A 134,555-nucleotide genomic window follows, 5' to 3' on the forward strand; every position below is an offset into this window, starting at 1 on the left:
ATATGTTATCTCAGGGTCGTTCTGTGTGTCCGAGATTAAATACTGTAAATACGAAGAAATTAAGACGGAATCCATCAGGAAATCGAGTAATATTAATTTTGGTTGGACAAAAATCGTTTACTAGAATAATTTAAACCATATTGAGTTATTTCCAACTCTTTTTAAAAGCTAGAGATGTAGGTAATTATCCGGGGTAATATCCGTAATACCACCAACAACAATTCCTCATCAGCGCCTGAGAAAATGAATTTCAAAGTTCTCAAGATACCATGTAAACTAGAGGTAGAATCTCTCGGATAGTTATTTTGTAAAAACGTCTTTTAAACGATTCAGCGAAATTCAGTGGAAACTTCAAAATTTGTTTTACATGTTTGGTAGAAATGATTTTTCTTTTGATAAGATATTTGAAACAAAACAGTAAACACAGAAGTTTGCAATACGCTGTAAATAATTTTGGTACATAATTTTGTCCAATAAATACTCGAAGTCCTGGCGGATTCCGTCTAAAAAGACCTTATGTAGAATGGAAGGCTTGTTTGACTTTTCATAAAATTCATTACAAGAAATAATGTTTTAGAAAGTTCAGTAGTGTTTCTCGCTCTCTTTGATCAAAGAAACAAAACAAAAAGGCACACAACTGCTTGTTTAGCTCTTTTCAGTTTTCCTTAATTTAGTCTCAATTTGTTTTCATTCCAGAGAAAACTCTACCTTCAACTTCTACTGGGATCACAGATGAAAAGACTCCAAGCTTCAAAACAGACAATGGTGAGTCATCGACCCGCCTGTTATCACCAAAGAACGCCCGACTGTCAACTTCGGCTTTAAGCGAAGACGAATCGGGAAGTGATCGGTTTTCGATATCAGACGAAGAAGACGTATTCGCCGACGAAGAAGAGAACAAGGCTCTTGACAAAGAAAAGCTTTCACCACACAAACAAAACAACAACAATGTCCAAACCACGTCTAAACACGAAGAGGAAATGTTGAAATCCACAAAACTGACTTCGGATCAAATTCGTGAAATCAAGGAAGCATTTCACGTATTTGACAACAATGGCGACGGGTGTATCACGGCCACAGAACTGAAAAAGTTGGTCACCTCACTGGGGTATAATATAACAGAGGCAGAACTCATGGACATGATGAATCAAATAGGTGGGAATGAAATTACTGTGCAATCGATTCTCGTCCCCATATCCCTTTTCGCTTCTCTAAGCCGGCGGGGCCTTGGCACGAGAAACTGAAGACAAAAACACTGACTCTACCACACACTATATTGAAACATCATGACTGCATACATGAAGACAAAAAGTCTCAGAATCTAGGACTGGAAATCCTTTGTCTCAAGAGCCCTTTGTTTTCTCGTGCCAAGGCCCTGCCGGCTAAGAGAAGTGAAAAGGGCTTTGGGGACGAGAATGTGTGGAAACATGATCCAGTCCACAGGCTTTAAAAGGGATTGTAGAGCTGGAAACGAGATCGTAAAGCCTGAGTAAGAGTTGGGAACGAGAGAGAAGCGCGAAGGGGGGAGGGGGGTCAACAGAGTAGTTAATGATACAGTGGAACCCTGATATAACGATATGCCAACGGAGCAGTAAAATAATATCGTTATATCGAAGAATCGTTATATCGAAACTCCCGAAACAACGATATGGCCGTAAAATAACCGAAAATATCGTTATATCGGGGTAAACCTAACAACTATTTTTTACTACATATTAGAGGAGGATAAAGAGATTAATTTTGATAAGAAGGCTTAGAACACAGTATCGTTTTCGTATATCATCGTACAAAGTTGTTTTTAGAAAAGTTAGAGATGACTCGATTACCGTAGTGTTATGGTATTAAATTCGATGTTTTGCAAATAAAATGTGACGGTGTACTGATAATATCGTTATATCGGGAGGATTTTACGTTCGGTCCGCTAAATTCTCATCGTTATATCGGGAATATCATTAAATCGAAGATCGTTACATCGAGGTTCCGTCCCATACATTTTACTGTAACTTTTGCCGGGACATAGAATATTCATCGTTATATCGGGAATATCGTTATATCGAGGATCGTTATATCGGGGTTCCACTGTATTTTGGGACAAAATTAACATTTATTTGTTTGAATTTTTAGATTCGGACGGTAACGGCGCCATCGATTTCCCCGAGTTCCTCGCATTGATGACAAAAAACTTGGAGGACTGTGATCCTGAAGACATTTTACTAGAATCGTTCAAAGTTTTTGACAGAGATGGTAGCGGTTTTATTGGCGTCTCCGAACTCGACCGAGTCTTCAAACTACTCGGCCAAGAATTTAAAGATTACGAGATCGAGGCTATGATAAAAGCCGCTGACTCGGATGGCGACGGGCTCGTAGGATGGGATGACTTTATGAAGATGATGAACGTTTGAATGGATTGGTTTAGTTTAATCGTTTAATTCGAACAACAGAATTTCTCGTTACACTTTCGGTACAGTGTCCAGTAGAAGGTTAATGAAAAGAACCAAAATTATCAACTTGGGCATATTGTGTTGATGAAAGACCAGGTTCTTAAAATGAACTTTACAAGAAATGTTTAATAGTCGGTAACAGAAATCAGGAATCACATGGCAACAATGCAAAGAGTAGAACCACTTTTTGAACATTGGAGACACGACATTTTTGCACTTGCTTGAGGGATAGCTTGTTCAGCAAGAACAAGAATTGTATTCTCGAGGGAAATGTCTTACATTAAAGTTTCCGAACAGACACTGTCATATTTTTTGTGTTTAGCCACTATCACAAGATGGCGGGGAAATTCGTATGATGTAACAAAAGCATTTAGAAGTTGCAGGTTTGAATTTTCAGTGTACTTTCCATTATGTGGTCTTGACGCAACTGATGGCCGACTTTTGCAGATAATTTAATTACGTGGGACAACGCACAAACTGCGTTCAATGCAAATGAGATTAATCCAATCACAATGCTGGAAATCCGTTGAGTATTTGGCGGAACGTCACGTGGGGCATTCAACAGTGTTTCCCGCCAAAATGAACCGCGTCCCTTCAGCCCGCAAAGCCAAAGTTGTTTCCCGCCAAAACACACTTGCCTAGCTAAAGGCTACAAAAAAAACACTCAAAAGTTCGTTAAAGTTATTAAATTGACAAACAAAAACGTCCAACTTTTAACTAACAAATGATCAGAAATTTTAGCTGATCGATTGCGTCTAGTTTTCGTCTAGTCTTAACATGACAAATGACAAACTGTCCAATTTCGTGTCTTCAAATTTTAGCGAAGTCGTCGTTCCGCTTTTTATGTCAGAAATACTGTTAGTTTTAGGAAAGTCCGCAAATTAATTGTACTCACGGCCTGAATGTTTTTGACGTCATAGTCACTCAGTTACCAATGCAATGCTTTACAAACTGAGCTATAAAACTACACATTCGGGACAGGCCATAATAAAAAATATATAACTTACAATTCACATATTATTACAATGATCAAACAGCTCCAATTCGATGAGCTTGGCATCTGACATTGTACCTATTTTCAATCCAACTTAACTACTCCTGAAAACATTCCCAAGACGTTGCCTACGTGACGGCGTGTCACTTAATTATCCTTTATTTTGCCATCAGCTTTTCAGTTTCTAAGCGATGATTTAATTTTTATGAGTTCCTAAACAAAAGAGTCTTAATGATCAAAGGCAAAATCGTCATACTTGGCCCTCCTTTGAGGCTAGAGTAATTAACCTCTTTTATAGGCTGGCATGTAAATAAGTTGAACCAGGACGCCTTTTGTCAGTGTAACAATAGATTCTGCCTTCAAAACAATGTACGCATCGTTAAAAGCATAAAACTTCGTCTTCTGGCTAAACCAGCCTTGTGAATGAAAGTGTCAGGAAAGTTTGCGATGTGAGCGACAACTGTACGTTGTGCCAACGAAATTTCCCAGCTATTTAATTCAACTTGGGGGATTTTTCAACATGGCTCAGACTTCTAACCAAAGGCAAGTCAACTTCAGGGCAATTTTTCGCAAATATGACAAAGATACGGATGGGTTTATCAGTGTAAAAGACCTCATTAATGTCTTCAAGGAACTTGGCGAAGAAATCAACGATGAAGAATTGAAAGAATATCTTCGAAACACAGGTATTAAAAATTCATGTGAAAATTACGGCAACTTCGACATCCTTCGAGTTCCTTCAACTTTAAGCTTAAAATATCTATAGCAAATCTTGACTTATGTGGGAAAAACGTGCTGGCTAATTTTGCATAACTCCATAAAACTCCGAAAGACAATAACCTTGGAAAGTTTGTTGGAATAAAGTTGCAGAGAAGTTGTTTTGCAAATTATATGTAGATCAAGCCTTTTTTTCCAAGCTTATTTTCTAGTGGGTCGTGGAAATATGGGAACATAATTGATGACATGGGTTTAATCCTGAACAAAGAATACTTGAATTATAATTATGGATTACTGTTTTTGTTCAAAATCCTCTGGCGAACGAACGACGTTTCAACCGTCCAAAATGTGAACTGTAAAAGTTTGTTATTTATTTGCTGCTTTCATAGCCGGCTTTCTCTGATATTTTTTCAGGTCTGAATCAACGGCCCAACACAATGGTCTCTTTTGAAAACTTCCAACGGCTTTCAAAACAAATTCTCCGCGAGACAAATCGCGAACGTCGATTGAAAAGGGTCTTTCAAGAATTCGATGTGGAAAAGAAAGGTTACATCGAAGCTCAAGGCATCAAAAGAGTTCTACGAAGACTAAACATTGATCACACAGAGTCAGATATTGATCTAATGATCAAAATGGCGGACACGAAGGGGGATGAAAGAGTCGATTATGACGAATTCATTCAGATTTTTACCGAGTCGGATTTTATTTAGAATTCCGCCACGAACGTGGGAATATTTATCAAACGAATAACATGTAAGACAGGAAATCTTTTTCAATTGTAGGGATTAACACAGGAAAGTTTATTTATTCTTAAAAACATTCTGAAGTGCTTTATAGTTGTATTAAGCCGAAAAACAGCTCGAACGATCCCGTAAGATAATAGAGAGATTACAAACATAGATAAATCATTAATAGCCACAGACGTAGATCAATATTTGCAAAGAGACTTATGGATTAGGTCTATATAATAAAAATGCCTAGCTTATTGTAGCGTATGTAATGTAAATATATTCATTTCACTTCTGCTATTCGCATTAAAGTTTCCTAGTAAAAACTAAAACACACATTCACTAAATTATCTGATGAAAAAGAAGCGCCGCCTAGCTAAAAAAAATGAAGGACTTCTTTGTAAAGCTAAAGCGTATCTTTTTTTTATTACTCGAAGTCCGTCAGTCACTTGGATTGGCTAAAATCAAAAACAGCGGTCTACAATTGCTTTCAGTAATTTTTCGATCTGTAGTTGGTCTACATTTTTTGCTAGAAATTAGTTTTTGACCAGGGCATCTAGTTAATGAACTTAAAGCACCTGTTGTGAGGTTCCCAGAAAAGACCATACGAAACTGATTAATAAATTATGATAAACAATTTGCTCGCTTCGCTTGACACACAGCCGGGATCATGACACCACAGCCGGAAAATTCGATTCAAAATTTGTCACCATGGGTTTTTCATAAATAACATCAAAACAGTCAAAGATTACTTTTCAACCTTTTTTTAAACAAATATAAACTGTATTTTGGACGAATCCTCATTGGAAACATTTCGGATACGCTGTTATTCAGTAATTTTAGATTGTGAGAATAAAAATTGTTTTACGCCCACTAAGCACAGCGGGAACTTTCAGTTTTGCGAGTTTGTAACTATCACCAACACAGCGTGACTCCAGGCCACGCGGAGTGTCACGCCATCGTCAGGCAAATTATTTGTGCTTCCTTCACGATGAAAGTCGACGAGTCCGAATTGTATCGACTGTGTCCGAAGTGTAATCGAGTATTTATTTCAGTGAGGATATACGAGAAGTGACTGGTGGCCTGGAAACGAAGTAGGATTTTGTCTGAGCCCGCAATTTTCGGCCGAGAAGTTGCTGTGCAACATTATGACGTCATAACGTTCGCAGAACTAGCAGATGCTTGTAAAAGTAACACTGTTGTGACACGTGATTTTTACGTCACGCTGTCCAAACTGTCCCAGCTTACCTCTCGGCCTTTGCTTGTTACCAGAGCAGCAAGTGGCTTGGCGTAGAAACGTGAGTGAGAGAATCCCAAACAGCCGTACATACTGGAATTAAAAAAAAAAAACATATAAAAAATCACATATGTAATCAACAACGCCCAAGTCACGCGCGGAAATATTCGTCACGTCACGCGCTGTTCACGCATAGCTCCCACAATAACGCGATTCACGCGAAACCGCCTGATTTATATGCAAGCTATGAAATTGAAGCCATTTTCATTTCTTGGAAACAAAAACAGCGGAAGCCCGCCACTTCAAATCACTTAGTTTAACAACTAGAAAAGGTTTGAAATCTGCAAGACGCGAAGGAAAGGAAGAGAACAGACAAAAAGGGAACACGATTTTCCTTTTTATTCTGTTAAAACATCAAGCTAGTGATCAAGCAAAAAATTTACCTGTTTGCTGTGAGCTTCAAGGCCTTCTGCCTGATATCATACTGAAACAAAACAGGATTAGAAAATAATTTTTCACAGGATAAGAAATTTCATGACATCCCCTCTTAAGGTCTCTAAAAACATCAATGCCATAACTTTGCCCTTTCTATGACCTCAAAGAATGGAAATATCTACTCCGAGTTAATTAAGCCCTGGGCTTATACCACTTCGTAAGGGTTTTTGTGTGGGCTTATAAGCGGATGGGCTTATATCCGAGAGGGCTTATAAGCGGAATAAAAAAAAACGTTTCAAAGCGAGCCACGGAAGTGTTGATCGAAATACGTTTTTCAGTTAAAAACGCATAATAAAGCAACATTTAGCTTTGTTTAGTACTGTCATCTGGCAGAGGGGGGCTAATAATTGGATGTATTTTTTTTTGTTTCCAAGTAAATGTGCCTATAATCGAGAGGGCTTTGCCTTATAAGCGGGGGGCTTATAACCGGAATTTTACGGTATCCTCGTTAACTAAGCTTGTTTAGCCTTTCACTGTTATCGTCTACCATCTTCTGTTATTTCACCAAATGTAAACGCCATCAAAACCAGTTTAAATAAGTAATCCTCTTTTACCTGCAGATACTGGTCCGAGTCTCGACCATGATTCTTCATCAGAGCTTTCACCTAATAAAGCAAAGTTTGAAGAAGGCAAAATTAACGTTTATGAACTTACTTTCATGATAATTGCCAATAGCGACTGACTTAAACTTCCGCTCACAATAAACAGCTATTTATGCCCTTCCAGACTCTTTTTTGTATTGTCTCGCGGTCAACTTCTTTGAGCGTGGCCGAAGCGAGAACTTTAAAGCTCGATTTTGCGGCGAAAAAGTGGCGAAATCCAAAAATTTCATTCAGAATAGTTGTTTCCGCATTATAGAGATGCAAAACCACAAAAACCATGTAAGCCGTATGGACACTACTACCGTATGACTACTTTCAAACTAGAACATGAAATTTCAACAGACTAATAAAAGCTGGTTTGCTTCCAATCCCACATTCACTTTTATCAGCCTCGGAACAACCGCCTACGAAATTACATTTTTTTCTGATCAGTCAAGTTTGAAGAGAACACGTCAAACAGGAACAAACCTGTTTTCTTCGTTCCACCAGTTTTCTGATCTCAGTCGGTAATATGCCAGGCTCCAAGTCAGGATCGGGTAATTCGACCACTTCTTCCTCGTCAGCCGGCTGCTGAAGAAAGTAACAACGAACAATTTCAACGCCACATTTATTTAAGTTTCTAAATGACGCGGTATTTCTTACAACAAATTGTCTGACTTCGTTTTCATGGAGCCCCTGTTCAGGGTTGCCACTCATTTAAACCCCAAAAATTCCCTGACTTTTCACTGACCTCAAAACAATTTTCACTGACCTTGAATTAGGTGAATTAATAAATGAGGCCAACCCCTAATAAGCCCGTTTAAAAATTGTGTAATTGTAGTCAGGTGATGACATAGTTTGTTTGTAGTTTTGACGCTGACTGTTTTTTGATGTTACTTTCAAAGACGTTTCGGCTAGTTCTTAAGCCTTCATCAGTTAAATAATAAGCCCAACGGGTGATTTCGAATGCGTGGCATGTGACTTCACCAACAATTCCATTTTGTTTTCTTTTTCAGCCAAAATTCCCCGACTTTTCAGACTTTGACAATAACTAAGATTTTCCCAGACCGGCTTTGCAAAATTCCCTGACCAGGAAATTTTTTTCCCTGACTTTTCCCGGACCGTAGCAACCCTGCTGTTGGTGTTTCTAAGGAACCGGAATTTTTATACAAGAGCTTGCTCGCAGGCTTCGATTTCTCAAACGCGGGAAATTTCATTGTCTGAAAACACCAATATGGCCGCTGTGACGTCATCCGAAAAACTAATTCCTAACTAATTCTAATACATTTCTTTTAATGTCAGTAATGAGAATTTGCTCGTTCATTAAGACAACATCCCCTACTTAATGATTTTCAATATTCGCATCACGTATGAATTTTACAAGGAGAAATCAGTTTTGATCACAATTTCGGTCAACTTGTCTCGCAACATTGTTGCATTGCAAGTTGTAAAGTGTTTGCGCGTATTACCACCCGTGTCAGTAAACATGCGTCCAACTTTGTGCAACATGTTGCCGTAGTTTGCAACACTGGTGGTAATAAGCGCAAACACTTTACAACTTGTAACTCAACAATGTTGCAAGACGAGTTGAAAGAGAATGTTGGCCGTATTACTGGATCTTAAGGACACTCACTCCGGTAGTTGGGAAGCTTGTTCTGCTGATTGTTGTGAAACAAATGTTGTATTCCTGAATGATTGACGGGTACAAACTGTTGAAATCCAGCAACAGAATGTGTTTGTCGTAGAAACCTGGAAAAGAAAAGAAGCTTTAAAACCGCATCAAACTGTACGAAAGAGTGACTGGTGCGCTTTTTCGTTGTACTTAGTCAACGAAAAAATAAGGGCCGTAAGCCACAAACATCTCTTAATGCTGGTTTTCACTAGTGACAGCGTCGTATTCCGAGTCGTAATCGAAGGCTTAAAGGGACTGTGTCACGGCTGAGTTAAGTTTATTTAATTTTTTGCCAAAGTACTTGTTACGAAACTTAATGTTTGCAAAGAAATTACTTCTATGGTTCCAAATGACAAAACCATAACTTCATTGCAACCAAATGTGTCTCCCGAGCTTTATAATTTAAAGCTACACGCAAACGAGATTACCTTTGAAAACTGTTCAGCCCAACAATATTTCAAATACCCATATTGCAATCCGTTTCAATCTTCGTCACTTTTGGCCATCCGTACCTTCTTTTGTATTTACTGTGTTATTGAAATGTTCCTTCTCTGTTTTCAGAGTTTTTTTTTTAACTTTTTACCGCATTTGATGGTCATTTCCGATGCCTAAATTTGGCTAAAATACGTAACGCAATTCCTTTAAGAGCGCTTATACCTAGTGAAAATCGGAGTCGTAGGCTGAGTCGTAAGCTCGACGGAATTGGAGTCGGAAGAATCAGAACGTTTCAATTTTCTTCCGATTTCACTTATGACTCGTCGCTTATGATCCAGTGAAAACTTGATTGACAGAGTCGAAAGCAGAAGCGGAAGAACAAACCAATCACAATGCTAGTTGTCACAGCCTTCGAGTGCTTTCTTTCTGCTTGCGACTCCGACAATTTAGTTTTCACTGGATCATAAGCGAAGCGGAATCGGAAACTCTGCTTACGAAACGGTCGGTTTGATTTTCACTAGATCGTAGATCTGATTTATTGCGACTCCGACTCCGACTCAAGTCCAGCAGATACCTTTTTTCGGTTCCAGTACCAGTCCCCCAGCATAAGCTGGTTTTCTTCTTCCTTTCTTTGAACTTTTGGGTTGGTCTTCGTCATCATTCTCAACCTCTGCAGCCTAAAGAAAACGTAATTTGATAATAAGTACAAGTTTAGGTCGTAAAACCGTCTCTACGGACTGCGGGATTTTCGTTAGAGACGTTGCTAAGCCCCTTGAAAACATGTTTACAAGATAATTTAAAATTCCCCTTTTATTATTTCAGAGCAATACAGAAAGATGACACTGAAAAGTTAAACAAATAATGCATGCAGCTTCTCACTCTCAACGTTCTGTAACATTGTTTAAGTGTATGCCGACAATAACTGCTAGAAATAGAAGTACATGACTTGACAAAGTTGAAGACCAATAACAAATCATTCAAAAAAACGGGGAATACCTTATTAGAGGAAATAAACGCTCCCGTAAATTAAGGTCTTTGAAATTAACGCGACTTTAAAAAACTAACGCGAATTACTGGGAAAATTTCTTTTGAATAAAGGAAATTAACGCAAAGGACGGGGAAAACATTCAAAACGGAGAAAATTGACGCAATTTTTGATTTCTTTAAAGATATTTTGGCTGTTGTACCTCTATTCTGAAAGGAAGAATAAACTGAAAATATTGCAGATGACATAAAATGATATCTTTAAGGCTTTAACAGTGTAAAAGACTGAAAAGTAGTGTACAGAAAAGAGAAGGTTTTTTGTTTCCTAGTTTCTATGTGTTCGGATAGTATCCAGTAATTGGAATGAAATTAAGGTCTTGGAAATTAACGCTCAACTTAAATAAATTTCACGGAAATTAAACGCTCACAAAAAATTATGCGAAATTCGAGAATTTGCGTTAATTTCATGGAGCGTTTAATTCCTATAATAAGGTAATTAATTTCTAGTTCTGAGAGGGTGGTAGGTCGATTGACTTTTAACAGTGGCCGCTTTAAGCACGCGTAAAAATAAGAAAGGTGAAGGGCAAAACAAGGGCTTTCCTTACTTTTAAGGGACTCGCGCTATATAAAGAAAACAACTGTCTAAATGCTCGCGCAAAATACGTGACTACCTTCTTAATAAATTCGCCATTTGTTGACGCCATTTTGCGCGAGCATTAAGACAGTTGTTTTACCTATATAGCGCGAGTCCCTTAAAAGTAAGGAAAGCCAAAACAAGTAGAGTAAATAAAAACAAAATTCTTACCACTTGTTTCTTGCCATAACTTTTATCGGGGCAGATAAAATTCCTGTCAAACAAAATTAAAAAAAAGCCGTTCAAAATTTTCAAGCTTTTAACATTTGCTGTTCTGAATGCAGGCAACACAACGAAAGAACTCTAGAGCTGGAAAAAGACAAAGTTATCCGCGCCAATTTGCTCATTTTGAAAAGGCATACAATATTTTAACAAGAACAATCGAGAAAAATGTCTAAATATTTGTGCACAAGACGCGCATAAAAATCTTACTTTTCGTTGAAGGCGTGAAGCAAAAGAAATTCATTCCTTTCCGATCGGCCACCAAGGAGAGTTCGGGCCTGAAAACAAAATAAAGAAAAAACAAATTTAGAAAAATCAGGGCGCTGGCGTTTACATGAATGGGTTTAAACACAAAGGTGAGATAAGAAAAGTCGCAAGTGTTTGAATTCAATTAAATGTAACTTTCTACACGAGTCCGTTGAATACAGACGCGAGAAAAACTTGAATGAAAGTCCTGTGACATCATAATCACGTTTCTATGTATACAAACCTCGATTTTAAGCAGCGCGTGCGACCGAAGCATTATTTTTCAAAAATAGCGATTAAGAGTCCTGTGCAACGTTAATTGTAGTTACGTGAACTTTGGTAAAAGTTACTTTTACGCTAATACGAATGGTGTGTTGCGCGGAAAGAGTTACGCGCAAAAAATGCTTAGATATGATGAGCAGTACAATCGCTCTTGGTTCATTGATGTTTTTTTTTTTTCAAACGTGAAAAATTTAAGAGAGCAGGACGGGATATTAAAATCAACTTACCATAACATTCCCAGCAATAGTTGTTATCTGCAAAGCCAGCGGCAAAACCTAGAAACCAGAAGTTAAAAAGAAAATCAAACTACTGCGCAAATTTCGCTTGATGGCGGAAACTCTTCAAGCAAAATTGTACGTTGTTCAAAAGCGAGCATAGCGCAGCTAGTCACATGCGCCGTAACGTTGTAAGTTTAGAGCAGTTTTCAACTGAGTGCCGAAAACCAAAAGCAAAGTAAATAGCTGTAATTACTCTGGTCAATCACAAAGGACATTGACAATCCAGTGAACCAATCAAAACTCGAAGCAAATTCATGAAGCCGGCATGGATCGCGGGAAATCGTGCGCGAGCGAGACATGATTGTTCTGGTTTTAGTTCTGGTTGGCTGAGAAAGTGGCACGAGATTTTTAAACCAATCACTAAGCGCAGTAATGCAAAACCAAAGCAAACGCGAATTACTTTCTACACTCAAGTAAACACCGCTCTGTTCAATTTTGGTAACTTTTTTAGCCATGATTTCCTCACTGTTTAGTTATTACAAACCAAGTTAGTCTAGGAAGCCGCGAAGTCAAAGTATTACTATCACGGCTTTTAATTGTCTAACAAGTCTGGAAACTAATAGAAAGATCTTAAAAACTAAAGAAATGGCATTGACTTTCGTCATGTTTCATGAGGCGGGTTGCTATAAAAATTGTACAGCAACCTGACGATTTATACTGTAAGTAAGGGAAAAATACATACGTTTAGATCATACATGATCCGCAAGGCCAGTAAAGCGTCCATCTGAAAAAAGAAGACATTAGCAAGCAATTGATAATACACCTAGAGAAAAAATTATCCGTTTCAAAAGAATAATTCTTCTGTGGTAAAAACTGGACTAAAGGTCGTGATTAAAAATGAATTTGTTACAAATTAAAGAAGGCTCCACTCACGGAAGTCAACTCAAACATGTGAAGTAATTCACGCGAGGAACTAAAAAAACAAACAAGCAAAATGTTATTACCAACAAATATTAATAAATTTACCAATGAAAATCTACTATGTACAGGATAAATTGAATAAGATAAACTTCAGGCGTCCAAAATTGAAAAAATCATTGCCGATTCTCGACAAACAAATGGGACAACGTCGATATGACAATTTATAGCATTCACACAGTTTCAGAAAAAAGTTTAATGTTTGTCGAATACTTACTTAAACTTGTTGGGTATTTCATCTTGATCAATCTCTTCTCTTCTAGACTGAAGAACAGCCCATGATAACGCTAAAAAAAAAAAACTTGGAAACTCATCGTATGGCAATGAACGATCATGGGCGGATTTAGCTGAGGGCCGTGGAGGCCGCGGCCCCCTCTTTTCCTTTGATTTGTTTAAAAAGAATTGTAACCAACCGTCTTTCGAGAGGTATTGTGCAATCAAGGTTGTGTTGTGGGTATGGGGCGAGGTTGCTATCTCGCCGAAATGTTTTCGGGCTACCTTTCTGAATTTTTTGGATCCGCTCTGACATTGTTAAGGGTTTTTTAAGGCTCATGTATACAAACCTGTCAAATCGTAGCTCTTGCATCTGATAAGTTCTTTGGAAGAGATTTTAACATCACACACCATTCGTCCACAAGTGATGGAACGATCGAGAAGACTGCCGCCTTTACCAGGACCACCGCTCTGCGAGAAACATAAAAATATGCATAAAGTAACATGACCTAGGCTTAAAATAAAACAAATGGTACAACTTAAAACACAGTGTCTACAGCTGTATCAAATTGTAAGGCGTAATGTTCTCACAACAACTGCTTGCAAAGTTTTAATTAATAACTCACAGCCTTCCTTCACGCAAATGATTGTTCTGGAGTCTATCAGACACTGGTTGCTACATTTAAACAGACATTTAAATGTTCAAAGTACAGGATAGCGACACTTATAGGGTTAAATTCATGCAGTAAGATGTTTCGGTGTATAATTGGCAATAAAAAAACTCACAGACAACTTTGGCATGATAGTTCTTTTAAGCCTTCCAAGGCGAGACCAGTGAGGAATCTAAAGAAGAAAAAAACAACAACAAACAAACAGAAATCAGTGACGCAAGCTCATTATTCCATTCAGGGATAATTTCGGTTGAAATACAATTATTTTATTATTTAAACTACTGGCTGATGATTTTCTTTTATCTTGTCGCTTGTTTGCTTTATAATAAAAATTTACTTATCCAATATGTATCCTGTAAAAATGCCAGTCAAGTACTGCGTCAGAAGAATTACTAATAAGAATTGCTGTACTAACCTTACAAGCATTTATCCTGTGCAACAGAAGATCAAGATCAAATCCATAGATGTCATGTCCCTAAAACACATCGAATTGGAGCAGTGAAGAGGTTATTTCATGTAATATCACAACACAAGATGTTTCCACTCAAAACATTCCTAGTTACTAACAGGATTTGACCCTGTCTGGAAGGTTGTAGGTCAAATTTCGGTCAGAAACTGACTCATACTAGAATTATTAAACTATATCATACTACAATTTATCCCTGCCTTGTCAGGAATCTTTTTTTTTTTTCACAATACCACTACATGGTCACAAAAAGAGACTTGCAGTTATTGTAGAGATGAAATCGACTTGGAAATATCCAATTTAGTTTTGGCTTCACTGAATGGATAACTGACAGAACACTAACATTACACCACAATTAATTACTACAACTATAAGGGCCCTATGTGCCACGAGGCACAAGAATAGGTGAAGGTGAATTACTACAACACTGCATTGCAATGAAAGGCGTGAATGAACATACCACAAGGACATCTGGGTCAATCCTATGAATCTTGGCCATAAACAATCCCAGAAGAGCTCTCTCTGATGTAGTAATCTCCATTTTAATTTGCTAAAAATACATAAATAAGGAATTTTAGAGGTTACTGTTTGGAGTACAAAAATGTCCACACAATTCTGTTCTAATATGTTTGCATAATGTAGTATAATTTATCACCTTATTGCGCATGTATGCATAATGTATTATAATTCATTACCTTTTTCCTGACAGCATCTTTGAAGTCATAAGGGTACATTTGATCATTTGGTTTGCTTACAGCTGCAACAGAAACAGAAATTTGATTTGCATCTTTTCGCTTATTTTGGGGTCGTGATGATCGGGCGTCTCACTTACCTGAAGGTCTGGTTCTGCCACTGGACAGATGATAAGAATAAAGAAATTCACTAACTAAAAGGATATTGTTTTAATGTACCACCAATTTTTCAAAACAAGTATTAAAAGAAATTACAGCAATTGGGATGGATAATCTTTATTTAAAACACGGTCAAATTCGTCAGCTTACATTACAACAATCTAATTATGTAATGTTTAATTAATGAGCAGCAGTGTTTTATCAAGTTTAAAACACGAGGCGCAGCCGAGTGTTTTAGACTTGATAAAACACGAACTGCGAATTTATTGAACGGCTTAAAAATCTTCTGATGTAGATCAACTCATTTTTCCACTAATATTTAGATTTGGGGTTATATTGCCCTGGAAAATTGGACGTAAAGTTTAGCCGTGCCTTTATCAGATATAAAGACACTCATTAAACATTAATTTCTTTTGTATTCTCTTTATGAATTATTAATGAGTTTTTTAAAATATATATACAAGAAAGAGGGGAAATATAAAAATATATGTACAAATAGAAAGAGCTGCTTTCCACGAATGCCGTGCCCTAGAGTATTGGGGCACGTGAATTAAGTTTAAGTTTTGAACTGAAAGAGCTAAAGGAACAAGATATACTTTGCTTAACATTATTTGCCTAAACCGATAAAAACCTACACCATATATGGTTTAGTACTGGTTTAGGAATTAAACTTACCACAGAAATGATATTGAAACTTCTGTTTTGGTGCAGCTTTGTCTAATGACACCTCATGATGAACCAAAGCTGACACAGCCAAGATCTGAAACACCAAAAATGACAGAGTAAGAATTCCCTGAATAAGAAAGTAAACATAACATTTGATGTACCTTTCCACTCTTAAGTGGAAAATCTTCCCCCAAATGCAGGTTAAAGGATTATTGTGCACATGCAACACACAGGGATTGAATGACTGCACATGAAATGGTTGCCTCACAGGGTAACCAGACTTCCAAAGACTTGGCTGCCTGTGGTAGGAACATAGATATTTACCTCATGGGTGTGAGTTTTGGTGTTCAACATCGTCCTAAAACTGAGGCTCATAACAACCTAAAGAAAGATAAAACATAAACACTGACTAACAAGTGGAACGTAATAAAGTATAAATATTTCTACTCCTCCCTGGATGGGATGCTGGTCCATCGCAGGGTTAAATCAAGCATTAAATTTGCTGATACCCATTTATACACCTGGGTGGAGGGAGGCACTGTGAGAATACAGTGTTGAACCCAGACCACTCGATCCAGAGTCCAGCACACTTTTTGTACAATAGTCTTAATGGTAATGGCATACAGCTTGAATTCTGGCGGTCAGCAATGTTTTTGTGTTCTTAGGCAAAGCATTAACATTTGTAACTCTTACAGGGCTTGTCTACACCCATAGGTAATAAAATGTAAATTGATGGAGGAATTAAAATGATAACTGCACTTACCATGGGTGGTGGAGGGTCTTGTTCACTCGCTACTTCAAGGAGATCAGGCTTTGAGACTATAGCCTACAAGAAAAGTTTTGACACACATAAAAAAATTAGCACTGACAAACAGCAGTGTTGCTTGCTTTACAAATAGAATAAGAGAAAAGAAATGAATTCCTACCTCTACTTTACACCAACTGACTTGTTGTTGGGGAAGTTCTGAAAAAAAAAATCAAAATTGAAATACATCCTTAGAGCAGGGTCAACACAAAGCGCAAGGCAGCGAGGCGTGCGATCCATTCATATTTTTAAGATTTGCTTTGAATGACACTTACGAGGCAACTTGATGTTGAGCCAACAAGGACCTTTCATTTTCCGACTCAGGAGAAGAAGCTCAAGACTGCAACAAAAACAGACTTATTCAATATTCCTTTTATTTTAATAAGCAACTGTGTTCTTTCAAATCAAGAGATCATTACCTGGAGGTGTTGGTTCCAAACACATGTCTGAAGGTTTCTCCAGACAGGTCAGATGGTAACTGAGGACAATCAGCCTGTTAACGGATGACAATAATGGCATGAGACAGTTTCCTAAGGGCTGAGAGTTTTAGTCCCACAATATAAGTTGATTACTGAACACCTGATCGTGACTCAAGATGGCAACCGGCGAAACTTTACTGGTTATCCTGCAAAGCTTGGCAGCTACTTCAGTCGTCATCTAAGACTGGTGGACGAAAATGGCAGGAAATACATTTTCCAGCATTCCATTGTCAAAAATTTCCCCAGAGGAGAATGCCCTAGACACCCAGAAGTTACAAGCTATAAGCCCATCAAATGGGCCCTCTGATCCCAAAACTGTCTACTTTCAAAGGAGCTACCGGTACTTAAAAAATCAACAAAAACCCTGGTGACTAGCGGATTGATTGGATTTCCACTCACGGCAGAAATTTACAAACATAGTATCAATATGTCATTAAAGATGTGAATATTGTTCATCGTGGTGTAAGATAGGTAATGAACGCGACGTTTCAACTACAAAGCGGACCTATGAGGGAACACCATCTGTTAGTCGGAATAATAATGAGGATCGAAATGCACCAATGACAGCGAATCAACGTGCATAAATAGCGACGCGTAAACAATCGACCTCATCGCCTGATGAAGACTAGCAGTATTGCAGTCGAAACGTCGCGATCAACATCTCAAAGCGATTCTATCGTGAGACAAACGAATAAACGTTCATTACCTATAGTATCAATAATATTCACACAAAAATTTTGTGACTTACTGAATATCTGACCTCCAGGTACTCTGACGTGACAGGAACATCTTGGATCTCAAAAGCATAAGCCTTTTGAACTTTCTAAATTTAAACAATAAGATAATTATGTTGTTAGAAACACTTACAACTTGCTTTAAAATGTCCAGATAATCATTGCTTGAAAAAAATTTAATAATGTTGGCCTGTATCAGTCGAAATAATTTCCCAATGGAGTACTGCTATTTATACCATGCCATAGAAAATACAGCCAATCAGAATACAGGAAAGCCGTTGTATATTCGATGGTATTCAACCCAACCTTCCCATCGTGCGCTGCGATCTTATTCTCGATGAAATTTAGTGAGCGTATTTTCTATGGCATGGTATAAAATAGTTACACAACACTTTCTCGTGGTATACTATGGAATATCCCACTTGTCACTTGTATTTTCTTCGTATACACACTCGCCTAAAGGCTCGAGTGTATACCGAGAAAATACAAGTGACTCGTGGGATATTCCATAGTATACCACTCGAAAGCGTTGCATAACTAGTATGTAGTATGTAGTCATCAGTTGATGGCGAACCGTACGAGGAAATGAAACAGGAGACTAGCGAGCTGATTGCACAATCGATCGTACTAATAAATAACTACTTTGATCAAATCAAAATGTAACCAGTGAACCCTATTGTACAGTTGTTACTGAAGAACTCAAGTTGACTTATGTTATGTACAAAGTCAACAGTAATTTTAAAGTGTTACCCTGGAGATGAACTTCATTATTTTGTGTTTTGTTGCAATCTTTTCATTGAATTCCTATGAGAGGAAAAAAGTACAAGAGTTAAAAATTTTGTTTTCCCTTCAGCTTTGAAGACACTACAGATTGATTATATTGAAAGGAAATGATAGTAGAAGTAATACTGATATCACAAGGTATTTACAACTGATAAATAATTACATTATATAAAATATAAATAATTCACCTGATAAACGTCAATAAATCCAACAGGTTCATTAGTCTCAGAACCATCAACATCTCGTTTCTGATTTGTTAAGAAAATAAGTAAAAATAAATACCCGGTAGCCAAAAATACTGAGAAATCAGGTGAATGCTTGGAATGAATTTTTATGTATGACATTGATTAACCTCCTCTACCTCTCCCCCACCCCCCTGAGAAAAATGCATGCTTGGGGTAATGAGGCTCAAAATAACAATTTTGTTAGCAACAGGGTTTTGTTTCATCATATCAAGCTACAAAATAAAGACGAGTGTAAAGAATAACAGGAAGCATCTTCAGTTACCTTTTCCCTTGGAAGAATAAATATTTGTCTCTCTATGTTCTTGACTGCCACAGAACAACTGAAAAATAAACAATATTTAAAAAAATGCTTTTAGCAATAAAATAATGTTTAAATCTTATAACCTTGTTAATTCACCAAACTTGACGGCCTTTAAGAAATGCCTGCGTCTGACCAAGCGCTAAGCAGACGATGCTGACTTTGACTTTTCTTTTTTTTTTTTTGTATCTATTTTTATTCATAGCATTTAAGCCTTTCTTTTTTTTATTTTAATACTCACGAGAATCTTCACTATTGAAGTAGGTGGGTTACGTGGAAGAAGAAGAAGATTTTTGCAAACCAAAAGATATTAATATTACTTTTATCCCTTTCACTTCCAGCTTTTTTTAGAGATATGCAGTCTAAGAAAATATTTTTGCGGGCCCAAGAGAGGCCCGCAACCCTAATCTTGTCAGTGACTGGCGGATTGCGTATTACGCTTGCGCGCCACGTTTATAAAGGCTATCTGCAAACCGGAAGTTGAAAATTTTTTTCTCCCACTAAGAACGATCGGAATGCAAAAAATGTGTCAATCACGACAGTTTGTCGTAACACCGGAAGAGAAAAATCTTGTCTCCAAAAGCGATAAGAATGCGAAAAATCAACAGTTTGTCACATTAGATCGAGGCTTGTGTCTTGCAACCATTACGTTTTGCAGACGTTGTTTTAGAGGTGTTGCTTTTGAGAAAATCTGCTGTGATTGTATCACAGATAAACTACGGCAAAGCGAATGATTCCAACAACGGGTATTCTCGAGAAATTCCTTATAACACTGACAACAAAGCGAGTTTGCCGACGGAGGAAAATCACATCTCAATTCACACCGCGTTCTCGACTACACTTCGCAAAACTGTCAATCAAAAAAACAACTCTGATTGGTTCGCAGCAATAGGAAACGATAAAAAACATTCGTGACTTAAGCGTGACGCGTTACTCGACCTTACTCGGAATAATTTTCTTTTGTCCAGTGATTTAAAAACACTTCCCTCCCAGTACCTTCTCTTAACTGCATCAAGGCCCACACTTTCTAACCTGTGGTTACCACTAGTATATAACAACCCTCCAAGTTAAGACCATTTTAGTTGCCATGGCGACTAAAATTTTGGAGCTGGCGACTTAATTTGAACCAAGGTCGTCAGCCTGGCGACTAAAATTGAGAGGAATGATTGAAAGCATCAGCTTAATTTGGTGACTAAAATTTTTCACTGGCGACCTAAACTTGAGTAGTTGGTGGCCAAATGGCCACTAAGGAAAAAAGTAAACTTGGAGGGTTGTATAATGTTTTTACCTGACAAATGCTTTGGCAGATTCAATCCACACTTTTCCAAACAGGTAAACAGTACCTGAAAGAATGAATGAAAGCTTGATGAACTTACATTACATCTAGTGATGTTGCATCCTGTAAGCAAATGCCCCTGGGACTAAGTTCAAATCCCCAGTTACACAAAAAATGTATTTTTTGCCTTAATTGATAAAAATAGTTATTGAAGAGAGCCCAGAGGCGGGTACTTGCAGTATTCCTGACGGGGTGGGGGGGGGGGGGGGGGGTCCGACGGAGCTTCATATTGCGAACCCAAAAAAATACATGAGCCTGAAATTTTACACCCCAAAAAATACCTGGCAACAAAATTTTCTACCCCCAAAAATACAAAACCTAGTACCTCGATACTGATTTATTCAATCAAACAGACTTTAAGTCCTAAAAAAATACATGACAGATCTTTTGACCCAAAAAAATACCGAGGGTGTAAATTTTCAACCAAAAAAAATACGTTGGACCTCCCCATCATGTATACTGCAAGTACCCCCCTGAGGCAATATGAGAGTTAACATGTTGCCCACAAACTCAATGCAGTGACCCCGGCCAGGACTCAAACCTGGATTACTTGATCTGGAGGCCATGGCCTACCATATCATGCAACTCTTCAATTAAATTTCGCTTGCTAAGAGTAAATACATGCTTGTCTTAGTTTACACTGATGTAATGTATATGAAATGATTCACTCCTTTCACGGGTAAAATATGAACTCACAATTGACCTCGCTCCCAATGTGTGGCTTCAATAGCTCAGTTGGTAGAGCATCACACCGGTATCGCGGAGGTCACGGGTTCGAATCCCGTTGAAGCCCTGAATTTTTTTCAGGCTTCTTTATTCCAATTGCTTAAATTGGAAATTCACTGCGATGATCATTTATCACTTTCTTAGTTTACAATTTTTATGATTTATTTGGCAGATGACTTACCTCAGGGCCCTTGCCCTCTGGGAAGTATTAATAGAAAGTAACTTGTCCAGCTGGAAAAATTATTTACTTGACCTGGTGCACCAGATGGCACTTTTGAGCCCTGCCAATCAGATATCACCCTGGGGGGCGGGGGCACTCCCATACATGAGCTATATAGGTAGGTGCCGCTGTGAAGGGTATGGTTTTCAAGCAGTTTAGTCTGGGATAGGGTAAAGAAATCAGAGAGTTTTGGTCTAGAAAAGGGTAGCATTTGCCGGGAAACCGATCGACGGTATGACGAATATAGTCCAGAAACTCGGAAGAGAAAGAGGCTTTCCTAAACGTAAATAAAATCATCGCGGCATCGTTGTTCACAGATGGTTTTCCATTAAAACACTGATAATGATACAGTTCTTACAAAATGCAAGTCTGGGATAGGGTAGGGATTTTCAGTGTCTAGTTTGGGTTGAAAAAATCAACTGAACATGGTCTGGTATAGGGTAAGGGCTTCAAATTCCCAGCGGCACACCCCCACCCAAAAATATACCAGGTGCCCCCCCCCCCCGGAGGATATCACTAAACAGAAATATCTGTGTTAAAATAATAATTTGATATGTACCTGGTTGTTTGAATCTATCTTCATAAGCATCAAACCAGTAAAACTTGAGGACTTTTTCTCCTGAAATGGTCAAGACAAAACAACACCATTGTTAATCACATGATTTGTGTGACAGTTTGTGTTCTAAACCCCTTCTTTACAGGACTTGGTTGACATTGGGAGTTGTTACCAACAATTTACCCATACCCATTTGTACCCCTGGATTGATTAAGGTGATTCCACGGAATTGCATTGTGCATCCTCGCTGCGCATACGTTTTCGCGTCATTTAGCGTGCGCACGAGCGCGCACACACACAGAACACTACGAGATTCCCTTCAGCCTACGCTCGGTAGGGAAATAAATGATCGTTTTCTCTTAAACGAGCACGGTGACCCCCATTTTTTAATGCATTTATTTAAATGTCATACGGTTGTCTACAATTATAACACGATTTAAAGAAAAGTTTAAAATTCTACATTGAGATATTTTAATTTTAATGCCGTAAAAAACATGTTTTTAGGTAGTGCCGTTAACGTGCGCACAAAGCAAAATCTTTAATTTCTTTCGTTATCTTAATTCCTGTACAATAAGAATAGTTTTTAATATAAGATCAAAGTCTATTTTGTTGAAATAGACTAATACTTTAATGCAAAAATGATTTTTTTCTAGAAACAGTTTCCCATTCGAATTACTAGGGTTACCAATATCTACCTCGCGGGTCGTATATTTACTATTAATGCCCATCCATTTTACACAAAAACTAGCGCGGTGACCCCCATTTTTATTTCATTTTTTTAATGCTTATAACATACCGGTAATTGTAACCTGGACCAAGTTTCAGAAAATTTTTAATACTCCTTCTATTTTAGTGGAATCACCTTGAGAGAAAATTTGAGTAAAAAGTGTTTAGTTCAAGAACACAACACAGAGACCCCTGCCAGGTTTCAGACCCCTGGATCTGGGGTGTGGCACTCTCTAAAAATTGGTCCAACTGACCAGACAACATTCAAATGAATTGTGGAGCTCTACTTACCATCAAATTCCTGAAGTGGGAGGGATGAGGAATCCACATTCACATCTGTCAGAACCTTAGAATTAAAAGAAAAGGCAACATAAACATTTTTAAATGAAAACAAAACAAACATTTTAATATTCCCTATAGCTTTTATCTAACAATTATAAATAAACAATATTAATTTTATATTTCTATCTTGTTACCTCTTGTTGTTGAGATTCTTCATTTCCTAAGATTGTTTCCCAGGCAGAGTCACCAGGAATTTCGGTTGTTCTAAAAAAAAAAAAAAAATTCAATTAAAAATCATCTATACACAGAGGTTACCGAATATAAATAAAGAGAAATTATATGAAAGCTGTGGAAGGTTATAACATTTATTTAACATGTGCTTACTTTCTTGAAAAAGCACATTTTCTGTCAGTCTGCTTCTCCTTTGCCTCGACCTATGACAGCAAAGTATAAATGTGTAATTTTGATTATTACAGCTTGATATTCTTGCAAAAAGTTAAATGCTGATCACATTTGCTGTAATAATACCTTAACTTGGACATGAGGTTTCTCATCACGACTATTCTCGGCATTTGTTAATGCCTGAATTGCTTCTGCATCACCAAGATCATCGTCATCGCCAAAATCATCACATCCTGTATCCTGTTCTGCCATGTCAACTGCAACAGGATCATCTAGCAAAGATTTCACAAAAAATCAACGACATTTTATTACAGTTAATAGTTAATATATACCCCCCACTCACTCAGAATTTCCAATGATCTTCCATGGGGTAGGCATGGATATTTTCTGGAACTGCACAGTGATCGAATAACATTTTTTTAGGCATTTTCCATGATTAAGGTGAGAATGACAGAAACTGCTCTTGAGTCGTGGTACTCTACGGTGGATTCCAACGCAGATAAAGAAAGACAACCCCTTCCGCGTGTTTACACTCCATTGTAACGAAATTAAGGATTGGATGGCATTTTCAAACATGCCTAGCGCGTGCTAATGTTTTAACGAAATAATTTTACTCTGATGAAGGTGGACAGAGGCCACCGAAAATTTAGTGTTTTATAACTTAGATCGGATGAATCATTCTAGTAAAGTCTGACCTTTCTGGCTAGTAAAAACCTGTTTTAGCTAGTAGAATCAAAGCTGTCAGAAGCCACTGGGCTAGTGGCCTAAAAAAGCTAGTCTTGAGCCCCGTAACCTCTTGAGTAACCACTTAGAATATTTAGTGAAATTATAATAATTTTCTTATCATTACCATCCATTCCTGAATCCATATCCATCCCTGCTCCATAGTCTTCCTCATGTCCTAACCCGTCAGGATCGCCTACCATGCCACTGTACCTCCCCTCCCTTGTTTCTGATGGCTCAGTTTTGACAACAGTCTTTCTCTTTGCAGACAGACTTGTGGAGTAACTGGATTTAGGTGGAGATCTGGGTTCAACTTTGAAAATGTTCTGTCTTGGGCCAGACGATTCCTGTCAATTTTGATAACAAAATTAATTCCAGGTCATGCAAGCGGCGGCGTAGCAGCTTTTATAAGCTTGTAATATGTAGTTCCAGAAAATATCCATACCCACCCCATGGAAGGTCACTGGAAATTCCAAGGGGGCGGGAGGTCTCGAAAGCCAAAATTCTTAAAGGTATGCATGTGGCTTCACTGGAATTTCCTTCTGTGGGAGGGGTATGGATATTTTCTGGAACAACACAATTATACTACTGGTCTTCTAGTTATTGTCTTTGGGGGTAGTGGCATTGTTCCAGTTGTTTGTTCAGCAAACCTTTCACATGAAACCTTGCGAGAACTGATACCAGATTAATGTCATAAACTTTTTAGCGATTAGTTTTTAGCAATTACTTTTAAAGACAATTTTTAGCATTTTTAAGATTTTTATTCTATCATTGTAAATAGCTTTATCAATAATTTTATATAGACTATTTATTTTATTTATATTGTATTTTTATTTATTTATTTCATTGTCTCTGAAAAGCCCCCATGGGGAGTTGACAATAAAATTTGTATTGTATTGTATTGTACTCCATGCAAAAGTGATATTGCAGAAATTGATATTACTGACACCTTCTGACAGGTGTGCATAAAAATTTGAGAACAGCAGGAGTTAGTAAAGCAACATCTCAAAGCTGGCGATGACTGTCCGCTAATAATGTTAAAGTAAAATAAATTGCATTGGTTAAGTCCTGAGTATAGCAGGAAATAAATATGCAAATGACCTACCTGGAGGCGTCTTGGCATGTGACGACTTGAAGAAGCTGTTGGGGTTCTGGGAATATTAGAATATTAGAAAAAACAGTGTCTGAGCATCATTAGTCAATGTAAACCCTTCTTCTATGGGCTTTTTTTTAATTCGTACATATGTTAGTAATTTTAGTCGCTTTACAGTGCGACTACTCAAACCGGGGCACCCTGAACAAAATTAACCAATCACAGTGTTAATTCACTCACTCTTTCGCTCACAAACACAAAATATTCCTTCCTCTTACTGATTAAAGCTGATTTCCAGTCCGTACTGTGCAGACTCGGGGTTTGTTTTCGTTTTTGTTTTGAATTCGTTGAAACGTTACACTTCGGTGACAGCATACATGAAGTTTTTTAGTCCGCCATTACAGTTCGTTTCGTTCAATAATTCCCGATGAGCTGAAACGTCGGTTTGAAATAGCGTCAAGGTTCTTCTACTCATTATTATTTGTTCTGCAAGGATATCTGGTGTTAATAATGAAGAAAAAGGTAAGTTTGTCGCGGAATTTTTAGTTTTGCTTGTAAACATTCCTTCGTGTGGGCTCACATAAACATTGCAGCCGAGATTGCGCAGTACGGTCTGGAATTCATCTTTAATTCCTTTGTTTAATATTAGTTCTATTGTATTATTTAAAGAGGTAATGAGAAATTACACATTGATTGCCCTTATAAAGCAATTATTATACCTCAAAACTGGAGTCTTGCCCTTAGACAATTTCACGGGAGCTGGTTTTGGTTGCTTTATTATTGAAAAGAAAAATAAAATGAAATAAAAAATTATAAACAACAGTGTAAAGTAATTTAATTAATAAATGTACTTTTCCCCACGACTTTTTTTTTTCCTTCCCACCCACTCTAGGTACTAAAACTTTTAACTTTCGATGTTCCTTGTTTGAACTTCTTAACAATCGCATTTGGGGAAGCAGTAAAATAAGATGGGAACACAAAAAAATTAAACAATTTCTGACCTGAATTAGTTTAGCTTTATAGAACAAAATTTTCACTTTTCCAACAAAAGATGCCCCATCGCAAGTGAGCCCCCCCCTATATAAATTTCTCAAAAAATATATGAAAAAAATACCTTATCTCCCTATCAGAGATCCCTTGGGGGCTTGATAAAAGATTTATAACCCCAGTTTTGCACATACCTCAACTTCCTTCAGAAGATCATTTAACAAGTCATCTTCACCAATAGACGTAACTTCATTCTACAAACAAGATCCATCACAATAAACAAAAAATGTTTTAATTCATGTGTTCCAACAAATAATAAAAAAATGTAGTTGTTGTTGTTGACAACAAAGGCAAGTTGTTTACCTTTGGTTTCTTTGCTTTGGCACTTGCAGCTAACAACATTTTGTTTATTGATTTTGGCTTGACTGTCGGCTTCTTAACATTCTATCAAATGGCAAAATAAATAAAAAACATCTTGTTAAAATAAATTAAACACCATTTAAATGAGCACTCATTCTACTTACCGGTTTCTTTGGCTTGAATTTGGGAACATTCTTTCCTATAAGTTAAATAAAAAGCAAATAAAGATAGAAAGGGAATTCTTGCTAAGTTAAAAATTAATAATTTTTGCACACCAAACTATTGATATCAAACAGATTACTGGACTGGTATAATGTTAAAGATGAATTCCAGTCCGTACTGCGCAATCTCGGCTGCAATGTTTATCGGAGCCCAACACGAAGGAATGTTTACAAGCAAAACTAAAAATTCCGCGACAAACTTACCTTTTTCTTCATTATTAATGCCAGATATCCTTGCCGAACAAAAAATAACGAGTAGAGGAACCTTGACGCTATTTCAAACCGACGTTTCAGCTCATCGGAAATTCTTGAAGTAAACGAACTGTAATGGCGGACTAAAAAACTTCATGTATGCTGTCACCGAAGTGTAACGTTTCAACGAATTCAAAACAAAAACAAAAACAAACCCCGAGTCTGCGCAATACGGACTGGAAATCAGCTTTAAACAAAAATCAGCCCATTTTATACTTCTTGGTAGACCATGATCAGTGTCTTGCCTAAGAACAACACAATGACTCTGTTCTTAGGTTATTTTTAGAACATTTTCAATTCGTAATTTATTTATTTTTATGAGAACACTAGTACTTCTTTTAAACTTTTTAACTTTTTTTTAGCATTTTAACGGTATCTTTTTAAAGTAGTTTTTATAGATAGATAGATATTTTATACATACTCTCTTTTACTTTAATTTTGTTTTATTTTACACAGGGCCCCCGTTGATACCAGTCCTGCGACTGAAGGGGTCACCCTGTTAAAATATCGATTATTATTGCCAGTGCTTGAACCTGGATTGTAGTCCAACGTGCTTATCATAACGATTAGGTCACTGTGCTTCCCAAATAAATAAATGAAATATAGTAGCATCCTGATTTCTCGAACCTCCAGAGGAAAGGAAATTCGCATTGAGAAATTGAAAGGTTCAAGAAATCTGAGCTAGAATTACAGATAAGTACTATCCATTGGGAAAGAAAATTGGTTTGAGAAATCTGCAGTTTTACACCAAGGATTTGAAAAATCGGGATTCTACTGTTAGAATTTCATTAATTTACTGACCAGTTGATGGTTCATCCTCAAGATCATCATCAAAAATTTCTCTTCCATCATCCACATATCCAGTTCCATCTGAAAAGAAAGGTCCGCATCTGTTGTAACGTTGTTGACAGTTCAAATTTTGTAGTTAATCTTTTGTTTACGTTCTAGAACGTTATTGGTCCGTTGCAAAAAAATATCCCTATCCTTTGTTTTCAATTAACACTGTGATTGATTAACTTTGTTCAGGGTGCCCCGGTTTGAGTAGTCGCACTGTAAAACTACTAAAATTACTAACATATGTACGAATAAAAAAAAAGCCCATAGAAGAAGGGTTTCCTTACCATCGTCAATCACCCAGTCTTCCTCCTGACGTTTCCTAACAATGTCCGAGTATTCATCTTCATTTACCACCTGGTAGACATCTGACACCTCACCAACCTAGTACGGAGAATCTGAATCATCATCTGGGTAATGAATTTATAACCAGCTTGATCTACATGTTATTTCTCCATACTCGATCCATACAAACATTGAGACATTACAATAGTCCATGGTGACAAAAGTAATGAGGCCTTCCAAGGGGTAAAAGCGACAAGACCCTGAATATTGGCGACACAGGAACATTTTAACAGCGACAAGCGACATCGTTACGGCACTGAAATGTGACAGCGACACAATAGCGGGAAAAATGACCGCGACATAGCTGTTGGCTAGGCGACATCGGTTCTCAGAACATCCGACATTGCGACACGGCTACCCCTTGGAAGGACCAGTAATAAGAATGGAAGGATAAGCTTATTTTGTTTGTATGTACCTTCACCTATCCTCCTAATGCCTCGTGACAAATAGAGCCTTCAGAGAGAACCACTTAACCACTAAATTCCCATAATTAAATTAAAAAGAAAGTAAGTTTATAGCAATTTATAGTTAGTAAAGGAGAAATTGATTCTGGAAGATCGTAAAAATCGATTAGGAACTAGGTGTACGGTTTTGATTTTTGCAATGAGTAAAAGTGAATTTAAAAGTCAAACCATCACCACTAGTTTGACATCAATGTAAGCTTAATCAGTTTAAGAATTCAGGCTTCAACCCTGAAATGTACAAAGATTTTAATCAATACGATTGATTGTTTAAAATTATTGACCACTGTTTGCATGCATGGCCAACAAATTTCTTACCTCAAACTTCGATCTTTCCCCAGTCTGACGGAATTTCCTAGAAAAATCGTAATATTATTTCAGTATTACATGCGATCTTTAAAAATAACCAAAAAAAAGCAAAGAAGTTTGATCGAACCTTATTTTGTCGAGTGCCGAAGTTGCTCCGGCATTACGTTTTGCAGATCTCTTTGATCGCCTGGTTGATTGAGAATCTGCAGCATAAAAAATGCACATTAGCTTAAAATTGGACCATTTTCGTTTTCAAACAGAAAAAATATCCTAAAATTGCAGAATTATACCATCTTGAGAAGTCGCTGTCGGATCATCCTCAGTAGATGTTGGCGCCATCTTGAAATGAATTGTTGAAAATGGCGCGAAAGGTAAATGGAATGGCCACTTCCATATATGGAGAACATGAGCAAAAATTTGTTCTAGCCGGGGTAGGGTAGGGAATCGCGTGACGGCTGCACGCGGGAGGTCACGAGTTGTCTTCGAGAAAACAGCAAAACTCTTGGCTTGACATTTTGCCGATCAAGCAAGCGTGTCTTTCCTTCAAGGGCGGTAGAAAGGTTAGTTTAATAATTCAAAAGAAGTAATTGATTTCCAGTACAGATTTCAGATCTTTGACCTTTCGCGTGGCTTTTGGCTATGTCTTCATGTACCGGTGCTCAAGGGAATATTTCACTCATGTGTCTGCATGTGTTTTCTTTTTTAGGGAGTCATTTGTTAGCTGTAGTGTATTGTTTGGTCCCCTAAATTACAGAGTACAGGGCCAGCTATTTGCATGTCATTGAATAAGAATAGCATCTACTTTGTTATGCCTCGGTTTACAAAGGATTCCGACATATGTAAATGATGAGGTTTCCCTTTGGTCTTTGTATCGGCTCTACAAAGACAGAACCTGAGCGTTTTTCAATTGCTTAGATTACCAGTCCTTCGCTTTCATTGCGATCATTTCCCAGCAGCTAATTCTTCACTTGACTTGCCTTGTACCACTGATCCCTAAAGGACTCTCAAAACAAAGTAAGATTCTATAAGAGAGCAAGACCAAGGCACATGTAAGACCATATATTAAACAATATTTGAGCAATACCATTGTTCAGGCCCCGGTTGTTCAAAGGGTGGATAGTGCTACCCACTGAATAGTGATTTATCTGGTGGATAGCATTATCCACCCTTTTTAAAGGTTTAAAAACAACTGACCCCAGATGTGTAGAGAATTGCATTTTAATCAAGTCAACTTTGTAATATCTAGAGTAATCTCCAGTGAGAGATGAGCCGTCACACAGAATATGATGTTGCGGTCATTGGCGCAGGGATTTCTGGGATTGCAACAGCCAAGTGTCTTTTAGATGACAAGTTCAAGATCATTGTTTATGAGAAGACTAACCACATTGGAGGATTGTGGCAGTTCACACAAGATGATTATGGAGTCATGAGCTTTACACACATGTATGTAGGAGCAGTATATCTCGTATTAATTATTAGCTTGAAAAAATGTCATTGGTGGATCCATAACTACTCTAGGGGCAGGGTAGGGGGTATAAAGAAAGGTCCTTTCTCGATCTCAGAAAGGGGGTCCAGCATGAAGGAGAAGCCACGAGCCAAGCAGCCCACACTGCCGGAGCTTATTCCGGTTTCCGTAGCATTAAGCGGCTAGGAATATTTCTACTCCCCCCTGAATGAGATGCTAGTCCATTGCAGGGTTCCCCCCCAGCATTATGTCGCCGGTACCCATTTATACACCTGGGTGGAGAGAGGCACTATGAGAGTAAAGTGTCTTGCCCAAGAACACAACACAAGTGACGCCGACCGGGGCTCGAACTCGGACCCCTCGATCCAGAGTCCGGCGCTCTAACCATTAGGCCACCGCGCCTCCCATGGAGGTGGACCCTTATTTGTTCAAATAAGGAGAGCATGGGCTGAAAAATTTCTGTCGCTGAATGCTGAGGTACACGTAGCAGTCACAGACCCAGACCTTCAGCTAAGTGGGGGGCCCGATCATCCAGCCCCTAGCATAAGGAGGGGACCGCTCTTAAAAATAATTTTTCTCGGCCACGTTGGGCCTCTATTTGGTCAAAAAATAAGGTGGGGACCCGGGCCCCCTGGGCCCCTCCCCTAGATCCACCACTGTGTAAGCTGTAAAAGCTTTGCTTCTCTGCATGGTATTTTGTATGATGATGATTATGCTCCTAAATGGAGAACTCTCATTTATAACAGTGACAATGGTGATTGTCTTGTTTTTCAGAGGTAAAGTTTTGTGGCTTAGTAGTGCTTAAATATGCATGTATGCTAGTTAAAATTAATATTAACAGAAAAATTAAAACAGAAACTACCTTGGTACCTCTTAGGGGTGAAACTGAACTCGAATCATGTTCAGATCTTGGTATCTTTTCTTAATCACACCTATCACCTCACCTCTCTGTAGGAGTACCTTCCCATTTCACAGTGTACCCTGACCTGGAAAGAATAGTGCTGAGCACAGATTTTCACATTCTCGTCCCCATAGCCCTTTCGTTTCTCTTAGCCGGCTTGGCACGAGAAAACGGAGGGCTCTGGGGACATAGGATTTTTGAATTAATTCGAATTTTTTTGATTGGCTGTTTGGAACAAAGAATTCCTAAACGGAAGTCAAAAACATAACGACTCTCTCATACATTCTTTTGAAATGTCATGACTGCATACATGAAGACTGGAAGTCCTAGAATCTAGGACTGGAAATTCTCTGTCCCCAGAGCCCTTCGTTTTCTCGTGCCGAGGCTCAGCCGGCTAAGAGAAACGAAAGGGCTATGGGGATGAGAATGAGATTTTCATTAATCCTTTTTTATTCTTTCTTTTACAGCAATGTCTCCAAGCACAACTACTGCTTCTCAGACTTCCCATTCCCTGATGACGTTCCTGATTACCCGCACCACTCCCACATGGCAGAATATGTCAACAGATATGCCGAGCACTTTGGCATCAAGGAACACATCAGTTTCAGTACTAAGGTGGAACGAATTGAAAAAGTCCCTGGGGGGTGGAAAATAACATCAATCAAAGCTAACGAAAAAGGGAAGGATCAACAAGGCCACCAGGAGATATTTGTCAAGTTTGTTGCCATAGCAACAGGGCATCATGCCAAACCAAGAATGCCGTACTTTGATGGGCAGGAAACATTTCCTGGGAGAATTTTTCACAGTGTAGAATATAAAGATGCGATAACTAACGGTCTTGTAGGAAAGAAAGTAGTTGTAGTAGGTATTGGTAACAGTGCTGTTGATGTAGTGGTAAATGCCGTAGAATCAAGCAGTAAAAAACCTGTTAGTATTTCTACGAGATCGGGTGCTTGGATTGTGCCAAATTACATCTTAGGTTTCCCCGCTGATCATTACGCTTGCCGCCTTTTCTTTTGGCTCCCTTGGAGCTTATCAAATTATGTCTTTGAATTGATGGTTCAAGGTGTGCTAGGGAGCCCATGGCAGTGGAATTTAAATCCCAAAATGCGTGCTCGTCAAACCCAGCCAACGGTAAGCCCCACGTTAGTTCATCATATTCAGAGAAGAAATGTCACAGTTAAGCCTAACATTGTGACATTGAAGGGAAGTGAAGTGATTTTTACTGATGGTACTAAAACCACAGCAGATGCAATAGTGTGTTGTACTGGGTATCATATTGATTTACCATTTTTGGAAAGCAGTGTAAAAGATCTCGTTGTCAAAGAAAGTACTAACAAAATCAAGCTTTTCAAAAATGTTTTTGCTCCAGAAATCGGAGCTTCTTTGGCGTTTATTGGTTTTGCCCAGCCAGCGTCTGGTGGATTACTTTCAATTTCCGAAATCCAGGCAAGGTGGTTCTCTGAGCTGTGCAAAGGTGCAATCAAACTTCCTTCAGCGGAAAAAATGCACCAAGAAATTAAACAAGACCAGCAGAAAAATGAAAGCATTTATTTTGCGTCGGCTAGGCACACTATTCAACAAGACCCTATGACGTACAATGATGAAATTGCATCATATTTTGGTGCAAAACCCCAACTGTGGAAACACCCTTCTTTGGCTTGGAATTTAATCGTTGGTTCATGCGGCGCAGCTCAGTGGAGGCTACAGGGTCCACACAAATGGGATAGGGCCAAAGATGTTGTGCGCGCTGTTCCAATCACACCACTGATGCATTATGGTACCTTGTTTGTGCTTCTTTTATTATTTTTTCTTATGCTTTTTGTTGTAGTTAAATGTTTTTAACTTAAAATTACAACTGCCTTAGCCATTCGAAATAAATGTATTGATTAAAAAAAAACAATACCGGTACATTTTAATATTTACATTTAAGTAACACAGACTGTATAGAAATAAGATTAAGTTTTATTTGATATTATAATAAATTGTTATATAATTTGATGAAATGTGAAATTATTTTAAATAGATTACTTCCAGCTTAACCAATATCAAAAAAAATTTTATTCTTCAAAAATGTAACTTAGAATTGTGTAATAATAATTGTCTGAAACACATTTTTTGTCCCTATTGTTATTTTTAACTTGTCCTTGTTTCTTGGTTTTGTATCTTATAGTTCAGTTTTTCCAATAAATTAAAGCAGTTGTTTTTAAGTAATACTATAGAAGTGTCAGTGTTGGGTTAATCGCGTTCGAGAATTAGTAACTGCGAACAGGCTCCTCGGTGGGGGGGGGGGGGGGAGGGGGACGCCCATATGAAAGTGACAAGGATACTCGTCGTCTCGGTTAGGGGTGTAAATTACGGATTTTGGCCTCACTTAGGGCGATCAGGACAAAACGCCAATTTTTTTGTCGACGAGGTCTTGCTTAGGGTTGCAAGTGAAGAATAAAAAAAATGCCGTCGTACTTGACCGATCAGGCCTGAAAAATGGTATCTTTTCGGGGGACCACAAACGCTTGAGCCAAGCCCAGGTTGTTTTTCTTTTAGGGTTTATTCAAACTTTCCGACGAGCATCCCCTTTTGGGCTCGCTCCGTTGGCCAATTTTCTTTGTCCCGGTTCATTCACTAAGGGGTCTAGGAAGTCTGTATGCAGTTTGCAGGTCATTCTTCTAAAAACCTGGGCGTTTGTTGCCTTTCTTAAAAATAAAGGCAACACTAAAAGGAGCAAAACTTTAGAACCAACGTTGGCACCTTGATTATTGATTACCATTGCATTTGCTCCAGAAATCGGAGCCTCTGGCGTTTATTGGCTTTGCCCAGCCAGCGTCTGGCGGGTTGCTTTCAATTTCCGAAATCCAGGCAAGATGGTTCTCTGAGCTGTGCAAAGGTACAATCAAACTTCCTTCAGCTGATAAAATGCACCAAGAAATTAAACAAGACCATCAGAAAAATGAAAGCATTTACTTTGCTTCGGCTAGGCACACTATTCAACAAGACCCTATGACTTATAATGATGAAATTGCATCATATTTTGGTGCAAAACCCCAACTGTGGAAACACCCTTCTTTGTCTTGGAATTTAATTGTTGGTTCATGTGGCTCAGCTCAGTGGAGGCTACAGAATCCTCACAAATGGGATAGGGCTAAAGATATTGTGTGCGCTGTTCCCGTCACTTTAATATTTTTTCTTATGCTGTTCATTATAGGAGAAGCCACGAGCCAAGCGGCCCACACTGCCGGAGCTTATACCGGTTTCCGTAGCATTAAGCGGCTAGGAATATTTCTACTCCCCCCTAAATGGGATGCTAGTCCATTGCAGGGTTCCCCCCAGCATTATGTCACCGGTACCCATTTATACACCTGGGTGGAGAGAGGCACTATGAGAGTAAAGTGTCTTGCCCAAGAACACAACACAAGTGAACCCGGCCGGGGCTCGAACTCGGACCGCTCGATCCGGAGTCCGGCACTCTAACCATTAGGCCACCGCGCCTCCCATGCTGTTCATTATAGTTAAATGTTTTTATCTCTAGAATAACATCCACCTTAGTTTTTGGCTTTGATCTGTTTAACAACTTACACACTTGTTTGTAATCAATTTATTTTAACAATTAAAAAACAACATTTACTATAGAAAAAAAGTTATTTTATTATAATTTATACATGTATATGATTAATTGAGAAAGCAGTGAAATTATTTTGAATAGATTACTTTCAGGTTCAAGTTGGTAATTAGCAGTACTCGTTTTTTTTAGATGTAGAATAAAATAAAGTAAATGATAAGATTTGTAGCATGCCAGACTGAGGGACACATCACTGGTCTAACAGTATCAAGCTGTTACTTAAAAATGCACGGATAGTATGACGGGACTTGGTTTTGGTTTTAGCCGATATTTCTACTAGACTGAGTCAGCTAGTCTTCTACAGGGCCGGAGCTGTAGTGACATAGAACTTAATGGCTTCAAAAACTTGAATTTAAAGATAAGTTTTTAAGTGGATAACTGAATTCCCTTAGTTTCTGATTTAATTTGATCTGATTTAATTGTGAAAATTGCAATACAGTAACTCAACAGTCTTCCTAAACAGATCTGTAGTTTCACATAGTTACTAAGATTGCGTGACAGTTAGTAACGCAAAAGAACACCCCTCTGTAACAGACCTGGTGAAACCCGACCTGGTGGGTTATTTTGCCCTCCCTGGTGGAAATTTGACCTCCCTGGTCCCTGGTGAATATCTGAAAAATCCCTGGTCAATTTTATTTCTCCCTGGTGAAGAATTTTGTTTACCTGGTCAGGAAAAATCAACCAAAATCTTTCTGCTGGCTTTAATAAACAGAAGAAAACGACGCGCGGCAAAAAGATAATTTAATAATTGACTATAACTTGATGTAAATATAGCAAAAGGTAATTGTTAACTTTTTTCTATTGTTTTTGTCGCTTGTTCCGTTGTCAAGCACATCACTGAAGAGACAAAACAGATCTGTTTCCTTTTCTGTATGTAATACGAGCTTTTGAATGATTCAGAGCGATTTGAACAGCGCGCGCGGCCCAAAACAAATGTGTGGAAGTATTTTTGACCCGGCTTTCTACAGCGTTTTATCGAATAACTACGCAGAGGATAATCAGCTTGACCGAAATAATTCTTGGTGAGTATTAAACGGCCTTTTTTCGTCGATTTAGTAGCCTTGAGCAGTTTGAGAGGCCTTTGATGTAAAAAATATCGTGTTAAACTTTGCAGCCCGCCAGCACAATGTGATGTAAAAAATACGCAAGTTATTCAAGTACATTCAAGATCATTCAAGTGGCGTATGACGGTAAATTTAAATTAAGCTGCCTCAAATTGTAAGTACTGTCTAAATATTACTCTGTGTAGCTTTCGCTTGCATGAAACTATTGATGCCGATGACTGCAGTCATTAAAACGTATTTGTAATTGCTCGCTTAATCCGAAAAAAAAGAGACAATTTATTCGACCTGTAAAAGATATAAGCAAACGGTTTTCTATTTTGACGGCTTTATGCTATAACCTACTGAAAATGGATCAACGAATAAGGGCCGGCATTTTTAACATTTTGCAATTTTAATGGTAAACGGACCGTTTAAATTTAGGCGCGCCCGTGCGAGACAACCTCTGGATCTGTCTCTTGGTGCTAGGCTAGGCTCTTTTGATAATAAATATTTATGTCATTTACCTTCTGGAAAAGTAATTAAACTTGTAGTCAGATTAGCAGGGCTTGAGAGACGTTCAAACTAGGGACTAGGGAGTCGAGAAAATGATCCCGCAAAACGTTCTCCCAATTTGTTTTTGAAACATATCGAATATCTGTCTGAATATCCTTCAACACGCGGTTTAGGAATTTAAGTCGTAAATGTATGTTTTGGTGGTGTAATCCGCCAAGCGCAAGGTTGGTTGCCTGGTGAAGCGTGTTCCCCTTCCAAAAATAAGGAGCTTTGATTTTAACTGAAAAGGACTAGAAATAATCGTGTTTTTTAAGTTTACTTTAAGCTGCCTAGTTGCCTATGAAACTCCCTTCAAAACGCACAAAATGTGATTTCGGCCTGTCTAATTTTCAAAATTTCCCGGACATACCAAAAATTGGCAAATATGTACCGGTAATTACTGTTCTGTGTAATTAAGTCACAGTTTGACAAATTATTTGTTAACAATGTTGCTTTTCATGTCAATAAAGCTTTATATTATTGCTACTAAAAGTGTTTTATTATTTTCCGAATTAAAAAAACACTTTTTCCCCTATTTCTATTTTGAAGGATATTCTTCTTTTCTTGGGACAAAGATGAAGGCGGAATAACAGTCATCATTTTGAGACAATTTTACCAGGAATTTTACGGCGATTTTTTTAAATTTGATGTGGGATAACAGCCATGCCATGTGCAAGCTTGCAGATAATGGGGAAGGTCGCCAAACATCTATCCAAACCCACTCTCTGTTATCATCTAGGGTTAAAAGTTAAAGGATCCATAGAGCTGAGAGCTAAAACGGACTCATAAAGAGACAGACATTTCCAATCCCTTCCGGGAGAGAAACGACGGTCTGAGATTTGGGCTGAGAAATTCCATGGTATGTCTTATGACGTAGCATTACCTTCGACTGTTTTGATTAGTTAGTTAATCAAAAAAAAAAAATAGAAAAGCAAATGAAAAGCAATCAATCAGAGACACTTGGTCAACGGCGTGGAGTATTTGCAATCTCAAAAGTCTATCCCGAGAGGAACAAAGATGACTGGTTTCTTGGACAAAAGGTAAGCCGATCTGTGAATACCTAGATCGTACTCCCGCTTATGTGAGGACAAAAATTTTTTTCGCATCATAATCAGATACCAAAATGCGACCATCTGGTGTTGTAGTTATGTGTATGGGAGTTTGTAACTTGGTGACGGTTTTACCAGTAAAACACCCTTCCAATGAAAACTGTTGAATGCGGCCATTGTTTCTGTCACATACAAGAAGATTCTGACGATTGCCTTGTTTCTCAACGCACAAACCCCAAGGATAGGACAACTGTCCGTCAGCCTTGCCTGCTTCTCCAATCTTGTACAAAAACTTCCCTGAACTGTCAAACACTTTTAAACAATCGTCCCAGTCGTTCTCTCCTGGGCAGCCGTCAGATACAATGATCATCTTCTTGTGATTAATACATCCAGTGGGTCGGTTGAGTTTTTCTGAACTGCTATCTCCAAATTCAAAAACAGGTTTACCGTCCTTTGTTAAGACCTGGATTCTGTTGTTGTTGTAATCACCTACAACAACGTGTCCTTTAGCATCCATACAAACGCTTAATGGATTAAAAAACTCGCCTTTTCCACTCCCTTTCTTTCCAAAGCTTTTCACAAAGTCCCCTGTCTGCGCGTTGAACTGTTGAATGCGGTCATTACATTCATCTGCCACCAGAATCTCGTTATCATTCAGGTATGTGACGCCTTCTGGGCCATTAAGCTGTCCAGGTTTCTCTCCACTACAGCCAAGTTTTCGCACAAACATTCCTTCCTTATCGAATATAAGAATACAGTCTCTTTCATAGTCAGCTACAGCGATCAGCCCGTTACTGTTAACAGCAATCCCACGTGGCTCTTGCGGAGTTTCTCCTTTAAAATCTAACTCGCCCACAACATTAAGCCGCCGTTCCTTTACCTGGAGAGTGAAAGAAATGTTAGCAAGTTTGTCGTCATTTATCTTTACGGTGATGTTGTAGGGGCCTGGTACTTTCGGTACAAATTTCACCTGGAAATTTCCATCTTCTCTTTCACAAATAATCGAACTTTCCACTTTTTCAGCAGGTTCCACGAGCACTTCGGAGCCGTGAAATTCACGTCGAGTTTCACTCGTCAGTTCTTGTTCAGATATTTTAGGACAGACCACAAACTCTGCTTCCAAGCCAGCTTGAAAATTCTCAGGAAGTCCTTCAACTGTGTAAAAGAAACCCAAGCTAAAACTCTCAGGTGCAATGGTCGAGACAAACTTTAGGAATGAACTAACCGGAAGTGCTGGGACTGGGGTCTTGTAAAGTTCTTTGAATCGCTTTTCCAAAATCTTCTTACTCTGCATTATATCTGAACTTGAGCTTCTTTCAACGAGGTTATTAGCAAACACAGCCGCTTGTTCGATTTGCTTGATCAAGGACTGTACTTGTTTCCCAACACAGTCTAGTTGCTTCGTTCTCGACACGCGCATATTCTCGAGAGCAGTTATGGCCTCCCGCTCGCGTTCTCGAATCTTAGCGATCATTCGTTCAGCTGCTTGGGAAACTTCACGTTTAGCGATGGCAATATTAGCTTCCAATTTGCAAACTGTTTCCTCAAGTTCACGAATCAGATCACTACAAACTTTTCTCTTCTCGCTCATCAACTCGACGCCCGCCATGATGTTGGCTTTCTCGTCATCCGCTGCCTTTTCAAGCGGATCAGCATTGTGATTCTTGTGATTCGTAACAATGCAAATTTGACAAACACAAGTTTGACATTCAAGGCAGAAAAACCTCGTTACCTCTCTCTCGTGGTACTGCTCAGAGCAAAAGGATTTTCGCTTTAACAAGGCCTCGTAGTCTTGGAATTGAAACTGTTTTACTAGCGTGACTTTGTGTCCTTCAAACGCAACACTTCTGAGTTGTTCGTGTGCGTTTACGCAGTTAGGGCACATGAATGTTCTGCAATCAAAGCAGTAGCTGATCTCGGCGTTCTTCTTCCTACAACTGCTGCAAATGATCTCACTTCCATCACCACTTTGCTGAACAGTAAGAAGACTTAACAAACTGTTGTGCAGAAAGCTGGTCGGCAGATTGTCAAAACGTCTTCCTTCAGGGATGTCAACTTCTTCCTGACACACGGGGCAACGAAATTTGCCTTGTCTTTGGCTGGTTAATGCGTATTTCTCTAAGCACTCACAGCAGAAGGTATGAAGACAAGCTATGGTCTTGGGTTTTGTGTAAGTATTTAGACAAATCGAACACGTAACATGCTTTTTGCAGTTTTTCAAGAGAGACTCCATTGCACTGCGAAACGACAGTAAAACAAAACACACCCGTCTATTGTGTTTGTGATTCCGAGAAACCTTAGATTGAATAAATATAATACCTGTTTATTCTATTTTCAGTAGCTAACCTCTCTGACCTCGGAGCGGAAGTGATGCATACAGTTTATTGCTGTATGCAGCTGTTTCGAAAAAAGTTTGCAACAATGCCGAAAGTTAAAACGAGTAGAAGTTGTAACCAGGAAGTTGTACTGTTTAAATTTGTAAGAAAATATGTGCTCATGACACCACACTGACAAATTATTCGTGTAAAATGTATCAATATAACTTTACATTATTCCTACTCCCGGGTACCACTAAATTGTGGTTTAATTGATTGCAAGGCTGGTACAACGGCAGGAGGGCAAGATTTATTGGCCAATATTTCAACTAGCAGAGCTAGTCTTCTTCACTGGCCCTGAAGAAGACTAGCTCTGCTAGTTGAAATATTGGCCAATAAATCTTGCCCTCCTGCCGTTGTACCAGCCTTGCAATCAATCCGGTTTTATTAGCACTTAGAGTGACGTCTGGTAGGAGCATTTCTTGAACAAGAGATCCGGCAGCAGACAAGCCAAGCAGTTTTTTTCTTCGTTGCGTGGTCCCCTGCATCCAAACTGTTTAAGTGGTATAATTGTTCGAAACATTTTTTTCCCTAATGTTATTTCTAAGTTCTCTTTGATTTGCATCTTGTGGTTCAGTTTTTCCAATAAAAACCAATATTTGCGTTTATCGCGTTCTAGGATCAATAACCTGCGAACAGGTTTAATTTTCCCCCGAGGACTCCCGTGGGTCCCGTGAAGGTGACGAGAGATGCTCGTCCTCTCGCTTAGGGGTGTATATTAAGACGTTTGGTCTTACTTGCGGGTGTTCAGGACAAAACGCCAAATATTTTCGCCGACAATGACCCGCTTAGGGTTGCACGTGAAGAAACAACGCCGGCATACTATGTTGGCGGTCTAGACTCGGGCAAGATCTTTTAGTGGTTCAAAAGCGCTTAAGCCACGCCAATTCAAAATCCCTTCCCTTTCATATCGAAGCCCCCCGGGAGGGGGGGGGGGCGCTCCCTAATAAAGTAATGAGAGAAAAAAAGTCGCAAACGGAGCGAGTCAAGCGCGCCTGGGTAGGAAGAACGCGCACATCTTCCCTGTTTTAGTCTTCAGACGAGCGACAGAAATGCCAGACGCAGCCAGACAGTGTGAATGAGGTAATATAGCAAGTTGGACAATTAAAATGTGTAATTTTGCAGATGTCGGTTCAAGGTTGCGTAATCTCAGAAGAACACTATTACAGATATTGCTTTCATGACTTAAAGGTCATGGAAGTCATGATCATTATGGTAGACATTTCATAGAAGAGGCCCGAAGGCCGATCCCTGGGAAAAATCTCTCGTGGTCGTGTACCAATCGCTTGTTATTTTTTGACTGATTCTAACTGTGTTTTTCCTGTTTGTGAAATACTGTGGAATCCCAATTTCTCGAGCCTCCAGGGAAAAAGAAAATTGGTTCCAGAAATCAGGGAGTCCGGGAAAAAATTGCAGTGTTTTTGACTTAACTGGTTCGACTGGGGACGAGGTTGTGTTCGACAAAGGGAGGGAAACGACATTTGGTTCAATAAAATTATCGGGAGGTTCGAGAAATAACAGAATTCCACTGTACGATTACATTAGATCTAGGGAATTGTTAAAACACCATATGCTTTCAGGAGGGTCTCAATGACGTTAACCGTTTGCCGTAAAACGGCCAAAAATTTAGCCGTTAGGCGTAAAAATTTGGATAAAAATATGTAAACCGTAAAAAAACGGTAACTAGCTCACTTCATCGTCTCAAAATGGCCCTGAGACCTTTAATATGTTAATCAATAATGAAAATTAATTTTAAACTTTTTAAAACAATGGAATTAAATTTTCAACTCCTGTTAACGATAATGGAAAAAATAAACGTTAGCCATAAAAAAGCTAGCCTGCGAGCAGGCTCTCTATTCGGGGGCAACGTGAATATTGAACTGCTCACTCGAGCGCCGAAGGCGCGATCCCGCGAGTGCCGAAGGCGCGAGTGCGTGGGTGAAGCGGGCACGCCGAGAGAGAGCCTGCACGCGCGCCATTGAATTTCAAATCCGGCCCCTCGAAATGTGACAACTTGTTGACAACTCGCTACGCTTCCGGTGTCAATATATCGATCGAACGCTCGCGCGTTTATTTCGAAAAAAGTTGTAAACAAAGAGAGTGAATGTTACTGTATCTGCAAGTGTACATTTTTGGTAAAATATGAAACTGGTAAATCGCTTTGCATGTAAACGGAAAATTTATTTGAAGCGTCAAATCGCGATGGGAGCCGCGGACAAGTGACGACAGATGTACGAACAAATTGAAAAACAATTCGCAATATTGTCTAGTTTGTCCAGCCGTGTGTTCGATTCCTGTCCCCAAAAAAATCAGAAAATCGAACTTAACTAGTGAGCATCACTCTGCGAACGGCATTTGTAAAGCTGCTTTATTCTCCTGCGCGTTTCGTCCGACTGTCGCGGACTTCTCAGCTGATGCAAATATTAACTGCGAACTGACGCTCGTAACGCCGGTTAAATCTCGCAAAGCAACACAGTTCAAGTTCAACCCATCGATTGTCCCTCCTTCACCTGGTCCCGGGCACCTGGTCTTCAATTATACTGGAAAGTGGGCATATTACTAAAACGATAGTGTCTGAGAGTCGCTCGTAAACTTTCTTCTCCACCATTGCCACTGCAAAGAGTTGAAATACATCTCGTTCTTCTAGAAGATAATTTACCGCATCTTCCTGTTCTTGTTTTAAGTTATGGAGATCGTTAGAATCAAGCGAAAGTTTCCAAAATGCTTCATCATGAACGCTGCTGAACGAACTCGCGTGCCTATTCACGGACGCCGGCCGTAGTTGATTTGGCTTTGATGTGGACGCTGGTTTTTCTCACATTTATTAAGCCTGTCATTTTTGACCAATCTGAGTGCTGCGTTCGTGGACGAACGCGCCGGATTTGAAATTCAATGGCGTGCGTGCAGGCTCTCAATTTTAATTGCGGGCTCGCTTCGCTCGCCCAGCGGCTCGCTTCGCTCGCCGACTCGCGCGTTCGGCACTCGCGGGATCGCGCCTTCGGCGCTCGAAGAGTTCAATATTCACGTTGCCCCCAAATAGAGAGCCTGCTCGCAGGCTATAAAAAAGCCAAAATTTTAACCGCTAACCGTAAAAGCCACCACTCCATTGAGTCCCTCTTTCAGATTGTCGATCAGTAAGAAGGGTAAAACGAATCAAACGCGGGGAGAGTAAAACGTGGAGGGTAAAACGAATCAAACGCCCCAAAATTTTGCCCTTTTGCCGTAGTGCCAGCCCAATTGCAATCAATTTGGTTTTGCTTTCTCTTCTGTCGGGTATAATAGATCTTTTGCCAAACTGCACTATAGAGACGAGGGCATTCTTTCTTTCTGAGGCAGAAAAAGAAGGCGGAGTGGCGGTCGTCATTTTGCGACAATTTTACCAAGATGAAATTAAGCCTGTTGTGCCGTGGAAGCTTTCAGATTTTGGAGAAAGCCGCATTTACTCTGTTATTATCATGATCAAGAGTGCAGCTGGCCTACAATATTGTCACAAAAAACTTTTGAGGCGTAAAACTTGGCGCCTGCTTTTGTAAAAAGAACACAATTCCTAAATTTACGATATATTTTTAAAGATTGGTTTTCTAGGAACAGATCGGCATGGTAAGCACTACAAATCCAAATTACATTAAAATTCCCAAACGAGCCCCAAATAGATTAAAATACAGAAATTCCCAAAATTACCCGAAAATATCTCAAAACATGCTTCTACAACTGAGCGCTTATAACATTTTGATTAACGTACAGTCGTCTCTTGTTTGCAACAATGAAAATACTTGTATGGCGACAAGAGTGAAAAAATGGTGTTTAAATGATGGATACGGGTATACGAGTCACCTCGACTTTTACAATCCTTTTAAAATTATAACAGCTCTTGTCTTCCAGCGGATTATCTTTCTCCCACGATCATCATCAAAGCATTGACTTTGCCAAAAGTTAAGAATTTTCATGAGATTATCTTGGTTGGCAGTCTCACTAACATTAACACAATGTGTCAGGAAATCCAGCAGTTTATTTCCTTGCTGAGATGAACTATCAAAGATGGTTGTTATGTCAAAGGGTTTGGTCTCGCCTGGACATTCCGCGTATTTCCAGCCGTTCTTTTCAGCGACATCTCTAACATCTTTGTTGCTGCTGTAGACTCCAGGGTTCAGAATCAAGCCTTGGTCAGAAAATGCTTTCCCATACTTCACAAACGGGCCGTCTTCATCGTTCATGATAGTCAAAATAACTCCTTTTGCTCCAAGTTCTTTCTCGTAGCAATGTTCCAGTGCTGTGTCAAGCCTGCCAGCATAGTAGATGCTATGTAGAAAGTGGACTACATCAAATTTCACATCATCTTTCTTCTTCTGTTCAATGTACTTCTGGAAGGTCATTGGGCACCATTCAAAGTCAACATCTGCTATGTTCTTCAAACTTTCCGGCAAATGTTCTGCTTTAGCGCGGAATCCTTCCAAACTTTTACTGTTTGGTTCGATGGCACGGGCGAACATTTGAGCTTTTTTGTCTTTTCCTTGGCAAAGTTTGCTTAGAATCTCAAGGAAGGGCAGGTCATTTTCGCCGTCACCACTTCCAACACTGAGAACAGAAAATGGCGACTGATCTTCAAGGCGATCGCGGACATAATCAGCGATAATTGCGATGACGTGCTCTTCAATACACTGTAATGTACGGTTTTCTGGTTGTACAAATGCTGCAAGCAAACTTTTCAGCGATTGTAAATAAGCTTCAGGACAAGAATTAAGCGAGTAACCAACAAGTTGAGACATTTTGTTTCTGCGCGCTTGTCTTGCCGTGCTTACTCGTCGCTGAAAAAATTAGGAACAATTTCTCCCCGCGATGCCTCCGCCCAGTTTTCATTATGGATTGACATTGATTGGCATAACTTCTAAACAGCCAAACAAAATTACAAACTTTGTAAAGATGCAAGGCTGATCAAACAGCTGAGAGTTCCTTTTCAATTTTTCATTTGCACTGCACAAAAAATCGCTTTTAGCATATATTTGAGTTGGGGTTACAGGTCGTCTTTGCAGAACCTTTGCCATAGCTTTGATTGAGGCAAAGGCCGTCAATGATAGTACACCTTTCCCGTAAATCAAAGTTGTGGCAAAGATACCAACTAATGTGACTTTGATCGTGTCAATAATACATTTGATTCGGGTCAAATCTGTTACTTACTCTGACGCGCATCAAATCCCTGTCGAAGGTAATGTTTACTTTTGACATCTGTGTAAAAGTAATTCAGCCATCGTTTTCTCACTTTTGACAAAGTGTGACAAAGCTAATTTTCCGTGCAGTGCAAGATTGAAATATTTAAAAATGAGAAAGATAAAATGCTGATATATATGTAAGGTTGATAAAATTAGAATACACAAAAATTTGTGATGGTGGAAAAGCTAAAATAACACGTAACTGCAGTAACTGTGAATATTCATGCTATAATGACGGTTAGGGTTAAGGGTTGGGGTTAAGTTATAGTTCCTTTCAAAATAAAATATCTTTTTATTTATATAAGCTGGAAGGAGTAGTTCTTCTAGAGGGTTTTCAGTTTTTTAGTCATTTTGTTGTTTAATTTAACCGTATTTAACATTTTAAAACACTCTTTCGCTAATCAACAGTAGTTCCTTTCGAAGAAGAAATTTCATTTGTTGTGTTTGGAAATTGTACTTTGAAGATTGCTGATTCGAACTTTGTACACCTGTACATCTGCCACTTTGTTCATCACCTCAGTTCATTTGGTGAACAAATATATTTTCGGTAGTTTGTTGTTTTGAGTTTTGAGTTCATAATTAAAGATTTCTTTCTCTTAAATTAGTTTCCATGGAAGCCTGGCAGCTGAACCAATTTTCAAACACTAGAAACGGTGTCGACGTTGTTTGCACAAAGTTGACCTTTGTTCGTACATTGTTTTGAACAAAGAAGAGAGAAAATTGGCTAGTTAGTTTTTTAAATAAAACCGCTTTATAGTACACAGAGCAGGAGTTTGTCATGCATTTTCAAAGAGCCGTTGAAACTAATAAATTTTTTAACAGATTAAAAACGACTTGACTAACTTGAGTACACAAGAACAAGGGTTTTTTGTTCTTTGCGTTAAGGAAATTAAAACTAATTTAATTCCTAACCGATGAATTTTTTTGTCATATTTGTCACCGCAGTGTGCCTTGTATTTCTTTTATATGTTTCCTATCTGATATACGATTTGAAATCAGCTCCACTCTCTAGTAAAACTCCATCTCTATTAAGCCTTCCGGAAAAGTTGTTGAAAAAAGTAAGTGAATTGCGCGCAAACTAAAACTAGTGAATAATAGTTTAAATATCGACTGGAAAAACTTCACAGTTAGCTCTTGCTAGGGATTACAACTAACTGTTAAGAAAAGGGTGGTTCCTCCTCTTTGTTTTACCCAACACCATACACTTTTATTTTTTTCCTTCTTGTATATATTTCGTTACAAGTTAATGTCACTATTTTACTCATATGTATAGCTTGCTTAGATAGCTACTGCTGTAATCCGTATTTTTTCTTTTTAAATGTCATTTTTTCATTTATTTTCTTGCTGCTGTTAAATTTTGCACGTGTTCCATTCCTTTAAATATAGATATCTTTCAAAGAGAAAATATAAAAGAAATTTTCATATGTAGTTGCTTATCGTAACAGACTGCGAGGAGTCATTTAATTCCATCTTCATAGTTATCTTCAATCAATAAATATTCTCTATTTCAAAAGAAAAGTTAATCGGTTTAAAACTAAAGTTACTGAAAAACGGTAACTCCTTTCGTAACAGTTTGTAGAGTAAACTCTCCGAGTACATCTATTTTTTTAAACGAGACTGTTTCTCTTACTTATAAATCACTACTACTGCATTTTCTCCTTTCACAAACTTTTCACCGCTGTCGTTTGTAAAAGCCAGCGATTCAATCATCTTCTATCACACTGTTAAACAATTCTTGCTCGGCATTCGCTCGGAAATTTTGCTGATGGGTCAGAAAATCGATGAGCGGGTCATCCTTTGAGGTTGGCTCTCGGAGGCAGGTCGTGACATTGATCTGAAATTGTTCTTTCACCGGGACGCAGGATTTCCAGCCGTTTTTCTCAGCGATGGCGGTGAGGTCTTGATGCGTGTAAAAGGACATAGCTTCTGAAGCACAGCTTAATTTTCCTTTAAACGTTTTACTGAGTTTAGCATGGAAGGAGTCTTCGGTGTGAACGAAGCAAACAATGGCGCCGTTCTCTGTTTTCAGCCGTTGTTCGAAGCATGATCGCAGTGCATTCTCCACGTCTAAATAGTAAATACTGTGGACAAAATGAATGAAATCGAAAGTGTTCTTTTCAATGGCGGTTTCTTGGTTGAATTCACGGAAGCTTTTCTGATGCCATTTAAAGGAAACATTGGCTGCATTTTCTAACAAAGGCGGGAGCGAAGACGCCCTCTTTTTGAATTGGTCTAAGAGAAACGGGCTCGGCTCTACGATTACGTTGTGAATGGTAGGCTTTTTCTTCTTCTCTGATACAAGGTAATCCGCCATAGTTTGAAGGATGAGTAAATCAATCTCACCGCTTCCACTACCAATGCCTAACACTTTGAGTGGCTCGTTGATGTCAACTTTGTCAATGATTTTCAGTAGAGCTTGTTTTATCCCGTTCTGGGTAAAGTTGAGCATGCCTGGTTGTCTAATATTTGTGTTGTCAATGAATGCCTGAAACGACCTCTGATACATCTCATGGGATTCCCAGAGCGGTTCTAGAGACATTTTGTGGCAAAGACTTAAAGAGGTGTTGTTGATTCTGATCGAACTTCAGCCTTGTGCGTCCCTGAACTCTCCCTTTCCCGCCCAATACAGGGATTGAACCCAGAAGAGAGTCGAGGATAATTTGCATGCGCATGCTCAAAACGAACCAATCAAAAACGACAGAAGCGTGGCGTTACTTACTTGTAATGCCCCTTTGCCTGCGCTACCATATTTATTTTTATTGTCAAGATTTTGTGAAAATGTGTTAGTAGACCGCACTAAAACATGAATACAAATCACGTTACCTTTGTCGTTCTTTGATTATAAAGGTCAAAGGCCTATGGAAGGCCTTTGTCGCAATCAAAGCTGTGGCAAGGGGTTGCCAAATACGGCCTTTACCATTAAACGTATGTGTCAAGGGCGCTTTTTTGTGCATTGCAAATAAGGAATTGAAAAGGGAAACATTCTGAGCTGTTTGATCAGCCTTGCATCTTTAATTTGTAATTTTGGTTGGCTGTTTAGAAGTAATGTCAATCCATCATAAAAACTGGGCGAAGGCATCGCGGGGAGAAATGTTCCTTATTTTCCAGCGAAACGTAAGCAAGCAAGCAAGAGAAGAGGTGAATTCGAAACGCGGAAGAATTCTCTGATCGCAGATTAAACTGAACTGAACGCATAACAAAATGTCACAACTTGTTGGTTGCTCGCTTATTTCTTATCCTGAATCACATGTTCAAAATATAACAGTAACAAACTGTTAAAAGTTCAGTTACATTTAAAAGAATTGTTCATTTTAGCAGTAAATATATACTAGTTATGCAACGCTTTCGAGTGGTATACTATGGAATATCCCACGAGTCACTTGTATTTTCTCGGTATACACACGAGCCTTTAGGCGAGTGTGTATGCCAAGAAAATACAAGTGACAAGTGGGATATTCCATAGTATACCACGAGAAAGTGTTGTGTAACTATTTTATACCATGCCATAGAAAATACGCTTACTAAATTTCGTCGAGAATACAGTCGCAGCGCACTATGGGAAGGTTGGGTTGAATACCGTCGAATATACAACGGCTTTCCTGTATTCTGATTGGCTGCATTTTCTATGGCATGGTATAAAACCACATTCGAAGGGGGGCGCTTATTGGAAGGAGGGCGCTAAATCGAATCATTACTGGTTTGGGAAATTCATTGTAATTTTGCATATCGGTGTAAATGAAATCTCTAAGTTTGTATTCTTGCCCGAGAAGTTTTTGCTTTTCCTCTATGAAAACATCTCTGTAGCTTTCCTTTTACTGTTTCAGAGCTTTGAGTTGAAAAATTCTTCTCAGAGCTAATTACTGGCCGGCCATGGCATTAATACGGAAAACGAAAGAGCAAACTTCAATTATTCCAAGTAGATAAGAAAGGATAAAAAAAAACAAGAGTAAAGAACAATTTCCACATTTATATATTCTTAAAGATTACTTTAATAGGAACAGTTCGGCTTGATAAATCACTACAATCTCAAAATATATTTCAAAACTGAAAGCAATTTCTACAATTTATATTCATAAACATAGTCTCCTAGGAATCAGTCCGCTTGATAAATATTACAACTCAAAAATATATTAAATTTCCCAAACAAGCCCAACAACAAAGTATTAAAGTCGTCTCTTTTGGCAAGAATAGTTACTTCAATAAAAACAAGCGTGAACAAATGGTGTCTCTATGCATGATGAATATGCGAGCCTCCTCGACATTTACAATCCTTTTAGAATTATAACTGCTCTTAACTTCCATCCAGTGATTATCTTTCTCCCACGACCATCATCGATGCATTCATTTTGCCAAAATTTCAGAATTTTCATTAGATTATCTTGGCTGGCAGTCTCTCTTACGTTTACGCATTGTGTCAGGAAATCCAGCAGTTTATTTCCCTGCTCAGATGAACGATCAAAGATGGCTGTTATGTCTAATGATATGGTCTCGCCTGGACATTCCACGTATTTCCAGCCGTTCTTTTTAGCCAAATCTCTGACATCTTTGTTGCTGTTGTAGACTTCAGGATTCAAAATCAAGCCATGGTCAGAAAACATTCTTCCATACTTCACAAACGGATTCTCTTCGTCGCTAGCGATAGAGAAAATCACTCCTTTTGTCCCAAGTTCTTTCTCGTAGCAATGTTCCAGTGCTGTTTCAAGCGGACCAACAAAGTAGAGACTGTGTATAAAATGGACTACATCAAATTTCACATCAGTTTTCTTCTTCTGTTCAACGTTCTTCTGGAAGGTCATTTGGCACCATTCAAAAATCGACATCTGCTATGCTCTTCAAACTTTCCGGCAAATGTTCTGCTTTAGCGCGGAATCCTTCCAAGCTATTATTGACTGGTTCGATTGCACGTTCAAACATTTGAGCTTTCTTGTTTTTACTTCGGCAGAGTTTGCTTAGAATCTCAAGGAAGGGCAGGTCATTTTCGCCGGCACCACTTCCAACACTGAGAATGGAAAATGGCGACTGATCTTCCAAGCGATCGCGGACATAATCAGCGAAAATTGGGACGACGTGTTTTTCAATACATTCTAAAGTCCCTTGGGGTGGATCTAGCGATGCATAAAAACTTTCGAGCGATTGAAAATAAGCTTCAGGACAAGACACAAGCGAGCAACCAACAAGTTGAGACGTTTTGGAATTCATTTCAGTAACCTGCAGTCAAACGAATTTTTGCACTTTTGCACGCTTCGTAAAAGTATTCACTTCGATTCTTGCCTTGCCGTGCTTATCATGTCCCGCTGAAAAATGAGGAACAATTTCTCCCCGCGATGCCTCCGCCCAGTATTCATACAGGACTGACATTGATTGACATTACTTCTGAATAGCCAACCAAAAATTAAAACTTTTTACAAATGCAAGGCTGATCAAACAGCTGAGAACGTTTTCCTTTTCAATTCTTTATTTGGTCAAACACTGCACGGAAAATCACCTTTGACATATACGTTTGACTTGGGGGCATATGTGGTAAAGGCCGTATTTGCCATATCTTTGCCACTGCTTTAATTGCGGCAAAGGCTGTCCATTATAGTACGCCTTTGACGTTTATAATCAAAGGTGTGACAAAGGTACTGTGAAATGTGTTAATGTTTTAGTGCTGTCTACTGCTGTCTACTAACACACGTTCATAACTTGAGTAACAACAAAAGAATAAATATGATCAAGAGAATGTGAAGTAAGAGAGCGAATCCCCATACGATTCCTCTATCTGCGACTAAGTTCATCATCGCAGTTCATTTGATAACACATATATTTTTTTGGTAGCTTTTTGTTTCGAATTTCCATTCATAATTAAAAATTTCTTTCTCTTAAATTAGTTTCCATGGAAGCCTGGCAGCTGAACCAATTTTCAAACACTAGAAACGGTGTCGACGTTGTTTGCGCAAAGTTAATCTTTGTTCGTACATTGTTTTAAACAAACTGAAACAAAGAAAGGAGAAAATTGGCAAGTTAACGTTTACATAAAAACTGTATCTATAGTACACAAAGCAGGACTTTCTCGTGCATTTTGAAAAAGCCGTTAAAACTAATTATTTTTTAACAGATTAAAAAACGACGTGACTAACTTAAGTACACAAGAGCAAGAGTTTCTCGAGCTTTTCACTAAGAAAGTAAAATCTGTTTCAATTCTCGACGGATGAAAATTTCTATTCTTTGTCATGTTTGTCACCGCAGTGTGCCTTTTACATTTGTATTTCCTTTATATGTTTCCTAAGCGATATATGATTTGAAATAATCCTCTCTCTCTAGTATACCCCCTTTCTATTAAGCCTTACTCAAACGATTTTATAAAGGTAGATGTAGTGCGCTCAAACTAAAGCTAGAGTAGCATATTTTAGTTTGAAAAGAAATACAACAGAATTCGGTATGAAAACGTGATTCGCTCAAAGTAACCTCTTTTGCACCAGGAATGATTTAACCCAACCCTGAACTTAACCCTAACCCTGACCCTGACCCTAACCGTATGAAAAAACAAAACAAATTATTCTCAAAAACAATTTAGACATTGTAATGTTGAAGAGCAGTTTCCTAGAAACAGATTGGCTTGATAAATACTACAAACTTAGGGAGCGGTCATTAATTATTGGGGGGGGGGGGGCGGCAAATTTGGGGGGAGGGCTAAGATTTTTGGGGCTCCCATTTGGGGAGGGCCAAATGTCTTTGGACCCACGATAAGGGGAGGGTCATAAATGATTGGGCACCTGTTTTAACAAATAAACTTTTTAAATATTTTAGGCTACTTCAATCCACAATCCATCTCCTCCTTGGTAATTTCCCTTAAACAGCAAACAGCGCGTGTGTTTATCAAGCTGAATCTTTTATATCTTGAACGTGACTCATTGTGGAGATTTCTGGAGTGAGCCAGAAAATATATATGACTAGAATGGTTGACTTCCAACGCACAGTTTCTGTAATGAGACTCCACAGAACAATTGTTTAACCATTCATGCTGCAAGTTCTCTGCGAGGAACATTTCTTTACCTATTTTACTAGCAAGCTAGCTACTTTGACTATTTTACTAGCAAGCTAGCAATAGGTAATTAAAGCTTAGTAATTTCTGGTCTATCCGTTGGCGAGTAGTGACTTGTTAAATGGTCAAAGAGGCTTTACACGTTCGATCACAGCTGTTTATCATTGGTATAAATTGATTACTTTTTAGCATGTTTGACATTCGTAGATGCATTTCTAGTCGTTTCAGAAGACCTAAAATAAAAATTTTCCGGGGGAGCATGCCCCCGGACCCCCCTAGCCTTGTTTGTGTTAAGGATCAACAGCTGTTTGGTTCAGGCTTCTCAAGCCTCATGCATTGAGCGTGAGACTCGCGCAATCAGTTGCAAACTCACACTGAAACGATTATTTCTTGCATGATATTATTTTGATTCAAACAACCCATTTGGATCATATCTATTTGTATCATGACACGTTATCAATAATCGCCTTAGAAGCACACTATTTTGCTATTTTTTTTTCTGTTTTACCTGCTTCGAATAGCTCGAACAGCTGAAAAAGTTAAAACAGGAATCTAAGTAGCTTTTCTGAAAGCGCCATCATATTGCTACTCAGAATCGCAGAAAAGTGATCTAAGAGGATTAAAAATTGAAAATTTTCTGGGGTAGCATGCCCCCAGGCCCCTCTTGAGGGCACACAACTTCTCTAAGAACTAGTCAACTACTTTCAATGGTTTTTACCTTGCTGTGTTTATTCTTTTATGTGCTCATTCAAAGGACGGAAAGGGGGGGGGGGGTCACAATTTTTTGGTCTCTGATTTGGGTCGGGTGGCAAATTTCTGGCTCCAATTTGGGAGAGGATTACAATTTTTGAGCCCACTTCTTCAAAAATTTACCGGCCCTCCCCCCCCCCCCAGTAATTAATGACCGCTCCCTTAAAATATATTAAAATTTCCCCTTCGAGCCCACAATGATTAAAATACACAAATTCCCAAATTTACCACAAACTCTTCTACAACATGTATGAACAAATGGTCTCTGAATGATGGATATGCAAGTCTAATCGGCTTAAAAATAAAATTTCCAATTGCTTTACACTCCTTTTAGAATTATAACTGCTCTTGTTTTCAACCCGATTATTTTTTTCCCACGACCATCTTCAGTGCATTCGTTTTGCCAAAAGTTAAGAACTTTCATTAGATTATCTTGGCTGGCAGTCTCTCTAACATTAACACAATGTGTCAGGAAATCCAACAGTTTATTTCCCTGCTCAGATGAACGATCAAAGATGGCTGTTATGTCTAATGATTTGGTCTCGCCTGGACATTCCACGTATTTCCAACCGCTCTTTTCAGCAACATCTCTAACTTCTTTACTGCTGTAGTAAGCTCCAGGATTCAAAATCAGGCCTTGGTCAGAAAACATTCTTTTATACTTCACAAGGGGATGGTCTTCATCGTTCATGATAGATAGAATGACTCCTTTCGCTCCAAGCTCTTCCTCGTAGCAATGCTCCAGTGCTGTTTCAAGCGGGCCAGCATAGTAGATGCTATGTATAAAATGGACCGCATCAAATTTCACATCATCAGCTTTCTTCTTCTGTTCAACGTACTTCTGGTAGGTCATCGCGCACCATTCAAAGTCAACATCTGCTACGCTCTTCAAACTTTCTGGCAAATGTTCTGCTTTAGAGCCGAATTCTTCCAACCTATCTTTGTCTGGTTCGATGGCTCGTTCAAAAATTTGAGCTTTCTTGTTTTTTCCTGGGTAGAGTTTGCTAAGGCTTTCAAGGAAGGGCAGGTCATTTTCGTCGTCACCACTTCCAACACTGAGAATAGAAAATGGCGACTGATCTTCCAGGCGATCGCGGACATAATCAGCGATAGTTGTGATGATGTGCTCTTCAATGCACTCTAACACACCGTTTCCACGATCTAATGATGCAAGAAAACTTTCCAGCGATCGTAAGTAGGCGTCAGGACAACAAATAAGCGAACGACCAACAAGTTGAGACATTTTGAGATGCGCCCAGTTCAGTTTAATCTGCGATCAGAGAACTTTTCTGCGCATCGTATTTAACACTTGTCTTGCCTTGCTTATGTGTCGTTGTGAAAACTTGAAACAATTTCTCCACGCGATGCCTCCGCCCAGTTTTTATGATGGATTGACATTGATTGACATTACTTCTAAATAGCCAACCAAAATTACAAACTTTTTAAAGATGCAATCCTGAAGAATGTTTTCCTTTTCACTACTTATTTGCAATGCACGAAAAAGCGCCTTTGGCACATACGTTTGATGGTAAAGGCCGTATTTGGCAACCCCTCGCCACAGCTTTGATTGCGACAAAGGCCTTCCATAGGCCTTTGACCTTTATAATCAAAGGAACGACCAGAGAACGGCAAAGGTAACGTGAATTGTGTTCACGTTTTAGTGTGGTCTACCTAGTAAGTAACGCCACGCTTCTGTCGTTTTTGATTGGTTCGTTTTAAGCATGCGCCTGCAAGTTATGCTCGACTCTTGATCTTCTGGGTTCAACCCCTATATAGGGCGGGAAAGGGAGAGTTCAGGGACGCACTAGGCTGAAGTTCGATCAGAATCAACAACACCTCTTTAAGTCTTTGCCACAAAATGTCTCTAGAACCGCTCTGGGAATCCCATGAGATGTATCAGAGGTCGTTTCAGGCATTCATTGACAACACAAATATTAGACAACCAGGCATGCTCAACTTTACCAAGAACGGGATAAAACAAGCTCTGCTGAAAATCATTGACAAAGTTGACATCAACGAGCCACTCAAAGTGTTAGGCATTGGTAGTGGAAGCAGTGAGATCGATTTACTCATCCTTCAAACTATGGCGGATTGCCTTACATCAGAGAAAAAGAAAAAGGCTACCATACACAACGTAATCGTTGAGCCGAGCCCGTTTCTCCTAGACCAATTCAAAATGAAGGCTTCTTCGCTCCCGCCATTGTTAAAAAGTGCAGCCAATGTTTCCTTTAAATGGCATCAGAAAAGCTTCCGTGAATTCAACCAAGAAACCGCCATTGAAAAGAACACTTTCGATTTCATTCATTTTGTCCACAGTATTTACTATTTAGACGTGGAGAATGCACTGCGATCATGCTTCGAACAACGGCTGAAAACAGAGAACGGCGCCATTGTTTGCTTCGTTCATACCGAAGACTCCTTCCATGCTAAACTCAGTAAAACGTTTAAAGGAAAATTAAGCTGTGCTTCTGGAGCTATGTCCTTCTACACGCATCAAGACCTCACCGCCATCGCTGAGAAAAACGGCTGGCAATACTGCGTCCCGGTGAAAGAGCAATTTCAGATCAATGTCACGACATGCCTCCGAGAGCCAACCTCAAGGGATGACCCGCTCATCGATTTTCTGACCCATCAGCAAAATTTCCGAGCGAGTGCCGAGCAAGAATTGTTTAGCAGTGTGATGAAGATGATAGACTCGTTGGCTTTTACGAACGACAGCGGTGAAAAGTTTGTGAAAGGAGAAAATGCAGTAGTAGTGATTTATAAGTAAGAGAAGCAGTCTCTTTTACACTTCAGTTTTAAACATTCTAAAAATATAGATGCAACCGAAGAGTTTACTCTACAAACTGTTACGAAAGGATTTACTGTTTTCCAGTCATTTCATTGTTAAACCGCATTTAACTTTTCTTTTCAAAACGTAGATATGTTATTAAAGTGAGATATTAGATATGTTATTAAAGTGAGACAAAAAACAGCAGCAAGAAAAGAAAAAATAAGATTCAAAAAGAAAAAATACGGATTACAGTAGCTATCTAAGCGAGCTATACACATGAATGAAATAGTGACTTTAACTTGTAATTAACGAAATATTTACAAGAAGGAAAAAATAAAGGTGTACGGTGTTGGGTAAAACAAAGAGAAGGAACCTCCCTTTTCTTAACAGTTAGTTGTAATCTCTAGCAAGAGCTTACTGTGAAGTTTTTCCAGCCGACATTTTAACTATTATTCACTAGCTTTAGTTTGCGCGCAATACATTTACTTTTTTCAACACCTTTTGCGGAAGGCTAAATAGAGATGGAGTTTACTAGAAAGTGAGGCTGATTTCAAAACATATATCATTTAGGAAACATATAAAAGAAATACAAGGCACACTGCGGTGACAAACATGACAAAAAAAGAAATTTTCATCGGTCAAGAATTGAAACAGTTTTAACTTCCTTAAAGCAAAGAACGAAAATCTTTTGCTCTTGTAATCAAGTTAGTCAAGTCGTTTTTAATCTGTTAAAAAATTAAATAGTTTAACGGCTCTTTGAAAATGCTCTCTGAGAAACTCCTGTTCTGTGTACTATAAAGCCGTTTTTATGTAAAAAACTAACTAACCAATTTTCTCTCTTCTTTGTTCTAAACAATGTACAAACAAGGTTAACTTTGTGTAAACAACGTCGACACCGTTTCTAGTGTTTAAAAATTGGTTCCATGGAAACTAATTTACGAGAAAGAAATTTTTAATTATGAACTCAAAACAACAAACTACCGAAAATATATTTGTTGACCAAATGAGCTGAGGTGATGAACAAAGTGGCAGATGTACAGGTGTACAAAGTTCGAATCAGCAATCTTCAAAGTACAATTTCCAAACACAACAAATGAAATTTCTTCTTCGAAAGGAACTACTGTTGATTAGCGAAATAGTGCTATAAAATGTTTAACAACGAAATGAATGAAAAACGGAAAACCCTTCCTTAACAGTTGAAAAAGCACTACTCCTCCACGATTTTATAAGTAAAAATATACCTTATTTTGAAAAGAACTATAGCCCCAACCCTTAACCCTTGCCGTATAGCATAAATATTCATAGCTGCGTGTTATTTTAGCTTTCCCCCCATCAGTTATTTTTGTTTACTCTTGTTTTGTCAACCCAACATATATTGAAATTTAATCTTTCTCACTTTTAAATATTTTAATCTTGCACTGCAAGAAAAGTTAGCTTTGCCACACTTTGGATTCGTATCAAAAGTGAGAAAAAGATGGCTGAATTACTTTTACACAGATGTCAAAAGTCAACATTGCCTTTGACAGGGATTTGAAACGCGTCAAAGTAAGTAACAGATTTGACGCGAGTCAAGTGTATCATTGAATTGACACGATCAAAGTCACATTTTACGGTATCTTTGCTACATCTTTGAATTACGTCAAAGGTGTATACTATCAAAGACGGCCTTTGTCGCAATAAAAAGCCATTGCAAAGGTTCTTCAAAGCCACGGTCAAAGAGAACCTGTACCCCCAGGTCAAACGTATTTGCTAAAAGCGATTTTTGTTTTGTGCAGTGCAAATGAAAAATTGAACAGGAACTCTCAGCAGTTTGATCAGCCTTGCATCTTTACAAAGTTTTTAATTTTGTTTGGCTGTTTAGAAGATATGTCAATCAATGTCAATCCATAATGCAAACTAAGCGGAGGCATCGCGGGGAGAAATTGTTCCTAATTTTTTCAGCGGGACATAAGCACGGCAAGGCAAGAATCGAAGTGAATAGTTACGAAGCGCGCAAAAATTCGTTTGATTGCAGCTTACTGAAATGAATTCCAAAATGTCTCGACTTGTTGGTTGCTCGCTTATGTCTTGTCCTGAAGCTTATTTACAATCGCTCCAATGTTATTATGCATCAGTAGATCCACCCCAACGGCCTTTAGAATGTATTGAAAAACACGTCGTTCCAATTATCGCTGATTATGCCCGCGATCGCCTTTAAGATCAGTCGACATTTTCCATTCTCAGTGTTGGAAGTGGTGACGGCGAAAATGACCTGCCCTTCCTTGAGATTCTGAGCAAACTCTGCCAAGGAAAAGACGAGAAAGTTCAAATGTTTGAACGTGCCATCGAACCAGACAAAAATATGTTGGAAAGATTCCGCGCTAAAGCAGAACATTTGCCGGAAAGTTTGAAGAGCATAGCAGATATTGACTTTGAATGGTGCGCGATGACCTACCAGAAGTACGTTGAACAGAAGAAGAAAGCTGATGTGAAATTTGATGTAGTGCACTTTATACATAGCTTCTACTATGCTGGCCCGCTTGACACAGCACTGAATCATTGCTACGAGAATGAACTTGGGACAAAAGGAGTCATTTTGACTATCATAAACGATGAAGACAATCCGTTTGTGAAGTATGGGAGAGCATTTTCTGACCAAGGATTGATTTTGAATCCTGGAGCTTACTACAGCAACAAAGATGTTAGAGATGTCGCTAAAAAGAACGGCTGGAAATTTGTTGAATGTGGAGGCGAGTCCAACTCATTAGACATAACAGCCATCTTTGATCGTTCATCTGAGCAGGGAAATAAACTGCTGGATTTCCTGACACATTGCGTTAATGTTAGAGAGACTGCAAGCCAAGACAATCTTAAGAAAATTTTTCGTTATTGGCAAAATGAATGCGTTGATGATGATCTTGGGAGAAAGATAATCCGCTGGAAGACAAGGGCTGTTATAATTCTAAAAGGGTTGTAAACGTCGAGGTCACTGGCGTGTTCATGCACTTTGAGGTCTCAAAGTGCATGTAGCCTGCGTCGCAGACGTAATCTAACCCCGGCTTACCAAGGGTTAAGTTTCGTCTGAGGCGCAGGCTAAGTGACCTAAGTGCATGAGACAAAGCCATTGATTGTAAACCAACAAACAATGTGTCGTTTATAGATTCTAATGTGACCTGTGTGATGCGGGTTATGAAGGCTAGACGCGCGGACATTTACAAGAACGTGAAAAGGTACATGAGCTGCGTAAACAGATTGAAGCCATCCTCTATTTTCAAAAACCATAACAACATACACGCGAAGGCCCCTGGACACTAACTGAGGCGTTTTACGGTCCTAAAGAAAGGCAGAAATAAGTTTGACTGTTTAGCGCACGAGATGTTGTTTAAAGACAGCTAAAAGCCAATCTAACGTGCAATCGGACTCCATTAGTGCGAAAGTATTCGTGTAATGTTATTTTAGCGCTCTCTTTTTATGATAATTTGGCGCTATTAAGAGCCTAGCGTCGCAACTCGCAAGCACAAGCGCAAGCACGCAAAAAGGACAAATGTTGATTGGCAAGCACAAGCGCAAGCATCAAAATGCAATGCGCTTGTGTTTTTGCTTGAGTCGAAGCCGTTTTAACGGTGAAATAAGAGCTGTTATCCTTGCGCTTGTGCATGCTAGCGTCGCTAGTGAAAACCAGGCTTAACACTGCTTTAAATACTTTTGTCATTTATATTTTGTACATACACCCGATTGAATAATCGTTGACCCATGAAAAGCATAAACCATGAATAATGCGACCCAAATGTTTACTGGGAAATGGGGAAATAATCGTTGTCTCTGACAAAATAAACACGATAATGAGACAGGTTGCATAAATCATGCTCTAAAGGCTCTCAAAGAAAGAAAATGTCTTGATTATCAATAAAAGGAATATCACTTAGCTTACCAAGCCTGTCTCCCCAGAATACAATTGGGTTATATAGATTAGTCACATCGTTCATGGTTAATGCTTTTCACATGGTTAACGTTTCTTCAATTAGGTGTATACTAGTATAACTAAATGGTAGGAGTATGCTGACAGTAACTTTATGAACTGTACTACTTTTTCTGCTTGAAACGGAAAAGTATTGTAAATGAAGCTAAACGATATGAAGGGAAGTATTAACATACTGCAAAGGACACTTATTGAAAGGACTCTTTAATAAAACTATAAAACAAACCTTTGGTCAAACGCACGATAAGTTTCACCTTGGACCTCGACCTGGGCCATACAAGGCTCACCACAGGGCGGCCTCGAACTCGATCGCGACAAAACGTTCAGAAAGGCGATTCCTCGACTTTCCTCTTGGGGGAAAACCGATTGCACGCATTTCCAACGCATTTGCGCACGACAAGTTTCACCTTGGACGTCGATCTGGGCCATACAAGGCTTTTTTGATTTTTTTTCTTACTCGTTTGTTTGAAGTTGTTTGAAGTTTTATTCTCTTTTACAAAAACTTTACGAACTTCGACTTCACTCTGAATGTTTCAGTACTCTTCGGCAAACATCGCGCAACAGGTGAGCGCGCACAAGTTTAGCCGAGTTTGGCGGGAAAGTTTTTTTTCCTTTTAAGAACGGGAACAACAGCTAAACTTTAAATACGAGGTTCTGTATCATTGTTAAAGCCTCTTTTTAATTCATCGTACGGTAACACTACTTTACGTGAAAGTGGCCATGATATCGTGGCATATCAGGTCAGTGACTTGATATCGTAGGATATCAAGACAGTAGATCGCGCTTCTGATTGGCTACTTGCGAACTTGGGTACGGTAATACAGTGTATTACCGGCTCATACTTGCGCTCATACTCGCGTTCTCTTGACCAACTAACAGTACAGTTAACTCGTATTGTAGTGAGCCGAGAACTCTTGCTGTTGATTACGTTAACTGAGCCCGCGGTATTCGGCAGGGTTGTTGCTAAGTAACATGACATCATCATGGCCACATGCTGACGTCACAGCTTTTAGAGTATTGGTGCTGTGTTTCTGACTGGAATATAAGAATCGGGCCACTTCGGCTTCTTTACGGAGATTAGCCGAAAACGAAGACTGTTTCCAAACAAGGAACATTCACATAAAGAGTTAAATTTCATAAAAAATAATTATCAATATTCTTTTATTTCTGATCCTTTTTACAGAAACAGCAATAGCAAATAAATTGATTTAACAAAGATCAGCCTCTTAAAGATATTTCGTACAAAATTCACGATACAGGGTAGGTTCTTCAGTGACAATACTAAATGGTAGCGTTATTATTAAAACTGTTCCTTATTAAATAAAACACTCAAAACTATGAATTTCAACCTTAGCTAACAGAGTGTTACTGTGTTTTCAATGCATTGAAAAAATAATGGCTAGGTAATATATTTTTGTTTTGTAAAACTGGAATTTTTATTAAGCTGTTCTTTAATAATTATAATAGAAGTTACATATTATTAAGCACTTTTGTGATTTCACATAGATGTTTTAAAGTTTTGTAAATAAATAATTTCAACCTTGCTTTTGTAGAAATGTGTACATTTTATAATATCAGTGTCAAAATTATTTCATATTGACAAATAAACAGCACCTTGCCAAAGTTCTGCTCAATAGTCTCATTTGAATGGTCACACATTGGGTTTTCAGCCAAATATTTAAAAGGACCCAAATCTATCACAAATGAATGCGAAATTTCTTGTGTACCGTATTTTTTAGTTCATTTTTAATAGCATCGCATGATCATAAGACCATTTAATTGAAATGACCTGCTTGTAAGACTGACAAGCAAAAAAATAAATCATGTATTACATGAACAAGTTTTTTATTCATCTCTATCTTTTGAGAGTTTGCAATAATTATTAATTTGTGTCAGTTACAATTAATGCATTAAGTTGTTCACACCTTACTCAATTCCTGGAGTGAGGGGTGGGGACTTTTCGTATAAAAGGGATGGAGATGCCTACCATCTTGCTTAGGGGAGTAAATTATGGATTTTTGTTTCACTTAGGGTGTTCTGGACATAAAATTTAAATATATTAATTTAGCAATCAAGGTCTTGTTTAGGGCTGCACATGAAGAAATAAAAAGTGCCTTCATATTGTGTTGGCTGTCTAAGACTAACCAGGCATGAAAAATTTATCTGGGTGAAAAAAAAAGCTTGAGCCATTCCCAGATTGGTCCCTTTTAAGAGAAGCCTCGAGCCAAAGTGGTCCATACTTGCCAGAGCTTATCCAGGTTTCATAGCATAAGCGGCTAGGAATATTTCTACTCCCCCCTGAATGGGATGCTAGTCCATCCCAGGGTACCCCCCAGCTTTATGTCGCCCGTACCAATTTATACACCTGGGTGGAGAGAGGCACTATGAGAGTAAAGTGTCTTGCCCAAGAGCACAACACAGTGACACCGGCTAGGCCTCGAACCCGGACCGCTCGATCTGGGTTCGAGGCCTATTCGACGCCGATTCGGTCCGGCGCACTAACCATTAGGCCACCGCGCCTCCCAGAAATAACAATAACGACAATAATATGACAATAAGACAATAAGTTAGTCCCCTTTAGGGCTTAATTAAAATTTACACGGCTTATCTCATATTCTTGCAACAATTTTTTTTATAATTTTTTCAAGTTATTTTAATCTCACCTACATGTACAAGTGTGAAATGGACAAGACACAAAACTTGGGCCGCCATCACGATACCGTGATATTAGCCTGCGTTGCAGACGACTAAAACCCCGCGAAGATTTTGTGACACATCCGGCTACAACGCAGGCTACAGATGTTTTATATTTGGCGTGACAAGGACTTTCAGACCTTGCGCAACACTACATTCACGGAAAACGGCGCTCTCGCTTATGTTTCCTATTTTTATATAGCGTTAAGACTTAAAGTTTACAATCTAGAGGTTAATTTCTTCGTTAAATTATTATTAACTACCGTTTTCCACGCTTTCTTTTATGTACGTGTCGTACGGGAAAAGAAAACGCCTGTGAGTCCGCCTGTATCAGCCGCTGACTGTCCCGCAGAAGCCTTCTCATCAAAATGTCTCAACTTGTTGGTTGCTCGCTTGTTTCTCGTCCTGAAGCTTATTTACAATCGCTGCAGAGTTTTCAAGCAGCATTATTGGGGCCAGGAAACCGAACGTTGGAGTGTATTGAAGACCATGTTTTTACAATTATCGCTGATTATGTCCGCGATCGCCTTAAAGATCAGTCGCCATTTTCCATTCTCAGTGTTGGAAGTGGTGACGGCGAAAGTGACCTGCCCTTCCTTGAGATTCTAAGCAAACTCTACCCAGGAAAAAACAAGAAAGCTCAAATATTTGAACGCGCCATCGAACCAGACAAAGAAAGGTTGGAAGGATTCCGCGCTAAAGCAGAACATTTGCCGGAAAGTTTGAAGATTATAGCAGATGTTGAATTTGAATGGTGCGCAATGACCTACCAGAAGTACGTTGAACAGAAGAAGAAAGCTGATGTGAAATTTGATGTGGTGCACTTTATACACAGTCTCTACTATGCTGGCCTTGAAACAGCACTGAAGCGTTGCTACGAGAAAAAACTTGGGACAAAAGGAGTCATTATATCTATCATAAACGATGAAGACAATCCCATTGTGAAGTATGGAAGAGTATTTTCTGACCAAGGCTTGATTTTGAATCCTGGAGCTTACTACAGCAACAAAGATGTTAGAGATGTCGCTGAAAAGAACGGTTGGAAATACGTGGAATGTCCAGCTAACTTCAAACCCTGTGACATAACAGCCATCTTTGATCGTTCATCTGAGCAGGGAAATAAGCTACTGGATTTCCTGACACATTGTGTTAATGTTAGAGAGACTGCCAACCAAGATAATCTTAAGAAAATTTTTCGTTTTTGGCAAAATGTATGCGTTGATGATGATCGTGGGAGAAAGATAATCCACTGGAAGACAAGGGCTGTAATAATTCTAAAAGGATTGTAAAAGTCGAGGTCACTCGAGTCTCATGCACTTTGAGGTCTCAAAGTGCATGCGGCCTGCGTCGCGGGCGTAATCTAACCCCGGCTTAGGGTAAAGTTTTGTCTGAGGCGCAGGCTAAGTGCATGAGACAAAGCCATTGATTGTAAACCAACAAACAATGTGTCGTTTATTGATTCCAATGTGACCTTTGTGATGCGGGTTTAAAGGCGACACGCGCGGACATTTACAAGATCGTGTAAAGGGACATAAACTGCATAAACAGAAGTCATCCTTCACACTCTTTTTTCTATAAGAATATATTTTATAAGAATATTGAGGCTGAATTTTGCGAAATTTTAAGAATATTTTAAGAATGGCGAAAGAATAAACCCGAGGCTGAGATTTTGAAAAGAATTTATTTTTAAGTGTTTAAAATTTGTAAATTCAATACAATTATATTATTTCTGCTCGAAACGGAAAAGTATTGCGAAGTTGTAATTATGTTAGTACTGCAAAGGACGCTTATATTGAAACGACTCTTAAATAAAACTATCAAACAAACCTTAGGTCAAACGCACGACAAGTTTCACCTTGGATCTCGACCTAGGCCATAAAAGGCTCACCAAAGGGCGGAATCGAACTCGATCGCGCCAAAACGTTCAGAAAGGCGTTTTCTCAACTTTCCCCTTGGGGGAAAACCGATAGTACGCGTTTCCAACGCTTTTGCGCACGACAAGTTTTACCTTGGACCTCGACCTGGGCCATACAAGGCTCACCACAGGGCGGCATCGAACTCGATCGCGACAAAACGTTCAGAAAGGCGATTCCTCCACTTTCCTCCAGGGGGAAAACCGATTGCATGCGTTTCCAACGCATTTGCGCACGGCAAGTTTCACCTTGGACCTCAGCCTGGGTCATACAAGGCTCACAAAAGGGCGGCATCGAACTCGATCCCGCCAAAACGTTCAGAAAGGCGTTTTCTTGACTTTACTCCAGGGGGAAAACCGAATACACGCATTTTCAACGCGTTCGCGCCCTAGAAGTGTCACCTTGGACCTTGACCTGGCCCAAACAAGGCTCACCAAAGGGCGGCATCGAACCCAATCGCGACAAAACGTTCAGAAAGGCGTTTTCTCCACTTTCCTCCAGGAGGAAAACCAATTGCACGCCTTTCCAACGCTTTTGCGCACGACAAGTTTCACCTTGGACCTCAGCCTGGGTCATACAAGGCTCACAAAAGGGCGGCATCGAACTCTATCGCGCCAAAACGTTCAGAAAGGCGTTTTCTTGACTTTACACCGGGGGAAAACCCATTACACGCATTTTCAACGCGTTCGCGCCCGAGAAGTGTCACCTTGGACCTTGACCTGGCCCATACAAGGCTCACCAAAGGGCGGCATCGAACTTGATTGCGCCAAAACGTTGAGAAAGCTATTTTCTCGACTTTCTCCTAGGGGAAAACCGATAAGGGACGTAAACAAGTCAAAGTTTAAATTGTTTAGTCCGGCCATTTTGTTGCTCCGCTTGTCGTCCTTATTTTTGCCCTGCTCTACAGTGTATTACCGGCTCATATTTTGCACGTTCTCTTGACCAAGTAACAGTACGGTAAATTCGTATTGTATTGAACTCTTGCTGTAGATTACGTTAACTGAGCCCGGGATATTCGGCAGGGTTGTTGCTAGGTAACATGACATCATTATGGCCACATGCTGACGTCACAGCTTTTAGAGTACTTGTGCTGTGTTTCTGACTGGAATATAAGAATCGGGCCACTTCGGGTTCTTTACGGAGATTTGCCGAAAACGAAGACTGTTCCCAAACAAGAAACATTCACAAAAAGAATTAAAATCATAAACAAGAAATATTATCAATATTCTTTTATTTCTGATCCTTTTTACAGAAACAGCAATAGCAAATAAATTGATTTAACAAAGATCAGTCTCTTAACTGTTTTTTCCGTACAAAATTCACGATACAGAGAAGGTTCTTTAGTGACAATTTCTAAATGGTAGCGTTATTATTAAAACTGTTCCTTATTAAATAAAACACTCAAAACTATGAATTTCCACCTTTGCTAACAGAGTGTTCCTGTGTTTTTTAATGCATTGAAAAAATAATGGCTAGATAATATATTTTTGTTTTGTAAAACTGGAATTTTTATTAAGCTGTTCTTTAATTTTAATAATTATGATGGTAATTACATATTATTATGCACTGAATTTTGTGATTTCACATAGATGTTGCAAAGTTTTGTGAATAAATAATTTCAACCTTGTTTTTGTATGTGTACATTTTATAAGATCAGTGTCAAAATTATTTCATATTGACAAATAAACAGCACCTTGCGAAAGTGTTGCTCATAGTCTCATTCGAATGGTCACAACATTGGGTTTTCAGCCAAATATTTAAAAGGACCCAAATATATTACAAATGAATGGGAAATTTCTTGTGTACCGTATTTTTTAGTTCATTTTTAATAGCTTCGCATGGTCATATGACAATTTAATTGAAATGACCTGCTTGTAAGACTGACAAGCAAAAAAATAAATCATTTATTACATGAATTTATATTCACCTCCATCTTTTTAGAGTTTGCAATAAATAATTATTAATTTGTGTCAGTCACAATAATTAATGCATTAAGTTGTTCACTACCTTACTCAATTCTTGGAGTGAGGGGTGGGGAACTTCCATATAAAAGGGATGGAGATGCCTACCATCTTGCTTAGGGGAGTAAATTATGGATTTTTGTTCCACCTAGGGTGTTCTGGACATAAATTAAAATACCGGTATATTAATTAAGCAATCAAGGTCTTGTTTAGGGCTGCACATGAAGGAATAAAAAGTGCCTTCATATTGTGTTGGCTGTCTAAGACTAACCAGGCATGGAAAATTTATCTGGGTGAAAAAAAAGCTTGAGCAATTCCCAGATTGGTCCCCTTTAAAGGAAGCCTCAAGCCAAAGTGGCACACGCTTGCGGGAGCTTATTCCGGTTTCCGTAGCATTAAGCGGCTAGGAATATTTCCCTGAATCCCCTGAATGGGATTTTTGTCTATTGCAGGGTACCCCCCAGCTTTATGTCGCCCGTACCAATTTATACACCTGGGTGGAGAGAGGCACTATGAGAGTAAAGTGTCTTGCCCCAGAAAACAACACAGTGACACCGGCTAGGCCTCGAACCCGGACCGCTCGATCCGGAGTCCGGCGCACTAACCATTAGGCCACCGCGCCTCCCAGAAATAACAATAAGGACAATAATATGTTTCAGACAATAAGTTAGTCCCCTTTAGGGCTTAATTAAAATTTACATGGTTTATCTCATATTCTTGCAACAATTATTTTTTTTTATAATTTTTTCAAGTTATTTTTAATCTCACCGACATGTACAAGTGTGAAATGGACAAGACAAAAACTTCGGCCGCCATCACGATACCGTGATATTAGCCTGCGTTGCAGACGACTAAAACCCCGCGAAGATTTTGTGACACGTCCGGCTACAACGCAGGCTACAGATGTTTTATATTTGCATGACAACAGGCGTGACAAGGATTTCAGACCTTGCGCAACACTACATTCACGGAAAACGGCGCTCTCGCTTATGTTTCCTATTTTTATATCGCGTTAAGACTTAACGTTTACAATCTAGAGGTTAATTTCTTCGTTAAATCATTTTTAACGTCCTTTTTTCGCACTTTCTTTTATGTACGTGTCGTACGGGAAAAGGAAACGCCTGTGAGCCCGCCTGTATCAGCTGCTGACTGTCCCGCAGAAGCCTTCTCATCAAAATGTCTCAACTTGTTGGTTGCTCGCTTGTTTCTCGTCCTGAAGCTTATTTACAATCGCTGCAGAGTTTTCAAGCAGCATTATTGGGGCCAGGAAACCGAACGTTGGAGTGTATTGAAGACCATGTTTTTACAATTATCGCTGATTATGTCCGCGATCGCCTTAAAGATCAGTCGCCATTTTCCATTCTCAGTGTTGGAAGTGGTGACGGCGAAAATGACCTGCCCTTCATTGAGATTCTAAGCAAACTCTACCCAGGAAAAAACAAGAAAGCTCAAATATTTGAACGCGCCATCGAACCAGACAAAGAAAGGTTGGAAGGATTCCGCGCTAAAGCAGAACATTTGCCAGAAAGTTTGAAGATTATAGCAGATGTTGAATTTGAATGGTGCGCAATGACCTACCAGAAGTACGTTGAACAGAAGAAGGAAGAGGATGTGAAATTTGATGTAGTGCACTTTATACACAGTCTCTACTATGCTGGCCTTGAAACAGCACTGAAGCATTGCTACGAGAAAGAACTTGGGACAAAAGGAGTCATTATACCTATCATAAACGATGAAGACAATCCCATTGTGAAGTATGGAAGAGTATTTTCTGACCAAGGCTTGATTTTGAATCCTGGAGCTTACTACAGCAACAAAGATGTTAGAGATGTCGCTGAAAAGAACGGTTGGAAATACGTGGAATGTCCAGCCAACTTCAAACCCTGTGACATAACAGCCATCTTTGATCGTTCATCTGAGCAGGGAAATAAGCTACTGGATTTCCTGACACATTGTGTTAATGTTAGAGAGACTGCCAACCAAGATAATCTTAAGAAAATTTTTCGTTTTTGGCAAAATGTATGCGTTGATGATGATCTTGGGAGAAAGATAATCCACTGGAAGACAAGGGCAGTTATAATTCTAAAAGGATTGTAAAAGTCGAGGTCACTCGCGTCCCATGCACTTTGAGGTCTCAAAGTGCATGCGGCCTGCGTCGCAGACGTAATCTAACCCCGGCTTAGGGTTAAGTTTTGTCTGAGGCGCAGGCTAAGTGCATGAGACAAAGCCATTCATTGTAAACCAACAAACAATGTGTCGTTTATTGATTCCAATGTGACCTGTGTGATGCAGGTTTAAAGGCGACACGCGCGGACATTTACAAGATCGTGTAAAGGGACATAAACTGCATAAACAGAAGTCATCCTTCACACTCTTTTTTCTATAAGAATATATTTTATAAGAATATTGAGGCTAAAATTGCGAAATTTTAAGAATATTTTAAGAATAAACCCGAGGCTGAGATTTTAAAAAGAATATATTTTTAAGTGTTTAAAATTTGTAAATTCAATACAATTATATTATTTCTGCTCGAAACGGAAAAGTATTGCGAAGTTGTTATTATGTTAGTACTGCAAAGGACGCTTATATTGAAACGACTCTTTAATAAAACTATCAAACAAACCTTTGGTCAAACGCACGACAAGTTTCACCTTGGATCTCGACCTAGGCCATAAAAGGCTCACCAAAGGGCGGAATCGAATTCGATCGCGCCAAAACGTTCAGAAAGGCGTTTTCTCAACTTTCCCCTTGGGGGAAAACCGATTGTACGCGTTTCCAACGCTTTTGCGCACGACAAGTTTCACCTTGGACCTCGACCTGGGTCATACAAGGCTCACCACAGGGCGGCATCGAACTCGATCGCGCCAAAACGTTCAGAAAGGCGATTCCTCGACTTTCCTCTTGGGGGAAAACCGATTGCATGCGTTTCCAACGCATTTGTGCACGGCACGTTTCACCTTGGACCTCGACTTGGGCCATACAAGGCTCACCAAATGGCGGCATCAAACTTGATCGCGATAAAACGTTCAGAGGCGTTTTCTCGACTTTCCTCCAGGAGGAAAACCGATTGCACGCGTCTCCCACGCGTTTGCGCACGGCAAGTTTCACCTTGGCCAGTGACCTCAACCTGGGCCATACAAGGCTCCCAAAGGGAAGAATCGAACTCGATCGCGCCAAAACGTTCAGAAAGATGTTTTCTTGACTTTCTCCCAGGGGACTGACCGCGATTGCACGCGTTTTCAACGCGTTTGCGCACGGCAAGTTTCACCTTGGACCTCAGCCTGGGTCATACAAGGCTCACAAAAGGGCGGCATCGAACTCGATCGCGCCAAAACGTTCAGAAAGGCGTTTTCTTGACTTTACACCGGGGGAAAACCCATTACACGCATTTTCAACGCGTTCGCGCCCGAGAAGTGTCACCTTGGACCTTGACCTGGCCCATACAAGGCTCACCAAAGGGCGGCATCGAACTTGATTGCGCCAAAACGTTGAGAAAGCTATTTTCTCGACTTTCTCCTAGGGGAAAACCGATAAGGGACGTAAACAAGTCAAAGTTTAAATTGTTTAGTCCGGCCATTTTGTTGCTCCGCTTGTCGTCCTTATTTTTGCCCTGTTCTACAGTGTATTACCGGCTCATATTTTGCGCGTTCTCTTGACCAAGTAACAGCACGGTAAACTCGTATTGTATTGAACTCTTGCTGTAGATTACGTTAACTGAGTCCGGGATATTCGGCAGGGTTGTTGCTAGGTAACATGACATCATTATGGCCACATGCTGACGTCACAGCTTTTAGAGTACTTGTGCTGTGTTTCTGACTGGAATATAAGAATCGGGCCACTTCGGGTTCTTTACGGAGATTAGCCGAAAACGAAGGCTGTTCCCAAACAAGAAACATTCACAAAAAGAATTAAAATCATAAACAAGAAATATTATCAACATTCTTTTATTTCTGATCCTTTTTACAGAAACAGCAATAGCAAATAAATTGATTTAACAAAGATCAGTCTCTTAATTGTTTTTTCCGTACAAAATTCACGATACAGAGAAGGTTCTTTAGTGACAATTTCTAAATGGTAGCGTTATTATTAAAACTGTTCCTTATTAAATAAAACACTCAAGACTATGAACTTCCACCTTTGCTAACAGAGTGTTCCTGTGTTTTTTAATGCATTGAAAAAATAATGGCTAGATAATATATTTTTGTTTTGTAAAACTGGAATTTTTATTGAGCTGTTCTTTAATTTTAATAATTATGATGGTAATGACATATTATTATGCACTGAATTTTGTGATTTCACATAGATGTTGCAAAGTTTTGTGAATAAATAATTTCAACCTTGTTTTTGTATGTGTACATTTTATAAGATCAGTGTCAAAATTATTTCATATTGACAAATAAACAGCACCTTGCGAAAGTGTTGCTCATAGTCTCATTCGAATGGTCACAACATTGGGTTTTCAGCCAAATATTTAAAAGGACCCAAATATATTACAAATGAATGGGAAATTTCTTGTGTACCGTATTTTTTAGTTCATTTTTAATAGCTTCGCATGGTCATATGACAATTTAATTGAAATGACCTGCTTGTAAGACTGACAAGCAAAAAAATAAATCATTTATTACATGAATGTATATTCACCTCCATCTTTTTAGAGTTTGCAATAAATAATTATTAATTTGTGTCAGTCACAATAATTAATGCATTAAGTTGTTCACTACCTTACTCAATTCTTGGAGTGAGGGGTGGGGAACTTCCATATAAAAGGGATGGAGATGCCTACCATCTTGCTTAGGGGAGTAAATTATGGATTTTTGTTCCACCTAGGGTGTTCTGGACATAAATTAAAATACCGGTATATTAATTAAGCAATCAAGGTCTTGTTTAGGGCTGCACATGAAGAAATAAAAAGTGCCTTCATATTGTGTTGGCTGTCTAAGACTAACCAGGCATGGAAAATTTATCTGGGTGAAAAAAAAAGCTTGAGCAATTCCCAGATTGGTCCCCTTTAAAGGAAGCCTCAAGCCAAAGTGGCACACGCTTGCGGGAGCTTATTCCGGTTTCCGTAGCATTAAGCGGCTAGGAATATTTCCCTGAATCCCCTGAATGGGATTTTTGACTATTGCAGGGTACCCCCCAGCTTTATGTCGCCCGTACCAATTTATACACCTGGGTGGAGAGAGGCACTATGAGAGTAAAGTGTCTTGCCCCAGAAAACAACACAGTGACACCGGCTAGGCCTCGAACCCGGACCGCTCGATCCGGAGTCCGGCGCACTAACCATTAGGCCACCGCGCCTCCCAGAAATAACAATAAGGACAATAATATGTTTCAGACAATAAGTTAGTCCCCTTTAGGGCTTAATTAAAATTTACATGGTTTATCTCATATTCTTGCAACAATTATTTTTTTTTATAATTTTTTCAAGTTATTTTTAATCTCACCGACATGTACAAGTGTGAAATGGACAAGACAAAAACTTCGGCCGCCATCACGATACCGTGATATTAGCCTGCGTTGCAGACGACTAAAACCCCGCGAAGATTTTGTGACACGTCCGGCTACAACGCAGGCTACAGATGTTTTATATTTGCATGACAACAGGCGTGACAAGGATTTCAGACCTTGCGCAACACTACATTCACGGAAAACGGCGCTCTCGCTTATGTTTCCTATTTTTATATCGCGTTAAGACTTAACGTTTACAATCTAGAGGTTAATTTCTTCGTTAAATCATTTTTAACGTCCTTTTTTCGCACTTTCTTTTATGTACGTGTCGTACGGGAAAAGGAAACGCCTGTGAGCCCGCCCGTATCAGCCGCTGACTGTCCCGCAGAAGCCTTCTCATCAAAATGTCTCAACTTGTTGGTTGCTCGCTTGTTTCTCGTCCTGAAGCTTATTTACAATCGCTGCAGAGTTTTCAAGCAGCATTATTGGGGCCAGGAAACCGAACGTTGGAGTGTATTGAAGACCATGTTTTTACAATTATCGCTGATTATGTCCGCGATCGCCTTAAAGATCAGTCGCCATTTTCTATTCTCAGTGTTGGAAGTGGTGACGGCGAAAATGACCTGGCCTTCCTTGAGATTCTAAGCAAACTCTACCCAGGAAAAAACAAGAAAGCTCAAATATTTGAACGTGCCATCGAACCAGACAAAGAAAGGTTGGAAGGATTTCGCGCTAAAGCAGAACATTTGCCGGAAAGTTTGAAGATTATAGCATCGATTATAGCAGATGTTGAATTTGAATGGTGCGCAATGACCTACCAGAAGTACGTTGAACAGAAGAAGGAAGAGGATGTGAAATTTGATGTAGTCCACTTTATACATAGCATCTACTATGCTGGCTTGAAACAGCACTGAAGCATTGCTACGAGAAAGAACTTGGGACAAAAGGAGTCATTATATCTATCATAAACGATGAAGACAATCCCATTGTGAAGTATGGAAGAGTATTTTCCAACCAAGGCTTGATTTTGAACCCGGGAGCTTTCTACAGCAGTAAAGATGTTAGAGATGTCGCTAAAAACGGCTGGAAGTACGCAGAATGTGCAGGCGAGACCAAACCCTGTGACATAACAGCCATCTTTGATCGTTCATCTGAGCAGGGAAATAAACTGCTGGATTTCCTGACACATTGTGTTAATGTTAGTGAGACTGCCAGCCAAGATAATCTTAAGAAAATTTTTCGTTTTTGGCAAAATGTATGCGTTGATGATGATCTTGGGAGAAAGATAATCCACTGGAAGACAAGGGCTGTAATAATTCTAAAAGGATTGTAAAAGTCGAGGTCACTCGCGTCTCATGCACTTTGAGGTCTCAAAGTGCATGCGGCCTGCGTCGCAGACGTAATCTAACCCCGGCTTAGGGTAAAGTTTTGTCTGAGGCGCATGCTAAGTGCATGAGACAAAGCCATTGATTGTAAACCAACAAACAATGTGTCGTTTATAGATTCCAATGTGACCTTTGTGATGCGGGTTTAAAGGCGACACGCGCGGACATTTACAAGATCGTGTAAAGGGACATAAACTGCATAAACAGAAGTCATCCTTCACACTCTTTTTTCTATAAGAATATATTTTATAAGAATATTGAGGCTAAAATTGCGAAATTTTAAGAATATTTTAAGAATAAACCCGAGGCTGAGATTTTAAAAAGAATATATTTTTAAGTGTTTAAAATTTGTAAATTCAATACAATTATATTATTTCTGCTCGAAACGGAAAAGTATTGCGAAGTTGTTATTATGTTAGTACTGCAAAGGACGCTTATATTGAAACGACTCTTTAATAAAACTATCAAACAAACCTTTGGTCAAACGCACGGCACGTTTCACCTTGGACCTCGACCTAGGCCATAAAAGGCTCACCAAAGGGCGGAATCGAATTCGATCGCGCCAAAACGTTCAGAAAGGCGATTCCTCGACTTTCCTCTAGGGGAAAAACCGATTGCATGCGTTTCCAACGCATTTGCGCACGGCACGTTTCACCTTGGACCTCGACCTGGGCCATACAAGGCTCACCACAGGGCGGCATCGAACTCGATCGCGCCAAAACGTTCAGAAAGGCGTTTTCTCGACTTTCCTCCAGGAGGAAAACCGATTGCACGCGTTTCCAACGCTTTTGCGCACGACACGTTTCACCTTGGACCTCGACCTGGGCCATACAAGGCTCACCAAATGGCGGCATCAAACTTGATCGCGATAAAACGTTCAGAGGCGTTTTCTCGACTTTCCTCCAGGAGGAAAACCGATTGCACGCGTTTTCAACGCGTTTGCGCACGGCAAGTTTCACCTTGGACCTCAGCCTGGGTCATACAAGGCTCACAAAAGGGCGGCATCGAACTCGATCCCGCCAAAACGTTCAGAAAGGCGTTTTCTTGACTTTACTCCAGGGGGAAAACCGAATACACGCATTTTCAACGCGTTCGCGCCCTAGAAGTGTCACCTTGGACCTTGACCTGGCCACAAGGCTCACCAAAGGGCGGCATCGAACCCAATCGCGACAAAACGTTCAGAAAGGCGATTCCTCTACTTTACTCCAGGGGCAAAACCGTTAAGAGACGTAAACGAGTCAAAGTTTGAATTGTTTAGCCCGGCCATGTTGTTGCTCGGGTTGTCGTCCGTATTTTTGCCGTTCTACAGTGTATTACCGGCTCATATTTTGCGCGTTTTCTTGACCAAGTATAACAGCACGGTAAACTCGTATTGTAGTGAACCGAGAACTCTTGCTGTTGTTTACGGTAACTGTGCCCGCGGTATTCAGCAGGGTTGTTGCTAACTAACATGACATATCATGGCCACATGATGACGTCACAGCTTCCAGAGAACTGGTGCTGTGTTTCTGAAAGAATCGGGCCACTTCGGGTTCTTTACGGGGATTTGCCGAAAACGAAGACTGTTCCCAAACAAGGAACATTCACATAAAGAATAAAATCATAAACAAATATATTATCAATATTCTTTTATTTCTGATCCTATTTACAGAAACAGCAATAGCAAATAAATTGATTTAACAAAGATCAGTCTCTTAATAAATGTTTTGTTTTCGTACAAAATTCACGATACACGGGGAAGGTTGTTTAGTGACAATGACTAAATGGTTGCATTATTATTAAAACTGTTCCTTATTAAATAAAACACTCAAGACTATGAATTTCAACCTTAGCTAACAGAGTGTTACTGTACTTTTAAATGCATTGAAAAAATAATGGCTAGATAATATATTTCTGTTTTGTAAAACTGGAATTTTTATTAAGCTGTTCTTTAATTATGCTGGTACATGTAGTTACATAATATTAAGCACTCAATTTTGTGATATCACATAGATGTTGTAAAGTTTTGTAAATAAATATTTAATTTCAACCCTTGCTGTTGTACAAATCTGTTTATTTTATCATGTCAGTATCAAAATTATTTCATATTGACAAATAAACAGCACCTTGCGAAGTTCTGCTCAATAGTCTCATTTGAATGGTCACATATTGGGTTTTCAGCCAAATATTTAAAAGGACCCAAATATATTACAAATGAATGCGAAATTTCTTGTGTACCGTATTTTTTAGTTCATTTTTAATAGCTTCGCATGATCATGAAATGACCTGCTTGTAAGACTGACAAGCAAAAAAATAAATCATGTATTACATGAACTTATATTCATCTCTATCTTTTGAGAGTTCACAATAAATAATTATTAATTTGCGTCAGTCACAATAATTAATGCATTAAGTTGTTCACAACCTTTCTCAATACCTCCCGTCATGAGGGGGGCGGAACTTCCATATGAAAGGGATGGGGACTCTTACCATCTTGCCTAGAAGGCAGAGTGGCTGAGTTGTTAGGGCGTTGGACTTGAAAATTATATGAAGGTATCGGGTTCAAGTCCCGTTCTGACCACTGCCTGGAGTTGTTTCACAGTAGATCAGAATTCGACTCCACAGCCATGCTCGTAAATACACAACTGATCTGCCTCCTACCAGGTGGGATTTTTTTAACCTTGTTACCGGTATGTTTAATTTGTAATATTTATTTCTAATGTTTGAATCCTCCGCCCCATTAGCACTTGTGCTAAATCAGTTACCGAGGGTAAACTAATGTCATTTATTTATCTTTTTAGGGGTGTAAATCACGGATAAGTTTTGTTCTCACTTAGCAATCAAGGTCTCGTTTTGGGTTAAACATTAAGATATAAAAAGTGCTGTAATAATCACGATGGTTGTCTTGGCCAATTAGAAATTTAAAATGGCGTTTTTAAGGTGTCAAAAAAGCTTCAACAATGCCCAGACTGGTCCTCTTTGGGGTTCATTTAAAAGTTTCTGATGAGCATCCCAGTCCCTTTCATATGGAAGTCCCCCTGGGACTAAATTCTGGTACCATAATGTACAGTCACACATCAACAACCCTTTGCCAACAATCAACCTCACAATAAAACAACCTTTTTCTCTCATTTTGCTGATAATTCCCACTCAGGTTGCCGTTCAGACAACAATAAAAATATATTATTTAATGACAGTGTGATAAAGCAAGGATCCATTACACTGCTTGATTAACTTTTTCCCCACCACCAGATTTGTTGTAGTAATCATCATCGTCATCATCATCATCATCGCTAATCTCAGGGTCAAAAGATAGGCGTGGAACTTTGGGTGACGAAGATGGAGAGATTGATGGGGACTCGTCATATAAAGGGTCTATGTTTCGTCCAGGTGACAGTGCCCTCTTTATTCTCACGCCTGCACCCTTAATACGTGCCCCTGCATCAAATATTGTGTCCTTGCCTTTTCCAAACAACTGGTTCTGTGAAGGAAAGGATAAATTAGCTACAAAAAATATAAAAAAATACTACTGTAAACTACACTAAAACCATCCCAAAATTAGAAAACGTTTCATAGGAATTAACCACAAGAAATTATGAGAAAAAACCTTGGAACAAGGGGTTTCGAGAACCAACAACAGGGTCAACAGATGCAAAACCCTTGATGGCAAACCAACAAATAGTTAACCCTATTATTTGACTGGGCTCATCTATAATCCTGGAAAATAACTGTAATGTTTGGCAGAAATTTTCACAGATCAACCTTGTCACCTATATGGTATAAAGTCTAGCTTTATATTCATGATCTTGTATTTCTACTGAATAAAACATTTTTGTCTAAGCGTTATACGTGAGGACTGGTTACATACTGGAAAAAGAACTCTTCGCTTACTTAATCAAGAACCGAACTTGTTTTAGATTTGGGTTTTCAACTTGTTTGCAACTTTAATTTTTTAGTTAGTATTTAAATTAGTTTATCAGTTCTGCAAATTAAATTTCATTATTTGACAACAATAGAAAAGCATGTCATGTTCAGTAAAAGAAAATTACAAGTAAAGTTAAGTACCTTCAACAGAAGATATGACTTGGTTGTTGACTAAGCACATCTCTTTGCATAAAAGCATCAATCAAGGAGTTACTTGGTTAATCACTAGGTTTTTTATTTACTTCCAAAGAATGTTTAGTTTAACAACTGCTAGTTAACTACATTGATTGAAACAAGTTTAGAACTGCTTTATTTTGACATGAAAGGTTTAATGTTGCTTACAACAAATTTTACAATAAAAGGAATTTAACAAAAACTCTCAGTAGTGTTTAAGCTTGTTTATTTACCGTAATGCATCATTGTTTATAGCTTAACTTTTTAACTTCACTGTTTCAATGAATTTTCTTTAGTAAGACAATATTCTGTTTTATAAATACCTTTGTTTAAAAATGTGCTGCTTAATATTTCAGTCCTAAAGTTAAGAATAATTTATTTTACTTACATTTAAATTAGTATTTGTAATTTTACTAAATGACATGTTTCTGCACAAGAGTACTATAGGATTTTATGCCACTGTTAAATTTTAAATATAGTGGTTAATATCTCTGTATAGTTTAATTTTTATTTTAGCACTTGTCTTAAAGTTAATGTTTTAATAATTTTACGATTTTATCACTTGAAGTTATGATAATGTTTAAATTTCTTTTTGTCAAGTATATTTTTAGCTGGCACAATTTTAAAAGCTTAACAACAATAAAAGGAGGATTTATCAGATTATTAGCATTACGGAAATACTTAATATTAAAAACAAATTGACCTGAAACTTGAACAGAAAACCACAAGCTAGGTCATTAGAAGACCTGTAACCAATAATTTGCGATTCAATGCTTAAAAACATTCCAAAAAAGCCATGATACAAAATGCACAAATATTCCTTACAAAATTGTCTGAGCAATTGCAAATATATTTCACCCAAATACACACTGTACCATAAATATAAAACAAAGATGAAAAAATTGGAGAATTCAGCTCTGTAGTAATGTGATTTGTATGGGCATCAGTATATTACAGGTAACTTTAATTCTTCTCTGCTGCGTTGTTATTTTGATCTTGAAAAATGTTTGTTGTTGAAAAAGACTTCATCATGCTTACCAGTCGACCATCCCTTCCAAACATGTCAATAAAACTGCCTATAAAGTCACGTGACTTTTCTTCCCATTTCTGAAGGATTTCTTGGGACTTGTCTGTTAGTTTTCCTTTGATTTCATCCATTTTCTGCCTGACTTGAACTTCTTTCTCCTGCAAAAGTCAGATACAAAAGATTACCACTAACTCACACAATTGCACTCTCTTTTTAAAGTAGATACTGTATAAGTTTGTTCAACGAGCATTCTAAAACTCATTAATAATTCATCAAGTTAATACAAAGAAAATCATAGCCGTGAAGGAGGTTTTGATACCCCATCTTAATTAGCATAATTTTTTTCTCCGTTTACTCCATAGCTTATGGTTTGCTTGAGAGGATATATCTAACACAAGATAGTGTTTCACCTGCTACCAGTATCCAATACCTCAAATTTTGTCAAGAATACTCCGCTGTGCATCATTTTCAACTCTCTTCTTGGTGTTTGGATATCCCAATAAAACAATGTCAGTCTTGTGCTTGATATATTACTTATTCCACAGGGAAGTAAAGAAGATTTGAAAACAAATCGTCAGTGGACTGTTGGCCAACAGTTGGCTGACCAAAACCGCCAACAGTTTTTTGACAGCATTAGGTAAAAGTGAGGTTTGCATTCAGGCTAAGGGCCCATCAGGCTGGAGCTTATCCCAGCTTCCACAGCTTTAAGTGACTAGAAGTATTTCTGCTTCCCCCCTGGATGGGATGCTAGTCCATTGCAGTGTTACCCCCCAGCATCATTTATACACCTGAGTTGAGAGAGGCATTAAGAGAGTAAAGTGTCTTGCCCAAGAACAAAGGCAGCAGCTCTGGCCAGGGCTTGAATCCAGACTGCACAATCCAGAGTCCAGCTCACTAACTATTAGGCCACATTGCCTCCCATTGAATGACTACATGACGTTACTGAAACCTGATCTTCCAAAGCGTGTTGCTTAAAGCAGCCTTCGGATTATTTTAAGAAACCTGTAAAGCATTTACCTTAATAAAACCGACATTCAACTCTTTTGCAGTGTAGCCTCTTGCCAAGTTTCGCCTGATGTAGATGTCGTAGTCCTTGACAATCCGTGCTATAAGATCTGATGTGGAAATCCCCTCTGTTCTCTGGGTAGCTACAAACTTGCCCATAGCCTTAACTTCCTTGTATATATCTTCTGCACCTGCACTCTTGTACGGCAAATCATCGTGGGCAACAAAATCAATCTGAAAAACCCAACCAAAACTGTTCACTAACTATCTTTATTTATCAATGCTGATTGTTGTTAAGCAGACAGGTGAAAGAAAAAAAAAGTACTGGAAATCAAATCAAATTCAGTCGAAACCTTACTGTTTGTGAAAAGAATAAATGAATAAATGCATAGACAATACTGTCTGCCATTTATTGTTTTGGTTGTAAATGGAGAAAGGGGGGGGTGGAAGGGTGAATAATTATTTTAAATGATGAAGTGACTGATGAAGTGGAAAAAAAGAACTACTCCAGGAACAGGGAAAGTGGAACATTTTTTCAAGTGGGGGGCCTGATTAATGACTTGAAGTGGGGGGGGGGAATGGGGGGCTTACAAGACTCTTCTTTTAGTAAGTCTTTATTTTTTGGAAATATTGGGGGGGGGGTTAAGTAACCCCAGCCCCCCCCACCCCGGCTCTATGAGGTAACATGTTTTACACAATCCCATTTACGCACCTTGTGAAGTTCAATGAAATCAGGAGTGATAGTCCAGGGTGCATCACGGACAACCTCGTCAACATAACGGCAGTGCCTGAGAGACTCGTACCGTTCATCCTCAGTCATAACAGTGAATCCTTTGTATTGATGCGTCAACTCGTCATTAGAAACTGTATTAAAAAAAAAAAAAAAAAAAAAAAATATGTTAACTCTGTTTTTAATACACCAATGTGGTAGATGAGAGGTGAAAATAATGAAATTGATTATCTTATGAAAAATAGTGGATTAAAATAGAAATTCTCCCGTGCTTTATACAAAAAGTATGAAAAGTACCAAGGACTTTGATCAAGACCTAAGCTGGCTAAATGAATTTCAAAACTGCAGAATTAATCCAATCAACAAAATTTTACAGAATTTTAATTATTTGAACTTCAGACTTGCATGTCGGATTTTAAAATCAGGCCATAGGATTTTGAACCAATCAGCTCATTGTTTGGGGTATAGCGTTACATTTCAAAGGTCAAAATTTCATTACTGTGAAAGGTTTTCAGATTTTATTGTTTTTACCGAGGCAAGTAAAAATAGACTATAAGAAATCGGCGCTTCAGTTCTGATAAAATTGTAAGCATCGCCATTAATAATCAATTGAAGTTTATAATTCATACCTCCTACCATCAAATACACTTCTGTGGGGAAAGCGCATTTCGCTTGCATCAAGGATTTCGCATGACCAAAATGGTATACATCATATACTCCGTCTGCGTACACTCGTATAGGTCTTGTTGCTACAAGAAAAGTTGATAAGTGTTATAAAATAAAGTGGTCTTAAAAGCGTTCCAAAAATAGTAGTCCGCTTTAACAAATCGTGAAATGCTTATTAAGCGCGCGCAGAACAGCTGGCGAAAGATTTGTTTAACTTAAAATTAATCGAAATACAAAAGTTAAAATAAATCCCAGCTTTTGACATATACCTTTCCCAGCTTTAGCGTCTTGTAAACTTATTGGTTCTAGATCTTCCACAACTTGTTCATCTGAGGGTGAAATAGTCAAATCTGGCTCGAAAAAGCCGGCAGGTTCACGCGGAGCCTATAAAACCAAGCGAAAAACAAAGCATAAATATTAAAATTAAAAGAAATCCACTGGGCCGCAATTTATATCATCTTAGCTGTAGATTCTACGGATAATTGCCCGGAAATTACAATAGAAGACAGGTGAATGAGTTATTCAGTAAACAGCAAAGTATCAAAATGCAAGTACACAAATAACAAAAGGACAACGAGGGATTTTCGTCCTATTGTTTTCAGCTTCGAGTTGTACATTTCAACAGCCGTAAAAACAGAGAACTAAACAGCTTGCGTTGCTTGAATTAGCCATCAAGAAAAATGCAAGAAAATATGAAATATCTTTCAATACTCTTGCTACGAAAAGCTTGTCTAAGCTAATTTTGTTTTTCCTCTCCAAGTGGGAGCTATTTAATAGCTGCGAGCAAATTTGTTCAAATTCTTACCACCACGCGCATGCTTTTGTTCTTGGCTGCCCCATTCGCATCCGCATCCAGGGAGCTGGGGCGTTTTCTTTTCCGTGAACCATTCTGTTTTCTAGCTTCTCCTGAAGAGCTCTTCGGAGAAGACATCTTGCTACAAGAACTTCCTCACTTACACTAAAGCGTCATCACAAAAAGCAATTTTCTCACGAGTTGACGCGGGACTTTGGACAAAGAGCGGAAGACTGGTGCTTAGTTACGGAGCATCCCGAAAGAAACCGGAAACTTACCGATGATTTACGTGAATCTTCGATAAAACTCCGGAGGAGCCCGTCATCAATGGTTGTCATGGAAATAAGCGAAGCGGTCATCTCGGAAATCAGTCAGAAAATGGCCACCGCAAGTCAACAGAGGCCGTTGCCTCTTTTACGCCGGCCTTTGCCACCAAAACAATCGCCACCACCGTCTTCAATCCGGTCCCGATCAGAAGATAAATACTCGGAGACCGAGGATAATTACAAAGTGTTGCCAAAATCGCCAGGCGTGTCAAGTGTAAAGCGCCTTGTTAACGCGAAGTCAAAAGTTGGTGACTCCACAGCAAGAGAAGTGAGATTTCACGGTGATGTTCCACTTCCAATCACGTCTGTTATCAAGCCTTTCAAGGCAAAAGGACCCGATCCTTTACCACCAAGGCCTCCGAGAAAACTAAGAGAATTGCCATTAGAGGCTTTCATAAAAGATTCATACACAAGACCGCCTCCTGAATTTACGTTGAAAGACTTTGTGAAAAGATTACCTTCGCGGGCTGGATTGGATGAGGATGGCGAACCAATGGTGTCAGATCAAAACTATGAAAAATTAACTAACTGGCTTGCTACCAATAAGCCTCATCAATCTGCGATTCATAGTCTCGAAATAGACAGTGAGTAGATTTTATTTTGATTGATTTATTAATACAAAAATCCATCTTTGTTTTAATTAACGTGTTTGTAAAAATCATGCTTATTATGTATTTTTAGCACAGCCAAGAAATCACGACTGCGCTGATTGGCTTGACAGCTGTTTGCTATTACTTTGTGGAAAAATGGAATAATAGTAAAAAATGTTTTTTTTTTTCCTAAGTGATATATGACCATATTATTTTAAGTACTGCTGTCAAAATTTTGGAAAACACTATACACTTAGTCACTGGTCCCGAGGGAAACAATAAATTTTGTTTCCGAGAATCTCAATATTTCCCAAGGTGGAGCTGAGGGAAACATTGAGATTGAAGGAAACAGAATTAACTGGTTTTCCAAGGGACCAGTGCAATGGTCGTCAGTCAACATTCGCGGGTCCCAGTGCACTGTCACCCTCTGACATAGATTTTGCATTGTTGCCCGCTCAGAGACTTTTGGCGGGAAACAGTTTTATTGTTAGAGAAGTTAGAGAAGACTACCTTATTGTTACTTATTTTCGCGGGACTTAATTTTCGCGATTTTCAAAAAATCGCGAAATTAAAGACTCGCGAATAAAGGTTCTCGCGAAAAATAACGACGCGAACTTTAATACCCTTCTTTATAATTCGTTAAAATTAATTAACGTTACGGTCAGTTTTCTACATCATTATCTTGGTGCAGTCATTGTCAAACTAGCTCTTCTTTGTTACAAAGGAACATGTCAGACTGTTTTAAGTTTCGTTTTGTTATATGGTTTTGTTCAGTGTCACTGGAAACTATTGCTATTAAAATTAGTTGTGTCAATTTTTAAAATTACTGTTTGTTAATGCAGACCAGTTTTTTTGACAATTTCGCGAAATTTAGTTCCTTCAAATGTAATTTTTGGGCCAAATCGCGAAATTTAAGTCCCGCGAAATATGTCTGTTCCATTTTCGCGAAATTAAGTTCCTGCGAAAATAAGTAACAATAAGGTAGAATGTCTAACCATTTGCAGATGTAATTACAAAGGCAGCACATTCTCCTCAGTTATTTTAAGACCCTGAGTGTTGGTCTGGTCTGGGGTTTGAACCCAAGACCTCCCGCACAGCAGTCCGGCGCTCTACCAACTGAGCTAACCAGGCTCTTTGGTCTAAACGTAAAACTTTTTTTTACATACATTAGGTGGTGTTGATGTTCCAGATGTGACCCCTAGAGTTCCAGCAAGACAGCTACTTATAGGTGAGAAAAATAAAAAAATTATCTGTGCAAAAAAAGCTACAGTCAACTCTCTCTCTAAAACGGACACCGTCAGGATTGGCTCCAATTGCCTGTCTTAGAAAGGGGTCCGTCTTATAGGGAGTTGAAAAAAGGCAGGGACGGAACCAACACCTGGTGCCCGGGGGGGGGGGGCACTCCCTATAATGGCCTATACGGGGAGCTCCGCCCGAAAGGGGTACCTTTTTCACGCTTCAGGTATATAAAAGGGTAGGAATTTCACAAGTTTAGGTATGTGAAAGGGTGGGGAAATCTGTCATTTAGGTATTTTAAAGTGCCTTTATAAAAATATTTCGAACAGACGCACCTTATGGCTGTATCATTTTAATTTATTAAACGCTACATAAAAATGAAAATAAGAGTTCCTGTTTTAGATATATGTCATGTCATTTAGGTATAAGAAAGGGGTACCTTTCTGTCAATAAAAGGTATACAAAAGGGGTACCTTTTCTGTCAAAATGGTATATTAAAGGGTAAGGGGTTGGACCTTGGGGCGGAGCCTCCCGTATCAAACCTTTTCAAGTAGCACCCCCATCCCCGGGACCTGGTGTCCATTTTAAAGAGGTGTCCACCTTAAAGGACTGTACATTGTACTTCATTTGCCTGGTGGAAGCCAAGCTTCGTTTAGTCCATGATCACTAATTAGGGTCTTGGAAAAGCAAGAGCTTTGATGTAAAATCCAGGACAAACTTGACTGCCAGTAAAAACGAACTTCTACATGGATCAAACTTTTTTCGTGTGGGTTTCCACCAGTACTCTTTGCCTTTTGAAATCCTCTACCTCTCTGAATTTTCTGGAACTGCCCAATGTTATTTTGACGAATCATTAACTCTGTATTGACAAGGGAAGAGTTTGTTTTGACCAAGCTTGAGACTTTTAAAGGCATATTGTGTTTTTTTTAATATGTATAAAAATAATTTTGTTTTGTGATTTTTTCCCTCAGAAATGCAGTTCCAAGGAATGGATATTTCACTGTTACCTGACCAGGAAGACGATTTCCTTCAAGGGCGATCATCCACAGTATTTCCTGCGACTCCTGCTGTTTCAAAACTGACAATGCCAGTTTCTAGATATGCACCATTACCACCAATAGACTCTGAGCATGTTGCTGATGGCGACAGAGATGCTTTGATGTCTTCCGAAAGAGATGATCAGAGGCATGTGCAGTACCCATCTGTTAGGACCTTTGGTCAGGTGACGACAGCAGAGGTGGTGTATTCACCTCGGGCAACAGGAGGGGAGAAAGTGGCCTTTGAAAGTGAAGAGATGCTTGGATCAAAAAATTTAAGAACTAGATTTGTTTCAGTTCAGGATCAAAGTGGAAAAGATGAAGATGCATCGGCAAGGGACGGGAAAGGTGACCTTGTGTCAGAGAAACAGAAAACAGTTGTGAATGAAAGAACATTGACCCTTGAAATGTAAGCCACTGTTTATGTTTACAATCTTTTTGCTTGGATCTCTCCGGCTTGTGAGTCTGTAAAAACTCTACATTACAAGTAATTTTTGTCGCTTTTAATTCTCATTTAGTGAGCCAGCTACAGCATACCAGAACATGGTTATTCTTCCCAGTTCACGGCCAGAGTACTTCCAAGGAGAGGAATTACCAAGATCGTCATCACCTTTTGGTTTGTATTATTTAACAACTAAGAAAACTCACAAAAAGTCACATTTGAGTGAATGATTCCCGAAAAAAAAGAATGATTCAAAAAAGTTTCATATGGGGAGGCTCCGCCCCGAGGTCCAACCCCTTACCCTTTTATATACCGTTTTGACAGAAAAGGCACCCCTTTCTTCTGCTTATACCTTTTGTTGGAAAAAGGTTCACATACCTACACGACACAACATATGCTAAAAAACAGGACTTTTTCTTGACATTTTTATGTAGCGCTTAATAAATTAAGACGATACATCCATAAGTTGCGTCTGTTCGAAATATTTAATTTAAAGGCATTTTTAAATATCCTAATGACAGATTTCCATACCCTTTCATATACCTAAACTTGTGAAATCCCTACCCTTTTATATACCTGAAGCCTGAAGAAGGTACCCCTTTTGGGTGGAGCCTCCCTGTATAGGGAGTACCCCCCTGTGAACGATTTTTTTTAATTTATTAAAAGTGTCCACTGTTTTGGCCAATAGTAGCTGTTAGGATAAAAACATATCAGGTGGGACAAAACGTACACTTATTAGTGTGCAAATTTGTAGCTAACTTTGTAGTTTGGTTTACGGCAGCCTCTATCGTATTCTCTATACGTTTGATTTGCATCTTTAAGTTATTTTGTAATACAAATCAACCCTTTGAGAATGGAATGGCCAGTGTACTATAACAAAATAAGATAACAAAAATTCCAAAATACATATTTACAGTAAATGATCAAATTATGTGCATTATTTCATAATTTACTGAAAAATTGTAACAGCAGTAGCAGATCCAGACCCTCAGCTAAGTGGGGGGAGGGGCCTGATCATCCAGGCCCTGGAATAAGGAGGGCCTGCTCTCAAAAATAATTTTTTTTCTCCGCCCTTTGGGCCTCTTTTTAGCCAAAAAATAAGGTGGGGCCCAGGCCCCCCGGGCACCTCTCCTGGATCTGCCACTGAACAGGACAGCTCTGGGAGAGAATTAAGTTTGGACCAGCTTTAAAATAAAAGAATTTTCAACGATGTTGAACTCTCAAACAGTTTATTGCACATATAAAAATGATCTTGTTTTGTCATAAGTACTGTATACACTTTTAAACTTAGACTGTAGCAATTGCGAAAAATTGAAATAAACCGTCTAAGGTGGTAAACAAGCTTTTTGAAACCCTTTTGCAGTAAAAAGTAGTGGGCAACAAATTGAAAAAAAGGCTTTATTTTTAAAAGATAAGTGTCCATCATAAATTAGAAGAAATTCACAGAGAACTTTGATTCTCATTAACCTCTCTTTTGTTGTCATCTTTAGTGAGTGCTGATGTTTACGATGCACAAATGTCTCCAATGGAAGCCGTGGTCTTAAATGCAATGATGGTGGAATCATCAATACTTAATCTCAGGGCACATTTTCTCAATCGACTTCCTGACCTCAGCCCACTGGCAGGAATGCTGACTCATCTGAATCTTTCCTTTAATGACCTTTGGGTAAGCTATGAAAAATTTCTTGATTTGATTAACTAAATTCCCTCAAGGGAAACTGAACTTACGAAGAACAGATTTAGGAGCACATGTATAGTAAGTAAGTAAGTAAGTAGGACTTTATTTAATGAGGGTGACACTAGACTACGAGCAGTCCCTATTTTTTCGCAGAGTCCGTCGAGCTTGAAGCGAAATTTTTTTTCCGAAGAGTTCGTCGAGCTTATAGCGAAAAAAATTACGTGCGGGAGGAGGAGGCGGGGCAAGGCGAGAAGCGAAAAAAATTGCCCCGCCTCCTCCCCCCACGCGTAATTTTTTTCGCTATAAGCTCGACGAACTCTTCGAAAAAAAATTCGCTTCAAGCTCGACGGACTCTGCGAAAAAATAGGGACTGCTCGTAGTCTAGGGTGACACCTGACAGTAATCAAACTGATAAACTTGTGGCCCTCACAAAAATATAACAATAACGGAAATAACAATGTTAAAAACTTTAAAAATACTCTAAATGTTTGTATTTTGACTTTTTTTCCAAGCTATAAATACTGTTCCAATGTAATCCACAGAATAAGTAATACTGTTGAATTAATATTCCGAGCTTGGAAGTAAAAGAGTAATTTAATTTGTGATGTCACCCCCTGGATGGATGCTAGTACATGCCATCGCAGGTTACTCTCCAGCATTCTGTCGGTTTGCCCCAATATTTTACCAGGACCCATTTATATACAGTACACCTGGGTTGAGAGAAGCACTGTGAGAGTAGAGTCAATGACCCTGGCCAGTGCTGTTGATAATAGTACAACAAATTTATAAATTTTCATTCAGAACTTGTTTCATTGTTGACTTAGGAAATTTTCTCTTGTAGGTCTTCCCTTTAGAGATTCTGGAGCTGGTGAACTTGGTTTCACTTAAGTTAAGGAATAATCCCATTAAAGAAATTCCCCATGGTATGTAACTTAAGGCTGTATAATTTCTGTGAAATACATTTTTGTCGGCAAGTGCACTATATATTTTGGTTTGTATGTGATATCAACAGTCCACATGAACATCAGCACTTGTACTTCATTTGAAGCTTTAGTTAGCATTTTGTTAATTGGGCCTTAATGATCATTTTTAAAAATAAACAAGGTGCAGGGAATTTGGTTCCATTTGATCAACAAAACAGAGAATCCCCATACAGTTTGTGAAAAATATGTTACTTACAGATGACAAAAGGATGGTTTAAGGTGGCTGAACACAGTTTTCCAAATTTTGCAGTACCTATTCTTTATTTTGCACTCACGTCCAAACGGTTGCAGCTGATGAGCTCAACATTGGCAAGTTACAAGATAAACTACTGCAGTAGAATTTCATTATCGATCGCCAAGTTTGTGTACAACAAACACGGTGAAATTCTGATATTTAGCATTGACGTAATAAGTTTTAACGGAGGGAATTTTAATTTTTCGCTATTTTATGTTTTCACCTATTTTTCCGGAAATTCCTTTGTAAATTCCAGATTTTTTGCAATGAGCAGTTTTCTTGCTTCCTTAAGTGCAACCTTGCAAAATTCCTTAAAAATCTAATGACAGGTTCGCTAGAAATGATGTCTTTCTAGTAGGACAATAAAACGCGTGATTGCAACTTTTTGATCAACTCAAAGCCTCGAGCTTGCGCGGTTGGACTCGCGTTAGCATTGAATCCAATTAAAAAGAGCACGCGGAAACTGTATTTAGCAAGAGAGGGCCCAATTTCACTTCACCTCACCCCATCCAGTTAAAGAGTTCCTCTATAAAGTTCTGACGCTGGTTTGATGTTTTTAATCACTTGATGTAAAACTCATTTTCAGGTATAAGGCAGCTGAAGAGACTTATCGTGTTTGAGATTTCTTTCAACCTTCTTACATCCATTCCCTCCAGGTATGTTTATATGATATTTTACAATACATACCCTCTGTTTTCGCTACTGAGAAGAAAGCGCTTTCTCAAGGGGAAAGCGCGGGAGCAAAATATAAACAGCGAGGAACTTTCAACAAGGGCGAACACAACAATGTGGGGGATCAAGAAAAATTTTGTCTTTGCCACCCCGTAGTCACTCGCTCGCGTGCTGGCTCGCTTTATAACTGGCAGAATTCACGTTGCGCGTTATAAATTAATTGAGAGCAAGGTGGATTAGAGTTTATACAGGGCTTGAGACTAACTTTTTAAGTCACTGGTTTACTGGCTAGTGACATGTCAGATTTTACTAGCCAAAAGTAATTTTTCACTAGTCAGGTATATTGATTTCTATCAAGAACAGTTGACTTTTCCAAGTTTTTCACTAGCCAAAGTGGCTAGTAGGAATGCTAAACCTGGTAGCCAAAACCTAAATTTTAGTAGCCTTTGGCTAGTTGGCTACCGTTAGTCTCGAGCCCTGAGTTATAGACCATGAAAATGATGCAACCTGAAAGGGAATGCAAGGCAATTTGGCCTGGGAAAACTTCAAGTTTTTGTGTGAGACATTAGAGAGATTGAGCATGACGCTATTTTTCCCGCAAACGGAAAAAATTCAACTTCTGCAGTCTGCCGTCTGGCGTTCGTACGCGGAAATGAGTAGTTTTGTGTTTGACGTGAATGTGGCATTTTTTCCCTATTTTTTTAGGGATCAAAAGGTAACAAAATAAAAGGCAAGCTTAATGCTTAATCTTAATCTTAATTAAGCACATCATGCTTAATCTCTCTATTGTCGCATTTCTGGCACTACGTGGGCTCGAAAGAGCTGAAAATGTCAATTGGGAAATTTAATGTGACACCCGATTAAAAACTAGTCCTTTAAGCTGAAATAAGTGTTGTTTCGCCTTTTCATGCGCGCTCGATTTTGGACTGATTTTTTCCTCTAAATTTTGCTGGTAATATTGCTGTTTTTCTTTTCATGTCCTACACTCTCATAGACCGTAAAAATGACACCACAACATGTCCAGAACTCTGCAGTAAGACCACTACCGTATTTACTCGAATAAGCGCCGCGGCGCTTATTAAATTGTTTGCACCTCCAGTGCGGCGCTTATTAAAAAGTTTGATGCCACAAAGAATCTAATCCTTTACATTAAATGAAATAACGTCCCTTGATTGCCAAAATTCGTCTCTTGCTGAAGAGAAAAGTGGCGTTAGCTGTCTTGGTAAAGAAAGCAGCCTTCACAACATTTACAGAACTACATATTGTAAGAATGTTCCATAGAAAAACTAATGGGCGAGCGGTAAAACAAGCACTTTGAACTGCAGAACATCGCTTTTAATGGAAAGAAATGTCCAAGTTCGTTTAAGAGTTGCTTTGTAGTTCTATTTCTAGTTAAACGGATTTCCTTGAATAAGCGCCACATCGGGACTGCGGCGCTTACTCGGGGGCGGCGCTTATTCGAGTAAATACGGTAACCTCGTTTGTGGTTCTACTTGCTTTTTGAGCATTTAATGACGTCATTTCTGTATTCTAGAAAGCATTGCTAAGCAATTACCGTACAAACTCATTTCTTAACCACTGTTTATTTGTTAGTCTCTTTCAGCTAAAACATCTTGAGCTTTTAGACCTGGCTTACAATCGTCTGTCATTTATCCCTTCAGACATTGGAAACCTAAGGTACAGTAACAAATAACAAAAGAAATGCAGAAAATACACTTGTCATGGACTTGCATACAAGTCGAGCTCACAGAGCGCGAAGCGCAAGAGCTGCTCGAGACGCGAACGACTTTGTCAACGCGCTAAAAATTCCGAATTGTTGCATGTGTTCTGATTTCATGTGATACAAAGTTCTTCCTATGCATAAGATCTGGCATATCTGACTGAGCATAATTCACCTTCAATCGTCCGGGGGTTATGTCGTAATTTTTGTTAAGTCTCTTTGCTGTGATCCAGTGTTACAATGACGGGTCGTTGCGTCAACACGTTTCGAGCTCAGCCTTCGTCAGTGGAAATCTAGACTTTCCACTGATGAAGGCTGAGCTCGAAACGTTTGTATCTTTACTCATTTAGTGAGAACTTTTCTTAACATTGTACTTTTACAAGTGCCACGCAGCAAACGGAAATTTATTTTTACATTTATTATTGAAATCGTATCTATGATATGTACAAGCTCGATTTTGCAGCGAAAAAGTGGCGGAAAACAAGCCTGTAGGCTATATGGACACTTTAAGATCAACGTTCTCTGATTCGAATTAACCTATAAAGCTACGTTTTGCTCCTCTAGACCCTCCCAACTTTCGATAATATAACAAAAGAAGCTAATTTATTTCGTTTGTCTCAATCTAGTTCTCTCAGGGAATTAAATCTTGAAGGGAATCAACTTGGTGCCTTGCCTGTAGGTGCGCTTTATTTAAACCTGAAGTACCTGAGAATAAACAACAACTTTATACATCCGCTACTGTGGAGAGAATCAGCTACCAACCAACCACAGGTTAGACAAAACAAAGTTTATATAATAAGTAAATTTGTCGGTCATACATCCTGTAAGCGTGGGAATGTGGTGGTTTTGAGTGCGTTAAAGTGGTAAGAAAATATTTGGCACTGACTCGTTTTTGCTGTACATTAAATGGTAAGAGTGCTTGATTGCATATCAAGCAGTCCGTGTTCTTGGCAAGACACCTTCCTCTCATAGTGCCTTTGTCCATCCAGGTGTATAAATGGGTACCCGCGAATATACTGCTGGGGATAACCCTGGGATGGACTAGCATCCTATCCGGGAGGAGTTGCAGTACTAGTAGTACTCCTAGTCGCTTCATGCTAAAGAAATTGGCAGAGTTAACGTTGGGTGCCGGAAGCTTGGCTCACAGAGCCTTCTCTCTGCTTACTCCGTAATCACTACGTTTTTAAAGTTATTCATAAAATTAGACGATTTTGTCGTATTGATAAATAAAAACACCAGAAAAATAGCTGAGCATTTAGTTTTGAGTTAAATTCTTAATCTAAGTCTTTTTATGTTTTTAATGTTTTTCAATGTTTTTAATATTTTAACTCCAAAATCGTTCGTTCAAAGAATGACAAAGACAGAGAATGTCAAGAAATTACCGAAGTTTATCTAATTCTTTTATCGCTTCGACGAAAGAACTTTCTGAAGTATGTTGTTTTCCCGCAGCGTCTTGGAGACTTATCAGCTGTGGCTGTGTTCAAAGCAGGAATTCACATCAAGGTTCGCAATCTACCACCAGCTATTAAAAATATTATGGAAAGGTATGTACATGTTGCTTCGAGATAAATGGTTTGGAGGCCAATTTCAATGAAGGTTACTTATTTCTCCATCTCAAAGAATGGCAGATGAGAAAAGAGGGAAACTTTTTGCTCGATTTATAGAACAAAAACTTCAGTATACTTCAATGAAATCAAGGAATTCTAGAAAACAAGGAATTTCAAAAGGAATAAGATTTTTTTGTACAATTTCAAAGGAATGCAGTTTCGACTGCACGAAAACGTTAAGCATCAATTTTAACAGCTTTTACCTTAAGTTTTATTTTTTATTTTTTAATAGATAAACTGATTGACTGCTTTCGCAACTCGTGTTTTTAAATTTGTTAATATAGTAATCCATTTCCATCCTCGCCATTGTTAGTCATCCTCACTTCCTAATGGGTTCCTGTTATTTTTCGAGAACTGTTCTACAAAATCAAACCATTATTGTTGGGTTTTCTACATGCAAGCCTCGCGTTTTGAAGTCTTTGAAGTTTGTCAATATTGTAATCCGTTTCCATCCTCGCCATTGTTAGTCATGCTCACTTTTAAAATAGGTTCCTGTCATTTGTCAAACACTATTCTACAAAATTAAACCATTTTTGTTGGGTTTTCTTCATGCAAGTCTCGCGTTTTGAAGTCTTTGAAGTTTGTCCATATTGCAATCCGTTTCCATCCTCGCCATCGTTAGTCATCCTCACTTCCTAATGGGTTCCTGGCATTTGTCAAATACTGTTCCACAAAATCAAACCATTATTGTTTGCTTTTCAACATGCAAGCCTCGCGTTTTCAAGTTTGTCCATATTGCAATCCGTTTCCATCCTCGCCATCGTTAGTCATCCTCACTTCCTAATGGGTTCCTGGCATTTGTCAAATACTGTTCTACAAAATCAAACCATTATTGTTTGCTTTTCAACATGCAAACCTCGCGTTTTTAAGTTTGTCCATATTGCAATCCGTTTCCATCCTCGCCATCGTTAGTCATCTTCACTTCCTAATGGGTTCCTGGCATTTGTTGAGTACTGTTCTACAAAATCAAACCATTATTGTTTGGTTTTCAACATGCAAGCCTCGCGTTTTCAAGTTTGTCCATATTGTAATCCGTTTCCATCCTCGCCATCGTTAGTCATCCTCGCTTCCTAATGGGTTCCTGGCATTTGTCGAGTACTGTTCCACAAAATTAATCCTTTATTGTTTGATTGGTAATGATATAAGTGTGTTTTTTGATAAATTCGAAGTCATGTCCTCTAATTGTCTCCATTTCTTTTTCTCTAGTTACGCTCGTTGCGATTGTTGTGATGGTCCAATGTTTGGTCCTGGAGTAAGAGTAATCAAGGCTCCGCCCGAGTTCTTCGGCATCAAGAATCTTCCATTTGTTTTCAACGCCTGTACACAGACTTGCAGAAGACAGTTTAGTAGGAACCCTGACTCACTGAGGCTATGGATGCAGAGAAACGTGCCTAACACTTTAACAGAATTATAACTTTAGAACGACATAAAATATATTAAAATTAATGAATTATATTTTGAGAGGGTAGAGAAAATATTGGAATTTTGGAATGGCAGAGGATGGTAGTTTTTGCGCGCAAAGGTGAACTCATGGGTGAACTGATAAAAAAAAAAACTTTATTTGAAGGAAAGCAAAAAAAACTGGATAACAGTCGGGGGAATAAGTGCCAGTTTTGGCAAATCTTCGTTGAAGCACTCGAAGAATTTCCGAATTATTTCATCCAATCAAAAACCAGCGCGAGCGCTCACGAGTACTCTAGTACTCCGAAAGCCGGCGCGCGTATGAATACGTCATGTTGCTTAGCAACTTCTGGGACGAAAACCGCGGGCTCAGTCACTTCTCGGAGAAGTGATGTCGCCATCAACTGGCACTAGTTCCCCCGACTGATTCCTTACATATACACTCTGGTATAATGCGAACATGTTGCTTTAGAGAAAAAATATATTTTTGTAGAAATCTATGTTTTAAAGCTATATATAATAAACTGATATGTTCATGTAAGCTAGCTCCGTCACTTGTGAATTTGCTTGTCTCTTCACTGAGCTCTCAGTCATGTCGGTATGTGATAAGGCTGGGTGCTCTGTAGAGAAGGGTTGGTTGTGTAGGAGACGACGTCGGAGACAGGAAAAACGCTGGGGCAGCAAGAAGATCTGGGAACGCCTTTATTCCAAAGCATGGCTCCCCAATGTAGCCCCAGGCGTACAAGCGGTTTTGGGGACGACAATGATGGCTTCTCCTGATAAGAATGAAGAGGCTAGCCTATAATAAATGACGGGCATTTTGCAGTGGTAAAAAGAATTTGTTTGATTGCATAAACATATTTATTCACCAAAGAGGAGGTGGCTAGTCCACCACTAGCCACCAACACTGAGGTGAATAGTTGTTTTAACCCTTTAACCCACAAGAGTGCCAATTGGCACATAACATCATAACTTGGTCAATATTTGTTCAATTGATTTGAAATTTTGGCACCAAAAATGTCTTGAAAAGATCTGCATTTTGAAAGCATAAAATTGTACCTCCCCCTATTTGTGACTTGCTTGACCACCCCTATAACTTTTAGAACTTTTTTGCCTGACACATTTGTGGTATGCAACATAACTGAAATCAACCACTACACTGAGAGCTTCAAAACAAGATATAGTTTGGGGGTATACCTAAAATGTACGGAGATAAACAACTTTTTGAATATTTTTCTTTTCAAGGTTTTAACTCATTTCTTTTAAAGTCATAACATTCTTTTTATTTGCTTAAGTGCTTTGTGCAATTTACTAAACAACACCTTTCAAATGGTATCCCATGCGTGGATATCTGGTTAATACTTTTTAATTTACGAAGGAAGGTCATTTGCTTTAGCGGGTTAAGGGTTAATATATACTCAGTGAGATAATATATCCCGATAGGATGACTTTTGACTAGTTTATTCCGTTAACGAGTACAGTTTTCGCGCGCGAGTTGCTCGGAGGTGAATAGCAAAGGATATTCTGAGTTTAGTACCCAATCAGCGCACGCCAAAAACGCTATCCACTGTTTTAGTATATACTGATGTTAGATATCGCAATTCCGTCATGTTTTGGTTTAGTGGGCTCTGCAGTGGTCTTGAATAAAGATTCAAATTAAAGGTACCATCTTCTAAATAAATTGGATGCGACCGCTGTGATACGGTACGTCCCCCCTCCTTGTTGGATACTTCCTATAGTGGACTATACGGGGAGGTCCACCCGAAAGGGGTTCCCGTTTTCAGGCTGAACCCCCCCCCCCCGGGGGGAGTTTTGCCGAGGTTTCCCCTGTTGGTTTTGCCTCATGTTACGATTTCGTTTGCTATCTATTTGAGACGCGATTCTTTAGAAGGCTCGGCAGTCTTTCGAAAACCGTTTTCAACTGTATTACAGCTGGCTCGTACAGCTAAGGGGCAAGACTTGAAAAAGCCGGATCAAGCAGAAGAGAGAAACAACGATATCAGACCACTTATATTCAAAATAATTTATTTGCCGCAACTAACTCGTGCGTTATAGACTATACAACTCTTTTAAAATAATATACCTATATACAACTCATTTTTGCAACACGAAGAACATGTTCACCAAACGTATGTCACGAAAGAACTTGAACTAGTTATCTACCAGGCATTTTTTTTGGAAAGAAAACACGAAAGTTCTTGCGTTGTGTAAGAGAACTGGCGCCTAGTTTACGATCACTGTCTTCTCCTGTTGACTGCTGGGAGTCGACGCTTGTAACCGAGCCTTCTTCCCAGCATCCCTCGCTCTCTGCAGGCGAAGCGGCAAAGGAATCTTGTCTAGTCGAGGATAGTTAGGGAGGCGCATGGCATTCTGGGCACGATCTAAAACAATACTGAAAAAATAAAATGCAATATTAGACATCGTTTATTTTCTTGTTGAAAGATTAGACATTTTCTCTTAAAAAAAACACCCAAGTTGCGTAAAATTGCAATTCCTCATGAAGATAACAAAAAAAGAATGAGTTTATTCATTCCTTTGCTTATAATTATTTACAACAGAAACTGTTATGTCGTTATAGAAAAAAAATTATGTCGTTAGAGAAAACCAGCCTTAACATTCTTCGTCGGTTACATCGGCAACACTGTCATTCAAGCTGCATTTTAGTAACTATACCATTAATCAACGCCGAGTGCTACATATCAGCAAGCAACATGCCGTCGATTGCAAGTGAAAAATGAACGTGTTTTGCAATGCGAATTCTGTCCGTTGCACACTACACAATGTCATGTTTCAAAGAGCTCGTCTCGAAGTGGTTCTTCTAACGTGTTTTCCTTTTCGAAAACGTTACAAGAACCATCTTGAGACAAGCCGCTCGAAAATTTCGCTGGTACTTACTTTACAAACTGCTTCACTTCAGCAAGGTGCATCTCATAACTGTCTCTAGCGCTGGGTGGTTTTGCTTTCATAACAGCCTACAAACAAACAACAAACAGATCAGTCGTGAAATGATTGTTAGTCTCTGTCATAGCAAGCACTGTTGGCGACTTTAGGGAAGTCTTGTCAGTTGATAACAGTTAGATTGTTCTTATGGAGAACGCTTGTTATTTCTTGAGGCAAGTACACATACAGTAGTTTATTCCAGTCTCTTTTGTCTTTTGCAGCGGTATTTATAGTTATTCCTCGAAAACAATAACTAATAATCGTGGTTAGCGAAATCGCGAAAATGTCACAATTCAATTCAATTCAATAAAATTTATTTGCCCTCGGAGCTGAAGGGAGCGCTAATATGCCGAGAAAATATATACAAAATATGTAAATGAATTTCATGGTTAGACTATTTGATCTTTTTAATGCTACTTGCGAAGCAATCATCAAGCAACTGCTAAAATTAACGGATACAATTCCGGTCTGGGGGTTATTTCCGGCCATACGGGATATTCTTAATGTGTCCTTATATAGAATCCAGGCAAGCGTGGTGAATTCTCTTTCGTTACATGTATTTAACAAGCGACGACAATTTTCACAACAACCCACCCGTATATGTATATATACAGATCGAAAACCAAAGCTGTCTAAAATGATTTTATTTAGTATAGAAGCTTTGAAACAACCAGAAGATAACAGATGGGCAACATTTGGGGTAGTATGTTAGTAAGTGGGAAAAGTTTATGGCTATCTTTACCAGGCAAATGCAAATCCTTTTATTTTACCATTTAGCATTTTGCACTATCTATTGATTTGCAAACCCCGCAAAAGTCATTCGCTCCAATTCCGTGAACATCTAAATGCGCTCTTTATATGAATTCATACCTTGAGTTTTGCTCCAACGTTGAACCTAGCTGTATGTTTACCATGATTAAAAGTGAGAACAGTCTTATTCTGAAATATGGAGAGAAGCAAACGATTAGTATTGTCTACACAAGAAAAAGTCAAGGCGTTTACTTAAAAATAAAGCTTACATTATATTGTTAAAAGTAAATTTTATCATTCACATAATAAAATAGTTTAGAACCTTATCAAATACTGCGCATTTGGGAACGAACTTTATCAAAAACTATTCCTTGAAGAAAGGAAACCATTTAAATTCACTTACCTGGGACAAACATCTGATTGACAGCTGTTTAGTGATCATGAATGTGATTGGTTGAAAGGGCGGAGCGTGCACGTGCTCTTTCAAGTTATGCCACAGCCATTTCTTCTTTCGAGCACCGTTTTTATCAAGCAGAACTCCAAAAAATGGATTTAATACGAGTCTAAACATAAAAAAATATATAGAGAAACAATGTTCAGAGAGAGGAACATCTAAGCTGATAAAGCAGAATAACAGAAAAGACGGTTGAAATTCAGACTAGAAAACTATGTGCAAACCTCAGAAAGGAACCCCCCCCCCCCCCACCAATGCCTTTTTACGCGATGAATAAAATATTCGCGCAAAACTGGCACATAGCAGGAAAATGTTAACGAAAGAAGGGGGCAAATACATTTCTAAAACGTTTTCTACTTCAAAGAATAGTCTGTTTGTAACGATTGGTTTTAACAGTACTACAGGCAAAGACCAGAGACAACACCGGGAACTCTGTGCCCTACTCTTTACGATAAGTGTGTGGGTTCTTTAACGTCCCCTGCTGACCATAACACTGAAGATACAGGAGACGGGGCTTACGGTTTATCGGCCTTCTTCGAGAAGACTTGAACATGTAACCATTTGCAGATTTCATTACAAAGGCAGCACGTTCTCCTCAGTTATTTTAAGTCCCTGAGAGTTGGTCCGGTCTGGGCGACGAACCCGAGACCTCCCGCACGACAGTCTGGTGCTCTACCAACTGACCTAACCAGTCGGTGGTCGAATAGAAGAACGTCCTTACAAAGATATATTTACCTAACTGCGCCATTTCTAAAGTAACAAGTTCCATGGCCGGATGGTTCAAATATTCCTAGCATCTGGGAAGGGTTTGATTCGTTTTCTTCCTCGTCCTGTGCACAAAAAAAAAAAAACAGGAAAGAATTATTTTCAACTTATCCACATAACATATGGGACTTCATTTCACAGTGAAATAGGCAACGTCTTTACCCGACCACATGGTAAACTCGACCACCCAACTCAAGACGACATTGAGAATCTCAAAAGAAATGAAGTGATCATTCGCGTTTGGAGTCCTTTGATACGAGGGACAAGCTCTCGAAGCCAAAACCGAACTACATTTGAGTTTTCATGGTTTTCAGTTTTTCACGAGAGTGCGCGCAAAAAAAACACGTCTCCTCGTGCGAGGATTTTTCATGCGCGCGCTTGTGTGTTGAAAAAAAAAGCGAAAAAAAACATGGAACTACTCACATTCTCTTAAACCACAACCAGAACAAAAGAAATAGGTCCGAAAGGTTTCCAATAAAGCACGCAACAACGAGGTAGTTGACCATCTTTTTCTTTCACAAAAAAAAAATATATCTAAAACTTTGCCCTGTAGACCTTCTGTAGCTGGTGACCGTGGCACATATACTTACATCATATACTATGTATGTAAACTTTCCTTTTTCTGTGGCAGTTATCATAACTGCAACATTGCCACTTGGATAACTGAACAATGAAGTTAAGAAATATTGCATTTAATGAATGGACACATGTACAACGATGGAAGACAAACGCTGAGTGAAGGACACCTAAATTATGACCCTCATACATGTGGGGGGGGGGGGACAGGGGGGTCTGATCCTCCCGCCTCCCGTGCCTTTTACTCCCGCCCCTTTCCGTAGCAGTTCTCTCCTGTTTGTTCCATGTCTTGCAAAATATAATGAAATGTTACGAAATTTTACTCATTTTCTCCCGGTTCCCGCCACCTTAGAAATCCTGCTTCCCGCCCCCTCTCCTCCCGCTTCCCGCCCCTTTTCTCCCGGGTTCCTGCCCCCCTGTCCCCCTCCCCATACATGAATAAATTATGAAAACACTTCTTCAAATCATGTACTTTTCCAAAGTGCAGAAATCTGTCTTCTACCACCTCACCCCAGGGGGAGAGGGGTGGGGTGGTGCATAACCTTGGATCTGGCATTCTTTTTTTGTGGGGGCAAAAAAAAAAAAAAACACAAAAGAATGGCTGAATGCAGGTTAAGGGGACTGCATCTGCCTCTCTTTCATCTGGGAAATTTTAAGTCTGTTATTTGAGGCCTAAACCTTTTCCCTCACAAAAGCTCCCAGTCGAGAATGCAGGAAACAGCATCTTGAAAATTTTCCGGGGAAGGGGCAACTTCTCCTTGCCTCTCCTCCCTTAGCTGCACAACAACTGCTACAGTCCCCATTTCTCTACATCTGCCCCTGAATTTTTTACCACAAATTTTAAACCTCACAAAAGGATACTAGCAGCTTCCAGTGCCATCTGGGAGAAGTAAAAGAAATCTTCTTTTGTTTTCATAAAATCTCTCCAGAAATGCCTGCTTCCTCTGTAAGGGAATTTAAACAATGTAAGAGTTAACAGCAAATTGTTGTTGGATGTCTAAAGAAATTGTCAGGACTCAGGAAATAGGCCGTTTCCGCATTACCCTTTGCCTCTGTTTCAAAACGAGTCAATGTGCGAACCATTCAAATGAAAATGAGTTTCACATACAGGTACATTTTCATGCAAATCAAACTCATTTTCATTTGAATGGTTTCACACGTAGACTCGTTTTGAAACAGAGGCAAAGGGTAACTCAGAAATGGCCTGTTAAAAGACTCATAATGGCAGATTTCCTCTATGGCGCACCTCTATGGCGCACGCCTACAGGGAATCATGGTAGTTGTATTCATCAAACCATGCACAAGACTTTGCACAATGAATACAAATTCCACGATTCCCTGCAGGCGTGCGCCATAGAGGGAATCGGCCGTTTACACTTACAAGTTGGAGAGGATTGACTTCAATGACAAATGGATCATGAATTTGTTCAGTATCCGTCGATGATGGTGAAGGTGGCCGCACGGTCCAACCTTCTTCCATGCACTTTGTAGATGCTAATGAGTATGTGATGGTCTTCATTTGACGTGTTACTAAATAAAAAGCAGAATGAAACATTTGTTAACTGACGTGCTTATGGTTAATCATTTTGTTCTGTTTTTTTTTTTTTTTTTTTTTTTGGGGGGGGGGGGGGGGAGTGGATTTGCACCTCTTAAACAGGGCTGGACTCTATATGTGACCCTATTAACAAGGGGGGTAGCCGTGTCGCAATGTCGCATGTTTTTGAGAACCCATGTCGCCTAGCTAACAGCTGTAAATGTCGCTGTCGTTTTTTACCCCATTGTTTTGCTGTCGCTTCATGTCGCTGTCACATTTTAGTGCTGTAATGATGTCGCTTGTCGCTTTTAAAATGTTCCATGTCGCCAGTTTTCAGGGTCATGTCGCTTGTCGCTTTTACCCCTTCGAAGGCCTCATTAATTATTTGCCTTTTGGATGAGAATTACATTGAAACAAGTTCAAGATGTTAGTAGGTCCAATAGGAATACATGTTGTACATGTACCATGCAAACTGATCAAAAGAAAATGAAATAAACCTTCGTAGACCAAAGTAATGATGAAAATAGGCAAAAACAAGCTCTTAATAGGGATTTCAAAATGTCTTGAAGTAGGCATCAGCAACTGAAGAGTAGGCGGCTGTGACAAGCCGTGCTTCTTTGTCACAAGCTGACTGCCGTGGCCAAAGTAACCGGCAACATATTATCAAGTAGCTGTGGAACTCCGGCAGGTGCCGGCTTGTTTTGAAAACCCTGTCTTAAATTGTCATCAAATAAGTATCAACTGGATGGTCTTTGGATGCACATGCTCATCAACTTCTTTTTCTTTTTTATCCTTACCCCTTACGCATTTCTTTACTAAGAACCCTAATAAAATTTGAGGTATTGTTTTTGAACAAAATTTAATTTTTATTTTTAAAAACAAAAAACATAAAATAAAAAAATAAAAAATCAACTTTGTTTTATGAGGGTTGCACATACCGTAACAGTCTTTCGACTGACAAACCTGTGGCCCTCAGGTTTCCGATCGAATTGGAATTTAGAAGTGTTGGTTTTTGTGGAGAGAGGAAAACCGGAGAACCCCGAGAAAAACCCTCGGAGCAAGGACGAAAACCAACAACAAACTCAACCCACATATGACGTCAGTCCGGGAATCAAACCCGAGCCACATTGGTGGGAAGCGAGCGCTCTCACCACTGCGCCATCCCTGTAATTTACGTCCCCCTGAGCTGTGAGACACTTACATGCATAGAAGTTTGTAGGGTTAGCACCAGCAGCTCGCTGTCTCTCCATTTCACGTTCTCTTGCTCGTTCTGCTGCTCTTTCCTTTGCAGCTCTTCTCGCAGCTTTGGTTCCATAGGGTGGGTGTGGCTTTATGTCAATCATCTCGTCTACCAAGTGAGCCGTGTCACTTCTCTGTGCTAGCTCAAATTTCACAAGACGTTCATATTGAGGACAACAGTACAGCTGAAGAAAAGTTAGTGGAATTTTATTTTTAATTAACAACCATCAAACAAAATAAATTGTAAATGGGAATTGGTAATAAATAGGAATAATTAATAATGAATGGCTCTTCATCCACTGTTCCTGGAATGATTAAATTCAAATTAACAAGCGTTGGTTTTTGTGGAGGCCTGGGGGGGGGGGGGGGTACTCAAAAAAGTTTTATACGGGGAGGCTCCGCCCTGAGTTCTAACCCCTTACCCTTTTATATACCATAATTTTTGACAGAAATTGTACCCCTTTCATATACCTTCAACTGAAAAAAGTACCTTTATCATATACCTAAAAGACATGACGTGGATAGGACAGGACGTTTTCTTGTTATTTTCATGTAGCGCTTAATAAATTAAAATAATACAGCCATAAATTGCGTCTGTTTGAAATATTTTAATTAAAGGCCCTTTTAAATACCTAAATGACAGATTTCCATACCCTTTCATATACCTAAACTCGTGAAATCCCTACCCTTCTGTATACCTGAAGCCTAAAAAAGGTACCCCTTTCGGGCGGAGCCTCCCCGTATAGGCCAATATAGGGAGTCCCCCCCCGGGGTGGACAGACAAAAAAAGGAGAACCTGGAGAAAAACCCTCAGGGCATTAGGGATGAAAACTAACAACAAACTCAACCCACACCGGTAAGATGCAGGGTCTGGGAATCGAAACTGGGCCATACTGGAGGAGAGGCAAGTGCACTCACCACTGCACCAACCCTGCTCTCCAATTAATATAAATCACAACAAATAAATCCAAAAAATATATTTTAGTGAAACCTTCCTATTGTTATAACAAATCATTACCTGATCTGGAGTCAATCTTTCTAACTCATCCAGAGTTGGAAATGGCAGTATTTCCTGTTCGCAAAACATGCAGGGTCCACTAAAATTACTTGTCTTCAACATCTCATTTTGGGCAAGTTCTTGTCTATCTTGAACTTCTTCATTTGATAGCGGAGGGTTCTGTGACTCTTTCATGTACTGAAGGATTGCTGGAGGTCCGATGCTTGGCAACAAATATTCTTGTTCTAGGTCGTAGTCTTCAAATTCTTCTGAACTGCTGCTGGAGTCTGGCTCAACTGTGGGTGGGCGGAATAGAATGTCCTCTCCCTTGGGAGTGCGTGGTAGTGACGACACGACAGATTGACGAGATCTGGGGACACCACCAGATGACTTTGATTTGCTTCTTCCTGTACTTCCTTTGTAAGGAAGGAAATTAGTTAGAGTCTTTCAAGGGATCAAAATGTATTGCAGTGGTGCTAAATTATGGCTGGTACCTAAAGTATACCGGTATGTTAGCTTGCATAGCAGGCCTAGAAGGGGAGGGGGAATAATTTTGGGGAAAAAGGAAAGTAGGCCCAGAAGGGGTAGAAAGGAAGAGTCCCTTACTCTTTCTCTCTCTCTCTCTGGAAATGCTACAGAAAAGAGAATCACAGTGCACAGGGTTCGTACACTTTTGAAGGCCAAAAATTCAAGGACTTTTCAAGGACTTTCCAGGACCCTTCTTAATGCTGTTTTTTGGCGTTCTTCTCATTGCCTCAAAGCTTTTTGACGTTCAATAAAAAAATCAAGGACTTTCAGGGTCCGTTTTAATCGATAGATTTTTTTCATTTTTTCACAAAACGTAGATAATTGTGAACAAAAGTGATCCGTTTAAAAAAATGTGGGGGTCACAGTGCATCTAAGACAGTTAATTGCAAGCAAAGTTAACGCGACAATGACCAGCCAGCTCGTTGCATGGCGTGGCGAGACGTTGTGCCATGAATTACGTGCGCAGTAAGGATGAGCATCAACAATTAGCGCGAATGTCCTTAAACTATCTTATATGCCAAAATTATCATTCGTTCATTAAATATGTTTTTTCTTTAATAAGTACCACACCTTCCTCTCCTCCAAAGTGTTGTTTAGCCTCATGTCCTTCTTCCACCTCTGGGAGCAGTTCAGTGTCCTCATCCCTTGTCTGTGCTTTGTCACTGCTCACTGATGTTCTCCTTCCTGCCACTGATTTCCTTCTGCGTCTTTTCACTGAGCCATGACTGGTTGCTAAAAGACAGCATTTTTTGAAACAAATTCTACATTTTATCATGCATTGGATGCTGCAAGAATAATTCCTTTAAGGACATGGAAAGCTCGCGTTTCACACGAAGTAGCGGGAGCGAATGAGAGGTGGCTGTATATTCACATGCTATCCAGTTCTCTCATGCAAGTGCTTTGCTTCAGGGGAGGGAGGCACTCCCCTATATGGCCTATACAAGGACGTGCTGCTGGATAGGGTATGCTTTTTGACTCCTCCGGCCCTAAACAGGGCCTGAACCTGTCCGAGACAGGGTATGGCTGCAAGACTGTCGCCGAGTACTTACATTGTTTTCGCCTTTGCTTCAATGCAAAGCATATTTTTATTTGCTGGGATTGGTGTTTGCATTCCAATGCATCAAACATCGTGTATGGGATGCAATCACAATAAAGTGTAAATGATTGTCGATGTTGTCCTTTGTCCTAAATAGGGTCTTAAAATAGGGGGTGTTGTCCTACACAGGGTAGGTATTTTACAATTTGGTTTTATTATCCTAAACAGGGTCAGAGATTCAAAACCCCAGCGGCACCCCTATACCTAAACATAGGTCAAGTACCCCCTGGGGCTTTGCTTCAGTGACAATGCTTTTAATAAGAACCACAAAGCCACGAGGGGAATGGTGAGTAGTCAAGTTTTAAGTCCTGCCTGATCTTTTTTCTGTGCATTTTTTGAAAAGGCAGGCCGGAATTTTGCCTTGTGACTTCACCACTTGCAAACAATCCCTTGGGACTTTGCCACTTATATTTATAGCTTGGCCACTGAAGCAAAGCACTCGCATGCCACACCTGTAGGCTAGGACCTGATTTACAGGATTTAAAAAATCCAAAGCATCAAATCCTCGTGGCTTGGTATACAGCAGGGAAAAAATCTTAAGACCGTATTTTTCTCCCAGCGTGCCAAGAGAGAGTCTGCAGGTAGCACAGGGCTTGTCCAATTTTCCAGGACTTTTCTAGGACTCAGATTGATTTTTCCAGGACTCTGATATCAAATTAACCCTTTTCCCTCCCAAGATCTTAATATTATTTCTCCCTACGGTATCCGGTCACCTCGCCACCAACCAACTCGCCAACCAAAACTGGTGTATTCCTCGTTCTTTAATCCATGACCCAAGGTGACTTTGTTTGGTGGCGAGTTGGTTGGTGGCGAAATTGCTTGGTGGCGAGGTGACCGACATTCCTCCCTACTGCCTGTACATTTCTTAAAGTGCCACAATAAAATTCCAGGTTTCTTTCGAACCCCGGTAGCAAAATCTTACAACTCTATTTTGTCTTTGAATTCAGTGAAGAATGATCTGCAAAATTGCGTCAGTGTTACAAAAATAGCACTATTACCTGATGGTGATTTTGGAACTTCTCTAGAAGTTTTCCTTTCTGACCGTTCAGCCCAGTCAGGCTTAGATTTATGCGTCATATCTTGATACAACTCCATATCTTTCAACCAACTCCACTCTGTCTGTGTACAGATTGATACCACTTCTACAGTTGTATTTCCAGTATGAGAGATAAAACTTCTTTCTTTTTGAAGCAAGTGATCCCCCTCTGCATCTTCAAAACAAACTTCTCGCTTATTTTTATCTGCTAAAGATGACGACGAACTTGCAGATGACGGCCTACTTGTTGATGAGTCTTTGTGAAAGAAATTAATATCCTGTGGTACTGGGGCATTTTCTTCTGTCCCTGTACTCACATGCTTGTCTAGTAACTGTTCATTTTCAACGTTTTCCCCTCTTTGTGATTTAACTTGATCTGTTTCTTGAGTATTTTCAGCATTATTTGTTTCAATGTCAGCTGCAGCTATTAACATCCCGCGTATCCCTTGTGGTGGAGAACCCGAAAACTTATTTTTAGGGTTTATAATTCCCCTAGCAGCTATATCGGCGGAGAGTTGTTCTGAAGTACTGACTTCTCGTTTTTCTACACCGAAAACATCATCTTGCAATTGCTCCGGAGAGCTAGTTCTGCTTATAACTGAAGAAGCACTAGAATCTGCTCGTGGTACTTGCTCATCTTCAGGAACTGACTCCTTTAGATCTTTTTCAACATTGTCCTTTTCGCTCATTTTACTCAGAGAGTTGAGGAATTCAGAAATTGACTGTACAGTACAAGCAAAGTTTTAAGTAAAAATCTGCATTAAGTTGCTCTGCTTTTAATACAGACGCAGATCTATTCCAGCTGAATTACACAAACCACTCGCTTTTCCTTTTCCACCAGCAGATTTCCATTAAATGCGACTAAATGCCGGCTAAACACTTAGAAATATCCAGAAGTCAACTTCACAAAAGCCAAACATCAAATGAAAGTCGAGTTTGGTTGCTACGAGCACCGAGCCTCGATTTCACAAATAGAAAAATATACTGTCGAGGGTAGGGGTAATACTCGGAACACGCCGAAGATTAGCAACGAGTGACGAAGAAAAACGGAAATTACTTCGGAGCACGATCGTTTCCTTCGACTAGAAAACGATCGAGGTCGTGCGGTGATCGATCTCGGTGATCTTTTCCCCACAGGAGGCATGACAAATATAAACATGTTACTGTCTGGAGTGGGCATAGAAAAGGCGCATCAGTTTGCACACGATCGTTGAACATGTGCAAATTCATGAGCGCGTTTGTCAGTCGTAGGAAGTGAAACTGGTTGAATTACCGATATTTCGCCTTCCTTCCTGTTTATAAAAAGCATCTGAATGCCTGGAGAGGTCGTTGAAGACGAGGCGTTCGTTAGCCTGGTCACCAATAACAGTTACTCTAATGGCGCGCTTGTTCTGGGCTACTCCCTTCGACGTGTCAACACAACAAGAAAGTTAGTTCTTCTTGTGGCCAAAGAGGTTCTGGAACCAACTAGGTAGGAATCGCTACAGATTATTAATATTTTACTTCGATGGTGTACAAGATCTTGTACAGGAAATGTTATTTATATGTTTTTTGTGTAATTTAATTGTAATTTTTTGAGCTTATTATGCAAGTGTATTGCAAACCGTTGAGACTGTACAGTATTTATCGCGGACCTGAAATTCGCTCATTCGTGCGGTGCTGTGGAATTTCCGTAGTTTCAATAAACGTAAGTCTTCGATTTATCAAACAGATCATAGGGAATCGTCGGTTAAATTAGTTACGCTCGCTCGATCGACGGGCAAATTTCCCACAGATTAATTTCACCATGTGCATGCAGGGAGGCATTCACTCCATTCATTTCTCAATGGGGGTCACGTTTTTTACGTATTTGTCTTTGTGTCTGAACAATGTGTCACTTAGAATTTATTAATAAATTTGGTATACTTTTTTGTTTAATATTAAAATCAAGGGGAAAGGTCAACAAATCCGAAGTTTAGTGGCGAAAGTGGCTTATGTCCTTTCTCCTAAATACTTTACCATGCAATGAAGTTTACTTTTAGTCGATATTGCAGGCAGCCACTTAACTTATATTGTGAAATTTGTTTTTGAAATCTGATCCAAGATTCTAACACCTGCTGAGATAAGATTACTTGGTAAATGCATTACTTGGTAAATTGCCACATGTGTGACAACAACCACAAGACTAAACTAAATGTAATCCAGTCTGATAATATTCTAAGTACCTAACTTTCCACCAATCAGAATGTCTTGGTTAATTGAGGCAGAGACAAGGAGTGGTGATATCGATCCCAGACGGCGTCTGTTCAAATGTTTTTTCTTAGGTTGTTTCACTACTACTGGTTTCAGTGGCAAATTTAAAAAAAAAAAATAGTGGTCACACGATTACGATAATATTGCATCTTTTTGCATCCAGACGTCTGGGATTAATAGTTGAACTATGGGAGGGGCCCCTTATCTCCCCCTTAAATTTTTTCTGTTGAAAGAATGTAAGGTCTGAAGGGCTGAAAAATGTTCAAGCTACATGTACGCTTTTAAGAAAGCAAAGTCACCTCTTTACTCTAGCTCCTCTCCTTTCTTTCCCTTACTGCTTTGCATTTTGGTAAGTGGGTATTGTCTTGTTGGTTTATAAACAACATTATTACGTGGCTAAGGTAGTCAGAGGGCCAATAACTAAAATAAACCAATCAGATTGCTTTATTTCTGGTGCAATATTTTTCTTAGTATTGGAAAGCGTATTATCCCGATTGATCCTGTGCAAATTCATATATTGCAATGGCTTACAAAAGTAAAAAAATTAATATGAACTTGACTTGCATTAGAAACCCTTTTTTTTGGTTTGTTAAACAACATTAGGGAACACAAGCTTGCTTGGGACCGCACTGGAAAAATATCTGCCCTTGTTTTCTTTTCTGTATGGACCATCAGCTCAGTCTGTACTGTCAAGACTTTGGGCCAATATTATTCCAGTATAGCCCTCATGCATGCTTGGTAAATAAATAAACTACCTCCATTTGGCACGAAAATATGCACTGAGATTTGTTGGAGGACATTATCTGTAAGTTCCGAGAAGGGTACAGTTTTCCTGAGCAAAGCTCAAAGAAAATTGTGATGTTCGAGGACAAAAATTAATATCATACATATTTTTTAAGCCAAATGGAGGTTATTGTGTAATTATCCTTCAAATTTTTACATGAAACCGCTCATTTTGGGAGACTTTTTCTTAAACTTTTAAAGGTCAAAATAATTTTGTCAGCATTCAAAATATTGTTGGTCTGTTCAAAATGTTCAGTCCTATTCAATTTAACTATTTACTCGGCATGAAAACTAAACATGCAAACTTAAAAAGCAAAGCTCAAAAACTGGGGAATATTACTTGGGGGATATCACGTGATACTCCCCAGTTTTGGCTGCATTGCATGACCCCTTTAGACCAATCACCCTCGAAAAATATTTGATGGATTTTAAGATCAGTATATACTCACACACTGTGGTTATATTGTTTTTCAGAGAACGACTTGCTAGAGTATGGGACCACCTGGAAATTGTAGACTTACTTGATAGTGGTGATACCACAAATTTGGCTCTTTTGACAAGACCGGAGCTTGGTATTACGTTCACAAAAATTCACTGCTGGAATTTGACGCAGTACAGAAAATGTGTTTTCTTAGATGCTGATACGCTAATTATTCAAAACTGTGACGAACTTTTTGAGAGAGACGAACTCTCTGCCGTACCTGATATTGGTTGGCCTGATTGTTTTAATTCTGGCGTGTATGTGTTCGAGCCATCCAGAGCAACTTATGAAGCTATCTTGGAATATGCAGTACAGAATGGAAGTTTTGATGGTAAGTAAGAACTGTTTACAACCCTCCAAGTTTATTTTTTTCCTTTGTGGCCATTTGGACACTGACTGCTCAAGTTTGGTCGCCAGTAAAAAAATTTTGTTGTTTAAAAAGCTCATGCTTTCAATCCTTCTTTGCGACTTTGGATGCATTTAGTTGCCAGCTCCAAAATTTTTGTTGCCATGGCAACTAAAATGGTCTAAACTTGGAGGGTTGGTTTAGTCATGATATCTCAAGACTTCCTTCACCCTACACATCTCTTGTGCCAAATACCTCATGTGCAGAACTTCTACCCACCCATTCTGCACTTCTCTGAGCTGTAAAGGCTGGCTTTCACTAGCGACAGAGTCAGGGTCAGAGTCTTAATAGTTGTGAAAGCGCTTTACAAACATTTCAATTTTCATCTCATTCCGCTTATGACTCTATTGCTTATGATCCAGTGAAAACTACATTGTCGGTGTCGCAAGCAGAAGCAGAAGAACAAACCATGCCAATCACAATGTTACCTTATTATAGGAAATTAACACTTGTGTTAATTAAGGTATTTGAAATTAACGCGAGTTCAATTAACGCGAATTGAAGGAAAAATTACTTTCCAATAAAGGAAATTAACGCGAAAGAGGGGGTAAAATTTCAAAATGAAGGAAATTAACGCGACGTACACAACTGGAACAAGTTTATTTCAACACTTGCAGGCAAAAAATCTTAAACGCAAACAATGTTCGTGGTACTTTTCCCACAACAATGCTTTTTCCTTGGAGTCAAGAACTTCTGTACTGCAACGAGAAATTGGGGCCAAAATAATGGAAATTAACGTCATGGAAATTAATGCTGCACTAAATTAACGGTGCGGAAATTAACGTTAACTAAAATTAACGCGACTTAAATTAACGCAAATGTTTAAAATTCGCGTTAATTTCATGACGCGTTAATTTCCTATATTAAGGTATTTCTCATGCCCTCTGAAGGCTTCCTTTCTGCATGTGACTCCTACAATGTACTTTAAAATCTGTCAGTCGTTACTAAAATCAGAACTCTGCTTATGACTCTGTCGGTTTGATTTTCTCAGATTGTAACACTCCACGCTTCTTATTACGAGTTTTCTCTTTCTCCATCGCTAGTAAAAACCAGCCTAACAAGGAAAGTAAATGTTTATTTCTAATTGTTAAAAGCTGTTTTTCTTTTCCTTTTTTTACCAGGTGGAGATCAAGGCCTCCTTAATTCATTCTTCAGTAACTGGAGAACAGCAGACATTTCTCGGCACTTGTCGTTTATCTACAACATGAATTCAAATGCAAGCTACACTTATGCACCAGCTTTTCAACAGTAAGGAACACTTTCTTTTGAATTGCGAAATCTGCCGATATGTCATAATTTAATGACCGAATCTGTTGATCCGTTAAAAGAAGGTGTAACATTCGAATCCAAATTTTATTTATTGTTAGGATTTGCGAAAAATGCATCTGGAGTTGTTTTGTGTTAGCTAAGAAGCAATCAGCATTTTACCATATTAAAGATAAACTAAAAGAACTTCAAAAAGTATGGGTTCACGATCCAATATTTATTGCAGGCAATATCCAAAATCCGGGCCCAAAAATTGGTTGAAACTGCGATCTGCTTCAATTGCAGGGCCCGTAAATTCATCAAAAAATTTGCCATGAATCCGAAATCCAGGCTTAAATGTTATCAAAATCCATCCATCCGTTTTCGTACTCACCCCCTCCTTCCTGCATACTTGAAAAAAAAATTGTGACATCAAAATTTTGTGTTGTCTAAGCTCACAAGGTGTCTTGGTTCTTATGAAAGAGGACCTCTGTGAGGCTGAACTGGCTGATTTAGAAGAAAATTAACATTTTAAAATGAATTTGATGGCAGGTTTGGAAGAGATGTAAAAATAGTTCATTTCATCGGTCCCCTAAAGCCTTGGCACTACACTTACAGCACTGAAACTGGCCGTGTGTACACGCCGTCTGGAAGCCACATTCCCCATGAGCGAACCTTCTTACAACTGTGGTGGGATATTTATGTGACGTTTGTGCAGCCTGAAATGAGGGTAGGTAACATTTTTAACCAAATTTTCCTTTTGATAGTGGACATTAAACACAAAATTTCCCCAGGAGAGTTTTTTCCTCTATATATGCATCTCTTTGCGATTATATTTGACAAGACAGTTGGTCTTAGTGATACTCTCATGGTGGGATTTAATAGGCCATTTCTGAGTTACCCTTTGCCTCTGTTTCAAAACAAGTCTACATGCAAAATAATTCATATGAAAATAAGTTTCACCTACAGGGCCATTTTCATGCAAATCAAACTCATTTTCATTTGAATGGTTTGGCACGTAGACTCATTTTGAAACAGAGGTAAAAGGTAAGTCAGAAATGGCCTATTGCACATTTTAAGGTCACTAGGAGGGTCTGGCCACAACCAGAACAGTCTCTCTGTAATTGGTACTGAAGGATTTTAAATTTGGACAAATTGTCCACTTTTTCATTAAAATAGTCACTTATATACTGACCATTTTTGTTTAAATTGGTCCTTGTTAGCTTTTTGTGTTGTATTCTGAAATGTTTTGTTTCTAAGAAGGCATTTTGTCAGGCGACTTGAGATTTTTCCTTCTTAGATTTGAGTCTACTGTATGACTCTGATAACCAGCTGTTACTGTTGGTTTCTAAATTCAACTCCTCGGCTGCAAAGTGTTATTAAACTGATAACTAACTGAGATTTGTAGCTAATTACATTTCTTCTGTATTGGTGTGTATATTTGTTATATAGTTAAATCAGTGTTAGTTCTTAATTGCCATATAGCTCTGCTAGATTGTGTTCAAAAATAAATTTAGCATGTATTTCTGTAATTAAATTTTAAAAGTAAATCAAGCTTATGATAAGATATAGTGTGGAACATTTCTGAGACAAAGCATAATAAGCATAATAAACTCACAAACTGCTATCTATGTCTTAGTGAAGTTTATTGTTTTGTGGTTGATTAGTTCATTGTGTCTTAACCCTTTCACCACCGCACGTTTTCGACAGAAAAGTGCCCCTAACACCGGCCATTTAGAAAATGGCGATTTCTCAGGAAGGAATGGCGCACAAATTTTTTCAAACGAAGCTAGCGCGTACTACAAACATCGTATCTAACTAAAAAATACATCACTGCAAAGATAATTTCACAGCCAACAAATAGATTAAAACAGTTATATTTATTTCATTCAAAACATTTACAAAAAACAGTGAAAATGCTGCACAACTCTTACCGCATTATGTAAAGATCGTTTGAGAGCATCCCCGTCACATTCAGGTGAATTTCTTGTTGTTTACGGTCTACAGTTCGCTTGAAATGTCTTACACATCTTCACTAGTTATCGATCGAACAATTTTGAAGATATTTGGCTTTAACTCTTGAAATTCACGGTTAAATTTGCTCTTGAATATTGTCTTCACTTTCGGTTGTTGCTGAAAATGGCGAAAAAAATCGCGCGGTAAGTTTTCGTCTTCGTTTTACAATGCTTTCTTCATCCTTCAGTTTGTGGAAACAGACGGCCATTTTGTTTTCAAAGCATGTGCTTTCACTTGCATAAATTAGTTTTCCAAATATGGAAAGTAGTGCCCAGTTTTTCCCAAAACAGAAGAGGTCGTTTCCAGCTGTTTTTTTTGGCCGCTAAAGGGGCCACGGGTGTTACACGCACTTTTAATTTTTGGCCTCTAAAGGGGCCACGGGTGGTGAAAGGGTTAAAGTAGAATAGATTTTAAAACATGTCAAATGTTGTTTGTAGAAAAATGTTTTATTACTTATAAAACAAGTTGAATGAAATGCCTGAAAAGTGTGGACTAATGGCAACTTATTACACATATATAATGATAAGCAAATTGATCATAATATAGACTAATATCATTGACAACTTTTAATATCTTCTTTGTATTGTAACATAAATTCTGTGCGAGTCATCTATCTGGCTGGTGTGATCATCAGTAGATTAGCAGCCATTTTTCCTTTTCACCAAACAATTTGTAGCATTCTGAATGATGGTCGATATTAGTACTGATTGAAAAAAAACACTTACAAGACACTTTTCGGAGAATGTTTGATCAGCTATCATCATCCATCAAATGTTACCAATAAAAAAGCCTTTTTATTTGGGATTTTATCTGGGACTATGTTTGGTATTACAGTCAACTCTCTCAGTTAACAGACACCTCTTAAGACGGACACCTGGTGTTGGTCCTGCCTCTGCCGTTTTTCAGTCATTTTACTGTAACTAAATTCCCTATAAGACAAACACCTCTTTCAGATGGGCAGTTGGAACTGGTCTCGACGGTGTCAGTTTTTGAGAGAGTTTACTGTACCCATGGAAAGGGGATAGTTGGCCATGTATGGGATCATTTCAAAAGTAAATGGAGTGGGGCAATAAATATCTTCTTTGGTACTTAAATACATGCAATATGATTTATGTGGGGGGTGGGGGGACGATAACTAGGAAGTATTACAAATGAGGTATTATATTTTATACCACGCCATAGAAAATACAGCCAATCAGAATACAGGAAAGCAGTTGTATATTCGACGGTATTCAACCCAACCTTCCCATAGTGCGCTGCGACTGTATTCTCGACGAAATTTAGTAAGCGTATTTTCTATGGCATGGTATAAAATAGTTACACAACACTTTCTCGTGGTATACTATGGAATATCCCACTTGTCACTTGTATTTTCTTGGCATACACACTCGCCTAAAGGCTCGTGTGTATACCGAGAGAAAATACAAGTGACTCGTGGGATATTCCATAGTATACCACTCGAAAGCGTTGCATAACTAGTATATAGAAGGTACATCCAATATGGGTTGCCGAAAGGAAGTAGAAATAGAAAGCCAGGACAATAGTAGGTGTTTCTGTAGAAGATCGAGCTGTAGTCAGATAGCGGAAAAAACTTCATGACCTGTACATTTCAGCTTCTTATTTTACTCTATGACGGTTGACTCACAAGCCAGCAATCTGTTAAATGAAAATCTCATTGAAAGCGCTGTTAACATTTTCACAATTTTAACTAAAGCTCAAGATGCTTGAGCTTAAAATTTGATGGTGACTATTTTGGCAATTTGTCACTGATGCATTTGTGGTTAAATCAAGTTGACGCAAGTGAAGCCTCATTTACTGCTGAACTTGTCAGTAAATTATTGGTGTATAGGAAAGATATGTCATTGCTCTCTTTAATACTGGTAGAATGATGTGACATTCAGAAGTATCATAAAGCCATACATTTTCTCCCTGTTTTTGACAGCAATTTGTTCCGGTGCCTGTTTCTAAATTTGGCCATCAAATTCTTCATGTTTCATGACTTGGTTGTCTTCCAGTAGAGACAAACAAGGAAGATAAAGTGAGGAAAGACACCTCACTTCCAAGAAAATCTTCAATTGAACAGTCATTCTTTATTTAACTGCCAGATTGCAGTCATTCCTCTTGAAGAAAACATCATTGCTTACAGAAATCATTTCATTCCCAAATCATTTGTTTGCTTCTTTGGCTTGTTAGCACAGTTTTTGTTTTACTCACAAGCACAAAGGTTGTAGCGCAGCTAGCCAGAGGTAGATCACAGTAGCATGCTATGCAACTCACCTCGTACATTTGATGCACGTTGCACATCTTACGTATTATGGTTGCCATGGTTCCAACAGGTTAACTCAGGCACATGTTTTGCTTGTCTTGCATAGCAATGCCATGATGACCGAGGTGAAGACTCTACTGATCATTACCAGCCTGCGCCTCATTTCCCTCCTGAGCAGCATTTTGAACATGCTCCTTACATACCGCCGCCTGAACAGTTTCACCACCCACCTCCACCACCACCCCCACAGTACCATCCGCCACCGCCACCCCCTCAGTACCACCCTCCACCGCCACCCCCACAGTACCACCCTCCACCTCAACATCATGAACACCACCACCACCCTCCCCCGCAGCACCATGAGCACCACCACCCCCCACCGCACCACCATGAACCACCTCAACACCATGAGCCACAGCATCACCACCCTCCCCCACATCATGAGCCACAGCACTACCACCCACCACCACAACATCATGAACCACAGCATCACCACCATGAACCACAGCACCACCACCATGAGCCACAGCATCACCACCCTCCCCCACAACACCATGAACCACAGCATCACCACCATGAGCCACAGCATCACCACCCTCCCCCACAACACCATGAACCACAGCATCACCACCATGAGCCACAGCATCACCACCCTCCCCCACAACACCATGAACCACAGCATTACCACCATGAGCCACAGCATCACCATCATGAACCACAGCACTACCACACACCACCTGAACATCATGAACCACAGCACCACCCTCCACCACCTCAGCACTATGAACCCCCACCCCCACCCCCACCTCAAAGCTGGCCAGTGGAGACGCCACAAGCATACTTTGACCATCAAGAGGCTCCAGAGTTTAAAAATGTAGGCATTTTTGTTTTTTTTTACAGTGTGTGCTACATGTTTGGTGCATTCTGTATGTTGTTTGCCAGTATGTTTATTTTTGCATTTTGTTTGTGTTGATTTCAGTTAGGATTTAATTTTAATTTGCTATTGTCCTTCCCTGAAACTATTACCGCATTTAGTAACTAGGAAAACCTATTTACCCAGGCAACGTGATCGATATGATATAAAATATCTACTTATGTGTGAAGTTCTAAGTAGTGATACATACACTGTTACGTTGCTAGCTCCTGTAAAATTCTGGGTAAGCCAGGCTAGGCTTGTGTTTGTTTAGAGTTAGCTATCCTTTGTTCTGGTGGCTTGTTATAAGAAGGGATTTTATTTCCATCTGAGACCTGCGAATATTAGCGAAGTTCCACAGCAGCCTCAGAGCGGAGCCCCATAACCATAGAAAATCCACAGAAATAGGAGAACCATGCATTTGATTTTTCATGGTCATCGTGACTAGCAGCATGGCTCTAGGGCACATGCACCCACTGTCTGAGGACGTCGCGTAACATAGTTGCCAATCTCCAGAAGAATGGCCACTATGAGGTTATCAAGGAGGCTATCAAGGTTAATATCAGCTAATATCTTTGATACTGGGTATCCATGCATGTTATGGTCAATTGACAGCTGTCAATTCAAGGTATCTGCCGAACTCATCGAGGTCACAAATGTTTTTCTTTTAAGTTGACCACCAACAACTGTGCCTGGAACGCGACTTATTCCTTATTTTTTCCTGTTTATGCTCAGTGAATTCAGATATTTAATAAAGGGCAAAGTAATTAACCCGGGAGCTCTGCTTTTAGGCTTGGCTTAATATAATAATTTATTAATACTCTAATTCAGGCATGTGTGATGTTTCCTGTCTCCCAAAGGAACATGGGAGAGTTAATTATTCCATTTAATCATTCAGTAGAATTTTTTTAGTTATTTGTAACAGTTTTAGATTTAGCCATAAGCTGATAAGTTTGAAATAATCGAATAATAATACTAAGGTGAAAAACGGAAACAAATATTCTTGATATAGAGTGTAGTGTAAGTCCTTGGAGAACGTGGGGGACTCCCATTTGAAAAAGAAGTGAGTGCTCATTGTCTTACCAAGGGGTATACGTTGTTCAGGACAGAACCCCGGAAGCTTTAGTTGTTATAGTCTTGTTATTAGGGTGGCACATGAATAAATAAATACAAAAATCACTAATTTAAATATAATCATACTGTGTTGGCAGTATAGAACGGTCAGACGACATGGTCTTTTTTAGAGGTCAACAAATGTGTAAACCACACCCAGTTTGGTCTCCTTAAGGGGTAATTTATTTCAAATTTTCTGACAAGCATTCCCACGTCTTCATCTGCGAGTCCCCCCTGTCCCCAGGTGTGAAGTACAGTGAAACAACTAAATGGATAAAAAATTATGAATAGGGTATAGTGATACTTCTTATTTAAAACGGAGTCAATTTCTTTTGATTTTTGAAGCGATACTATAATCACTGTAATAGCATATTAATTCTTCTTAAACTGGTCAATCCTGGACAAGTCTACAACTTGTGAGAATAAGGCTACTGATTGCAGTTTTGCCAATCATAACACAAGGAAAATATGGAGACTAACTAGGCTGCATCAACATGAAGTGTTTTTTTATGCTTCAAAATATAATAAAATAAAATATCAGTCCCTGAATAAAACAAATAACTATACAGGGTTCGTACACGTCTTGAAAACCCTTGAATTTCAGGAGTTCAATTTCAAGGCGTAAATGAAAGTACTTGAAATTGGTTTTCGGTACTTGAAAGTTCTTGATTTTTTTATTGAACCACAGCAATACCACACACCACCTGAACACCATGAACCACACGACCACCCTCCACCGCCTCAGCACTATGAACAAGGCAATGAGAAGACCGCCAAAATAAGCGATTTTTTTAGTTCTTCAGCAAGCACATCAACGTCACAACAGACTGGAAATCGTTGGTTGGAGGTAAATTTCATAAAAAAAGTCCTTGAAATTTCCAAAAAGGGTCCTGGAAAGTCCTTGAAAAAGTCCTTGAATTTTTGGCCTGAAAAGTGTACGAACCCTGAATATACTTAAGTAGTAAAGAGACCCTTTTTAGTGCACAGAAATGTTTCTTACTAGATTTTACACTAATGTAAGATATTGATAGTGGGGAGAGTGGAGGTGTGCTAGTGTAACAATAAATTTTTTGTAATGAGTAACAACAGAGTAGGAGATCTTGCTTCTGCAGATTGGCAAACGTTTTTGAAGTTATGCATGTTCGTTGCTGCAGGCTTCTATCAAGAAGGTTGAAATCAAGTATTTGATGTGAAGTGCATACTTTGATGTTGTGTGATCTGATTTCACTCTTAGGTGATCAACCTTAATCTCTCTTCGAGTTTATTTTTTTCATTTTGTTTGCACTTCAGGAACCGCACATTGAAGAACTAGAAAGTGGAGTATCTGATATGTACATTGAAGATGAGCTCATCGCTGAATTAGACCCAGTGCTTCAAGACCTTGCTCATCAGCGTGCATGGGAAAGTGGTGAAGTAGATTATAAAGGCAAAGACAAGTTTGACAACATCCAGAAAAGAATTCAGGAATTTATCGGAGTGTTGAGGGATCCCACAGATGTCCCCATGTTCTTGTTTTTTTAGGCAACATTGTTATTACAGTAGGATCCTGATTTCGTAAACCCTTGATATCTCATTCCTCCTGATAACTCAAACCAAAAGTTGTTTCCCTTGGTTTTGCTTTATAACTATAATGATTATTAGTAGAAACTCAGCTGTGTTCTATTGGAAATCCGCGAATCTGATTGGTTCTCCCACTGATTTCTATTCGCCGATAGAAAACAGTCGCGCGCGCGAGTAGCTCTTTGAGCGGTAAATTTTCTTGATTTTTTGTCTTCAAAGTGCACAATATTGTAGGTTTTGGAATGCAATCCTTTGGCGTTTCAACTAAAACAATTAGACTACTCGCCCTCGTTTTCTATGAGCGAAAGTCAACTCGGCTGCGCCTCGTTGACTATTTGCTCATAGAAAACTCAGGCTCGTAGTCTAATTGTTAATTATAAATTATTATTAACTTTACTAATATTAATTATTTTAATTATTATACATTATAATAATTATTATAAACTTTACCAAGTCAAAAACTGCAGTTTTTAACCCCAATTATAAATTATTATTAACTTTACTAATATTAATTATTTTAATTATTTTACATTATAATAATTAATTTTCTTGAACCAATTTTTTTCCCTTGGTGGTTGGAGAAATCAGGATTCTAAGTGTATTTTGAGCTGTTGTTGCCCAGCAGGCATCAAACAAAATGATTATGAACTTAATGGGACAAATAAAACTAGTGAAGGGTCATCGGGAAATTAAGTAGCTTCAGAAAGTGAAAAGAAATTTGAGAAAATCCCATACAAATATTACATCTATCTGCAGTGTAGCAATTAAGATAGATTGATTTTGATAAGACCGCGAGGATAGTTTAGTTTTAGCAGGTTTCAGTGTTCTCCCTAGGATTTTGGGAAGGCCAGGCGGTATTCTGACTGTGATTTTTAAATGCCGTCAAAACCTGATTTGCGGAACTTGTTCCCCCACGTTACTATCACTTTTCTGTCTTTTTTCCAGAGTAAAATTTACTAATTTTAGTTTCTTTTCTAAGCAACCCAAGTCGGCTGAGTTCACCATTCTTTATACAGTCGAAGCTCTCTTAACGGACACTCTCGTAAGCGGACAGCTCTACTTACGGCCGCCTTGTTTGAAATCCCGTTTTACGCTCCCATACAAACTCTGTATTTTTACATTCTCGTAAGCGGACATTCCTGTAAGCGGCCGCGGACACTTTCGGAGATTACGACTTAGACTTTTTCTTTGTTTTTACGCTCCCGTAAGCGGACATCCCAAAGAAAATCTTTTTAACAACCTCCGTATCTTGCTTTTATCAATAAACTTTACACCGCCGTTCGTCACAATGATTTTACAGTAATTACAGTACTATATTTCAGTGTTTGTTTTGTCGTCATCCACGTCCGGTTACATTTCGAAACACCACTAACATGCATATTACCATTATGTTAGCTGGGCAAGCTCCTGTAAGCGGCCATCTATCCCCTACACCTCTAGTGGCCGCTTACGAATACCATTCTCGTAAGCGGCCAGCTCCAGTTACGGACACTTTTTTTGCGTCCCGAGGGTGTCCGCTTACGAGAGCTTCGACTGTACGAACACGAGAACTTCGTTTAGTATTCCATGTACGACACCTTGAGATGCTGTTGTGTTTCTGTAGCAATTTGATAAAGCTAAGGTAGCTTGACTGCTCAACAAAACGAATGCATCACACTTAAGATTTAAACACATTAATGCAAGGGTAAATGACTTTTATAATGATATTAAAGGTGCGAAAACACAGGAAAAAAAGTGATTTCGTCTTTGCTTATGGAAAGGAATTCTCTCAAACAGTAGGGTTATGTTGTGTTACATCTTCAATTTTTAAGCCAGGCGGCAACGATTTTCCTGTGAATCAAGCTAGGCGGCCCGCCTGGCCTTAAATACCTAGGGAGAACACTGGGTTTTTATGTTGTCGTAGTGATATTGAAGAGATGCCATTGACGGCCTAGGCTCAATAGCGAGCCTGGTGAATAGTTTAAATTGTTTTAAGTTCTTTGAGCACTTCTTAATGGTAAAGGTAACGAATCTGATCCTATCAACACATTACTGGGCCAACACCATTGATGACACATGTTGCCAACATGTTGGTCAACTCAACTCTGACGCTGCACCAACTTGCTAGCTGACATGCTTCCATTGCATCAGCCAAACCAACACCGACTGTCGTGCGACCTGTCAATGAAATTGGATTTTTTACCTTTACCATCTTAACAAGGACATAATATGTATACCTGTAACCATAAAAGCTACCAACATTGGCCTTGTAGTGCCATCGTTTGGTAATAATAATAATAAATAATGGCAGTAGAGTTAGTTATTTAACATCAGCTAAGTCCATACAGTAAAGTACAAATTATTATTATTATTAATATTATTATTGTTATTATTGGTATTATTAAACCTTAGCAAAAGATGCAACCATTGATAGAGTTGAGATCACGTGATATAAAGGCACAATTAAAAAGCTACCCATGCAAACAGACTGAAGTTACTTCAGTTTTAGTGCGATTACCGGTAATGTGTTTTAGTTTAATATTTTACACTTTTTATTTTCCTTAGTCAAAGGATAATATTTGGGGAAGAAAGAAGAATAAGGTTGGATAATAAAATATATCAGACAATTTACTGTATAGTTTTGCTGTACATTTTTCAAATATGAGACATTAATTTTTGTAATTCAGAAAACTAGTTAAAAATGTTCAGTGATACTACACAGTAACTGTCTTGAAAGAGATGTATTTTGAAAGTAATATTAATAAGTGCATGACAACGATAAAAAAATTAAGTAAGAAATTTGATAGGTGTTTTGCAACAGTAAGAGACATTGTTCAGATTAAAGTTTTGTGGTTTTGCATGCAAGTTGAAAATGTTGAACAAACAACATAATCTGTGAAAATTAATCTGCTTTCACAAGCTGTAGTAGCTGTAGTTATTTTTTAAAGATGTTGTACACCATAGTCTTGGGCCAGCAAAGCAGTTTTTCTCAGAAATCATGTAGCAACCTTGTTTCCAGGCTCTCTCTCTCCCCATCTCCCAGCTCGCTTTGGGGCTGGGAGACTGAGAGAGACCCTGGGAACAAGGTTGATCATGTCATAGTAAATTAATAATAATCTGAAGTTGAAGTATTGACAAAATAAAATAAAAAGGTGTTTTTTATTGTTCAAGAGTTATGTGCTGTTTTATCGCAACTTGACAAATCTTTTGACAACTTTTGATCAGTTCATCTGAATTGACCAAATATCAAAGTACAGGGCATTTGGTTATTGTAGTTGACATGAAAATATTTGGATATGCTCCATCAGCAGCATGTCTGTCAATTTTCCCAATTCTGCTTTGCTACCTATATAGTCATGTTAATTGGCTTTCGTTTCTTGATGCTTTTTGTATTTAATAATTGGATTAAGAATTTTTTATTTCTATGGGGTACTTATCTTCCTTGGCAACTTCGGAGAATGTGACCCTTCCTGTGTACTACTTCCAGCCACTGCACACTCGTGGCTGACAGCGCATGAAAGCTTCACCAACCAGATTGCAGCATTTGCATTAGAACACTAGTAGAATACTACTAATGCAAAATATCGTGCAATGTTGCAAAGATTTTCCTGGTTTCCTAAATCCTTCCTTCTCTTCTCCTGTCCCCTGAAGAGGTTTCACCCTTTTTACTCTCAGGTTCCTGCCCCCCTCCCCTCCCCCTCTGCCATACACACAATCCAGTGGCAGATCCACACCTTCAGGTAAGCTGGGGCCCCGATCATCCAGACCCTGAAATAAGAGGGCGGCTTGCTCTCGAAAATAATTTTTCTCAGCCTTTTGTGCCTCAGTGTGGCGTAAAAATAAGGTGGGGCCACGGGCCTCCCCTAGATCTGCCACTGCAATCAGCATTTCATACTACATTGTAAAAATTGCAAGTATTGAAAGCTGTTTTTGATTTTTATTCAGCATTGTTTTTTTATCCAGTAGCTAGTCGTATGTAACATTTCACCACTGCATCTAGTTATTTATGCATTAATACTTTCTTGCAGTATATCTTAATATTTTATAACCATGCCTGAATTTAATTTAACAAGGGTTTTATATATAAATAACTTTGTACAGCCTGAGGCTTTTCCCCAGGGGGGGTACTCCGGCTTGTAAATGACAGGGATGATCGAATGGAGGCAAAACTCAGGACCCAAAAAAATCCCTAAGTCTTCCGACATTACCCAAAAAAATCCCTGGACCAAAAACAACCCCTAAAAAATCCCTTGTCAAATTACCCCTAAGAACTCTTGTTTTGTTTATACATCATACCATAAATGCGCCAAAGCACTTTAGTTCGTTTTTAATACCCCAAAAAATCCTCTATCTAAATCAAGTCACCCAAAAAAATACTTGCTAAATTTTCCACAGGCAGCCCAAGCTAATGATAAGAGCCACAGTACTCTAAGACTCAATTTATAAGGATTTGTATGGGGATGAAACAGTTTTCTTTTACGATATAAAAATTCGAACATTTTATGAATAAAATTGACTTACACTGTTGCAGTTTCGTGTTCTTTCTTGTTTGCCAGCTCCTCGAGCCAATTTGAAGCGATTTGGACGAGTTATTGCTCGGCGAAATTTTGAACACGTGTACTTTATTAAATATTCCCAAGGCTGGAAACTATTTTCGACAGCATCTCACTCAAAGCGAAATATCTTCCGTGAAATTGGTCAAATCGCTACAGAATTTCCAGCACCGTAATCTCCGGTAATTTCTCTTTCCTATCGTTGTCCATTTAGTTCCGAGTGCCCCAGTGAAGCGTAGAAAATTCTTCCAAAGTGCGAGTTTTGCTTTTCTTGTTATGCGCGGCCCATCAAACCACACACAAAATGGCGTCAGGTCGACAAAATCGACCTCAGTGGCGGAGGGCATGGCGATATTGTCATTAACTCTTAAATACGCTGTGGGATCCGGAGAGGGCGATTTTTTACAGGAAATAGAAAATCACCGGCACGTGATTCCTTAAACGCCGGTTTTTATTTCCGGTAAAAAATCGCCCTCTCCGGGTCTCACAGCGTATTTTGGAGTAAGTAAAAATAACTTAACAATAATGCCCCCCACCGCTGAAGTCGAAGTATCGATTGTTGCTAAGTCTTGCGCATGGTTTGATGAATAAAACTACCATGATTCCCTGCAGGCGCGCAACATAGAGGGAATCGGCCATTGAGGAGGCCCGATTAGGGGTTATCAGGATACGGGATATTTAGAAAAAAATAACAGGATATGGGATATTTTGGGGGAAAAATTAATGGGATATGGGATATTTTAACAAGTGATTCTGGGACATCGAACATAAAAGTTGGGGATACAAACCATTGGAATTAATGGATATGGGATATTTAGGCCAAAAATAAATGGGATACAGATACTCAGACATCCGCCTAATGGGGCCTCTTTGAGATCCAACAGACTAGCCAACCACTATAAACTCCCGGGGGGTACTCCCATAAATTTCAGATAGGGGTGTGCCGCCAAGGTTCCTAAACCCTGACCCTATTTAAGGATAAAGAAAGCAAAAATTGATACCCTTTTTAAGGCCCAAAACCGAAAAAATGACACCCTATTCAAGGGGAGGGGAAGCGTTCCGTGATGACGCAAATAACGGCTAACCGCACAAATCTTTATAAAATCGCTTTTCTAATACCTGAACAGAAAATTCAGTTTTAAGATTTCTTTTTTTTTTTCGTTTAGCTGGGCGTTTATTTTAGCTAATAGAGTTTAGGTACCCTATCTAAGGATCACACCGGAAACACATTGCCAAAAGGAGCAAAAATGATACCCTATTCAAAGACCGAAAACCTCAAAAACCATACCCTATCGGGCGGTACATACCTATATAGGCCACATATGGGAGTACCTCCCCCCGGGTATAAACTGTAGGCTCAATTTTTGCTGCCCTTGAGTCTGGTTCCTTCCTGAGGGCGGAGCACATGTTCATTTTCTGAACAGTGACTCAACAGTGGCTGGTTATTAAGCCTGTATAAGCTACTGTTTAATTAAATTTTCCCAGCCTGGTGGCCTCTTAAAATAAACCTCAGTTGCAGTTTGGGAAAGCTTGCTATGTTTGTCTCCACCAGCTTTTGCTGATTGTTCAAGAACGGTAAACAGACCAAAATGATCACTTGGTAAAACATCAGTTTTTGCCGTCTTATCACCCACAATTTTCATTTCTTTCACTTCAAAATCTGACAGTTTGCAAAAAACACGATCAAGCCGATCCTTCAATGTTGATTCTCCATACTTCCTAATAAAAGGATTCTTGCTCTGATCCCAGGTGTAACCATTACTGTCAGTGTGACCAGGAAGTGCCAGCCATGCATCGATCCACGGCCTGGGAAGAATAACCTCACCATCAAACTGCCTTTCAATGTTCATATCACCCATCACACAAACATTTTCAAAGGAAGAGAGTATTTTCAAGGACTCTCTTAAATGTTCTTCACGTAATTTAGCAAAGTTTCCAGAATGTTCCAAGTGGGTAGTTGCAATCACAAATTTTGGAACAGTACTTTCGGTTTCTGCTATGATCAGTTTAAGATTAAGGGGGGAATTTGTTAAAGGGTAGCTATGCCATTTTTCCACGGGAAATACGCTTAAAATGACCACAAAATACCTCCCTTCTTTAGCGACATCAGGTGGAATCAAATGATATCGAGAAAACCAACGCTGTTTTTGCAAAAGCGCAAGGTTATCCGCAGTGACTTCTTGAAAAGTCAAAATATCTGGCTTGAGACCTTCCACGATCTGTCCCAAGGCTGTCATTCTTTCTTCCATCTTTTCAGTATCGAACCAAATGTTAAATGTGAGCATCCTGATTTTCGCTGATCGACCAGTTTTGTAAACAATGTTTGAGCCATTGCGGGATGGAAGGCTTAGAAAAGCACGAAGAACGAACACGGCGATTATCAGTATTGAAAGTACTAGTAATGGGCCACGAGAAATAGGAAACGAAGACATAACTGATGATATTGTTCAGCTTTGTAAGTCCTTCATTCTTGTGAACCTTTACGGGAGTCGTTGTGGCGAAAAACCGCCAGGCATCGCCAAGGACACTTTATTGACCATACACCACAGGTCTCCCGCGGTAGTTTGACGGTCACGCAATGCTTCGCGTTACCTGCCGACCCGAATAAGCCAAAACAGGAGCAATAATCGAATATGGCCGACTGGCCCAGACTATTTTTTGCCTATTTTGCGAGCGGCTCAGGTTTCAAGATCTTTTTTCGTAGTTCGCCGAATATGAAACGAAATAAAGCGCTTGTGGAAAAAACGGATGCAGACCTCTATTAAACCGCGCGAATTTTGGCGGGTCCTAGTGACACCCCAAATTACACGCGCGCGCTTTCCGAGCGTCTCCACCAGGGCGAGAGAAGCCTTCTTCCGCCTTGGTCTCCACCTTTGCCAAACGGAGACGCAAGTAGACGCAAGTTTTCAACTTGCTTCCACTTGCGTCTCTGTTTGGCCACGACGTGCGTGCACATGCGTTGACTTGCGATGACTTGCGTTCAACCAAACGGTGGAAAACTTGCGTTGACTTGCTTTCAAATTTGAGTCAAATTTGAAAGCAAGTCAACGCAAGTTTTTTTGGCCACCCAACGCAATTCAACGCAAGTTTTTTACCCGGTTTGGCCACCCAACGCAAGTCAACACAACTTTTGCTGTTTACTTCAAGTACTGAATTGCAGTAGTATTTGAATGACCATTTTGAAACCTTGTGCGCACTTGCGAGTAAACTTGTGAGCCCGTTTGGCCGGCCAACGCACGTCCGTGCGCAAGTTCAACTTGCGTCTACTTGCGTTATCGTTTGGCCGTCAGGGCTTTAGATTTCACGCGGCCATTTTCCACAAGCGCTTTATTTCGCTTAATACTCGAAGGGCTATAAAAAAGGGAATGCTCGTTGTCTAATAATGGACCGGCTAGAAAGTATTCTGATACATTGGCTGATTTTAGAGGCCCTGCCAAGGGTAATTCCGACAAGCGACATGGCCCAAAAAGTAGCGACAGCACATAAAATAAAATCGCGACAAAAGAACCCTTCTCAGCAAAATTCTGATAGCGATCGACATCAAGGTAGAGAAACGGGGGACAAAGAACAGCTGTTTGGTATATTTTTACATTAATTTGAGAACCAAGAATGGTCAAGAATGAGGCTGAAGTAATTTATTGGTCGCTGTGCTATAAAACGCGAGATTTGAACAATGCCCCACCCTTTCCCCGCTCAGTGGAAAACAGATTTAGATTCCGACAAAGACAAGCAATTTTCCTTTCAATTTCCGACAGCAACGCAGTGAAGTGCGTTAAAGGCAGCAACACGGGACATTTTTAAATTCAGACAAGCGACAGCAATCCAAAAAACTCTATGCTCATTTCAAAAATCTATGTTTTGAGAATTTTTTGGTAAATTTTGAGGATTTTGGGGAGGAGATAGTTTTTCTCAAAGGAGTAGTAAAATTTCGAAAAAATAAGAAATATGTAAAATTTAGTGTGATTTTAAAATTAGAATTTGAAGTTTAAAATTAATAGATGGCCACCAAAACAGTTCCTTGACAACTCAACCTAGGAGTGCTCTTGCGTGGGGGTCAACTGTTTGGTTCTGTTTTAAAAACAATTTTCTTTTTTCTTTCTTTTCTTAAAACCTAACATTTCACTCACCTCCGGCTTAAGTTATCGGCCCAACTGGGTGACTAGTTGTGCAATAAAATTAACTAGATATATTCAGACTGTGTGCGCCGAATGTACATGCAAAGAGAATTACTAAATACACCCCGCTGTATGAGAGTAATGAAAACTCATCTGCTTAGTTAAAGACTTTATTTTTAATTGTTATTAAACTGACTAAAAGAATGAAACAAAGCACAATTGGTTATCATCGTGGTTGGGGGTTGATGCAGAAATAATGAATATTGAATACAAGCTAAAAAGTTCATAGTGTAATACTGAATATTTAATTTGAAATTATTTGACATAATGAATATTTGTCACAGAAAGATGAATTAAGAACACAATTCATCGAAAAAGGTCATGAATAATGAATTACCCGTGGAAAATCGGCCACTCTTGGATTCTGTTGAATTACCACTACAACCCCCAACTGTCAATTAGAAACTTTTAGTTTCGGATCAATTTTTGATGCCTAAACACCGCACACCACAGCGGCAATTAAAATGTTATAAAACACCTAGTTACATTTTATATTATCGCCTCTTTGTGTACTTTAGAGATCGATGACAAGTCACAAAATGTTTTCTACAAGGCTTGCTAAATGACTTTGTATTAGAATGATAAATAGCTCGCCTAAAGCGCAATTAATTGTTTTTGTTTTTAGCAAAACCATCAAATGCTAAATTTGTCCGATATTTTCGCTGTCCTTTGTCAATCATGCCTCATAAACCAATCATAACAGCTCGTCTTAAAATGTTTTTGCACGTGAACAAGAAGCACTGCGCAACTTTAATTTTCTGCTTCAATTTTGTCGGGGTCTCCTAAACAGGTGCAAACTTTCTTCTCGAATACTCCAAGCTATGCTAATTTTCAGCTCAAATCCACCTTAATTTTTCCTTCATATATATTACACACGATCAAAATTCCTATGGATTTTTAAACTCGCAAATCTACCTTTTCTAGAGCTGAAACAGTCATTAAAAGAACGAAATCGAAAACGAAACTGTGTTTTTATAAATAACCCAGAGGGTGTGTACTAAGTCGCCATGGCTTTAAACTTGAATTTCTTCGCCACGCAACGCCGTCGTTTCATCCATGTTTTCAATGTGATCAATGTTATCCACTGGTTCTTCATTCGCAGGCACATCGTCAACATTCGCGGCATTTTCGGCGGTTTCGTCAGCCTCCCTGTAATTCAGCCTTTTCGGTCGGTTTTGACGTTTGCACCATCGAACTGTCAACAGAATTGTGGCAACAAGGCTAACAAGGGCTGCAAAACCCAGAATCGAAAAACCAGCAATTTTCACGATTTCGTTTCCGGCGCGATGCTTTTCGGTTGTGCTTTCTGTGGGTGTAATAGCGACAGTGCTGTTCTCTGTAGGTGGGGTGGACTGTCTGAAAAGCGCTCTCACGCGATTTAATGAACCGTTATTCGGTGCGGGCTCGATTCCAAGTATGTTACAAATCAGCGGGTAAATGTCTATGAGCTCGAACGGCTTGGAGGTAAAGTTTTCTTTGAATGCAGGTCCACGAGCGATGAATAACGGATACATGTCCTTGTTTGTGTTACTGTAGCCGTGATCCCCTCGGATTTTTCCGAGCGTAATGTTCCTTTCTGGTAGTTTTGAGCTGCGTGCGTACCAACCCTCTTTCATCAACCCGACAATTGAACCAATTCTTCTGTTGTGCTTGAAATGCAGGTCATCTGGAACATCGTCCTTTTTGTACACTTCATAGACTTTAGTTTTTCTTTCCCCTTCCTTAAGGCTATCATACACGTAATCTTCTTTGCCTGGTTGCGGCTGAATGGTAAAAAACGCCTTGTTCCCGGCCCAAGCATCATAGGTGCTTGCGTTCACGATGCCATCAAAGTCTATAAAGTTACTTGTGTTATATGCTGACATTCCGTGGTCGGAAGTGACAATAATATTGACTTCGTCTAGCAAATCGACCTGTCGGAGCCGATCTAAGAGATAGCCAGTGACATTTTTATCGTAGTCTCTGATGGCAGCCTCAATTTCAGGCGAGTCAGGGCCATAGTTGTGTCCGACTGTGTCAGTTTCCAAAAAGTACATTGCCACGAAAGTCGGAGGGCTGTCTGCGGTTAGCCATTTTATAACTGTGTCAATTCTTTCCTTCGCTGGCATGCGGTTTTCTTTGGAAGCGAACGGTTTAGAATATTTAGTGCCGTTTGTACTGAAGCTGGGGAAGTAGCCTCGAATTGCGACATCGTACCCCGGCCAGAAGCTCGTACCGCTTTTAAAACCGTGTTTTTGATTAGTGACCCAAACTGGCTCGCCGCCATCCCACCATCTTGTCTCGTTATTGTTGCTGTCAAACGCGGCTCTAAATACAGGATCAACCATTTCATTCGCGATAATCCCGTGACTTTCGGGATACAACCCTGTGACAATGGTGTAGAGATTTGACATCGTAACCGTTGGAAACACGTTCTTAACGTAAGGCGCTTTCACTCCAGTTTTCGCTATGAAGTCTAGGTTTGGTGTATCGGTTTTAGACATGTAATCCCAGCGAAATCCGTCCAAGCAAATCAAAATCACTGTTGAATTGCTTGATGCTGAAACAAACGCGACGCAAGCGAGAAAGGCGAAGAGCGCCAACCCTGACAACCTTCGATCGAACATGTTGCAACGGTCAGCTCAAACAGCCTCCCAAGCTGAACGCGTATATAAACATTTACTCATTAATTCACTTTGCAGAAACTAAAACCACGACGCGAAAAAGCAAATTTACATATTTTAGCTGATATTAGTTGCGGTCAAAGGATTTGTTAACCCACTATGACAGATAAACAAAGGTGTATGTATGCAAATCAAAAGACATACATAAAATCAAATCGATCGATCACTCATCCGTTCAGAACAGACACAAAAAGCGACGCAGGCCAAAGAGTCAAAATTGACCGGAACAAATAGATCAGTGTCGTCGGTTAGAAAAAAATTATAAAAACGAACTCTTTAATAGCGTCATTCGGATCTCGTTTACGAGTCTTTTGAAATTCTTGTAGCCTCACGACAGCGGGAGTTCTGGGTGTAACCGCAGAGAAAGAAAATAATATTATCATTAGCGAGTGGTCCCGGGTGCGGTGCCTGCCTCGTTCCGAGTTACTTTGTCCCAGTTCCTGCGCTTTCGTCCAGCGACTAATCGCAGGCGCGGCTGTCATTCGGATCAGTTTGTAACAATGAAAGTATGGGGTGGTCTTTTTAAGCTATACCAGGCACACTTTCGTGAAATCAGGCGGGTTTTGTCTCCTAGTTTTGTAGAATACGACTTTAATACAGTCGAGCCACTTTCACAAAGATCAATCAATCAATCAATCAATCAATCAATCAATCAATCAATCAATCAATCAATCAATCAATCAATCTAGTCAACCAGTCAGTCAGTCAGTCAGTCAGTCAGTCAGTCAGTCAGTCAGTCAGTCAGTCAGTCAGTCAGTCAGTCAGTCAGTCAATCAATCAATCAATCAATCAATCAATCGATTAATCATTCAATCAATCAACCAATCAAACAGTCAGTCAGTCAGTCGGTCGGTTCGTCAGTCAGTCAGTCAGTCAGTCAGTCAGTCAGCCAGCCAGTCAGTCAGTCTGTTAGTCGGGTGGTCAGTCAGTCAGTCAGTCAGTCAGTCAGTCAGTCAGTCAGTCAGTCAGTCAATCAATCGTACAATCAATTCCTTGCTGGTTGAAAAGCTCTGTCACTGCCTCTAAAAAAACACTTTCTGAATGGAGGAACGAAAGTTTCAGTTAGAGATAAGATTGCTCCACTATCGAAGGCTCCACCTCACGAGTAGACAGAACAGCGCCCCCTCCCCACCCTCCACTGAGGGCAACCCTCGCCTGGCCAGTAAGGGCAATTTTCGCAACATAGCATAAGTTAACGATAATTTGCGACACTTAATTTTCGCGAATTTGGAGAATTTCACTTTAACATTTTTCTATTGACATTAAATTTTTGTCGCAAAATTATACAGATTATACAGTTATTTTATAATTGTTTAGCAGATACATCACTATGTTTGCCTTGTTTGTTTGTCTTAGCTTGTAAATGATAACAGACCGATTCGATCTACGTGTTTTTCACATTCAGTTCCGTTTTACAAACAAGATACGAAGAACAATAGCAGAAACAGAAAAATATTATATCCAACGCAAAAAAGAAAAGAAAAGAGTGGAAAGTTTAAATCGTCATGCAGAGACATCAAAATAACACAAGTGCAGGGTAAGGTAAGCTACTTTTATTTGAATCCTTTACTACAAGTTGAATTTAGAGCGATTTTCAAACCATTCTCATACATTCTCTTAAATGGCTCAGAACGTAATGCAATATTGTCACGAATCACAAACACTGAACGTCTGGGCTGTCTTTGCTGATCGCAGGTTAAAATTACCTCAGTGAACTTTCTTCAGTTTTGACTCGGAATCATATTTCGTAGCATGTCCATGATAGCGAATCGAATGTTTCTCATTCTCCAGCAGTAAATAACTGGATTTAAAGATGAATTAAGAAACAAAAGAGTCCAGGAATAGAAATAAAATCTCTCCATGAAAGTGGTACTTGGATAAATAAAAATACTTAAAACTAATCTGCAATACTCCGGCAAGCAACAAGCCAGAAACACAAGATATATGTAGAATGCACTAACAGCAGATTTTCTCAATCTTGCAACATGTACCATTTCGCCATTCTGTGAAACTTGTTGTATTTGTAGGACTTGAATTTGATTTGTGTGGCGTCGTACAGTCAGATAAATTTTGCAATAAATAATTGTTGTACAAATGAAACAAAGACCGATTACTATAGCGAAAACTACGGAAACAGATGATTTGTCTAATGGGATAAACGAAGCGGTTTTTGATGAGAGAATCGCACTGAACACCCATATTGAAATCACCACAGCAACGACGCGCTTGTGAGTCACAAGTTCCGTGTATCGGAGATGAAGATGAATTGCCAAGAATCTGTCTACACCCAAAGCCACAACACCAAAGAACGAAGTGTAAACAAATATTCCCGAGATGAAGTAATACGCGGTTATCGTCGAATGAGAGAGAATGCTTTGTTGCAACAGTTTGGCCATCCTAGCGATGTAAAACGGCTGAATTAGTAAACCAACACCAAGATCAGACACAGCAAGACTCAGGAGCAATGTTTTTAACGGCTTTGGCAACGACGAAGTTTTTCTCATCGCGAGGATTGTTATAATGTTCAACATGACGGCGGTGTAGGAAGAAAAGGCGTTCAACACACAATTAACAATATATGAAAAATACAGCGGGTCTTCGTCTGCTCTCATTATGTCGCCTGAAATTCTTATTGACTGAATGATGTAACTAGTAAAATTTTCCTGTACACTGTACTGAAAACAGACCCTCGTCGGGAATGAGATAGCTTTTTGATATTTCAATGATAATACTTCCTTTTTAATCTGATGAATATGAGTATTAAACTGCCATCTGCTTTTCTATAAAAGTAAATATTCAAAAAAGAGGCAATCTTATTAAATTTTTGTCAGCTTGAAAATAAATGAAGAAATTAATTTTGTTGGGGTTCGAGTTTTTAGTCACGAAATATAGCAATGATATTTCTTTTCCCCAGAAAAAGTAAATTAAATTTTAAAACTCGTTTTATCAAATTAAAAAACAGTTTGTTAGAAAAAAGTTGTATAAACTTCAGATGGTCAAATGTCCTCGAGAAATTAACTTCGTTTGCAGTTCAGTCTAATAGCACGAAAAACTATTTATATCGATGATTTTTTTTATGTATACTGCTCGCATCCTAATCTTTATCGTCTTAGAAAATAAAACCTTTGCTGTAAGTCTATTAAACGAAGCTATTATTTTCGTTACTGATTTCTGCGTTTATCCTATTTTGTGATAAACGTTAAAGCTTTAACAAGCCGCTTTTAGGTTTGTGACAAGATAACTGTGAATTGTGTCTACGCCGACGTCACGTCCACAAAGTAACTTGCCGATAAGAGTCCTTAAGCTGTTTGTGGTTGAAAAGCTTTTGACAGGGAATTGCACGTAATGGCCGTTTGGCTGAAGGAAGTCGAAACGAAGCACGAACCGGCTCATCGAGGTCTGCGTCATCATAAGGTGAAGTTACACGGGACAACTTGCAACAACGATTTTTCGCCCAACACCGCGTCAAATTTTCGTGATATGTTTAAAAACGAGTCAACTTTTTCGCGTAACATCGTACAAAATGTACTTGGCAACATGCATGTTACACGAGACGATTTTCAGCGCAACGCCCTGACTCGCAACATTTCGCGCGCGCGTCCAGGCAATGTTGTTGAACAGAATTCTGGGAAGGTGTTGCGCGAAAAATCGACGGCGACCCTGTTACACGAGTCAACTTTCTAAATATTCGTCATTTTGCGTTGCGAGTTTTTGACTTGGTTTCAAAACTCGCAACGTGTTGCCGAGTAAAATGTTGCGCAAAAAATCGTCCCCGGTATCATGTTACACAATGAATACATTGACAAGTTATTCTGCTTCTCTCTGGTTTTCGTCCTGCTTCATATCATATTAGCCTTTTTTCGAATTTCTTCTCAGACTGTTTGCAAGACGCTGTTTGTAGGAAATTATAAGAAAATATTTTAAGGTAGCTTTTCTTAACTACTGCTGTAAGGGCTTTTACATTATTAAAAAATGTCATGACTATTTCAATTGCTAACCAATTTTTCACTTTAGCTTTACTTATGCTCTAATGAATAACTCTCGACAGACTACACCATCAAGACTTAGATTCCTCGAACCTTTTATAAAGCAATGGGTTTTTAGGGCTATTTAAAGATCGTACTTTTTCAAACTGAAAGGTTGAATTTCAGGATGGCGGCGAGATGTCCGAAGACAATATATATGCCATTATACCTGTTTAAAAATCTCGTTTAGGATCACGAAACTTACGTTACTTTAATAAAATGACAAGTCATCGGCACTTGATTATCATTTCATTTCTTCCATAAAATTCATTGAAAAAAGAGCCTCTGGATTCAGGCTACTGTAATTTGAGAACTATCATAAATTAAATTAGTTTATCATAATTTATGCAAAATGTTTTTTTTTAAACAAATCTTTGGATAACAGATGGTTCGACTAGAAATAAGCAATTTTGTTGGTACAATAAGTCAATCAGTTTAACTATCATGGTCTTTTTTATTTTTGCGCGTGCAAACTCTTAGCAACGTTAGAGACTAAGGGCCTGTTTACAAGCAGGTAGGGTAACCCTAGTGCTAGGGTTACCCTAGCAAGAGGGTTAGAAGATAGCCCGGGTTTCCTAGCAAAAATTCGCAGGTAGGGTAACCCTACTACCCGGGTCAACTTACACCGGTTACGCTTCAGTTAACCATGTAAAATTTTGTCATAAGAAGCTGTTATTCGAAAATAATTCCGTTCCAGTGCAAAAATACGACAAATTGTGAATAAACACGGTGTTTTTTGGTCACAATTCGCTGTTTTTGTCGGTATTTTTGAACATATTTAGCTTCTTGGAGCCAAAATAAAGTTGTTACGGGTAGGCGAGTTATCCCTAGCAGAGCGTTTACAAGGCGCTAGGGTTACCCTGGCGCTAGGGTAACCCTAGCTGCCTTGTAAAGGGTTACCCTACCTGCTTGTAAACAGGCCCTAAGCACCACATTTCACGGCAAACTGCTGTTGATTCTGTTTACTTTTTCTCGAATCATTG

At 39.1% G+C, this 134,555-nt stretch overlaps 21 protein-coding genes and 1 non-coding gene across 25 annotated transcripts in view; 10 read left to right on the plus strand and 12 right to left on the minus strand.

Moving 5' to 3' along the window:
* LOC144664424 (uncharacterized) overlaps positions 1 to 2,752 on the plus strand; it is a 3,967-nt gene extending 1,215 nt beyond the window's left edge. The window contains exons 2-3 of the mRNA XM_078525536.1: positions 697 to 1,155; positions 2,125 to 2,752. Coding sequence (XP_078381662.1) covers positions 697 to 1,155; positions 2,125 to 2,402 — 737 coding nt within the window. The 3' untranslated portion in view covers positions 2,403 to 2,752. The remainder of the gene's footprint in view (positions 1 to 696; positions 1,156 to 2,124) is intronic.
* Positions 1 to 29,269, minus strand: part of LOC144664444 (DNA polymerase alpha catalytic subunit-like) — a 40,934-nt gene extending 11,665 nt beyond the window's left edge. The window contains exons 1-44 of the mRNA XM_078525561.1: positions 29,199 to 29,269; positions 29,036 to 29,111; positions 28,918 to 28,954; positions 28,081 to 28,177; positions 27,761 to 27,829; positions 26,651 to 26,685; positions 26,490 to 26,570; positions 26,321 to 26,380; positions 25,859 to 25,911; positions 25,152 to 25,197; positions 24,174 to 24,393; positions 23,450 to 23,595; positions 23,306 to 23,355; positions 23,116 to 23,185; positions 22,931 to 22,985; positions 21,917 to 21,976; positions 20,364 to 20,418; positions 19,040 to 19,097; positions 18,721 to 18,780; positions 18,500 to 18,553; positions 17,764 to 17,838; positions 16,956 to 17,029; positions 16,812 to 16,876; positions 16,658 to 16,695; positions 16,495 to 16,557; positions 16,056 to 16,112; positions 15,741 to 15,825; positions 14,910 to 14,971; positions 14,675 to 14,764; positions 14,164 to 14,223; positions 13,864 to 13,920; positions 13,428 to 13,548; positions 13,082 to 13,151; positions 12,820 to 12,859; positions 12,629 to 12,670; positions 11,896 to 11,943; positions 11,351 to 11,418; positions 11,090 to 11,132; positions 9,875 to 9,977; positions 8,827 to 8,942; positions 7,683 to 7,781; positions 7,167 to 7,217; positions 6,561 to 6,601; positions 6,129 to 6,210 (exon numbers count right to left, since the gene is read on the minus strand). Of these exons, the coding sequence (XP_078381687.1) occupies positions 6,129 to 6,210; positions 6,561 to 6,601; positions 7,167 to 7,217; positions 7,683 to 7,781; positions 8,827 to 8,942; positions 9,875 to 9,977; positions 11,090 to 11,132; positions 11,351 to 11,418; positions 11,896 to 11,943; positions 12,629 to 12,670; positions 12,820 to 12,859; positions 13,082 to 13,151; positions 13,428 to 13,548; positions 13,864 to 13,920; positions 14,164 to 14,223; positions 14,675 to 14,764; positions 14,910 to 14,971; positions 15,741 to 15,825; positions 16,056 to 16,112; positions 16,495 to 16,557; positions 16,658 to 16,695; positions 16,812 to 16,876; positions 16,956 to 17,029; positions 17,764 to 17,838; positions 18,500 to 18,553; positions 18,721 to 18,780; positions 19,040 to 19,097; positions 20,364 to 20,418; positions 21,917 to 21,976; positions 22,931 to 22,985; positions 23,116 to 23,185; positions 23,306 to 23,355; positions 23,450 to 23,595; positions 24,174 to 24,393; positions 25,152 to 25,197; positions 25,859 to 25,911; positions 26,321 to 26,380; positions 26,490 to 26,570; positions 26,651 to 26,685; positions 27,761 to 27,829; positions 28,081 to 28,177; positions 28,918 to 28,954; positions 29,036 to 29,111; positions 29,199 to 29,247 (3,081 nt within the window). The 5' untranslated portion in view covers positions 29,248 to 29,269. The remainder of the gene's footprint in view (positions 1 to 6,128; positions 6,211 to 6,560; positions 6,602 to 7,166; positions 7,218 to 7,682; positions 7,782 to 8,826; positions 8,943 to 9,874; positions 9,978 to 11,089; positions 11,133 to 11,350; positions 11,419 to 11,895; positions 11,944 to 12,628; positions 12,671 to 12,819; positions 12,860 to 13,081; positions 13,152 to 13,427; positions 13,549 to 13,863; positions 13,921 to 14,163; positions 14,224 to 14,674; positions 14,765 to 14,909; positions 14,972 to 15,740; positions 15,826 to 16,055; positions 16,113 to 16,494; positions 16,558 to 16,657; positions 16,696 to 16,811; positions 16,877 to 16,955; positions 17,030 to 17,763; positions 17,839 to 18,499; positions 18,554 to 18,720; positions 18,781 to 19,039; positions 19,098 to 20,363; positions 20,419 to 21,916; positions 21,977 to 22,930; positions 22,986 to 23,115; positions 23,186 to 23,305; positions 23,356 to 23,449; positions 23,596 to 24,173; positions 24,394 to 25,151; positions 25,198 to 25,858; positions 25,912 to 26,320; positions 26,381 to 26,489; positions 26,571 to 26,650; positions 26,686 to 27,760; positions 27,830 to 28,080; positions 28,178 to 28,917; positions 28,955 to 29,035; positions 29,112 to 29,198) is intronic.
* On the plus strand, positions 3,791 to 5,168 carry LOC144664440 (neo-calmodulin-like). The gene is made up of 2 exons (XM_078525556.1): positions 3,791 to 4,121; positions 4,567 to 5,168. Exons 1-2 carry the CDS (start codon positions 3,956 to 3,958, stop codon positions 4,860 to 4,862), a joined length of 462 nt encoding a protein of 153 aa, XP_078381682.1. The 5' UTR covers positions 3,791 to 3,955; the 3' UTR covers positions 4,863 to 5,168.
* An 82-nt stretch (positions 29,270 to 29,351) lies between the features above and the next one.
* Positions 29,352 to 33,308, plus strand: LOC144664414 (flavin-containing monooxygenase 5-like). Its single transcript, XM_078525528.1, has 3 exons — positions 29,352 to 29,468; positions 30,155 to 30,351; positions 31,742 to 33,308. Exons 2-3 carry the CDS (start codon positions 30,173 to 30,175, stop codon positions 33,117 to 33,119), a joined length of 1,557 nt encoding a protein of 518 aa, XP_078381654.1. The 5' UTR covers positions 29,352 to 29,468; positions 30,155 to 30,172; the 3' UTR covers positions 33,120 to 33,308.
* Positions 33,309 to 35,401: 2,093 nt separating this feature from the next.
* On the minus strand, positions 35,402 to 39,849 carry LOC144662449 (E3 ubiquitin-protein ligase TRIM45-like). The gene has a single exon (XM_078523251.1). It carries the CDS (start codon positions 39,765 to 39,767, stop codon positions 37,563 to 37,565), a length of 2,205 nt encoding a protein of 734 aa, XP_078379377.1. The 5' UTR covers positions 39,768 to 39,849; the 3' UTR covers positions 35,402 to 37,562.
* A 3,902-nt stretch (positions 39,850 to 43,751) lies between these two features.
* Positions 43,752 to 44,675, minus strand: LOC144664303 (histamine N-methyltransferase-like). Its single transcript, XM_078525405.1, has one exon. The coding sequence runs from the start codon at positions 44,673 to 44,675 to the stop codon at positions 43,752 to 43,754; it is 924 nt and encodes a 307-aa protein (XP_078381531.1).
* Positions 44,676 to 46,818: 2,143 nt separating this feature from the next.
* LOC144663666 (histamine N-methyltransferase-like) lies at positions 46,819 to 47,655 on the minus strand. The gene has a single exon (XM_078524677.1). It carries the CDS (start codon positions 47,653 to 47,655, stop codon positions 46,819 to 46,821), a length of 837 nt encoding a protein of 278 aa, XP_078380803.1.
* Positions 47,656 to 49,378: 1,723 nt separating this feature from the next.
* Positions 49,379 to 49,912, minus strand: LOC144664304 (histamine N-methyltransferase-like). Its single transcript, XM_078525406.1, has one exon. The coding sequence runs from the start codon at positions 49,910 to 49,912 to the stop codon at positions 49,379 to 49,381; it is 534 nt and encodes a 177-aa protein (XP_078381532.1).
* Positions 49,913 to 53,209: 3,297 nt separating this feature from the next.
* LOC144664305 (histamine N-methyltransferase-like) lies at positions 53,210 to 54,133 on the minus strand. Its single transcript, XM_078525407.1, has one exon. The coding sequence runs from the start codon at positions 54,131 to 54,133 to the stop codon at positions 53,210 to 53,212; it is 924 nt and encodes a 307-aa protein (XP_078381533.1).
* A 615-nt stretch (positions 54,134 to 54,748) lies between these two features.
* LOC144663669 (histamine N-methyltransferase-like) lies at positions 54,749 to 55,660 on the plus strand. Its single transcript, XM_078524684.1, has one exon. It carries the CDS (start codon positions 54,749 to 54,751, stop codon positions 55,658 to 55,660), a length of 912 nt encoding a protein of 303 aa, XP_078380810.1.
* Positions 55,661 to 57,971: 2,311 nt separating this feature from the next.
* On the plus strand, positions 57,972 to 58,619 carry LOC144664306 (histamine N-methyltransferase-like). Its single transcript, XM_078525408.1, has one exon. The coding sequence runs from the start codon at positions 57,972 to 57,974 to the stop codon at positions 58,617 to 58,619; it is 648 nt and encodes a 215-aa protein (XP_078381534.1).
* A 2,493-nt stretch (positions 58,620 to 61,112) lies between these two features.
* On the minus strand, positions 61,113 to 81,519 carry LOC144664499 (choline-phosphate cytidylyltransferase B-like). Of its 3 annotated transcripts, XR_013572818.1 has the most exons (8): positions 81,333 to 81,519; positions 80,797 to 80,911; positions 80,491 to 80,610; positions 79,844 to 79,995; positions 79,144 to 79,365; positions 78,138 to 78,284; positions 75,288 to 76,482; positions 61,113 to 61,410 (listed from the first exon to the last, which is right to left on the minus strand). XR_013572818.1 is itself a non-coding variant. In XM_078525661.1 (7 exons), the coding sequence occupies exons 1-7, from the start codon at positions 81,456 to 81,458 to the stop codon at positions 76,219 to 76,221; spliced, it is 1,143 nt and encodes a 380-aa protein (XP_078381787.1). In that variant the 5' UTR covers positions 81,459 to 81,519; the 3' UTR covers positions 74,634 to 76,218. The 3 variants fall into 3 exon arrangements, 2 of the variants coding, with proteins under 2 accessions (XP_078381787.1, XP_078381786.1); XM_078525661.1 differs by lacking the exon at positions 61,113 to 61,410 and having other exon boundaries at positions 74,634 to 76,482; positions 81,336 to 81,519; XM_078525660.1 differs by lacking the exon at positions 61,113 to 61,410 and having other exon boundaries at positions 74,634 to 76,482.
* On the plus strand, positions 62,684 to 63,604 carry LOC144664307 (histamine N-methyltransferase-like). Its single transcript, XM_078525409.1, has one exon. The coding sequence runs from the start codon at positions 62,684 to 62,686 to the stop codon at positions 63,602 to 63,604; it is 921 nt and encodes a 306-aa protein (XP_078381535.1).
* Positions 67,366 to 68,286, plus strand: LOC144664308 (histamine N-methyltransferase-like). The gene has a single exon (XM_078525410.1). The coding sequence runs from the start codon at positions 67,366 to 67,368 to the stop codon at positions 68,284 to 68,286; it is 921 nt and encodes a 306-aa protein (XP_078381536.1).
* LOC144664310 (histamine N-methyltransferase-like) lies at positions 72,042 to 72,551 on the plus strand. The gene has a single exon (XM_078525411.1). The coding sequence runs from the start codon at positions 72,042 to 72,044 to the stop codon at positions 72,549 to 72,551; it is 510 nt and encodes a 169-aa protein (XP_078381537.1).
* Positions 81,520 to 81,630: 111 nt separating the features above from the next.
* Positions 81,631 to 93,803, plus strand: LOC144662017 (uncharacterized). The gene is made up of 11 exons (XM_078522749.1): positions 81,631 to 82,230; positions 83,408 to 83,464; positions 84,444 to 84,918; positions 85,028 to 85,125; positions 86,442 to 86,617; positions 87,471 to 87,552; positions 88,434 to 88,503; positions 90,113 to 90,196; positions 90,866 to 91,010; positions 91,689 to 91,783; positions 93,053 to 93,803. Exons 1-11 carry the CDS (start codon positions 81,648 to 81,650, stop codon positions 93,258 to 93,260), a joined length of 2,073 nt encoding a protein of 690 aa, XP_078378875.1. The 5' UTR covers positions 81,631 to 81,647; the 3' UTR covers positions 93,261 to 93,803.
* Trnas-gcu (transfer RNA serine (anticodon GCU)) lies at positions 83,295 to 83,367 on the minus strand. The gene has a single exon. It is a non-coding gene; the product is annotated as a tRNA-Ser (tRNA).
* A 1,452-nt stretch (positions 93,804 to 95,255) lies between the features above and the next one.
* LOC144662194 (uncharacterized) lies at positions 95,256 to 106,085 on the minus strand. Its single transcript, XM_078522953.1, has 12 exons — positions 105,125 to 106,085; positions 103,601 to 103,762; positions 102,524 to 102,918; positions 101,468 to 101,690; positions 100,114 to 100,262; positions 99,594 to 99,676; positions 98,747 to 98,819; positions 98,127 to 98,221; positions 97,341 to 97,500; positions 97,058 to 97,126; positions 96,143 to 96,219; positions 95,256 to 95,639 (listed from the first exon to the last, which is right to left on the minus strand). Exons 1-12 carry the CDS (start codon positions 105,849 to 105,851, stop codon positions 95,471 to 95,473), a joined length of 2,382 nt encoding a protein of 793 aa, XP_078379079.1. The 5' UTR covers positions 105,852 to 106,085; the 3' UTR covers positions 95,256 to 95,470.
* Positions 106,086 to 106,309: 224 nt separating this feature from the next.
* LOC144663905 (uncharacterized) lies at positions 106,310 to 121,326 on the plus strand. 2 transcript variants are annotated; one of them, XM_078524985.1, is made up of 7 exons: positions 106,310 to 106,633; positions 108,652 to 108,989; positions 110,186 to 110,312; positions 110,862 to 111,039; positions 114,698 to 115,465; positions 117,306 to 117,464; positions 117,908 to 121,326. In XM_078524985.1, exons 1-7 carry the CDS (start codon positions 106,476 to 106,478, stop codon positions 118,136 to 118,138), a joined length of 1,959 nt encoding a protein of 652 aa, XP_078381111.1. In that variant the 5' UTR covers positions 106,310 to 106,475; the 3' UTR covers positions 118,139 to 121,326. The 2 variants fall into 2 exon arrangements, with proteins under 2 accessions (XP_078381111.1, XP_078381112.1); XM_078524986.1 differs by lacking the exon at positions 117,306 to 117,464 and having other exon boundaries at positions 106,311 to 106,633.
* A 1,914-nt stretch (positions 121,327 to 123,240) lies between these two features.
* On the minus strand, positions 123,241 to 125,203 carry LOC144662018 (5'-tyrosyl-DNA phosphodiesterase-like). Its single transcript, XM_078522750.1, has one exon. The coding sequence runs from the start codon at positions 125,139 to 125,141 to the stop codon at positions 124,170 to 124,172; it is 972 nt and encodes a 323-aa protein (XP_078378876.1). The 5' UTR covers positions 125,142 to 125,203; the 3' UTR covers positions 123,241 to 124,169.
* A 2,546-nt stretch (positions 125,204 to 127,749) lies between these two features.
* LOC144662277 (ectonucleotide pyrophosphatase/phosphodiesterase family member 5-like) lies at positions 127,750 to 129,551 on the minus strand. Its single transcript, XM_078523055.1, has one exon. It carries the CDS (start codon positions 129,488 to 129,490, stop codon positions 127,898 to 127,900), a length of 1,593 nt encoding a protein of 530 aa, XP_078379181.1. The 5' UTR covers positions 129,491 to 129,551; the 3' UTR covers positions 127,750 to 127,897.
* A 1,534-nt stretch (positions 129,552 to 131,085) lies between these two features.
* Positions 131,086 to 132,172, minus strand: LOC144663904 (adenosine receptor A2b-like). Its single transcript, XM_078524984.1, has one exon. The coding sequence runs from the start codon at positions 132,157 to 132,159 to the stop codon at positions 131,269 to 131,271; it is 891 nt and encodes a 296-aa protein (XP_078381110.1). The 5' UTR covers positions 132,160 to 132,172; the 3' UTR covers positions 131,086 to 131,268.
* Between the last annotated feature and the right edge of the window lie 2,383 nt (positions 132,173 to 134,555).

This window comes from Oculina patagonica, chromosome 8 (assembly GCF_052425735.1).
Source record: "Oculina patagonica isolate OP01 chromosome 8, crgOcupat, whole genome shotgun sequence".
In the NCBI taxonomy this organism is placed as follows: Eukaryota; Metazoa; Cnidaria; class Anthozoa; order Scleractinia; family Oculinidae; genus Oculina; species Oculina patagonica.

Bases quoted from the DNA above. Each gene is read 5' to 3' on its own strand.
- LOC144662018 (XM_078522750.1), bottom strand. From the start codon at position 125,141: ATGTCTTCGTTTCCTATTTCTCGTGGCCCATTACTAGTACTTTCAATA.
- LOC144662194 (XM_078522953.1), bottom strand. From the start codon at position 105,851: ATGAGCGAAAAGGACAATGTTGAAAAAGATCTAAAGGAGTCAGTTCCT. The intron at 97,501-98,126 runs GTAAATATATCT...TTTTATGTTTAG, and splicing joins TTTAGAAATGGCGCAGTTAG to ACTCGTATTAAATCCATTTT. The intron at 95,640-96,142 runs GTAAGTACCAGC...TTATTTTTTCAG, and splicing joins GAAGTGAAGCAGTTTGTAAA to TATTGTTTTAGATCGTGCCC.
- LOC144664414 (XM_078525528.1), top strand. From the start codon at position 30,173: ATGAGCCGTCACACAGAATATGATGTTGCGGTCATTGGCGCAGGGATT. The intron at 30,352-31,741 runs GTATGTAGGAGC...TTTCTTTTACAG, and splicing joins GTCATGAGCTTTACACACAT to CAATGTCTCCAAGCACAACT.
- LOC144664303 (XM_078525405.1), bottom strand. From the start codon at position 44,675: ATGTCTCAACTTGTTGGTTACTCGCTTAATTCTTGTCCTGAAGCTTAT.
- LOC144664304 (XM_078525406.1), bottom strand. From the start codon at position 49,912: ATGACCTTCCAGAAGAACGTTGAACAGAAGAAGAAAACTGATGTGAAA.
- LOC144663905 (XM_078524985.1), top strand. From the start codon at position 106,476: ATGCCTGGAGAGGTCGTTGAAGACGAGGCGTTCGTTAGCCTGGTCACC. The intron at 106,634-108,651 runs GTAGGAATCGCT...ATTGTTTTTCAG, and splicing joins GAGGTTCTGGAACCAACTAG to AGAACGACTTGCTAGAGTAT. The intron at 111,040-114,697 runs GTAGGTAACATT...TGTCTTGCATAG, and splicing joins TTGTGCAGCCTGAAATGAGG to CAATGCCATGATGACCGAGG.
- LOC144664305 (XM_078525407.1), bottom strand. From the start codon at position 54,133: ATGTCTCAACTTGTTGGTCGTTCGCTTATTTGTTGTCCTGACGCCTAC.
- LOC144663904 (XM_078524984.1), bottom strand. From the start codon at position 132,159: ATGAGAGCAGACGAAGACCCGCTGTATTTTTCATATATTGTTAATTGT.
- LOC144662277 (XM_078523055.1), bottom strand. From the start codon at position 129,490: ATGTTCGATCGAAGGTTGTCAGGGTTGGCGCTCTTCGCCTTTCTCGCT.
- LOC144664306 (XM_078525408.1), top strand. From the start codon at position 57,972: ATGTTTGAACGTGCCATCGAACCAGACAAAAATATGTTGGAAAGATTC.
- LOC144664440 (XM_078525556.1), top strand. From the start codon at position 3,956: ATGGCTCAGACTTCTAACCAAAGGCAAGTCAACTTCAGGGCAATTTTT. The intron at 4,122-4,566 runs GTATTAAAAATT...ATATTTTTTCAG, and splicing joins AGAATATCTTCGAAACACAG to GTCTGAATCAACGGCCCAAC.
- LOC144662449 (XM_078523251.1), bottom strand. From the start codon at position 39,767: ATGGAGTCTCTCTTGAAAAACTGCAAAAAGCATGTTACGTGTTCGATT.
- LOC144664310 (XM_078525411.1), top strand. From the start codon at position 72,042: ATGTCTCAACTTGTTGGTTGCTCGCTTGTTTCTCGTCCTGAAGCTTAT.
- LOC144664307 (XM_078525409.1), top strand. From the start codon at position 62,684: ATGTCTCAACTTGTTGGTTGCTCGCTTGTTTCTCGTCCTGAAGCTTAT.
- LOC144662017 (XM_078522749.1), top strand. From the start codon at position 81,648: ATGGTTGTCATGGAAATAAGCGAAGCGGTCATCTCGGAAATCAGTCAG. The intron at 91,011-91,688 runs GTTAGACAAAAC...GTTTTCCCGCAG, and splicing joins CAGCTACCAACCAACCACAG to CGTCTTGGAGACTTATCAGC. The intron at 91,784-93,052 runs GTATGTACATGT...CTTTTTCTCTAG, and splicing joins ATTAAAAATATTATGGAAAG to TTACGCTCGTTGCGATTGTT.
- LOC144664308 (XM_078525410.1), top strand. From the start codon at position 67,366: ATGTCTCAACTTGTTGGTTGCTCGCTTGTTTCTCGTCCTGAAGCTTAT.
- LOC144664499 (XM_078525660.1), bottom strand. From the start codon at position 81,458: ATGTCTTCTCCGAAGAGCTCTTCAGGAGAAGCTAGAAAACAGAATGGT. The intron at 80,912-81,332 runs GTAAGAATTTGA...TTGGTTTTATAG, and splicing joins ACAAAAGCATGCGCGTGGTG to GCTCCGCGTGAACCTGCCGG. The intron at 78,285-79,143 runs GTAAATGCTTTA...TGACTTTTGCAG, and splicing joins TGAATGTCGGTTTTATTAAG to GAGAAAGAAGTTCAAGTCAG.
- LOC144663669 (XM_078524684.1), top strand. From the start codon at position 54,749: ATGTCTCTAGAACCGCTCTGGGAATCCCATGAGATGTATCAGAGGTCG.
- LOC144663666 (XM_078524677.1), bottom strand. From the start codon at position 47,655: ATGTCTCTAGAACCGCTCTGGGAATCCCATGAGATGTATCAGAGGTCG.